At 35.5% G+C, this 144,179-nt stretch overlaps 2 protein-coding genes and 1 long non-coding RNA gene across 4 annotated transcripts; all 3 read right to left on the bottom strand.

The window, feature by feature from the left end:
* Positions 1-14,523: 14,523 nt before the first annotated feature.
* Positions 14,524-60,188, bottom strand: LOC149789819 (uncharacterized). Its single transcript, XM_089973362.1, has 7 exons — positions 59,634-60,188; positions 57,643-57,667; positions 33,620-33,708; positions 30,265-30,754; positions 22,659-22,714; positions 16,645-17,269; positions 14,524-14,614 (listed from the first exon to the last, which is right to left on the bottom strand). Exons 1-6 carry the CDS (start codon positions 60,180-60,182, stop codon positions 17,207-17,209), a joined length of 1,272 nt encoding a protein of 423 aa, XP_089829488.1. The 5' UTR covers positions 60,183-60,188; the 3' UTR covers positions 14,524-14,614; positions 16,645-17,206.
* A 12,776-nt stretch (positions 60,189-72,964) lies between these two features.
* On the bottom strand, positions 72,965-94,846 carry LOC149789820 (uncharacterized). Of its 2 annotated transcripts, XR_016423977.1 has the most exons (5): positions 94,469-94,846; positions 93,840-93,961; positions 83,005-83,119; positions 73,528-73,634; positions 72,965-73,075 (listed from the first exon to the last, which is right to left on the bottom strand). It is a non-coding gene; the product is annotated as an uncharacterized LOC149789820 (long non-coding RNA). The 2 variants fall into 2 exon arrangements; XR_016423976.1 differs by lacking the exon at positions 94,469-94,846 and having other exon boundaries at positions 93,840-94,276.
* Positions 94,847-121,709: 26,863 nt separating this feature from the next.
* Positions 121,710-142,852, bottom strand: LOC149789821 (putative serine/threonine-protein kinase pats1). Its single transcript, XM_089973131.1, has 6 exons — positions 142,309-142,852; positions 141,724-141,830; positions 137,663-137,911; positions 133,043-133,164; positions 126,700-126,860; positions 121,710-121,849 (listed from the first exon to the last, which is right to left on the bottom strand). The coding sequence occupies exons 1-6, from the start codon at positions 142,850-142,852 to the stop codon at positions 121,710-121,712; spliced, it is 1,323 nt and encodes a 440-aa protein (XP_089829257.1).
* Between the last annotated feature and the right edge of the window lie 1,327 nt (positions 142,853-144,179).

Consider the following 144,179-nt stretch of genomic DNA (forward strand, 5'->3'; position numbering starts at 1 on the left):
TGAGCACTGTGTAATACCAGCGAATAATTTAATTAATTGCTCTAAAATTATATGCAAGCACATCATTAAGTTTAATAGGATCTCAGAGAATGATTATAAGATTATAAGACAAGAATCAATAATTGTGCTTAACAACTGACTAATTATTATACAATTTCTGGAAAACCCCAAAATTAATATGAAATATTCCTCAAATTAGTGAAGTTCGCTTCTAAAATATTCTTGTCTTTTAAACAACGTTAGGCTTTGAACTCAAATATGAAAAGCAAGATGATAAAAATCACATAAGCAAAAAATATGCCTTCAGTCAAGGACATATGTCAGACACATAATATCAATTGAATATACATATAATTCCATCCATCCATCCATCCATCCGTCCGTCCATCCATCCATCCATCCATCCATACATATATACATACATTCATACATACAGATATTTGCATATATAGGTTTATTAATCCTAAGCATTTTGCTACTAATTTTGTATTTACTAATTGATAATAAAGTAAGCTAATATCAATACGGTCTAATGATTTTTGATAATAAAAAAACGAGCATAAAACCTACCTCTTTGTTTCCTCGGATATTTACATATCAATATGCTTTCGGTAGTTCTATCATTTCCATTGGAATATCCACTTCTAAAACCAGCTTGTTCTTCAACTAAAATATTTTATTTCATCCAGTTATCTATTATGTATTCTTTTTAATGTAGGTAAATAATTTACCGAGGACACTTAAAATACTAATTCCTCTATATTTTTCTGGCATATTTCTATACCCCTTTTGTGAGTGGATTTGATGGCAACGACAGCAAAAAATGTAAGAAGAAGAAGAAGAAGAACAACAACAACAAGATGAAGAATAAGACAAAAAATACATTCTCTCATAATTTACATAACCTATTTTCAATATTTTGATGTTACATAGTTAAAATTGTTTCAATTGATGTTGTTGACAGTCATGATACTGTCACTGTATTGTTTGTATTTTACTACAGTTATTGTGTCTTCTTGAAGCCTCTATCCCACTGGCACGTGCAAAACGTCCCATTTTCGAAATCAACAGAATAAGTCAACACCACGTTATGTCGGATACAACAGGTGATAATTGTGTGATATTATTTTAGATTATATTGCTCTAAATATAAAAGAAGTGTTTACGAAATGACGGAGAAAGCACGACGTAACTGATGTATATTATTTTGAAATAACATATATCACGCAGGGCTTTACGTTTCCTTTCGTGATGATTTTAAAACACAAAGATGATACATTGAAGCTTATAGGTCCCGATTGTAAAATAAATCGAAGATTACTTACACATAACTCGGAAAAAAGTTTGTAATATATATGCTAGTTAGCATTTGGACTGATTGTTCTGATGTGCATAACTAAACCTGGACAAATTACAGTGCTATGGGACAGCATACGTCAAGTATTTTGTTTAGCCGTCCGTCAATTCACGGAGCAATTTGACAGATCCCAGTATTTACCTATATTTATCTAAATGTATCACATCTTGTACATTTCTAATGTTGCCATTTGTTTAAATTGATAGATCTTATAAAGCTTTATATCCAGGATCTATACTCCAAAGGATACGCAGCTGTTTGTAAATTATTTTACCTTGTGAGCTATTTTAAAATTGAAAAGTAGAGATATACAAACAATTGTCTTGATTTACAGATGCAACAAAATGACAAGGATGTGGGTGTAAGGTTTTCTTCCAAAATAAGTTTGTAAATTAGGCTAGACCTTGAACTAAAAAATTAGTGAACAAATCTAGGTCATAAGAACGTTATCCTCAATCACGGACAAAGGTCAAGCACATGAAATAAATTAGATATATTTAATAGAGAAAATTGAATAATGTGGTTCTTAAATGATCAGTCAATTACTTAAATAAGGCATGTGGGAAATATCTGAAAGGTTTGTTTAATGGTGATATGCTATCAATGGATGTGCATGCTGACGGGATAAAATAAATGTCATGGAATTGGAGAATTTGGAACATGGAGCGGGGCATATTTCGAACCGAGCGAGTTAGCTACCTTGTGTGGTCCAGCCGAGTAAGTATTGTTTTCATAAATGAGCATATGTTCCCGCAAAGGTTATCTCAGTTTAAAGACAAGGCAAATGACTAATAAGTATTCACTATTGCTCAAGGTTACGGTAACCTGCATAGGGGATGCATCGTTTCATATTGATTCTTCATATGTTGTAGTTATTTGCATATCGACATGGGAGTAGATTTAATACATCAATTAATCGTTTCGTCCTCAGATATCACGCCTTTCTTTCACTGAGTATTATTATTATAAAGCAGACTCCATGGCAGCCACATCGGATGCACGACATGTCATTTAGAACGATCTGCATATCATAGGAAGTCTATTGGTTATAACCCATATTGATATAGCCATCGCTTTGGAGAGATAAGCAGACTTTCTGATATGACTTTTCGGTAAGTGGTAGGCATAACAGCAGACCTGCCAGCACTTATGATTTTGCCGTAAGTGTTACGAAAATTACCCTTAAAATACGGACTTACGGCATACTAGCTAAAACTACGAGGGAAATGATCGTTGCCGAACAATTCGGATAACTGGTTCATCCGTGTTTTATTTGGATTAGAATTAGTGAAATTATTTAGGAAACCAGACTAAATTTACAGCGGCACCCCAGGCGCTTTAAACAGCAGTTATTTATTCATGCAAGGATTCTGCATGATCAAACTGTTGATAATAGAATTTTTAAAAATGGCGTCCAGAAAGAGATGCATGTTTAAGACGAAAGCGAAAATAAGCTTCTAGAAAAGTGTTAATAATCAACACAGAAGAATAAAATGGAGTATTTAGATTCTTGTGAATAAAAGCTGGAAAGGACACAATTACGTTTATTGGGCATCACATGCCAATCTGAGCATGTCTCGTAGCGGGAGATATGATTTCCGTCGTCATGTGAAATGGAACAGAATTTCCAAGAATTATGTCAAGTTGAGAGATAGCAACAAGCCATTGACCTGCGTATGGTTTGCAACTAGAGTTTGTGCAACTGTACTAGTGGTAAATAAAGTCTATGCATGCTTTACAAACTGTTCAGTTGAACATAATGTTAACCGTCAATGCGTCGAACTTTTAATTACGTTTTCCAACTTTACAATATCAGTTATCGATATTTTGTTACACCTTACTTAAAACTGGTCAATCTTACGGAAAACAATCAGCTGCCTTACTGAGTCGGACTCGTCAGGGTTGGCAGATCTGCTAAACAAGGTTACTACTGATGGGGTAACACTGGACGTCAGATCGGCACCTTTTTCATTTAATAGCAACTTGTCATTGTATTATGTCTTGTGGTGAAATCCCAACATAAACATGGCTTCCTGATCAGTAGAATTGTGATTACAAGATGTTGAAGATAGTTGCAATGTCGGCCATATTATATATCATATTGACTTCAATTTTATTCACTAACAGCTAGACATCTTAAGAGATTTTTGTGTCAATACCAAATACTGATATGACCATCCTGACTGCATCACATTGTATGTCAGATCGGCGCCATTGTTATTTAGGAGGGAATAGACATCATGATAAATCCTTTGGTTAAATCCAAATGTTGATATTACCATCCAATCAAGAGGAATAGCGATACCAAGCTATTCAAGATGGCCACTGTGGTGGTAAAATTGGACATCATATATTAGCCATTTTTATTGAGAACCAGCTAGAGATGATAAGAGGTCTTTTACTGAAACTCCATGTCGCTATGACTAATAATTCAGGAGGAGTACCAATCATAAGATTTGAAAGATTTTTACTGTGAGTAGCACCACGTTCATTTAGATGGGATGAGTGTTTTTATCAAGTGTTATGACAATTCGCCAAGTAGTTTAAAAAATTGATGGTACATTTGTGACATCTGACGGATAGATCTGATGGACACAGATGACGTTCAACATGCCATTCTTTAAGATCTTCTGATGTGTAGAGCTACATCCATTATGTTCAGAGGGAAGATATAAATGTATAACAAAATAAAATATTTGTAACTTGATACATTGGAGTTTCACATATATTAAGGGTTATGCATTAACAGTTACAGATAAGTAGACTGTATGTCATTTTAATGGGTTTTAATGGATGTTATAAACTGTTACATAAGTGGGTATTTAAAGAATCAGAAAATGTAACATTCTGAAACTGTTATATTTGCCCCAGATCATTGTTATTTTCACACATGGTAAGCTTCACTCGTTTTAAACATTATCACGTCAAAGCAAAGATCTCAATGTATGAATGAAACTTAACAGTCTTACCAGACCTATGAATATTACCTGATCTGAATTAGCCAATGTTCTGGCTCTAAACTTAGTATAGGCCTGAATCATTAAGCGGTGTTCTTGCTCGGTACAATGGAAACACTATACACATTAAAATAATGTATGTATATATTACCGAAAAGTATCACTATGAATGTAAATATAGTTAATAAAGTGAGGGCGGTGCGTTCAACTAATATTTCTCCATTTAGTATACAAACATTTTCTATTTCTACTGGATTGAACGACTTTTAAACCCACTCACAGCACTCCAAAAATACATTTTGACGACTTTGTTTCATTTTAATGTAAATGTTGAATCAGGTGCATCTGTCCTGGTGTTAAAACAAAACGGGCTTCCCTTGCAACATATTCTGGACCAACAAGAAACAGGCAACATATAACGTTATCTATATTTGATGCTTACTTGGTGTCAAAGAATGCATGGCAGGGTCATGCACACGTGTGAATATGCATTTACTTGTCCCAGAAAACGTTGTCTTGGCACATTCAATTTATATGCAGTCAGGGATGAGTGGTTTTCCTAAATCCTGCAAGTTTGTAATATATGTCCAGAAATCGAGATCAATGAGTGATATGATTAGGGTAAAGGCTACTTCGATGGTGAATTAAGATGGTAACAACTGGATATATGTGTAAATAGCTTAAATAAATAAATGCTTGTTGACTATGTGTTATGTGTGAATGAATTCGGCAACGGATGCTGCCTTTAAATATCAACAGTTAGATCATTTATAGCATAACAATAACATCCTTTATTTAACAATAATAGCCTTGATAGAACAACACTCGATGTATTATATAACAATAACGTCCTTTATATAACAATATTAGCCTTGACAGAACAACACTAGCTGTATTATATAACAATAACGTCCTTTATATAACAATAGTAGCCTTGATAGAACAAAACTATCTCTATTATATAACAATAACTTCTTTTATATAACAATATTAGCCTTAATAGAACAATACTAGCTGTATTATATAACGATAACGTTCTTATATAACAATAGTAACCTGATAAAACAACACTAGCTGTATTATATAACAATATTAGCCTTGATAGAACAACACTAGCTGTATTATATAACAATATTAGCCTTGATAGAACAACACTAGCTGTATTATATAACAATAACAACCTTTATATAACAGAAATAAGACCTTTTATCTAACAATAAAAGACCGCTTTATATACCAAGTCATACTGTCTTTATATAACAAGACTAACTGTCTTTATAAAACAATAATATCATCCATCCATTATCATACATTATCAAAGGACATATGATATCAATATAATTGTTTTGTTTTCCCAAATGCTGAAATATATTATTTTTAAATCACATGCATTTACTTTAACATGATAATCAAATACATCATTATTTAAGCAAATATCGATCATTAATACTATTCATTTCATCTTGGTTTACTTATTTGCAACTGCATCGGTTAGAAATAGTGTTTCTTTCAGTTAGAGACTGCATACCCTCTGCATTAAAATAGATAGGCTTTTTCCTTATCCTATGTTAAAGCCACCAACACAGTTTGGGTAAGGTCTGTGTTGTTGAACTAATTAAACTGCAAAAAACGTTTTTCCATCAGTCAGTGACCTTGACCTGAGGTCATTTGATCCCAACATCAACAGTCCCTCTCATTACCTCACACGCAGCTATGCACATTGTTCTTTTGGAATATGTCATAAGGAAATGTCATTATTTTAAAACCAATTTTCGTCTTTCTACCAAAGTGACAATGTCCTTTGAATTATTTAGCACACTTTTGATAGGATTCTTCCTTACCACAAGCTGTCCACAAACTTGGGCAATAATAAATGGTGAAAAAGAGTTAGTTTTAAGAATCCATTTTTCTTTTTCAGTCACAATGTCCTTATCCCTTCACCTTTGACCTCGAAACTGATAGGGTTCTTCCTTACCCCAAGTACAAGCCATCCACGGTAACTGCAAACGTACAATTTAAACCAAAGTAAGACATATCGAATGACTGACATCGCAACATATATATATTGCCTTATGAAGGGCATATACAAAATATGGCTTCCTTGCAAGCATACTTACTTCTCCATTAAAAATCATTCTGTAAGTTCCAATTGTTAAACTCATTTACTATATCTTAATAAGTTTAGAGTTGGATTTCATGAAAAGTTGATGAAAATAAAGGCCAAAGTTCCTTTTCTCAATCTATATTTTATGTAAACAAACTATTGCATGGATTTTACATTCTAGTGATTAAACTAACTTGAAACCTTTAAAATTGAAGCTATCTGTCCAGCTGGACTTTGGGTATTCGTTTGGTTACTCAGCATTGATATTTAATTTCTTCGGGCTACTGGGTGGATGACATTTCTACCCCAGCCATTATAATCCATTTAAATGTATAATATTACAATGTTTCTAACAATGATTTTTTTCTTTTTTTTTTTTGGGGGGGGGAGTCTCAAAATAACGATGCGAATTGTAAATCATCAAATATTTTATTGAAATTCACAATAGTTTCACACGCAAGATTATACATTATATGAGCAATATGTAATAACAATAATAATAATAATAATAATCATAATAATAATAATAACTTTGTTTAGAGAAAATAAACGAATTAATGACACTAACTGTAGTACGCTAGGGGTGTTCAGTTATGTACAATATATAAACGCAATGTGACAAAACGTTGGCTTAACACTTACAAAATTGAGTCATGGTGAAGGTCAATAACACCAGTGAGTATATACAAATATGTAAATTACAGTATTAAACTTTCATCTGTGAACACATGTGTGCAAGCAGAGAAAGGATGGATGTATCTATATTATTTAGAACTGGTCAACTGTCATAAGATTTCATCTACTTAGGACACTGCGTATTAAAAGAAACACTGCTATGATGTTCCGTGCCAATTGACAAGCTTATTGAAGCCTCTTTGTAAACATGTCCTCCGGTAGCTATGGTATAATATGCATTTTACTAACAGAATGAGGAGGCATTCTGAATGATTATGTGTATACTGGCACTGTATGTGAACCTGGTCCACTGATCACGTGTATACTAGCATCGCATGTGAACTTTGAGCGATGATCTCATGTATACTGGCTTTGTATGTGTGAACCTTGTACAATGGTCATGTGTATGTTGGCACTGTATTTGAACCAGGTCCAATGATCATTGTATGCAAGCATTGCGTGTGATCATGACCCAATATGCATGTGTATAAAAACATTTTATGTGCAAATAAACAAATTTTAAAAGAACCATTCAATGTGGGATCATGTTGCATTTCGTGATTATGTTGTAGAGTATGTCTTTATCCAAAAGCCAGTATAATGTAGTATCTTAATTCGTGAATTTCAGATTATGTCGTGATTAGCAGAGCTTGTGAAAACTGGTATTGTAATTTAGAATTAAATGTGTATTAGTATAGTGAAAGAAGGTTTGAAGTCAGAAGTTTCCCTATAAACACTGAAAATAGGTCACAATGAACATTCTGGTGTACAACAAAAAATACACCCCAGTATAAGATTGGCGGCAGTATTGGAAAGGTATAACAATTTGAGCAAGAACATGCTTTTAAATAGTGTTCTTCCTGACTAAATCTGAACAATATATTTGATTGATCTAAGTTTAGTGTGCAAAACGTATTAATTAGAAAATGCATAAGCAATGTTCGCTGTCCATAGGTACATTATAGGAGTTAAAGGATCACGGGGAAGAAATGACAATTTTTAAGCAATTTTAAACGGTTTGGAATGTTGCTCACAATAACGGTTTTAATGAGTGACAACAATGTCAGTCATGAGCTGTACCCTCAGTGCCAGCCTGATGGCTATATATGTAACCTCAGTGCCAGCCTGGTGGCTATATGTGTACCCTCAGTGCCAGCCTGGTGGATATATGTGTACCCTCAGTGCCAGCCTGGTGGCTATATGTGTACCCTCAGTGCCAGACTGGTGGCTATATGTGTACCCTCAGTGCCTGCCTGGTAGCTATATGTCTAACCTCAATGCCAGCCTGGTGGCTATATGTGTAACGGTACAGAAACAAGACAAAGACAAGACTTATGTAACACATTGAAAATTAAATTACATGAACAGGACCTGATAAATAATATTCAAATGTAAATTGTAATCAAACTCAATAAAGCAGGAACATATGGTTAAATGATTATGCTAGTTACTCCCCTTTTCCTGTGTTTCTCCTCCACCAGTCATACTGGTTGCCATGTATGTACATGCGCTGAAAACTGTAGTTAAACCCCAAAACAACAAGCACAACATTTGTGATATTTCAGAAATACTTATCAATATGCATCCCCTCACCAAGATTCATGTGACTATATGCATGTACAACAGGATGCATCCTCTCACCAAGATTCATGTGTCTGTATGCATATACAGCAGGATGCATCCCCTCACCAAGATTTATGTGTCTGTATGCATGTACAACAGGATGCATCCTCTCACCAAGATTCGTGTGTCTGCGTGCATGTAAAGCAGGATGCATTCCCTCACCAAGCTTCATGTGTCTGCGTGCATGTGCAGCAAGATGCATTCCCTCACCAAGATTCATGTGTCTGCGTGCATCTACAACAGGATGCATCCTATCACCAAGATTCATGTGTCTGCATGCATGTACAGCAGGATGCATCGCCTCACTAAGATTCGTGTGTTTATATGCATGTACAACTGGATGCATCCCTCACAAAGATGCATGTGTCTGCATCCATGTACAACATGATACATGTTCATGAGTTAAACATAATAAAGCTTCATGGGGAATATGTCATGTATGTACACAGTTCATGGGGAATATGTCATGTATGTACACAGTGCATGGGGGATATGTCTTGTATGTACACAGTTCATGAGGAATATCTCATGTATGTACACAGTTAGCGCCATATGTAACTTTATCCATTAATCCTTCCTCCTACCGTGGTTACCATGTATACCATATAGAAATAATGAATATCTGAGATTACATGCAGTTATGCATAAATACTGGTCCTTTCGTTTCACAAATAGACTGTACTGTATAGAGGCATGATAATGATGTATGCTGATACACTGCACTGAAATCACCGTACTCTACTTTATAGTGGCAAGCTAATAATTAAATTCACTTATTTAGATCTTCACCTATTCCTCACCCTTATCAACATCTTGCTGCTTATTAACAGTGCCTCTAACCTACGCATGTTCCCATACGAATTCAGACAAATAGCTCCATGATAAGCAATTTTGCAATGAGACTCGTTCTACATAAAAAAAAATATTTTCATATTTACATGAACTTTGAACAAGAATATTAGCATGCTATTTGAGACAATAGGGTCGTCTCTTAGGAATCATCATAACCTTAGGCTGTTTGTAGTTCCCATATGAGAACTATTGTTTCTCAATCCTCTGACTTAAAGAAGGGTCATTCAAAAAAAAACCTCAAATTAAAATTATTTACAAATTCCCTGACATGAATATAAACATGTGGTCAAAAATTCACATTTAGTTTCTATTTACGTGACACATGTTTGTAATCCTGGCAAACGTAGTAACTGATGTGGTCAGTAGCTTCTGACAATGTTCAACTTCAAAAGGTTGATAATCCACACACACAATTTGTACTGATCCCATTAGTGTTTGGTTGGTGGACCTAAGAGTCTGCATGAAGCTGATGGAAGACCTCAAAAACATCCACATAAGATGTAGCACATACAGGACTGGTATGCTCGTCATCAGAAGATGCAGTTTGTTTCACGTGGTAAATACTTTCTGCTGTACAAAAATAATTATTTAAGTCTGATATGGTACATCTTACAAAATTAGACCGATATGGTATGTGTTATATTCTGATTATATATATATATATATATATATATATATATATATATATATATATATATATATATATATATATGATAATTATATTTATTTGGTACATTTCACAATATCAGACTGATTTGATACATCTTATGATATTATACTGTTATGGCAAATGTTACAATATTATGAAATTGATTTCTGCTTACAAAGAAGGTAGGATAATGTGGGGCATTGGAATTTTACTTTCATATCTTTCTTGTGCAATCAATCCTATAATCAACTACCATACAAAACAGTATGATACTGTAGATATAAGACTACAAGGAGTTGAGTGACATACGTCCAAAAAAGGAAGTGCTCCTGTATTAACTGACAAGAGTAAATCTGATGAATTGCGATCCTGTACCTACCAGATCTAAGTCATCCTGGAACATTGATAGTGTCATTACCATGATGTTACCATGAATGATGAACGTTGTGGCTTTACTAATGCTTTATATATTACGGGCACACATGCAGATAGGATAAATTGGTTCTGACACATAGGACATACAAGTAATAGCGCTGAAGAGTGTGGCAATGTAAAATGTATCTTGACCTTAAAATTGAAACATAGGTGTACACACAGGTGTTATCCTGTAGAAAATGAGTTTAAGTTATGAAGAAGGCAACACATCTAGCGAAAATATTCAGAGCTTTGATGGTTTAAGTAATACAAGATAAAAACAAATAAAAGGGACATAACGTCGAAGATATTGGTAATCAGGTCCCTTTTATATATTATCAATATATGTGAACCTGACCAAACATTCATGTCTATTGCTATCATTGACTGTGAACCTGGCCTAATATTCTTGTCTACTTCTATTACTGACTGTGAACCTGGTCTAATATTAATGTCTACCTCTATCACTGACTGTGAACCTGGAATAATAGTATTGTCTACTTTTATTGCTGACTGTGAACCTGACCTCATATTTCAGTCTACTTCTATTGATGACTGTGAACCTGGCCTAATATTTCAGTCTACTTTTATTACTGACTGGGAACCTGGCCTAATATTCTTGCCTACTTCTATTACTGAATCTGAACCTGGCCTCATAGTTCAGTCTACTTTTATTACTGATTGTGAACCTGGCCTAATATTCTTGTCTACTTCTATTACTGACTGTGAACCTGGCCTCATAGTTCAGTCTACCTGTATTACTGACTGTGAACCTGGCCTAAAAGTTCAGTCTACCTCTATTACTACATGTTAACCTGGCCAACAATCATCTGCATACAAGCCGTATATGTTAAAGGTGTCCCAATATTCTTCCTATAAACTAGCCTTGAATGTGACCTGGCCCAAACATCATGTGTATACAAACACTGTGTGTGAACCTGACCCAATGAACATGTGTATGGTAGCAATCAATTTGACCCTGACACAATATTCAACATATACACTAGTATTGCCTGTAAACCTGGGCCAATATACATTTGTCTAATTCTATGACTGAATGTAAACCTGGCCCATTAATAAGCTGTACACCAACATTGTTTATGCATCTGGCCCAGTAGTATTGTGTATGCGAGCATTGTATGTACACGTGATCCAGTACAATTGGCATTCATGTTTTATATGTAAATCTGGCCCAATATTCATGTGAATGTAATCATTATATGTGAACCTCACACAATATTTATGTATATATTAACATGGTATGTACAAATATAAACAAAACTTGAAATGAGCCAACATAATGCGGTTTCATTTTTGTGTTTGGTTTTCATATTGTGGGTCATTCTACATTCCTATGCCCATGTAATGTGGTACTGTGAAGACTGATTTTCAGCTAAGATCACGTTTGTCTGATTAGAAATGCTTGTGAAAACTGGTATGATAGTTCACATTCAAATGTGGACTAATAAAAGTGAAATCAAGTTTGGAGTCGTAATTTGTTCTTGAACCTTACACAATAGGTCACACAAGCCACATTTGCTCCCCTACAAACATACATACATCATGAAATAAAACACAGGCCTCAGTATATGAATCATGAACTGTGCCTAAAGGTATACACATTTTGATGAACATAGACTTTAAATCTTCTTTTTCGTATAAATTCAGCAAAGTATATCCTACTGACCTACTTTTGGTGTGCAACCCTTGATTTACACAATATGCACATATATAAAGTGTTGGCTCTGCATAGGTTTAATATTAAATGTATTACAATTGCCCCTTTAACTTATCACTACCTAGCTCACTTCTGTCCGCAATGGTTTTGGATTTCGGATTCTGCCAATGTGGGTATGTGGCAATGCCTGTCAGTATCATCCAGTGAATCGGTGGATCTCAGCAGGTCATTGTTTTTTATAACAAGCTCAGAATTTGATATGAACAGGTACAGTCAACAAGTTTTATATTTAATTTTTTAATCTCTTTCTCCCTTTAAAGATAAAACAATTTACCAAACTGCAGTACTTAGCGGAAATATGATGGATAAATAGATACAACAGTCTGACGTTATATGCAATACAATTGTTGTGATGTGGCAGAAATAAACTAATACTAGTAACAAAAGGCAAGCATGTCCTCTAACCAAATGAGTAAAGTTGCACATCATTGATGCTTAGGATAAGGTCCCGAGTATGTGACACAAATAATGACTGTATGTAAGTGTTACAATTTTCATCTAAGTATCGATGTGACACATCTAGCAACATTATTTAAGTCTAACAAATTTCATACAGTCATCGATGTGACAAACCTAGCGAAATTATGTAGTAAGTCTATCTGACACCGCGCGACTGTCTAATTTTAATGCGAAAGGAACCTAAAATATTGACCTATGAACTTGAAATAGAATATATGGATATGCATTTTGGTATGTAACATTTTTGGTGACATTATATCAGATTATTAACTGCAGAAAGCTCTTAAGTGAAAGAATGGAAAGGAAATCTGAAAACAAAACGTCTCTGATACGAACTTTCACACATGTTAAGGTCACGACATTCATGTATTTAAATATTTTGCCTAGACACATTTTTCCAAATGACTTAAAACTAGTTTTGGAAAGGAATAAATGAGGGAAAAATACAAAATATAGAGCACCAAGTCTGATAGTGGAACCCTATGGTTAAGTAATGTAATAGAAAATTTACTGTGTTGGTAAAACATCAATGAAAGTTTTCTGTATAAATTGTAAATCTGATGTTGAACCCAACGTACATTCTAATGATAATATATAACCATAGCATGCTTCATCCCCTAATCTTGGGGCCCCGAGTCGCCGAGTGGTCTAAAGCACTTTCTGTTACGGATCACTGCCATCTCACCTCTGTCTGCATGTGTTCGAGTCTCGGATTCAGCCAATGTGGGTATGTGAGAAAGCTTGCCAGTAGCTTCTCGTGGGTAGGTGGTTCTTTTCAGAGATTTCCCGGGTTCCTCCTCCACCATTAATACTGGCCGCCATGTATAGCCTATTGAGTGCTAAAAAATGACATTAACCCTACAAAAACAACAACATCCCCTCATCTCAAATGGCATTAACACAGTAGAGTTGAAATATGCAATACACAAACGAAAACTAGGATCTCAAGTAGCTTTAAAGTTATAGAGTGGAAATGTTCAAATCATTTCCCTACCTTATCTCTTTACATCAACTGGCCTTATTGTGATAGATGGGAAACATGGAATCTAGGCTACTATGCTACATCCCTTATTATCTCAAATTATTTTAAAGTTATACACTGGATATGAGCAATAGAGTCATACTAACACTAGGATGGGTAAATATTATGCCGCTTCCACACAAACTGCTGGAGAAGCTAAAATAAAAAAAAAAATTTCTCACAGCTTCAGTGCTATGTCATATTTGAACTGTCAACACAAATATCGTGATATCCTCCCCTTGTATCAAAAAAGTTTGTTTATATTCATTACTTTTAATGTAATGATCGGAGAATAAAATGAAACAAGCACATAAAAGGGTGTAAAAGTGTGACTAAATTGGCTATTGAATTAGCTGGAAATGCAATAATGCAATACATCATGATAAACTAGAATTAATATTAGTTTCATAATTCGTGCTGGCCTATTTCAAAAATGTTCTCAAAGCGATTATTTTCTTGTCTTAATTATCAATTTTCTTAGGTGTTTAAAGTCAAATAAATTAAATTTTAAAATATTTTTAAAAGTTTCTACTGTTCAAACGTCATACCAAAATCATCAAGTAAACAGGATAACAAAATGTAGACAAACCTAGACAAACATTGTTTGGATGTGCTTTAATGGCTATGCAGCTAAACAGTGAAAACCATGTATGAACCTACATATAAATATACATACCTGAGCTCGAATAACTTCTCTGTGACGAGAATGGTCATCAGTTTTGTGAGGAGACTTCCAATGCATGCATACGACAGCTGACCACATTCCTGTTATGAAGAGAAAATGGATATTTGTCTTCATGTCTACAGGTCCTGAGGAGCCTCCATGGCAATCCGAAGTTTTTATTTTGTGACAGAGAAACATAGGAACAAAATTAGATTCCTTCTTGTTCTAAGTTGGATTAGTTGCTCAACATAACATTTTGTGTTGAAGGGTTTTAATGGTATCAACATAAACATGCTTCTGTATCCAACCTGCTCTTTCAGCAATGTTGTATCTCCTCTCTATCTGACTTGAAACCATTGGTATCAACATAAACATGCTTCTGTGGATCAAAGTGTCCAACATACTCTATCAGTAATATTGTATCGTTCTCTGTCCAACTTCTGCCATTAGTATCAATATAAATGCATTTTAGAGACAAGTGCCCAACCTACTCTTGAAGCAAATGCTTCATGTCCCCTACAGCTGACTTGTAACCATTTATAGCAACATAAAAGAGTTTGTGAAACAAGTTAAACAAGAGAATCAGCAAGCAACGGAATCACAAATGCAATCATGCTATCTTGTCCCCAACTCAAAGAAGACAACACAAAACTAAATATATGCCATTAAATCCATCAATAAGAACAATTAAGCTAGTTTCTTTCAGCTGTAAGTTAGAAAAACAATTAATACAAAAATCATGGAAACACAATGACTACCTGCATAAGGCAACTCTGTTATACATTAGGTTGCAGTGCAATATCACTTTGCTTTTACTACCTTTTCTACATTTCCAAAATATTTCCAAAATTCAGAAATCCAAAATAACTTCTCTTGTTTTTACCAATTTGTTGCAATATGACCAGAATTCCTGTATTCTTTTCAGGTTACATAATTTAAGTTATCATCTTATTCGAATATGTTAATCTGCAAACTTACACTTTTCACTAAATACAGAAATGACACTGACCTATTTTGAATACCATGGGGGCTTTTCCTAAAGAACTGTGTACTATGATGATGTCTGACTATTTCTATAAAATACCATGGAAGCAATCATATAGGTAAATGTGCATGTCTGACTATTGCTGTGAGCATTTCATCATTCTGTCGATCAAATTAAATTAGTATAGTCAGTAATAACAGGTACATTTAACCGTGTTTTATTAGCACCTTGTCCATTGAATAATTAAATAATGTCAGTAATAATTGCCTCCAATGAATCATGCCGTATGATCACCTTGTTTATAAATGAAAGTCAGTAATAACTGACTTCAGTTAGTCATGTTTTGTCTGCAACCTTGTCTATCAAATTAAAGAATTTAAGTCAGTAATGATCTGCTCTAACCATGTTTATCGTCACCGTGCCTCATAAGACACTATGTAACAGACCAAGGCCTACGACACTAGAGTATGCCTACTCATGACCTAAACCCTATTTGCATCAAGAATCATCAAAGAGTTGACCAATTGAAAATAGTAGTATTGAATAAAGGAGTAGAACTCATAATAAATGGGTCATTTGGAAATCACTTATATGGACATAAATAAGAATTCTCAGTCAAAAAGATGATTCTAGTACATTTGTGCTTGCCAAGTAGGTAGGTAGGTTAATAGCATCAGAAAGAATATCATTCTTCATTGAAATAGGGATGAAATGGAAGACATAGCCAAAATGAGGTTAATGGAGCAGCTACAACCAAATTTTATCCCAGATCATAGCAAAAGATTTAGAACTTTTAATGGATGTGAGTTAGCCATGACAATACAAGACATTATATTTTCCTTATGGTATGGTTATTTAGAGACAAAATGTCCATTATGATATATACTTGAGAACTTTAAAACTATTTACCATTTGACAATCACCATTGTTTTAAAAGAATCATTGTCAAATATTTAACAGGTTTATCATACATATATAAAGAGTATTGAAGATTGAAAATCACTGGAATTATTTCCACTGAAAAAGGGGATATATAAGTGTATGTAACAAACAATTGTATTAATGAATTTGTTATACTAATACAGAATGGACATGTGACTAAATATAGTAGAAAAGGTACCCCGGAAATATTTATTGATCATTTACCTTCTAAGTGTATTTTACTCTCTTGGAATTGTTTCTGATGCTGATAGGCTTCGTGCAGGGTGATGGCCTGAATTTCATGTATATGTAACTGTACTTGGAAACCATGGAATCCAATAAAACGTTCAAAGTCACGACGTACATGATTTGTTTCTTGTAATCCACCAAATGAGCTCTAACATTATTCTTAGAGAACCAGATTCATTCCACACTGGCTACTAGACTTGCATCCTTTCACTGATCTATTGAAATACGTCCACAGCCTGTTGTTGGAGCAGGAACTGAACTTCAATTTCGTATTATACTTTACAGAAAGATGTATCAAATCGGTCAACTGTTCCTGTAACCCAACTGTGATCATTGTTCAGCAATCTCTTACAGGTCAAGAATTTGATTTCTTTCTCAAGGATTGATTGGTAGATGTTGAAATACGGTACTGGTACTTGGCTGAGAAGAATCTCCATCAGAGATTCTTTAAAAGCAGTTACAAATATGTAGATGGCTGATATGCTCCTGGGTATTCAGTTTACTTGAATTAGCTGGACCTTCCTCTTCTTGGTCCTTCTTAGACCCAGGTTCCACTCTCTGTTGTTATGTACATCTGCTGTTGGGGACAGTCGTCTTTGATCTGCAGAGCCAAGGAATACTTGTGTATGCTGACAGTTAAGTGACCATTTATAATTAAGACAAAAGCAATTCCACACATGAATTGAATGTCACAGGATAGCAATTACTATGTTGATAATAATGCCATTAGGATTAATATAGAAGTCCATACTATATGGGGACATGCTGATTAGGGTATATTCAATATAAAATAGAACTTGAAAATGTACAGTATATCAACTAGGAATTTGGAGTAACTACTAGTATAGGCCAGTCCTGTCTATTCTCTGAAAGTATATTATTATAGATAATTGAAGTCGGCTATAAGCTGTCTTTGCCAAATTATGTCATTGTGTTCATATTTCGTTACAGCAGACAATAAATATATGCCTTAACCTGTTTATTTTATTTTTCACATGTACTGAGTTTTGTCCACTAGCATACTGCTCTATGGAACTTTGTGCAATTTACTCAGGACTCAATACATTTGCTTTAGATCACACAGATACACAATGCTTAGTTTAGCGATATCTTTAAATAAATACATTTAGTTAAATCTTTAATGACTTGTATTTAGGGCACACTTTGCTGCAAAACCGAGCATAACGTGTCCAAAATACATGTATATGCCTTTGGTAAACTAATGAGTGTCTGAAATACACTCCTATTGTACAAGTGAGGAAACAGTGTCTAAAATACACTCCTATTGTACAAGTGAGGAAACAGAGTCTAAAATATACTCCTATAGTACAATTGATGAAACAGTGTCTAAAATACATGACTATTGTAAAACTGAACACACATTGTCCACAACAAATTACAACTGAAAAACTGAGCACAAATTGTCTGCAGTATGGGAATATTGTAAAACTGAGCACATATGTATATTGATAAAATAAAGTCTGTAATAAATGCTTACTGTAAAACTGAATGCACAGTGTCTGCATACAATCACTGCAATAAATATGTCAGTTGTAGAACTGAATACACAGTGTATGCATACAATCACTGAAATACATATATGTCAATTGTAGAACTGAGTATATAGTGTCTGCAATACATGCCAACTGCAAAACAGAGCAATGGTGTCTGACGTGCATGTATATGCCTATAGTACAACTCAGCACACACTGTCTGATCTTCATGCCTATTGTAAAATGATACACACTCTCTGAAAAACATGTGTATTGCAAAACTGGACACAGAGTCTGAAATACATGTTTTTTTGTACTCCCAAGCACATGTTATATGAAATACATCCTGACTGCAGTTATGAATAAAGTGACTGAAATAAATGTTCATACTTATTGTAAAATTCCTAAGCATTGTCTTGCTTAGTTCAAGGGGTCACTATATGAGTTGAACCAACCACCATCATCCTAGGAAAATCATTTACATTTGTTCGCAAATGTCTGCTAACTTACACAAAGCGACATCACATCTAAACAGGAAATACAATACTGATCAAATTCATCTTCTTGACTTTTACTTGGGTGACAAAGGAAACAAATTTGATTTGAAAGATTCAGGTTCTTACATGACAAATTCTGATTATTTCTTTTCTTTGCAGAAAATGCAACACAATGTGAATACCTTTAACTGTGTAGGTATTATATTTGATAAAACAATATACATTATAGTGAACTTAATTACATGGGTTTGTAATTTAACAAGAGTCACATCGACAATTAATGTACTCATGGCTGTTGAAGATTAAAGTGCCTTGCACAGCGTATTTTTTTTTTCATTGCTTTATTTACATCTTATATTAATATTGTTATTATGTTTCATTTATAGATGTAAATACAGTAACAAATATTGATAATACCATCTCTACAAATGTTCATATAACGTAAACTAATATCTAACAATATGTGGAATATTCTTCACGTTATCACAAGTCATGTAAAAATGGTACACCACATAGCCAGGCTAAAATATACTGACACATTATTTCAGGTGATTGTCAATTAAAAACCTCGATGAATGGATTAAAAACCAATTTCCAAAATATAAATTATCCAACATATACAAATGATTCTGCGCTGAACAATGACGGTAATCTTACTCAACATGAGGCTTTAAACACAGCAAAATGTAAAATAGAGAAAATATCATTTATTTCACAATACAATAAAATCTTTCATTACCTAATATAGGCCTTATAAATAATCAATATTTGAGTCTCCTAAGTTTATCAAATAAAAACAGCACAAAAACACATATAAGACCAAAGGATTTGTAAATTTTTATTTAGAACTAAACATTCACAAAATAAAAAGAAGATATTTGTTGTCATCAAAATATAACAGGCATCGATGCTCTCAATGTACAAATATAAGTGAAAGTACTTATTTTAGTAGCACCAATACAAAAGAAGTATTTTCTCTTTGCAATGACTCTAACTGCGTATCAAGTGACGTGATTTATTTGATAACCTTTAAAAAATGTTACATACAATATGTTGGACAAATACTTCAACAAGTTTCTAAGATAATGAATGATGATTGTCTCTGTTTTATTATTTTACTAACATTGAAAGCTATAGACATGTATGTAATGTTACAAGGTCAACAGAAGGCTATACCGACTCACAATGTTTAATTCCCATGCAAGCTTATGATGACCTCCGCTATTGATTTCCGAAGATGCCAACAATGATTACACCCTATTAACTTTCCATGCAGAACTAGAGCTACCCATAACATTATTTCAATAAAGGGCCTACTGGTGCACACGAAATTTTAATTCCGTAAAGAGACTGTAGTGGCCACTGTAACTACTCTAAATTTAGCGTTTTATCTTCTGCAAAAGACTTATGAATTTATAAACACGTGAACTGTAATGGCCATTGATAGACATTTTCTTCATGAAAATTATTGTGCAGCGATAAATGTATGGAAATTATTATATAAATTAACATTGAAAAGAAGTATAAAAATGGTGACAAATACGAAAATATTAAGGTGACTATTAACTATATATGAAAGCATGCCATTTTTAGTTCCTGATTAACTGCTGATTCAGTGGTACGTTCATGATTCCATACTTCACTAATTGTATAGCGAACTGTTGATTTATAAAACTTATGTTTTTTTTCAGAAACCATATGATATAATTTCCCTGAGCAATATTATTTTACACCTCAAAACTGCTTAGTTGTTTTGCGATACAAGAAGGCTAACTATGATGACAATATGAAACAATTATCTGATGGACATTTTAGGTCAAGTCAGACAGAATAGTTAATTGCCCAGGTCCTCGAACGTGTGATGTAGAACGATAATAAAGTATAATTGCTATTATTACAACGTAGTGTCTTCTCTGTTTAAACAGATCATGTGATGCACCTATTTTGTTCTAAAGGTCCGATCTGTTTGACGCACATCCACATTGTTTTGCTTTTGTCTTGCATCTAGTATACTGGTATTTATTAAGAGGGATGCACTTTTGGAGTGTCATGTAGTGAAATATGTTACATGTAATTCCAATAGGTGGTCTTTGCACATTTAAGTCTGTTGCAAAACAGTAATTACCGATCCAAACTAACTGTAGTTTATTCACTGCATTGCAAAGTATTGGCATCCAAACGCAGTCTAAATAGATACAAAGAAACATAGAGAGTTTGCACAAACATGGCTTTTAAATCTTTAAAACAACCAAATCATTCATGGGGAACAATATTAGAATGTGTTCTTTTATGCTGACATGTGTATTTAGTGAACAAATGTACCAACATGATAAAAAATTTTTTGCATAAAATCGGCAGAGGTGAAAATTCCAAAAGCAGACATGTTATTGTCACCTTGTTAGTTTGCAGAATGGGGTAATGAGTTTTCAATAGTTTCCTTGTTCATTAACATACATTAATGTTGGTGTCTGCAGCAACTGTTTTGCATATACAGTATGTATAACGTAATGGATCTATTTGTTAATTTCAGATCTGATACTCAGAAACATGGACTAGATAAGAATTTTCATGCACAAGGAAATTGCACTATTTCTTCTATGTTGAAAATAAAACCGCAAGGTCTTTTAAGGTAAGCAAAGGCATGAAATTGGAAATAATATCTTTTAAAATCATTCATGCAGTGCAAAACAAAGGTCGTGGCTACAAAGATGAGTCCTGCATCTAATCAAATGGATCAGCTTGATATGCCTAAAACATTTTACGAGGACTATGGATGTCGCATAAAAGAGATATTGCTCGTCTTGTCCTGAAAATATTTTCATATGAAGGGGTTATGTTTTCATTTATTTTCATTTTTAGAAAGTGTTGGTTGTTGAACAGATAATCGTGAAACTTACCAACACTTGCTTAAAGCTTGAGCAAATAGCCCATCTGAGGGAAGGCTCAGCAACCCATGTTTTCTTTGCAGGTTGCGATATTGTATTAATGAGGGATGCTGTTATACAAAAAACAGGTATCCATGGTGAATGAAGATAGTGTTATATACAATTAAAGCTGTCACCAGCTGCGAATAATGGGAAAAGGCAGAAAAGAACAGAAGGCCGAGTGGTCTAAAGTGCTCACTGTTACGTATCACTGCCATCTTACCACTGTCAGCATGGGTTCGAGTCTCAGGCTTGGCCAAAGTGGGTATGTGAGAAAGATTGCCAGTAGCTTCTCATATGTTGATGGTTCTTTCTGGGCTTTTCCTGGGTTCATCCTCCGCCATTTATACTGGCCATCATGTATCTTGCGCTGAAAAATGGCGTTAAACCTTACAAAAACAACAGCAATAACAATAACAGAATTGGCCATTGCAGGCAAGTGTTGCTGAGCACAGGTTAACCTTTGAAAAGTGTTTTTTTTGAGAAAATATCGTGTACCAGCTAAGAATATAAGTATCGTTGATACTAGTATTATTACAATATATATATACAAGGTTATGTACACTGTACAACAATCTCATAATTACGTGTATAAATTGTGGGTAGCATAGTGTCTACGTTTATGAATCTGATATATTGAAGTGGATGGAAAAGTGTCTATGCTTATGAATCTGATATATTGCAATGGATGACAAAGCGTCTACGCTTATGAATCTGATATGTTGTAGTGGATGGCAAAGTGTCTACGCTTATGAATCTGATATGTTGTAGTGGGTGGCAAAGTGTCTACGCTTATGAATCTGATATGTTGTAGTGGGTGGCAAAGTGTCTACGCTTATGAATCTGATATGTTGTAGTGGATGGCAAAGTGTCTACGCTTATAAATCTGACATGTTGTAGTGGATGGCAAAGTGTCTACGCTTATGAATCTGATATGTTGTAGTGGATGGCAAAGTGTATACGCTTATGAATCTGATATATTGTAGTGGATGGCAAAGTGTCTACTATTGAGAATCTGTTATATTGTGGTAGGTGGCATAGTCTCTACGCTTAAGAGACTGATGTAGACTACTTACATGTGTAGATGTCTCCTCACTTAAATGTTGTGTTCGTTGATTGTTCTCAGGGACTCCTAGGGAGGTGTTTTTTCCAGCAAGAAAAACAAAACAAAGAAGATGATATTAGCTTTGCCAACAGAACCATGACACTAAATTTGAAATATGGTATTAATTAAACTCTGCAAAAATTAAAAACTATTATTACATTTGTCTATGAAAACTAGTCTGCTAACAAGAATGTTTTAACAAGTTTCTAGCCTTTTCAAATTTATGCACAATTATGTGGGTTTGGATGGAAAATATAAAATAGAATATGGTATAGCTCAGTATTATTCATGTGCATCTAGATACATGTCAAGTTTTGCCTCTGCAAAATTCAAGTTTACTATATTGATGATATTAACAATTGTATTGAATTGCTCTTTTGTCTTCATATGTTGAGGAAGAGAGGGGTCTCTGAGTAACTCGATTTCCTAGACACTTATGCTCATGGATGACAAACATTCAAACCTTATCAGTATGGCATCCATATGACAATCAGAAAGAGTAATGAAACATGTTTAAGACTACTGCCATATTGGTCATATTGTACTTCCGATCGGCACTAGTTTCATTCAAGACTGACTATATGCCATAAGAATACTGTCAGTGAAATCTACATGCTGATATACTATTCGTTCAGATGGTTTAGTGATGACAAGGTTTTCAAGATGATATCAGATGGCACCATTTTCATTTAGGACTAACATGACACCAGAAGAAGTCTTCTGGTGAAAAACCCATACTGTGATTTCCACTCGAGAGGAATAGCAATATTAAATTGGGTTTTCAATATGACTGCCATGGAAGCTATAATGGATGTAATATCAGCACTGCTTTCATTATGGCCAACTAGACATCATAGGAAGTTTGTCTAAATCATTGCGAATAAAAGGAGCAAAATTGTTAAGATGGCCCCTGTGGTTTGTTACATTGGCTACGTGACACTGAGCCAATGATCTAGTCAAAGACAAATACATTATAATCATCTATGGGAACTTAAAAATAGCCCAAAATTCATATTGTAAGCCTTAAGATGCATGTTGAAGACTTGGAGGCAACACTAAAGGCCACAGAGAATGCGACAGATGAGGCAATAATAAGAAGCTACGAAAGTCGAAAACAAAGTAAGATTGCCTGAGGTCAGCCAGTCGCTTATTCAAGATAAAGAGTTTGCCAGTACTGATAAAAAATAACATAGAACAAACACTGAATATTTTTATCTAAATACAACCATGAAAGATAATATATTCCCAATTATGAGGGAACTAAACAAATGTCAGTGAATTTTGGTTAGCACAGATACAATTTTTGACAAGTGCCAAAGTTACAAGTATTATGCACATCATAGCCAAAAGACAAAGACAAGGAAACAGTACTTCTTTGTTTTTTCATCATTGTAGGAGAGGGCTACAGACAAAATAAAATATGTGTGGGGCTTGTGGGACACAAATAATTGGCAAAAAAAGCTTGCATACTGCAAAGAGCAAGAACTATCCTCATCTATCATTCATCCCAATTTTAGAGTACTTTGTTTTGGTAATATTCACAAGGATGGCACATGCACAACGAGAAAATACAAAACTCCCTCGATAAATTGCACGCTGGATAAATTGTGAACATATTTATAACAGGCATGAATCTCATAAAATATGCCAAAGGATGTGGCCCTTATTGAAATGGGAAGAAAAGCGTGATTGAAGTTGGTAAATAAAGCTGCAAAAGTTTGCTTGTTGTATCGTTAAAACAAACCTGTGATTTGTGTCTGAAAAATTGGAATCGACATCATGAAATGTACAACTTATCATAGGAACTCATTCTTATAAATTGTTACATTTTCTTTACAATATACATCCTCAGTACACTTTAAATAACAATTTTTGATGTAATTTTGATCAGTGACAATGTCACTAGTGCCTACTAGTGGGAACACTTTAAGGAACAAATGGCCAAAAAAAAACTTTTGTCAATTGGAATTATTGGTTTATTCAATAGATTTTGTTTCTATTTGTGCGTTATCATAATAAATGAGACATGTCATCATGTACCCAAACATAAAGACGTAAATCTATCATCAAATATATGCCCGTGTTTCATTGAGAACCTAATTAACTCCTGTGTTTAAATCTCATATTTGAAGATGTATTTATTGCATAGTAGCACTCAATTAAAAGCACACCTCTACTGTATTATCGTACTAATTATACCTTTTTTCATGTCAGAGGGAATGGAACATGAAACCATTTTCTCGTCATGCTAATCCTAAATGTGGTTACAGCTGTGTGTTGTGTCAGTTCATTTCCCTTGACCAATTAAACACTGTTATATTATTATTGTGTGGGCAACAATTAATCTGCATTTAATTATCCTAATCAGTCACAAATATAATAAAAAATTTCAAGGAAGGCAATCAAAATGAGTTTCTTTTGAATTCATTGCTTTGTTTAATTGCTAAGGTTCATAATGGAGTAGTGACTTTAAAATTCCTGATGTGGAACTCAGACATCTGCTACATGACGAGAAGCAGCTTCATTATTACTTGAAATAAAATCATAGTATCAATAGTCCACTAAAAAAACAATTTAGAAAATTAACTTTCAACGTTGATGGTTATTTCACTAAGAGATTTCTGTAATTTATCAATTCAAGGAAGAGTTTTTGTTATGCAAAAGGCAGTGAAATAATGCACAATGTTGCGGAGGAACATAACATTCCACTCGTATATATAATGTGTGAAGTCTCGCAGAGTTATGTTTTCATGGTCTATCAGAAATTGGTTATCTTGGGAATAAGGGCATATATGCTAAAAATAATACCTTCATTAGAAAAAGCTGTTTTGTGAGAATTGTTTACAAACCGATCATAAGATAAGCATTCTTCCATTAAACACTACTCTACACCTACCCCCATTAAATTGTCTTTTCGATGTCTAACCATTAGCGTACCCCATTCTCCATTTGCTTGAGGTCTCTATTTAAGTCTTGCCCTCACTGTTTTGTATGCTGTACATTTTTGGACCGATTGGCACATGAGTGATTTAGGAAGAGGGGTATAGTGCACAATGCACCTGAAAAATCGACTGTAGCTCAGTCACAGGAAATGTATTGCACTGCAGTGGTTCCGGGAAACACTCAACTGCGCATGGGGTGTCGGTAAGTGAAAGATAATAAAAATCATGGATGACAAGAAGGTAGGATTTCGGCTGCTTGGGAGCTATTGTAATCTATGGATCTGAGTCCCCTTTGATATTGTTATAGTAAAGCCGCATCTGCAATTACACCCTAAGACCCTTGTTGGTATCATTATCATAGCAATACCAAGAAAGAGTTTCAGGTCAATGCACACATCTACATCATTTTTCAGGTCCAAGAGGACTTACAACTTGCTCTTAGCAGCCTTGCACTATGAAAAGGCACTAAGTTTGGGGTGATTGGATAATCCTGAATAGATGAGTGGGCGATGTATATGCAGCATCTATTCTTGCATCTCTCCTAGATGTTGCGGCAGCCATTATGTTTTCATCCGTGTATGAGTTCTATCCCATCTGACAGCCTCACTAAAACAACCTGGCCACTATGAGGACTGTGAAGTGGGCTCATTGTGCAGTGTGGTAGAAAACATTGAAAATACCCACTGAGCACAACGCCTAACAAGGGCAAGCTGGTAAATGCAAGCGATCTTGGAAAACCAAGTGAAAAAACAGGTGCAACCGTATGTCTAACCTATCAGGAAAGAAGTCTCAAGCGTGCAATTATCCTGAAGAAAACTGATGGTGGTGACATATGCAAGTGTGCCGATTTAAGTTTGGGTTCTAGGCAATGAAAACAAGAGAAAGAACAAGAAGCAGTGTGTGCTTGCTGAAACTAAATGATTTCAAACCTATGAAAAATACTTACCAATTATATTGGCCACAATAAAAATAACACATTCAACCCTTATGAGTTGGCTAGCAAAAATATTTCAGTTAGTCTTCACATTTGGTAGTGCTACGAGTCAACAAGAATGAAGCGTTGAGTTTTGACGTGGTGGTCCCTGGAAGAACTCCAATGGCAACAATGTGGATGCAATTTTAAGTCTTGACATGTACGCCTTCTACCCCGGAAGTAGACTGGGCATAGGCATGGAAGAGAGTGCCCAAATGTTTAAATGTTTCACTGCAAGAGCAATGGGATAACATAGCTTTCTATTTATGGACAACGTATTCAATATTTGGACAGCTGTGAACTTTGGCCGTTGCCCTGAAATGTCATCCAGTTATCACTGTTAAGCTTGACCATCACTGAGAAAATGCTAATAACAATAAGGCTGCTCGCAATGAACGCTTGCTGAAATGGTATATTTCGAATGGGCATGCTTACACACAATGATGAAAGAAACATACCGATGTATGTGTATCTGAATACAAGGAAACTGATCACCTTATCATCAGCATATTCGCAGTGCAAACCACTGCAAGCCCATGGCTCACTGGCTGGATACTAACCAAGGCAGGCTGAAAAATCAAATACACCCCAGCTGGGAAACCATCTTGCTGGTTGGTTCAAGCATGCTTAATCTTAGGAACATCATTAAATACTATGAGCTCACAGTTGCAGTATAAGTAAATATGTGATTCCATGCTAAACTGTATTGACATTAACTTTATGAACATGCTGCCCTCGTTTCCTACTGAACTGCATGGTTGCAAAGGATTATATTGACATCATCCAAGTGCACTGCACATGGCCCTGCTATATGGATGATTTCAATACAATTAGAGTATAAATCTGTCTGATAAGAATGCGCTGCCCTTATATGCAAGAACAGATGTAATGTTCTATCTAACAGCAACATAACATTTTCTCTCGGGGTACAGTTGTGTTTTGTGTTAAGAATCGAAACCTCGCGTCCACTGACAGCACATGAGAATATTTTAAATGCTACATTGAAGGTAAAAATGTAACATTTTAAAAATGTGACTACCTTTTTTATATATTTTGTGTAATAAGCTGTAACATAACCAAAAGTACATCAAAATCAGGCCTAAATTGAACTTATAGGATTAATTGTACAGTTGTAATTAAATATTTCCATTCTGTTCCATTTCCATTATGTTCATGTTTACAGTAGTACTGCCTTATCCATTATATTTTAAATGTGCTGAGGGAAATTCTATTTAAAGGGTTGATATTTATTAATTTTAATAACATTAAATATACTGTTTACTTGGCAAACCCCAACAGTAATGTGATGAAATAGCATTTTTGGAAAGAACATAAAGGTATGATAATATTTTATTCAATAGTATATGACAATTACTCCATGTGTGTTTGCAAAGGTATAAAAATATAAGAAGTTGATGAAGAAGCAATGTTGTATTCATATTACTCATGTTATTTCTGAAATGAGACAGGAATGATACATATCCAAGCAAATAAAACCCAAATGAAAAATATTTTCTACACTGGATAATCGTCTCCTACGTCTACATCTAATGTAATGAGTGGTCAGTCATCTTCTGTGTCTAGATGCAACGTACAAAGCGGATAACGGCCCCCTGTGTCTACATCTAATGTAAAGAGTGGTCAGGCATCTTCCATGTCTAGATGCATGGTACAAAGTGGATAACGGCCCACTGTGTCTACATCAGCGATATCTAGTGAACACTTGACTGTGTGTCTACATCCTAGGTATAGAGTGGGAAACCTACCAATGCACCTACATCATTCGTACAGAATGGACAATCCATAATCAAAACTGCAAGTATTGCACTATGGTTCTTATCTACTGTGTTTGTGATTTAGATTTTTAATGTAGCTTTGACAAGTGTTCAGTCATATCGCTATGATGTATGCATTGTGTCCATTTATAGTGGTGTCTAACGCTGGAGCATCATGTCTAACCAAGTCACATTATCTTGAAACAAGGCCGTCCAGTGCTAAGCACCTAGCAAGGCAGCTGTTTGTACCATATTTTAAAGTCTTTGGTATGAATCAGCCAGTGTTCGAAACTGTGACCTCCCGCATCCATCATATTTACTGAATGAGAAACTCGTGACTACCAGATTCAATGTCAGTCCTGATTTTCGTATTTTTTCGAGGCTTGGACATCTGTGAGGATTTATGGGGTGTTTCATTGGAAGGATTCTTTTTAATTATAGTGTGTTCATGTATTATTTCAGTTGGTGGACTCCACCAACTAGTAGTGTTTTAATCACGAATTGGTCAAATAGTTATTTAGAATGAAGCATTTTCGATTTTTAGCATTAGTTTTGATGGTTGATGAAATACGTCTGCATTTTGTAATCCAGCTATGACTGATGAAATATTAACTTTATGTGCAGAAAACTAAAATGTCATAATTGTGATAGAAAACATCACAATTAAGAACGTTAAAACAATGTATGAAGAAGTTGTACACAACTCTTAATGTTAGCCTGGACACACGACTGATGATGTATGATACAGGGCAATTAGATTACACGGCATACAGAGCTCTTAATGTTAGCCTGGACACACGACTGATGATGTATGACTGATATAGGGCAATTAGATTACACGAAATACAGAGCTCTTAATGTTAGCCTGGACACTAGACTGATGATGTATGACTGATATAGGGCAATTAGATTGCATAGCATATAGAGCTCTTAATGTTAGCCTGGACACACAACTGCTGATATATGACACAGGGCAATTAGATTACACGGCATACACAGCTCTTAATGTTAGCCTGGACACACAACTGCTGATGTATGACACAGGGCAATTAGATTACACGGCATACACAGCTCTTAATGTTAGCCTGGACACACGACTGCTGATGTATGACACAGGGCAATTAGATTACATGGCATACACAGCTCTTAATGTTAGCCTGGACACACGACTGATGATGTATGATACAGGGCAATTAGATTACATAGCATATAGAGCTCTTTGCCATAGCTTTGGCACAAGACTGATTATGTATGACACAGGGCAATTAGATTACATAGCACATAGAGCTCTTTGCCGTAGCTTTGGCAAAAGACTGATGATGATGGAATTATATGTGGCCATCAGATTGCATAAATGAGTCTTTCAAACACAAATGAGATGGGTTAGTTTCAAAATAATTTATCTCATAACATAACATACTTATAATTTTATGTCATGAAATTTTATTTTAGCCAAGAATAGAATCTATACTTTTTCGATCAAATTAAATATTTAATATCAGTGTAACACTATTTTCTAAGGAGATACTGATAATAGTGCAAACAACTTACAGTTGTTCAAGCCATATATCATGCGGTCACAAAGCGAGAAGGTGATTGAAATCATGTATTTATATGTAAGATATAACTATCATTATATAATGACAATGGATTAACTGACAATTATATTAACTCCCCCCCCCCCCAAATTGAATGATAAAAGTATTTATTACTGGTACAACGCGATTGCTTAGTATAATTCATTGAATGAATTACAATAAAACACTTTCAGCAAATAATTTAAATTTACTCTCAGTTTAACAGTTTAAGAAACGTGCATGACACTTAATTACAACTGCGAAATATTCAATGTTACAAACATTTAAATCAAGTAAAATATTTTCTCACCTTGAGTCTGTAGCACCGTTAATAACTTGGGCCACCAGATTTCTCTTGGAATTGGATCCCGAACATCAACATAGTTTAGGGCATGAAGGCGAAGAGGAACTTTACAGTCTTTTAGTAATACTGGGACAAGACATTTTCTCTTTTCATGAATACCTTGACTCAAGGCCATTTCAATTTCGTGATTAACAAAACCACTCTCAAAAGCTTCACTGGTCATAACTACAACAGTTTTGTACGCATCTATAATGCTATTCTCAGCAAAGAGCATCAATGGTGTTCCTGGAGTATTGTCTCTATCATACTCACAACAAATAAATCCGTGTTCCTTTTCTAATTTCTCAACAGTTTCCTTTACCCACTTCATATCTTGGTTAGCGTAACTGAAAAATACATGGTATTTCTTTCCTGGTGGCAAAAACAGCTGGGGTTTCTCTGATGCAGCCAGATCTAGTGCCCGATAATCTATTTGCTCAGTTGGATCCTTCTTTTGCTACAAAGAAATATAACACCAATATTAACACCTGCTTATTATATACAATACAGTTTAACATTACACTGCTTCCAAAGTAAGAAATACATGTTGCAACAATTATGAGAGCAGAAAAGTTAATCAAAAGATAGACTTCCATGTTGTTTTTTCATGAATAACACACATATACTGTTGATTCTGTAATGCAATGGGCCCTGTTATTGTTCACCTAGTTTACATTAATTTCAAACATAAATACAGCAATAAGACAGGAGCTATAGTTGAAGCAATTGCTAGAACAACGAGTTTCCTGATATGGTGTTTAACAGTGTTACTACTCTGCTTAACCTTTGTTTGACTATATTGTGAAATGTAATCCTCTGTACGGATGTGAACGGTTTTCATGCTAGGACTAGATGTTTAAATGTCCTCAACTGCATGAATGTAAAAGATGTTCATGCTAGGACAATATTTCGTTTAGTTTAATTTGTAGTCACATTAACTCTCCAACCACACTTGTGAAAATTAGCTCATACATTTTGGGGAAGATAAAAATAGTTTTTCATCCTTGTTGACAAAGAAACCACTCTCTTGCCAGTGGATCAACACTGAACGGAATTATGATGGAGAATATTCATAGCGACATTCCTTCTAAGACTGAACAAAATTGACACATATATTCTAATAAAGATATTGAAATGTTGTCCATACAGTTGTAATAGAAACCAAACCATTTGTTGGTGATTATTTAACACAATTTCAATAGCACATTTCTTAATAATTGTGCCTACAATGTTTGACTGAAATTTGTTCAGACGTTCCATCGAAGAACTAGCTAAGGATGCTACAAAATATATACAGATACCGCCAAAGAAAATGTTTGATAGAAGCTGTCGTAAAAATATTCTTACTGAATTTGATTAAAACTGACTTTTATTGTGAATGTTAAAATTTAGGTTTTGAATACATCTACAAAGTCCACAGTGATGTACTGGGTAGCTACCATGAGCAAAATATTCATGGACAATCATATAAGATCATTTGACACAAATTTAATAAAACTTGGCTAACTCGAGAAGCTGAAAATAGGTCACCCATGTTGCTGGGCAGTCAGTACCATTATTACATAACCAAAGGTCATAATGTCTGGCAAGCTTAAGCGACTTATCCTTTTTCAAACAGAGACCATTCCATCTGTGTCACCTGACTGTTCCGGGACAAACAATCCGCTATTATGTATAGGCATCTAGTAATATAATAAAACTGGACATGGATTTATTGTTGACAGCACCACATTAGAAAGTCCTACACCAGTAGGCAAACGCCTCAGGACTTGGTTCTGCCTTGTCGTTTGAGGTAAGTCGCCACCGCAGAGTTGCCAGATAGAATAAGGACTCTCTCCAGTGAGTCTTTCAAAATGGCCCTCTCGAGAATATTGATATGTAGATGCTGGACCTGGGGGAAACCACACTCCACTAACTTCCCGGAAGCATGGTAGTAGAAGAACTCCCAGCCATCTGTCCTTATGTTGGTACAGACTGATCTCTGGTGGTTGGACTTAACAGAAGTATACCTGCTGTGGGCCAAGTTAGGTTGCCCAGAGACTATCGAAGGTACCTCATAAATCCCCAGAAGGTGAGAGGTTGGTCCAGAGGTTAAAATGACGGCATTCGTTGGGATAAAATAATCACTGGTAATGGTCACATATAAATGCGTTCAAGGATGATGAGGTCCCCTGCCACGTTGAAAAGCCTACGAGGCAAGGATCTCATGTGGAGAGAGAATTACTCGAAACAAAGCCACTACCATCCTGATTTCGAATGCTCATTCCTGAGAGGTGTACTTTACCGCTGTGGTAAATCCGTAATCTGGATAAATGAATGAACTAGGTCAGTCTTGTCCTTGTTGATGAAAACATCCTGGTTTGTATGTTCTGTGACAAGGATTATCAAATCATCTTAATATAAACTCACCTGATGTTTTTTGCAAGATGTCATTCAGGTAACTTGCTATCCTCACATAAGCCATAGCATTGTTCATCAGGTTAGGGACTGAAGCTGAACCCAAATTGGAGCGCTGATAATTGATAAACGATGTAGTTGTAGGTGAAATGCGAGAACTTCTTTGAAGTCTTGTCGATATGGATGTAGAAACACGTGTCTTTTAAATCCATGCTGATTGTGAAGTCTCCTTCTTGCACGGCATTCGTATTGCACTGTGGTGTTTCCATTGAGAACAAATGAGCATAAATGTATCGAATGAAGTGCCAAGGTCAAGGAGAGGTCAATACAATGAGCGCTATTCGCCCTTGTGACCAAGAAAAGTATGGAATAAAATCCCATGGAATTATATTTGAACGATATTTACCGCTCTTTTATGGAGAAGGTCGAATATTTCTTCCTGGAAGGTTGTGGCTTTGAATTGGTCTGTTGGAATGATTATGGCTGATGGGACCCTATTGTATCTTTGTGCCTGCCTCATATCATTGAATATAAAACTGGTGCAAAGCTATGCTTTATAGCGTTACATGGACAATATCAAAAGAAAATTTGCCCAAATAATTCACCATACTATCTGTAAGGGGTTCAACAACGACCAGTACAAGTAAATGCAGTGAGACATTGCATCCGGACACAAAATGTATTGGCAGAGAAAACAAACCTGGATACAGCCATTCACTATGGAAGTATACATATATTAAGAATTATGTATCAATTATGTATTAGTCTCAGAGACATGCACATTAAGAAAATAAAAGTAATAATAGAACGCTAATCCCATAGCATATGATAATATTCCCTGAGCTGAAAAGAGCACTATGTCAGTCCTTATTCATTTGAGTGGTAAACAGTACAGTTTTGCATAAATTGCAAAATGGGTATTTACATTATCCTGTTCCATCCATGTTGATGTTGCTGCAGTGACAATCTCTTTCCTGTCATCACTTCCTGTAAATTCCAGTACTCTGTGACCTGCTGCATAAAAAACCAAATTATGTCAGTTTTAGCAATTTGAGATAGGATATTAAATCTGCAATGTGAATACCGCGAATGGTTCGTCATATGTGAGTGCTGTGTTTATGGTTATATAAACCATTAATATCATTTAACATATACATGCTGTGTTTAATAGTCATAAACGTAACATAACTTTGTATGTGCAACAGAGGCGTAGCTGGGGGTGGGAGGGGGCAGGGGGTACATATGTCCACGGGCGCCAAGGTACAGGTGCGCCAAAATGAGGCTTACAACGTTACATTATAATAAGTAAACAAGGGTAATATTCAAAAATGTGATTAAACGGGGAGGTGGCTGGGGCGCCATTTTTATAGTTCGTCCCCGGGCGCAAAATATCATAGCTACGCCTCTGATGTGCAATGAGAGTACCATGAATGGCATATAATACGTGTGTTGTGTTTTGTAGTATTATGAACCATGAATGACATATAATACAAACAAGTTGTGTTTAATAGTCATATGAACCAGTTTGAAATAAGATATTACAATATGCAATATGAGTACCATGAATGGCAATATTTGAGTGTTGTGTTTAATATTCCTATGAACTATCAATGGCATATAACATGTGTTGTACGGAATAGTCCTATGAACTATTAATGGCATATAACACATGTTGTATTTAATAGCAATATCTTCATACATGATGGAAATTTGTGTGCGCAATGTGAATACCATAAATGGCATATAATACAAACGTTCTGTGACTAAAAGTCCTACACAATGAATGAAAATAAGTAATTATTTTTCATATGATGGTGGTTATCAAGACACATCTGACATAAATCCATTATTTACAGCATGCCTAAACCAACGATTCTTTTTGTTGCAAGTGATGGCAAAGATTTCTACTACTTCACTGTAGTACCTCTGACATATAATTAAAGTCATGGTTGTGGACCTATTTTTCAAAATGAGGTGTACAATGTACTTCCACTTCCATGCAATCATGAATTATATATGACGAAACATTAAAATGTACACGAGATTTAGAATCTGGCCCATTAAAATGTACTTCCAGTTCCATGCAAGCGTGAGTTTTAGATGATGGCCCATTGAAATGTACTTCCAGTTCCATGCAAGTGTAAGTTTTAGACGATGGCCCATTGAAATGTACTTCCAGTTCCATGCAAGCATGATTTTTAGATGATGGCCCATTAAAATGTTCTTCCAGTTCCATGCAAGCATGATTTTTAGATGATGGCCCATTGAAATGTACTTCCAGTTCCATGCAAGGACAAGTTTTAGATGATGGCCCATTAAAATGTACTTCCAGTTCCATGCAAGAATGAGTTTTAGATGATGGCCCATTAAAATATACTTCCAGTTCCATGCAAACATGAGTTTTAGACAATGATCCATTCAAATGTACTTCCAGTTCCATTCAAGCATGAGTTTTAGATATGGCCCATTAAAATATACTTCCAGTTCCATGCAAACATGAGTTTTAGACAATGACCCATTCAAATGTACTTCCAGTTCCATTCAAGCATGAGTTTTAGATATGGCCCATTAAAATGTGCCTCCAGTTCCATGCAAACATGAGTTTTAGATGATGGCCCATTGAAATGTAGTTCCGGTTCCATGCAAGCATGTGTTTTAGAAGCTGACCCATTAAAATGTACTTCCAATTCCATGCAAGCATGATTTTTAGATGATGGCTCATTGAAACGTACTTCCAGTTCCATGCAAACATGAGTTTTAGATGATGGCTCATTGAAATGTACTTCCAGTTCCATGCAAACACGAGTTTTAGATGATGGCCCATTAAAATGTACTTCCAGTTCCATGCAAACATGAGTTATAGATGATGGCCAGTTAAAATGTACTTTCACTTTTATGCAAGCACGAATTTTAGATGATGCCATTACAATGTACTTCCGGTTCCATGCATTACTGTACTGTACAGCAATTTGTTTTTACTATTTATCATATTTTGTTTTACTAACCATGACAGTGGCTGATACTTGTTTGTCAGACCCTAGATGAATACTTCATTCTGTGAATAATATGGTTTTGTTAATTAAATAATATAATCATTGTCTATATTTGCCTTACCTTTTTGGGGCATTTCTTGGAATATATTGATTTACAATACTTATATTTAGACTGAAAAATAATTAGACTGAACAGTACTTATATTTCGACTGATCAGTATTTATATGTAGAGGGAGCCCACAGTGATCGAGAGGTCTAAAGCGCTGACTATTACGGATCACTGCCGTCTCACCTGTGTCTGTGTGGGTTCAAGTCTCGGATTTGGCCAATGTGGGTATGTTAGAAAGTTTGCCAGTAGCTTCTGTGGGTCAGTGGTTCTTTCCGGGGTTTTCCCCCACTGTTTATACTGGCTGTCATGTATAGCCTATCTTGTGCTAACAAATGGTGTTAAATCCTACAACAACAATAACTTCTATTTAGACATATCATTGGTTATATTTAGACTGAACACTAATTATATTTAGACTGATCAGTGCTTGTATTTAGACTTAACACTCGTTTTATTTAGACTGAACAATATTTATATTTAGACTCATCGATACTTATATTTTCACCCATCAGGTCTATTTTGCCAGGGTTACATATTAATCTAACATGCACAGAAACCACTTTTATTCTTTCAAGAACAGTTACCTTTGTCTTTGACCTTTTGGATGCCAAAGACATCTTTAATAGCTCAAGTGAAAATCTTCCAATTAATTATGGTGCATGTAATTACTGAAGATGGAGAACTAAATCACTACCTCAATAATCCAGACTTAATAAGCTAATTAACAAGGTATTAACAAATCTAAAAGTTGTCTTCCCACCTACAGTAGATGAGAGTCAGGCAAGAATTATATCCCCTTGGATAAAGGAGTTGGTGCCAAATCCAGTTTATGCTACTTGCTGCATGGAATTCCATTCATGCTAGGCAGGATGCTCATTTAAGGACCTCGCACTATCTTCACCAAGTGGCATGTCCAATTGCTGAGCAAACTGGAGGAATTATTTAAGGACCTCACACTATCTTCACCAAGTGGCATGTCCACATTGCTGAGCAAACTGAAGGATATTCTCACTTATAAAAGTTATACATTTACATTTCTATTTTTCACTTTTTCTGCATGAAACAATGTTTTCTGACCTTTTAAGAATAACACCTTTGTTGTAATGCACACATGATGTGCTATACCTGCCCTGCTAACGAAAAGATGCACTGTTTTGGATGGATTCATTTAAAATGGTCAGTAGGTTTTTCTTGAATTTTATTTGATAATAAACTGTATGCATCACACAAAGATTTTGCTGGAAAAAGGAAATGCATACATTTGCTTTTAACACAAAAATACATGCCATACATGCATATGAGGACCAAATCAAGAAGCACAATGTTCACAATCATGGAGATTGGGTCCAAATCAAAAATCGTGGAGAACAGCATAATGACCATTTGCGTAACTACTGAAAATCAGTTGAATTCTAAATGCAATATGTCATTTTCAGTTAACTAAAGAGAGGACATTATTCCATTCAGCTCGTTGCACTGTTGTTGTCAAGCAGGCAAGATCATGCATAGCCATGTCAAGCTGTAAGGCCAGAGCTGACATGTATCTGTGGATGCAACAGAATACATCACTTACATTTTTTATACAAACATAGTAATTTGTTTACAAACTGAAAACCACCCATAAAACCAACAAATTTGTAGGCTTTGACATTTATGCATATATCAGAGTCCCAAGCCGATAACATTTTTGGAATATTTGGGACATGCAATTATTTGATTCTACCAAACCTATTTCACAGATTACAATAAAGCAAAGTATTCTTTAATCCATTATATTTTGCTGCGGGTGTCAAAATGATCACTCAAAATTCACAGCATATCACAATGCATGCTTGCGGAGTGGCAATAATAAGTAAGTGAATAATGGTAGTATTCATTTTTCTGCATGTGTGTGAAGAGGCAACATCATTCCCTGTAGTTGTTTCCTTTTATATATGTGTACACAAGTACATGCAAATAAAAACCCATTGATCATTATTTATACAATTCCATTGTTCTAACTTTTATGCTTCTTATCATCAAGGTTTTTATTAGCATCAGCTGCCAGAAGAAAAACAAAGTACCACCCACCCTCCCGGTAATTGGCAGTTCTTATCATACTAACTTAAAACTTTGATTGGTATATAATTATTGTTTTCTTTGAGAGAGAGAGAGAGAGAGAGAGAGAACCCCATTCCATTCTGGCAATATTCCATATAGAATTACGCTTCATGAATTTTGATTTCTTAAAAACACTCACTCACTACAAAATTTGTTTTGTTTTTTTGTAACAAAGGCCTAAGTCTATTTTATCAATTTGCTTTTCCCCTTTCCAAAACACACATGCACATCCTAGCTTACATTAGAAAGTTCATGCCGTTTAAATAAATGGATCATTTTATCGCGAAAATTAGAAGTGTCTTTTTGTACCTAAGTAGTCTTCCCCTCTATGTGAACACGATATTTAAGCTTTACATAGAAAAAAGATTACTGTATCATTAAAGGAGCTTCTAAGGCTAATAACAAAGTTAATCGAACTTGAAAATTGAAATGAATACACTGCATTCAAAATCCAACAATAACCTGCAGGGGAATCTAACATGGACATACATGTTTTGTGAAAAAACACCAAATTTCAATTTTGGTATCTTTATTAATTCAATCTTTATTATACTCTACCTAGAATGGAAAACTATTGCTTTCCTAAATGGGGAATATTCAACTCATTACAACATATTTGAACATATTTGTTCCCACAATGTTACGGAAAACATCGTGTCACTCTGTTTTATTTTGTTAAAAATTACTTAGATACGCCTGCCTTTATATGATCATAAATGTGTATTTCTGTGTTTATTCAACACTTACATATCAAAATTAATAAGCATAATATTCTAATCAGTAAATTCATTACTAAATAATATTTTACTTTTCAAAAATAATTACTAAGTGATCTTTTACTGAGTATTTTTTTTCCTAAGATATAGTATTTTACTTGATAAAATAATTACTTAATATTATTTATTAAAATAATTTTCTTAACATTATTTTGAATTCCCTGCAACTACTCATCCCTCTGACAAAACATTTTATCAACGTTTTACTTATTTTTAGTAAAATAAACACCAATTATGAGTAATTACTCGTAATGTTTTGTGTGGTACTGCATGACTGATCAGTGAATCAACTATTGCAAGGACAGACAATGATAAAAATGACCCATGGATGAATTAACTATTGGAAGGACATACATTAGTACAACACGACTGATGCAAGAATCAAGTATTAGAAGGACAAACAATGATTCAGTATGACTGATGGATGAATCAACCATTGGAAGGACTGTCAATGGTACAGCATGACTGATGGATGGATCAACTATTGGAAGGACATACATTGGTACAACATGAATGACGCAGAAATCAAGTACTGAAAGGACAAACAATGGTTAGAGTATGACTGATGGACGTTATCAACCATTGGAAGGACTGCCAATGGTACAGCATGACCCATAGATGAATCAGATATTGGAAGGACATACATTGGTACAACATGAATGATGCAGGAAATCAAGTATTGGAAGGGCTGCCAGTGGCACAGCATGATCCATAGATGAATCAACTATTAGATGGAGAGACAATAGTACCGCATGACTGATAGATGAATCAAGTACTGGATGGACATCCAATGGTACAACATGACTAATGGATGAATGGACATCCAATGGTACAACATGATGAATCAACTATTGGATGGACATACAATGGTGCAGCATAACTAATGGATGAATCAAGTACTGGATGGACATCCAATGGTACAACATGACTAATGAATAAATGGACATCCAATGGTACAACATGATGAATCAACTATTGGATGGACATACAATGATACAACATGACAAATGGATGAATCAAGTACTGAATGGACAGACAATGGTACAACATGACTGATAGATGAATCAAGTACTGAATGGACATACAATGGTACAGCATAACTAATGGATGAATCAAGTACTGAATGGATATACAATGGTACAACATGACTAATGGATGAATGGACATCCAATGGTACAACATGATGAATCAACTATTGGATGGACAGACAATGGTACAACATGACTAATGGATGAATCAAGTACTGAATGGACAGACAATGGTACAACATGAATGAGAGATGAATCAAGTACTGAATGGACATACAATGATACAGCATAACTAATGGATGAATCAAGTACTGAATGGACAGACAATGGTACAATATGAATAATGGATGAATCAAGTACTGAATGAACAACCAATGGTACAGCATGACTAAAGGATGAATCAAGTACTGAATGGACATACAATGGTACAGCATGACTGATAGATGAATCAAGTACTGAATGGACAGACAATGGTACAGTATGACTAATGGATGAATCAAGTACTGAATGGACAGACAATGGTACAGCATGACTGATAGATGAATCAAGTACTGAATGGACAGACAATGGTACAACATGACTGATAGATGAATCGAGTACTGAATGGACATAAAATGGTACAGCATAACTAATGGATGAATCAAGTACTGAATGGACAGACAATGGTACAACATGACTGATAGATGAATCAAGTACTGAATGGACATACAATGGTACAGCATAACTAATGGATGAATCAAGTACTGAATGGACAGACAATGGTACAACATGAATAATGGATGAATCAAGTACTGAATGAACAACCAATGGTACAGCATGACTAAAGGATGAATCAAATACTGCATGGACATACAATGGTACAGCATGACTGATAGATGAATCAAGTACTGAATGGACAGACAATGGTACAACATGACTGATAGATGAATAAAGTACTGGATGGACATACAATGGTACAGCATAACTAATGGATGAATCAAGTACTGAATGGACAGACAATGGTACAACATGACTAATGGATGAATCAAGTACTGAATGAACAACCAATGGTACAGCATGACTAAAGGATGAATCAAGTACTGGATGGACAGACAATGGTACAGTATGACTAATGGATGAATCAAGTACTGAATGGACAGACAATGGTACAGCATGACTGATAGATGAATCAAGTACTGAATGGACAGACAATGGTACAACATGACTGATAGATGAATCGAGTACTGAATGGACATAAAATGGTACAGCATAACTAATGGATGAATCAAGTACTGAATGGACAAACAATGGTACAACATGACTGATAGATGAATCAAGTACTGGATGAACAACCAATGGTACAATATGACTGCTAGATGAATCAAGTACTCGATGGATATACAATGGTACAACATGACTAATGGATGAATCAAGTACTGGATGGACAGACAATGGTACAGCATGACTAATGGATGAATCAACTACTGAATGAACAACCAATGGTACAGCATGACTAAAGGATGAATCAAGTACTGGATGGACAAACAATGGTACAGTATGACTAATGGATTAATCAAGTACTGAATGGACAGACAATGGTACAGCATGACTGATAGATGAATCAAGTACTGAATGGACAGACAATGGTACAACATGACTGATAGATGAATCGAGTACTGAATGGACATAAAATGGTACAGCATAACTAATGGATGAATCAAGTACTGAATGGACAGACAATGGTACAACATGACTGATAGATGAATCAAGTACTGGATGAACAACCAATGTTACAATATGACTGATAGATGAATCAAGTACTCGATGGACATACAATGGTACAACATGACTAATGGATGACTCAAGTACTGGATGGACAGACAATGGTACAGCATGACTAATGGATGAATCAACCACTGAATGAACAACCAATGGTACAGCATGACTAAAGGATGAATCAAGTACTGGATGGACAAACAATGGTACAGTATGACTGATAGATGAATCAAGTACTGAATGGACAGACAATGGTACAGCATGACTGATAGATGAATCAAGTACTGAATGGACAGACAATGGTACAACATGACTGATAGATGAATCGAGTACTGAATGGACATAAAATGGTACAGCATAACTAATGGATGAATCAAGTACTGAATGGACATACAATGGTACAGTATGACTAATGTATGAATCAAGTACTGAATGGACAGACATTGGTACAGCATGACTAAAGGATGAATCAAGCACTGGATGGACAGACATTAGTACAGCATAACTAATGGATGAATCAAGTACTGAATGGACAGACAATGGTATAGTATGACTAATGTATGAACCAAGTACTGAATGGACAGACAATGATACAGGATGACTAAAGGATGAATCAAGTACTGGATGGACAGACAATGGTACAACATGACTAATGTATGAATCAAGTACTGGATGGACAGACAATGGTACAGCATGACTAATGGATGAATCAAGTACTGGATGGACAGACATTGGTACAGCTTGACTAAAGGATGAATCAAGTACTGGATGGACATACAATGGTACAACATGACTAATGGATGAATCAAGTACTGGATGGACATACAATGGTACAGTATGACTAATGTATGAATCAAGTACTGAATGGACAGACATTGGTACAGCATGACTAAAGGATGAATCAAGCACTAGATGGACAGACATTGGTACAGCATAACTAATGGATGAATCAAGTACTGAATGGACAGACAATGGTACAGTATGACTAATGTATGAACTAAGTACTGAATGGACAGACAATGATACAGGATGACTAATGGATGAATCAAGTACTGGATGAACAACCAATGGTACAACATGACTGATAGATGAATCAAGTACTGGATGGACATACAATGGTACAGCATAACTAATGGATGAATCCAGTACTGAATGGACAGACATTGGTACAACATGACTAATGGATGAATCAAGTACTGAATGAACAACCAATGGTACAGCATGACTAAAGGATGAATCAAGTACTGAATGGATAGACAATGGTACAACATGACTGATAGATGAATCAAGTACTGAATGGACAGACACTGGTACAACATGACTGATAGATGAATCAAGTACTGGATGGACATACAATGGTACAGGATAACTAATGGATGAATCAAGTACTGAATGGACAGACAATGGTACAACATGACTAATGGATGAATCAAGTACTGAATGAACAACCAATGGTACAGCTGACTAAAGGATGAATCAAGTACTGAATGGACAGACAATGGTACAGTATGACTAATGGATGAATCAAGTACTGAATGGACAGACAATGGTACAACATGACTGATAGATGAATCAAGTACTGGATGAACAACCAATGGTACAATATGACTGATAGATGAATCAAGTACTCGATGGACATACAATGGTACAACATGACTAATGGATGAATCAAGTACTGGATGGACAGACAATGGTACAGCATGACTAATGTATGAATCAAGTACTGAATGGACAGACATTGGTACAGCATGACTAAAGGATGAATCAAGTACTGGATGGACAACCAATGGTACAACATGACTGATAGATGAATCAAGTACTGGATGGACATACAATGGTACAGCGTAACTAATGGATGAATCAAGTACTGAATGGACAGACAATGGTACAACATGACTAATGGATGAATCAAGTACTGAATGAACAACCAATGGTACAGCATGACTAAAGGATGAATCAAGTACTGGATGGACAGACAATGGTACAGTATGACTAATGGATGAATCGAGTACTAAATGGACAGACAATGGTACTGCATGACTGATAGATGAATCAAGTACTGAATGGACAGACAATGGTACAACATGACTGATAGATGAATCGAGTACTAAATGGACATAAAATGGTACAGCATAACTAATGGATGAATCAAGTACTGAATGGACAGACAATGGTACAACATGACTGATAGATGAATCAAGTACTGGATGAACAACCAATGGTACAATATGACTGATAGATGAATCAAGTACTCGATGGACATACAATGGTACAGCATGACTAATGGATGAATCAAGTACTGGATGGACAGACAATGGTACAGCATGACTATTGGATGAATCAACTACTGAATGAATAACCAATGGTACAGCATGACTAAAGGATGAATCAAGTACTGGATGGACAGACAATGGTACAACATGACTAATGTATGAATCAAGTACTGGATGGATAGACAATGGTACAGCATGACTAATGGATGAATCAAGTACTGGATGGACAGACATTGGTACAGCTTGACTAAATGATGAATCAAGTACTGGATGGACATACAATGGTACAACATGACTAATGGATGAATCAAGTACTGGATGGACATACAATGGTACAGTATGACTAATGTATGAATCAAGTACTGAATGGACAGACATTGGTACAGCATGACTAAAGGATGAATCAAGTACTGGATGGACAGACATTGGTACAGCATAACTAATGGATGAATCAAGTACTGGATGGACAGACAATGGTACAGTATAACTAATGTATGAACCAAGTACTGAATGGACAGACAATGGTACAGCATAACTAATGGATGAATCAAGTACTGAATGAACAACCAATGGTACAGCATGACTAAAGGATGGATCAAGTACTGGATGGACAGACAATGGTACAGTATGACTAATGGATGAATCAAGTACTAAATGGACAGACAATGGTACTGCATGACTGATAGATGAATCAAGTACTGAATGGACAGACAATGGTACAACATGACTGATAGATGAATCGAGTACTAAATGGACATAAAATGGTACAGCATAACTAATGGATGAATCAAGTACTGACTGGACAGACAATGGTACAACATGACTGATAGATGAATCAAGTACTGGATGAACAACCAATGGTACAATATGACTGATAGATGAATCAAGTACTCGATGGACATACAATGGTACAGCATGACTAATGGATGAATCAAGTACTGGATGGACAGACAATGGTACAGTATAACTAATGTATGAACCAAGTACTGAATGGACAGACAATGGTACAGCATAACTAATGGATGAATCAAGTACTGAATGGACAGACAATGGTACAACATGACTAATGGATGAATCAAGTACTGAATGAACAACCAATGGTACAGCATGACTAAAGGATGGATCAAATACTGGATGGACAGACAATGGTACAGTATGACTAATGGATGAATCAAGTACTAAATGGACAGACAATGGTACTGCATGACTGATAGATGAATCAAGTACTGAATGGACAGACAATGGTACAACATGACTGATAGATGAATCGAGTACTAAATGGACATAAAATGGTACAGCATAACTAATGGATGAATCAAGTACTGACTGGACAGACAATGGTACAACATGACTGATAGATGAATCAAGTACTGGATGAACAACCAATGGTACAATATGACTGATAGATGAATCAAGTACTCGATGGACATACAATGGTACAGCATGACTAATGGATGAATCAAGTACTGGATGGACAGACAATGGTACAGCATGACTAATGGATGAATCAACTACTGAATGAATAACCAATGGTACAGCATGACTAAAGGATGAATCAAGTACTGGATGGACAGACAATGGTACAACATGACTAATGTATGAATCAAGTACTGGATGGATAGACAATGGTACAGCATGACTAATGGATGAATCAAGTACTGGATGGACAGACATTGGTACAGCTTGACTAAATGATGAATCAAGTACTGGATGGACATACAATGGTACAACATGACTAATGGATGAATCAAGTACTGGATGGACATACAATGGTACATTATGACTAATGTATGAATCAAGTACTGAATGGACAGACATTGGTACAGCATGACTAAAGGATGAATCAAGTACTGGATGGACAGACATTGGTACAGCATAACTAATGGATGAATCAAGTACTGGATGGACAGACAATGGTAGAGTATGACTAATGTATGAACCAAGTACTGAATGGACAGACAATGGTACAGCATGACTAATGGATGAATCAAGTACTGGATGAACAACCAATGGTACAACATGACTGATAGATGAATCAAGTACAGGATGGACAGACAATGGTAGAACATGACTAATGGATGAATCAAGTACTGGATGGACACACAATGGTACAACATGACTGATAGATGAATCAAGTACTGGATGGACATACAATGGTACAACATGACTAATGGATGAATCAAGTACTGGATGGACAGACAATGGTACAGCATGACTAATGGCTGAATCAACTACTGAATGAACAACCAATGGTCCAGCATGACTAAAGGATGAATCAACATTTGTAAGGACAGATATTGATACAGAATGCCTAATGGTTGAATCAACTACTGAAAGGACAGACATTGGTAAAAAATGACAAACATTTTAACAAAGACATCTTTGAAATAAGTTATTGCCGACACTTAGGTTATGTACCCGGTTGATTGTCCATGTGCATCTCAGAAATAATTTCTACCTTATTCACATAATGGACATGGCTATTTACTAAGAACATCTTCCAAACAAATTATTATTGGAATTAAAAATCATGGATGGGTATTTATCAATTTGTGAATCTGACATAATCACACACACAGTAAATAATGTCTGAAGGACTTTATATTAACTTTGCGAGTGATTAAGTAGCAATTTACACATCAATAAATACTAAACGATGAGCATTTAATTCTTTGAATTTCAATTTTATTCCTTTCTGTCATCATATCAGAGAATCGCATGAAGAAATGATTCACTTTTTGTAACTCATAGTTTTCTTTCATTAGCCTCTTCACTGAATAAGAATATATATTCCCGTCTTCACTGTCCAACAGCAGCCGACTCTATACTTTGTACAGTATTACAGGTTAGAGTGTGAGGACGGGTAATACCAATGATCCAAAGAACTTTACTTGTATACACCTTCCTGATCATTTATTAATCAACATTTATGGTTGCATATGGCACATGTTCTTTTAGTTTTTCCTTTCTATGCATTTCTATCTTTCAAAGCAAAATCGTATCCCACTTTTAGCGAGTTCCCATGCACATTACAAAACCCTGAAATCTGATAACAGCTGGTGAAACATATGATCGAAGCAAATGCAATAATTTCTAAAGATTGGCTTATAACGCCTGCCACATGCTTTCTGTGGCAAAAGGGGTGAGCATCTGGGGTGCAGAAAGGCGTGTGCAAAAAAATTGTTTCGACTTCAAATGGTCAAGTGAATTTGGATATTTGAAAATCTTTATCAGAAATCACCAGGATGGGTGGGTCAGGTTTGTTGTTGTTTTATTAGTGTAGTGCAAGACATTTGCATTAAAAAGCTTCACATCAAATAAACTGAAACAGGGTGCCAAAAGTAGTCTGGAGAATTTACCAATATGTAAAAGATTCCAGATCAGTATCATGTGACTGTTTCTGTCCAGTCAGAATGCAGAAAGCTTGGTCATTTCATAAACAATTGGAATTAGAACTAGGTACAACAATGAAATATTTATAAGCTACAAAAATGATGGACATGCTTTATGGACTAGGAACATCTTTGAAAATATTTACAACTAAGTGCATCTTCTAAATGATTTATAAGCAAGTACATTTTTGATATGTTTCTGACCTAAACAGGTGGTGGACAAGGTTTATGGAGTAGGAATGTCTTTCCATTTATTTATAAACTAAACCAGCGATAGACATGGTTTAGGGACATTGTATATCTATGATATCATCATAACATCAATTTACTTTTCAGGATCAGGAGCACGTTTTAATTGGTTGTTATTATATCTAAAGGTGGGACTACTGTCAGAAGGGGGCTCTAGTAATGTGGACATTGGAATGACATTATTTGGTAAGTCAGACATTGAAGAAAGAGACGTATGAAGGACAGATACTGGTAGGACAGACATATGAAGGACAAACACTGGTAGGAAAGACAGATGAAGGACAGACACTGGTAGGACAGACATATGAATGACACACACTGGTAGGACAGACATATGAAGGACATACACTGGTAGGACAGACTTATGAAGGACAGACAATGGTAGGACAGACACTGGTATGACATGCATGTGAAGAATATACACTGGTATGACAAACATTGGAAGGAGAGACATTGGTAACATATGACTGAATGATTAATAAGCTATTGGAAGTACAGACACTGGAAAGACATACATTTAGATGACAGACATTGGATGGACAGTTGTTGGTAAAGAATGAAATTTTTTAAAGTGTTGTCATTTAAGGCCAAAAAAATGTTAGGTATGTTTCTTACCTAACATTAATCCCAAATAGTTCAAAAGTAAATATTCAAAAGAAAAAAAAATCTGACTTATCAAATATTTCATTTATGGCTCTCAAGACTCAGAAACAGTAAACTTGCCTTTTGTTTGTGTCCATTCCAAATGTACTCAAAAAAGGTCCATTAACAATTTCTGAAGTTTAAGTTTCGTGTTAAGTAGAGAATTCCATAATAAGCAGCACAAAGCACTGAACCAATTTGAGATACATGTAGAAACCAAACTTGGTAATACTACTACAGATAGGTCTTTTATTAGCATAAAGCCATGCTAGAGAACTGTCAATATTACACCTTTCATTTTATACATCTATCGATCAAACGATCAATGGATTGAAAGAGATGGGGAATCAATCCCATATCTTCCAATGAATGGCCGATTTGCTCCAGTATTCACAAACAGAAAACCGCATTGAAATAATTGAAATAAGTAAACGTCTTGGATCTAGATTATGATTAGGTTATTGACGCATCATTTCTCTATGACTGATTATTTTTTCTGTCATGAAAGAAAACTGTTTAAATATCTTTCCTTACAAGAACGATCAAATAAAAGGACACATGTGGATAGAACCACACAAAATGCCTTAAATGTGTTGAACATTTGAGATTTGACTATTATTTGTTTCAACAATACGCTGAGGTCAGGTTAATTAGAAATAAGTACCAAACTGCAGATGTTAATGACGAAACAATAATTTGAGCTGTAAATCACAATGCACCAAGACAGATAACTTCGTGTTAGAAATGCATTTTTCCCATGCTGAAACTGACATGGTCTACTGATGCTATTTTTATAATGGTGTTCAGAAAGTCTACTGTCTTGTTATTTCTTCTGAGCATCCAATCAAGATAATTCTTTATTAGGGAGAAACCATTTAAATTTCCAAAGGGTCATATTATTTGAAAAAGCTTTATCTTTTGATGAATGAAAGAATTAAAAAATTTGCCCAGTCAGAAAGAACCATAAATTAAATGACTAGTCCCATACAGTATAAATGCAGTCAGAATTGAACTCAAGTTTGTAGCTGTCTATTCGTACATTCATCCACGTGGCTGAGTCATTACTTTTCAAGGACTAAACATGTAGTTCGCTTTTAAGTGTACATTCAACGCGATTTTTAAATGGAAGCGGCTGTCATCTGGAATTTAAATGTACGTACCTCAAAAGATAACTTTTCATGTTTAAACAGTAGCATAACTTGGCACAGTTCAAGAGAAGATCAACAGAGTTCTCGTAAAGTCTGTGCGCACTTTTGTTAATATTTCTTTGAATAAAGTAAAATCATAAACTTGTTCCAAAAGGCGTTAACCAGCCTTCTCAAAATAAAAACACTACAGTAGTATTTATACAGTTTTCGAGGCATTGCGACTATATTAATATTATCTAAAATTCGATTTGGCATCATATATATTACATATTATTCATATGAACTGGGAGGTGTGTAATCATCTGATAATGGTGTATATAAACTAGCATCTGTCTCTCTTTATCTCTCTCAACTTCTAAAGATTTTTTCCTTAATCCTCTCTCTCTCTCTCTCTCTCTACACTATCACCGTATTTCGTGGGAACCCAAAAATACACCTGAGCTCTACTGTAAGACCATTTTGTCATATATTCAGATAAATTACTAACATATAATAATTTACAATCTTGTTTGTTGTCCCTGTACCCTAGTGCAACAGAAATAACAAATTTCAATACATGTATGTCAAATTCCAATGTGCGATGTTTTTTATCTTGAGAGCAGGTTAAAGCCATTTATTAGCTTGATGTGTGAAAATTGGCCATTTTGTTGCTGCAGAAGTATGATTTACATTCTGTAACAGTGTGACATATAGTGTCTGAAATCTTTTTTTCTTTATATCTGATGTAAAAAGCTAATCTGTAATCAGTGGTATCCAAACTTCAATTCCACAACACTGAAACATGATCTGTCTCATGTGAATGAAGCAGGCATACAAAAACTACTGAATGACAAGTAATGCTCCAACATGACAGCACTAATCAGGTAAGAAGGCATATTCAATAACATCAGCAAGAATATCGAAAGCAAACTCAGAAAACTGCAAGATCCACGCTGAGCGACAAGGAAGACAAAATTCAGTTATGTGCAGGCTTGACTGATATAATGGACTTCTTTGATGCTTTGAAGACAATAACCTGGGTACTGTCATCAGAAACATCATCAATACTGAGTGCTGATAGAACCATATCTTACAAAGATGGTCGGTACAATGAACACTATTCTGAATAAATAATCAGATATCAACTGATTCACTGCACTATGTGGAAGTCAGAATCTCTTGCTGATCGTGCAATGCTGATAGAAGCTGAAAAGGTAGCACACTTGCTGTCAATAGCCAAGATATATGTATCAGGTTCTATACCAGCAAAAGTCAGCAATGTCAGAATGCACAGAAACTGACTGAACACTTCAAGTCAATTTGGGTTAAGGAACAATACCCCTGGAATAAAAAGACGTAACAACTGTCAACTCGAGGAAGCATAAATTAAGCACAATTGTGTGAAAACAATCAGGCCATGTACTTGCTTTCAATAGTTTAGCAAAATCCTCACCAGAATTCTGCTGATTTGCCTTGTCAAGAAATTCTGCCTAAGATTCCATATTTCATGTGACTTTAGAAAAGGGCCAAGGACTCCATGCATGGTGTTTGCAGCTTGTCAAATCTAGAAGAAATGACACATGGAGAACTCCAAACTGCACATTAAATGTGCTGAACTGACAACATCCCATGATACAGTCACCGTTACCTCTAGAAGATCCCGTGGTTGTCAATATAAATTAGTTTTCATGTAAATTAGTTGCATCATACATGCCAGTGCATCACTGGAAGTTCATTGAACTATTTCCAGTCACCAATGGAGTCATGGGAGTTTGCATGTGAACTCCAACTCTCTTTAATATAATGTTTTCTGTCATGCACACTGATGCCATTTGCGACTTGGACACTGAGATCAAAGTCAGATACTGGACTGACGGAATGCTCTTCAATCTGTGGAGACCACAAGCAAAGATGAAGTTAATGTAAGTGACTGTTCTTGATGTCCTATTTGTTGACAATTGTTACCTTAATGCTAAATCTGAGTCTGGCACGCAAAAGAGTACAGACCATTCCCTTAATGCTATATCTGAGTCTGGCATGCAACAGAGTACAGACCATTCCCTTAATGCTAAATCTGAGTCTGGCATGCAGCTAAGTACAGACCATTTCCTTAATGCTAAAACAGAGTCTGGCATGCAACTGAGTACAGACCATTTCCTTAATGCTAAATCTGAGTCTGGCATGCAACAGAGTACAGACCATTCCCTTAATGCTAAATCTGAGTCTGGCATGCAGCTAAGTACAGACCATTTCCTTAATGCTAAATCTGAGTCTGGCATGCAACTGAGTACACTGACCATTCCCTTAATGCTAACTATGAGTCTGGTATGCAACTGAGTACAGACCATTCCCTTAGTGATAATCTGGCATGATACAGACAATTTCTCTTCATCTTCTAATGAGTTATGTCTGTCTCACAATCAGCATCAATAAGACAAAGATATGTGCTGTGCACAAACATTATACTTAGTACAGTAGGTATAAGGAGCCAGTCCACCCTTATGGCCAATATGGAAATGCCAAGCTGACATATCCAGCTATGTAAACAGATACATACCTTAAGAAGACAGAACAATGAGACAGGCAGCACAAAGTATGTCACAACAAGTACTTTAAGGGCTAACATTTAAATCAAAATGCATAGACTATGTTTTGTATGCATCACCTTTGAATTTATATGCACACAAATTGTGCGCGATTCAAGTAATTTCAGACCTGGCAGCATCTTTGCAAACTGAGAGAAGGTTGGCATATTTCAAAGCTACTTCCATGTACTGTGACTGAAATTTCTTTAACAGTGGCAATCAATGAATTATAAACTGTATAAAAAGTAAAAATGTTATCAGACATTGTTAACAACCAAATTACCTTTGCAATCCATTAAATGTAAATGACAAATTAGAGGTAATATATTCTAGAGAGGTGTACATCTTAAGTAAGGCCAAGCTGTATACTGTCTAACCCAAGCTACACCATCAGTTACACACTAATATAAAGGGAATTAACAATTTTAACAATACACAAGATATTGAAGGTATCTCTTTTTTTTAAAACCAGGATATCTAGTGATAAAAACCAAGTAAATTATTTTCTTTAAAAATTAAATCCATGAGCAAGCTTAAAAATAGAAGGAGAAGCTTCACTAAACTTTCATGGCAGCTATAGTAATATTTCATTTAGAACCAACTCTAAGAAATCTTGTATTGATATAACCATCCATTTAGGAAGAATAGTGATACAAAATCATGAAGGTGGCTGCTGCAGTGGCCATATTGGATGTCTGAGCAGTAGTATTTTCATTTATGACTTATTAGACTTTGGGGTGAATGTGTGCATAACATTGCATGGTAATCCTGCAAGTAGTATCGTAAAGCAACAACAAAGTTTTGCTAACATACAGTCTGTTATGAGTCTGTCCTCTTAAAATAAGTAACATAAAAGAGTGATAAGCAACAAGCTTTGTCAAATTCAATAAATAATTTGATAATAAGAATAAACACTGAATTATTTGTTATGTCTGTGTCGGCTTGTATTGTGTTGTTGTTCCAAGATTCTTTTGTTGAAACAAAGTAATATAAATCCAGGCTAGAATTTATTATAAATCCCAATGAATGTCACTCTATTTCCAGACAAAAACATAACTGAATATATAATTTGAAGAAATAAATTCCAGCCCAAAGGAACCTCTGGGCACAAGAATAATACAAACTGATTCTGCTATATCTTAACATGAATGAACCATCTTCCCTGTGACAAGATTAAATAGTCCTCTACTTGACATCAGGTAACAATTAACATTTTCTTCAAAAAACATTACCTAATGGAAAACTCTTTCAAGAAAGTTCTTAATGTTTACAAACTAAAATGTTATTTATTATTAGAAAGTTTGTTACTAAAATTATAAGATATAAACTGGTCAATGTCAGGTACACCAGGTAAATGGTTTGGGAACCCCAATAGCCTAGATCCAGACCCAAATAAACATATTTATTGTATTAATAATGATCCTGATAATAAACACATACACACAGCTAATATTTTAGCTTAGTAACAGTTGCTTACAGAATAAAATAAAAAAAAAAACATTTAAAAAATCAATAATTCAGGTCAAGTAAAGTAAAGATAATAAATTTAAATAAATATTTTAGACAATGTTAAGTCCAATATACAAAATTACATTACAATAGCTTAAACTAAATAAATTTGTTTATAAAAAAATGAACTTGCAAACGATGCAAAAAAAATATACATAACAAAGACAAACAGTATGTTGGATAAGAGACAATTGAGACAGACAACATACAGCTGTCTATCCCGTAAGCTATGACGAACCGACCTAGAAAGTAAAATTACTAATTACAACATTGCTCATAGTATATGGCAGTTTTCCAAGATACGATGCTTATAAAATCAATGGCAATGCATCTAATGTAAAGTGTGTTCTGTTATAATGTCTTCATCCACTCATTTGTTTGATTATATTAGCATTGCACCATTTAACTTTTGAATCTATTTGGTATTTCATTCAATAAATAAAAATTTCAGACAAACGTTTAATATAAAAAATATTTGTGTATTTTCCATTCTATATGATTTCCTTTTAAAGTAACTCTAAGAAACTAAATGTATCTTCCTCTTTTCTATGTAAAGTTTATTGACCCATTTTTGACATGTCTCAATTTTGATTACTTTCAACACAGACATGATTCACTCTGCAAATCATGTTTTTGATGAAACCTTATTTTATTCATGCTTTTTAGATGATTTATTAGAAACTGATTCAGCATATTTATTAATAATAACTGATTGAATACTTGTCATAATTGATTCTGAGGAAGGACTGTCATTTGCGCGGAGAAAAACCCTTACCCAGTCTAGAATGTTTTGATACAATTTCAACAGATTCTCTCCCTCGTATTTCTGACATTGTGAGCATCTGTCTGACATTATATGAACGCTCCATTTTCATTTCAATACAACTGCAAGCAAGTGTCCTATCAATTAAGCAATGATAGATTGAATGGTTTACACTAAATGTTTGCACACTACAAGATGCAAATTTTTAGTAAGTTTTATCAATAAAGTAGGTGGCACCCGGCAATAAAATTAGATCAGAAGTTTAAATCAGCTGGTTGTTTAAATAAAGCCATGCGAAGAAATTGTAATATAACCATGGGGCTTTTATATTTCGGTTAATGACATAGGTTGATGCCTTATACAACTGATGACCTTACATTGCACACACAAATGTATGCAGTGTGGCTAAAACTTATGCAGTAAAAAATAATTATAATGCTAGTGTAAACAAAATTACGCATTAAAATTGGCTAGCATAATCAATGTAATGAATTACTAATTGTTTAGAAATTCACTAATTCTTTGCACATGTAACCCTTCACACCGCAAATGCTACAAGTTAATCAGAAGACACATATGTTTCAAGTAAGAAAGGGAATGTCATATTGTCCTTTTTATACTGTACTATGAACCAGGACATTAACAAATGTTTTCAAGCATTTATACCCTAATCCTAGAAAATGAAATGACCTCTGTCACATAGAGACTTGACTTCTGCAGAAATCAAAACAATAACCATTATCAATACTATCATAACATATTAGCATCAGAAGATGATGACAATTGATGCTTGGAAAAGGTGCATTCCTATCAAACGAAGCCACCTGACTTGGTGCACTGTACATTCTGCATATACATCTAAACATGCAACCTATTATTTACCCATATTTGTAAGGGGAAAATATATCATCACAGAAAAAAACAACAATATGATTAAAAATTTGACAATAACCAAATCGCGACACAGATATAATTCTTCTGATGGCAGCTAAATTTGTATTAGCGTCTTTTGTTATCTGTCCTTGTTTTATGTACCATCAGGAGCCCTATTATTTCCCCACATTTTTAAAAAAGGGGTTAGCTGCATTGCAGTATGTTTTTTAGTCCTAATTTGTGTGAGCCTGTATTTATATTTAAATTCAAATGTTTACAAATAATTATGGTAATGGGGGAATTGACTTAAATTATGGTTTTAATTTATCCATTACTAAGTTCAATTTCAATCAATGCCTTCCATAATGCTTTGCATGCCCATGATTAAAGTCATGCATCTGTGTGTTTTGTCCAATTATATCTATGTAATATGCTGTTTTTGTATGTCTTGCAAATCGTGCCTGATTTAATGACTCATCTGTATTATGTAATGTAAAACGAAATTCATTAGAAATTGGTTTGGATTTTTGTATTAAATCATGCCTATGTTAAAGTACATGTCATCTTTAATTTCTTGAGAGCACTCATTCACCATCATGTCAGTGAGGCTTTGTGACTAACTGTGGCTGATCCTTCTCACCTCGAACACTACCATATCATTGGTTACGTCTACATCATTAAATCATCCAAATTTATCATACTATCAAACATTAGTGTTCCATACATCAACATTGAACACTATGTTTGACTTACTGAAGCTTTCATAGTCATAATTCTAATAATCCAAACTCTAGTGAGGGCTAAACAAACTCCGAGTCCTTCCTCCAAGGATAAAAATGGTATTCCGCCATTAGGGTGGACCAGAAGAATCCAGAACACTGGATCACTCTTGCAAGACATCCCTAGGAACCACAGTGGCTCATTGGTTAGAATAGTGGACTCACAAGTGAAAGGGTGGGGTTCAAATCACACCACTGGACCAGCCTTGGGCAGCTACCAGTCTTCAGGTAAGGCACGTTACCCCAAGTACATCAGAATCAGAATCAAATAACCTAATAGTGTTGTACTGTCATAAAGCACCACACCAAACAAACCCATGATGTTCCCACACACATAAGTAAAGCATGAATCATTTGCTTGAAGGAAAACAACGCTTGCAAGTCTGGTACATATGCATGAAGAAAAGAAAGTGCTTTTTTATACTATCACACATGACGAATCTGTAGCAATGTATTAGATATGCACAACAATGTTTTGGTTTGATAGAGATAAGAGAACTTTTGTAATTAATTTAATAAAATTGTTACTGGTGTTCAGATACACATCACTATTTTGGTCTGATATGCCTAACCTTAAAGTTATTTTGTTTAAATAGCACATGTACGTGGTAATATCATTAAATCATCATTTTTAATATGTCTGAGAATTATAATGATTTCTGGTCTTTTTCAAAACTTGTTTAGTATCAGTTATTCAGTCTACACATAAAAAATATGACAAGCAACACTCCCTGTATTTTTTGTTTCTTTTTCAACCGAAGATTACAAATCAAGTTGTAGACATTTGCTATTTGTTGTAACTTGTGTGACTGAATGGAATGCATCTTGTTTTCAAACTGTTTTTTGGTTTTAGTTTATTTGCACAGGGAATGATTATGGGCAATCTAAACCTTATGATTCTCAGCAGTCCTTACCATGGGTTATTTCCCTTCATTTTCCTGTGAATGTAAGAAGGTATGGTAAACAAAAAAGCAAACTAACTGAATAGCTGATGAATTGGAAAATATTTCTAATTTCAGAATGTGCTTTCTGTTTTCAAAACTAATGAGTACTAGTAGCAAATGACACCCTGAAATGTAGTTCTTCAAGTATTTGCAAGTTCATCTGATATGCGTAGATGTCACTGTCAATATAAATCATCCAAGATCTTAATGACCAACACCCTTTCTCCAAAATTAACCTTTGCACCAACGTCTGATCGCACACAATTAAAAACTGAGTTTGCATAATCAGCCAACTAATACAAATGCCTACAACAGAATGATGTTGTTTAGAAGGAAAACAATCCAAGATCTTAATGATATAATTATATACACCAAGTTTGATCAAAATCCTTTAAAACCCAAACCCTCTAGAAGTTCTCTCAAAAAATTCTTCACTGACAAATGATAGACAACAAACTGTAGTTACAATGCCATAAAATAAGCTCATATAGCTAGAGACCAACTGCCTGATGAGCTAGAGTACATACATTAATTAAATTCCTTGAAGAATTTTTTCTATGGCCAAAGGAGAACACTCATTGACCTTGAACTCTTACCTGCATCCTGATAATCTCTCATGGTCGCGCAGCAATAAAACAAGATATATACCTCTATAACAAAATGTTTGCTGGATATATTGATGAATAGAAAATGAATGACTAGACAGACATCTGTGATTGCATTTCACAGACTCATGTTGTGCAACATTCATTGCAGACAAGACTAAAAGAAATGATCCTGATCAAAAGCATATTATTCTATTTGATCAAAGAAACAATCAAAATCACTGCAAAATTCCAGCTTATTACAACACGAATTGCATGCAACACAAAAAATGATCCTGATACAAACAGTAGAGTCATATCAGTTCCTGCTTGTTATGATCCATGGGAGGTGTGACTGGTGTGTTTAGGCTTGGGTGAAAAAAACGTATTATGAACTTGGAGAGATCAAACTGGTGTGGTTGATATGAAATATCTTACTATGACCAATATAATGCAATATACTTACAGGCATCAAAATCTCCAGATTGTTCCTGAAATTATACCAAATTACATTTTTGATCGACAGTTTGTGGTATATGTTTGACATATGTCGCTTTATATAAAAAACTATGACACAAAGTGCCCAGCAACGTATTCTATATTATATATTGTTTTCTCATCCTTACAAGACAAAATTTAAAATCACGTTCAAAGATGGTATTTCTGCTAATATGAAACGAGCCTTGTTTATAAATCCACTCGTCCTTGGAGCTCAATTTTGATATAATCATATTAAAATAATGACAAAGGAAAATTAATGTATCGCGGATAATTGCACATAACATAATGTAGCTAATGCAGGTGACACTGTATAATGTTGTTGTTGTTGTTGTTGTAGGGTTTAACGCCATTTTTCAGCACACGAAAGGCTATACATGGCGGCCAGTATTAATGGTGGAGGAAGAACCCGGGAATACCTCGGAAAGAACCACTGACCCACGAGAAGCTACTGGCAAGCTTTCTCACATACCCACATTGGCTGAATCCGAGACTCGAACCCACGCAGACAGAGGTGAGATGGCAGTGATCCCTAACGGAGAGCGCTTTAGACCACTCGGCCCCAACACTGTATAGTGTGTTTATAATATATAGTCATTCCATGTTATGATGTAAATAATGTATGTCATTCCATGTATGTGTTTATAATATGTCATTCTATAGTATGATGTCAATAATACTGTATTTATAATATATAATGTAATTCGATAGCATGAAGTAAAAAATGCTGTATTGTATTATGTGTAGAATGTGCTTATAATATGTAATATCATTCCATAATATGATATCAATACTACTGTATGTCATTCCATGTATAATGTGTTTATAATATATACTGACATTCCATAGTATGATGTAAATAATACCGTATGATATTCCATGTATAATGTGTTTATAATATATAACGTCATTCCATAGTATGATGTAAATAATACTGTATGTCATTCCATGTATAATGTGTTTTCAATGCATAATGTCAGTCCATACCTACACATCCCATATTATTTAAAAACTTTGACTCTTATCGTTTTCTCTCCCTCTATTGAACATGATTGTTCTGTCATAGTCTTAAATTTTACAAAAAAACTATATCTTGAGGCAGGACAAATACAGGGGAGATGTAAATCAATGGCAATCTTTTGATGGTGAACACAATGTCTAAACAAGAGTCCCATGAAGGTATTGATGCTGAACTCTCTGTGGTACCCATATTGAATGTCTGCACGGCAGCACTTAGGAGTTAGACATCAATGTAATTCATTTAGTTAAAAAACGATGCAGATGCAACCGTCTATTCTGGCATAGCAACACCAAGATTTTAAAGATTGACATTGTGGTGATGTGCAAGTAAGCCATTTTCACCCAAGACCAACTAGACAAGATAGGAAGTCTTCTGATGAAAACAAACATGGCAATATTCCTTTCCATTCTGGAGGAACAGTCATAATAAGATGGCCACTGTGGTGATCATATTGAATAACAGATCAACACCATTTTACATTTTAGGACTATCCAGATATCACAAGAAGTGTTCTGGTGAAAACAACATGTCAATAAGACTTTAAATTCAGGAAGAGTAACCATATATAAATTTTAAAATCACCAGTGTGGTGGCCATCTTGTATATACAGGCACCACCATTTTTATTTAACACTTACCAGATCACTGGATGAGTGTATTTGCAAAGTTTGAGATCCCTCTTTCAGGGAATTTAGAAACAGTAATGTTATAATTATGCTAATGGACAGATAACAGAACATCTCATAGTTTATGACCAGATAATGGAAACAAAAAACATCAAATTTAGTCTTAGAGAGCATATCACATATTTTCTAGTGTTATAACTTGTATAACTTTTCTAGTCTTATAACCTGTAAAACTTTTCTAGTGTTATAGCTTGTAAAACGTTTCTAGTGTTACAACTTGTAAAAGTTAGAACACCTTAATTTCCTAACTCACCTTATCTTCAAACCAAAATTTCAACATACTGCATGACTCAATTACATTATCATGGAAATCACAGTATACTTCTGCATTCTCTTTAAGATCGGATACAGGAAAATGGATGTTGACACTTTCACCGTTGTATTCAGGACACTGTATAGAGTTCCCAAAGTTCAGGTTCGGTCCCAGGTATCCAATTATCTTCTGGAGATTGGTAGTGATGAACTCTCTCGCCTCAATACACAGCTTTGAAGATGGAGTCTTTTCCCTGATCCCCATTCTTGTGACCCTCACAAATATAACATGTTCTTTAAAGTGTAGGGTCAGTTTGTGCTGCCGGTCCAGCTGAAAAACACAGCAGCCACAAAAAATCTGATTCTGTTGTTTATCTTCTTTCTTTTTTGTGGCTATTGGCCAGTGAGCAACACAGGCAGCAAGAAGTCTGTGGAAAATTGGGGATGGCATAAAATTTCCGTTGAATACATAGCAAAGGACTGATGAACTTCCCATCTGGTCATTTGGTTTTGGACAGATGACCTCTACTGGTGCTTTCTGCTGAAGCATGCATGGAGCAAGGAAGTAATTCTCCTCCTGATAAAGAAATGGATGTATTTGTTAATGGAGAAATTTGGCTATTAATTTGTAATAAAATATAGACAGTATACGAAAATGAAAACCAATATACCTGGTTAATCAAGTGAACTCTGTGCAAAGATATGTTTGTTTCCTAATACCTTTGGTGATCATTGCTTTGTTTTAATTTTCTTTTCAAATCTGTAATCAGAGAAGAAAGTGGAAATGACAGTGTATGTTTAGGATAACTACTAAAAACTTCCCAAATAGGATCAATCAAACATAAATTTGTGTTGCTCAGTGGATAAATATTTGCAAATTTTGACATTTTAATGAAAAATAAAGTCTGTTATTGTTCCCAATGCCAATGTATTTCTGATTATCAATTACCGTTACTCCTTCTTTACTCAAATCTTCAAGTCTATGCTATATGCTCATTAGTACAATCTTAGTGCAATCTTTGAATTGACTTTGCCTTAAGCATAACAGCTTAATATGTGATATACACCCGATTCCTTTTCTGCATAGCAACTAAACACAAAATTCTCAGCCAGACACAGTATGATATGGACAATTTTTACTTTTATTTGTTATTTTTGTCTGAACAAACATATTATTACAACTGGGCCACAAACAAAATTGCTATGACTCTATAAAATTAAACTAAATAATTGAAAGGAGCGAAAGCAACAAGTTTAGTAAAATCAAGAAATACAATTATATCTCTATGTTAAAATGTCAAAATAAAAATGAAGTCACTGTGTTTAGAATTAATACACAAATAATTATACGTGTTCAATCAAATATCCGAACGTAAAGAAGGTTTAAAACAAATTCCCATAATCTTGTTAATATACAAATAGTCTTAATGAGCTGATGTACCAATAGTCTTGATGCATCACAATGATGTAATCAAGAATGTCTTTGCATGAATCAACAATAATCCCAAAGTAGTGTTTACCAAACATATCAATGATCACTTTGTAATTTCAATACATAATTTTAAAATAAAATATTTCTCTTAAATTATATCTGAACACAACAATAACTAATTCCACAAACTGAACTTAATGAAGGAACTAAATTATTTTGGAATACCTCAACCTTATATATAAACCTAAGATACCAAAAATGACCAGGTTAAAGTACACTTCCAAATCATTCCAAGTTTGTAGATAATGGTAGACCTTAAAATCAAATATCAAAAAGTCAGGAAGGCCAAAACAATAATATCCCTAATCATGTACAAATGTCAAGCAAACAAAATAAATATAAATTACAAAATTCATTAGAAAATACACTATATATTGATTTACTCTGATGGAGTAGATTTAAAGTGAACTTTGCAGCTTAATTTATCTCTGAAAATATAACAATGTGCAAAAATATTTCCTGCTCAGTGATACAAGTTTAGATCCAATTTAGATGTGACCATTTTAAGTTGGCAACAATCATTAATTCTGAGAAGGCTTTGCTCTTGGTATGTCTCAATCAATTTAATAATAATAAAGGATCACCAAAATGATGGGTACAAATGTAGTTGGAGAGAACTGAGTTTTCCATTTACTAAATAGGATAAAGAATGATTAAATTATATGCTAAATTTTACAAGAGTTGTAACTAGATATGTTACATAAAGTACAGCCTAATAAATTATTTAGTGGTCAAAAGAAAATCATTGTGATCTAGTTTCACTGAACAAGGGCACAGTGATGCAATAAACAGCCTGATCAAGTGTTGTATTAATAGCATACCTAGAGCTAGGAATTCGACAGGAAAAACAATCTAATGGGTGTTATCCTGAAAGCAACAAATGTGTAAGGAAACTAGGTTACTGTAACCAATTTTCCAATGGGGTGGTTTAGAATGATGCCATGTGAAAGCTAAGCAACTTCAATCAATACAGCATATCTACAGTTGGAGATCTGCAGTAACACAGCTGATTTACACTTGAACTTGCAAAAACATTTAAAATTCACTGAAAATAAACACACTGACTGACTGCCATCAGCATATTATGCCTATAATCAAGAGGATTGCTGAGATCAGTGCTTTTATATACAAAGTTAGGTCTCTAAGACAAACAATTTTTGTGGAGTGGTTCACAACAATCTGATGAACACCTTAACTAAATTCCAGGCCCCAAAATATGTAAACATATGTGTATTTTCAATTACACGGGATCCAAATTAGGATAGTTATGTAGGAATTTTTAACAAAAAAAATTTAAACATTAATTATGATAATGGTTAGTATATATAATGTACTAAGTATATCAAGTACTGGACTAAACTAAATGCACAAAGTTAACTTATGAAAATTTAAAAAATAATCTGAACCCGCGGGAAAAAAGCACCAGACTTGGCAACGAAAATGGAGACAATTGGTTGACCAAAACACAAATTTATTTTCTCTCTTCCATGAAGATTTAATGTGGAAAGTTGGCAGCAGTGACATTAATAGAAATAGTGATAATACAAATGTATCAAATTGTCTGCATAGGAAAATGTACATTAAAAAGGAAATTAATGTCTGTCTTGTCCAAATGTAAACAAGTGTAAGTGTCCCTCGAAGGGATTGGAACTCAACCAGGATTTAAAGATTGGACCACCAGTTTTATCTTTTAACTGTTGATGGCAAGATTTTCAAACTAGCTGCTGTGATACACATGGTGGACGTCAGCATGGCACTAATTTAATTCAGGTCAAAGTAGACATCATCGGAAGTATTTTTGGTACCAAAAAAAATATGTCATAATAATCCATTCAGATGAGTAGTGACAATAAGATTTTAAGACAGTTGTCATATCAACTATGCTGGATGTGCAATTGGCACCATTTTCATGTAGGGCTAATCAGGGAGATTAGTGGTAACATGCTTTTTCTTTTTTTACAGTTGTTGAAACCCTACTGGATATATTAATGACACCATTTTCATTTAGGAATACTGTATCTAGATATGATGAAAAGTCCACTGGAGAAAACCACCTGCTGATATAGTCATCCATTTGGAAAGAGTAGAGATACAATTATTTTTAAAAAATGACTTTTCATTCAGAAGGAGCAACATTAGCAAAATTTTCAATATGGCTGTTGTGGTGGCCATATTGGACCTCATACTGTTGTGGTGGACACATTGGACTTCCTACTGTTGTGGTGGCCACATTGGACCTCATACTGTTGTGGTGGTCACATTGGATTTCACACTTTTGTGGTGGCCACATTGGATTTCAGATTGACGCATGTTACATGGGGCCTTCTGGTGGAAACCCCCAAATCAATATGAATTTCTGTTAAAACAGTGTTCTAATAACATGATATTTCAGATGGCTACAACTGTGGCGATACTGTCAGCACCATTTTCACTTTTGACATCATAAAAAAGCCTCTAAATACAATGAATATGTGTTTGTTGTTGTTGTTGTTGTAGGGTTTAACGCCATTTTTCAGCACACGATAGGCTATACATGGCGGCCAGTATTAATGGTGGAGAAAGAACCCGGGAAAACCTCGGAAAGAACCACCTACCCACGAGAAGCTACTGGCAAGCTTTCTCACATACCCACATTAGCCGAATCCGAGACTCGAACCCACGCAGACAGAGGTGAGATGGCAGTGATCCGTAACGGAGAGCGCTTTAGACCACTCGGCCACTCGGGGCCCCTGAATATGTGTTTGTCATTGTACAAATAAATACTAGGAATGTGTTTCTCATTGTACAAATGACTACATGAAATGTGTTTCGCATTGTACAAATAAATACTAGGAATGTGTTTCTCATTGTACAAATAAATACTAGGAATGTGTGTTTGTCTTTGTACAGATAAATGCTAAGAATATATGTTTGTCATTGTACAAGTAAATACTTGGAATATGAGTTTCTCATTGTACAGATAAATACTAGACATATACTTGTCATTGTACAAATAAATACTAGGAATGTGTTTCGCATTGTACAAATAAATACTAGGAATATGTTTCTCATTGTACAAGTAAATACTAGGAATGTGTGTTTGTCTTTGTACAGATAAATACTTGGAATATGTCTTTCTCATTGTACAGATAAATACTAGACATATATTTGTCATTGTACAAATAAATACTAGGAACGGGTTTCTCATTGTTCAAATAAATTCAAGGAATATACGTTTGTCATTGTAACAATAAACACTGCAATATATTTGTGCAGAACACAGTTTAAAGAAATTCATAAATGACCTTGACCTTGCAGATAAAATCTTCACTGTGATGAATTAGATGCCATAAAAGGAGAAGCATACATTTTACTACTGATCATCCCTGTACCTCAGTTTTTCATAATATACAACAGAAACAATATAAATCTTAAAATATTAACCTGTAATCTTGACCCTGAGGATAAGACCCGAAACATGTATACCAAGCTTCATTCATTTATCTTACACAGATCATTATTTAGAAAAGCAGAAAGACAATGTGAATCAAGCCTAAACACTTACCTGTGAACTTGACCTTGAAGAGTGTATTTGGCACTATGGCACAAGGGAAAATGAAAACCAAGCCTAAACATTGACCTGTGAACTTGACCTTGAAGATATCATTTGGTACCATGGCACAAGGGTAAATGTGAATCAAGCCTAAAGACTGACCTGTGAACTTGACCTTAAAGATATGATTTGGTACCATGGCACAAGGGTAAACATGAATCAAGACTAAAGACTCACCTAAGAACTTGACCTTCACATGAGAAAAGGAAAATGTGATTAAAGCCTAAACACTGACCTGTAAACTTGACCTTGAAGATTGGATTTGGTATCATGGCAAAAAGCTAACGCGTAAATCAAGCCTAAACACTCACCTGTGAACTTGAAGATATTATTTGGTACAATGGCACATATTTAAACCATGAAATTTCATGTGGGAAACATACCCCCTATTTAATGTAACCAGCCAGGATCAATATATATATATATATATATATATATATATATATATATATATATATATATATATATATATACACGTTTTAGGTGCGTTGTGGGCAGTCATCCCGAAAGTGGGTTTACGGGAAGGACATGATATAGTTTACATTTCAAATCAAAATACATATACATAGGTTGTATTTCTTACATAGTAATTATGTATATGTTGAAAATAAGTATATACACTTATGTTATAGTCCTATTCATGTTTTCGGTTCGTGGGCAGATATATATATTTCATGGGCAGTTTTGACCTTTAGGTTGAAGATGACAAAGTAACTGCCCAAAAATACGTTCACGAAGAACAAACATATAGCATTCTGCCCGTGAATACGGTCACGGGAACAATATATAGCGTACTGCCCACGAATACGTTCACAAGTAACAAATATATAGCATGACTTTCCGGTGTGCGCGCGCAAAATGGTTGTCAAGACACGACGATAAACATTAATCTATTAAAGCATCCTTTGCAATGGCCAGCGTACATATAGCGGACGTGAGGTTCGTTTTTCACAGCTTGTTTGAAATAAATGGATGATTATATATCCAGTGTAACAACTTGTCTTGACAGCTTATGGATGCTAATGTTTGACATTTATTGTGAAGATGATTGTTCACTGCTTGTTGATGAATTCGTAGCTTCTGTTAATCGATGCTATAGCTCAATTTAACTGTCATACACTGATATGTTTAAGTCTGCTTGCACAGTTAACTATGCAGAGTTATGGAAATATAACAAATTGGTTTTAATAACTTTCAGAGTTTGTTTTACTATTACTCAATATTTGTTTCAAGTACTATAAAGGCTGTGATAGGTTGGGTGGCTTAGATTACAAATCAGGCCCTTCTCACTTGGGGGTGGGGTGGGGGGGGGTGGGTACTGCCCATTATGAATATTACTGGTCCTAGATGTCCAACCTGATATTTATGACATATAGGTTCAACATCTTACTGCCAGCAGAAATGGTGTTCTGTAGTATTTTTCCCAGTCAATAGTTTATGGATATATTATGTCATGTACTATGCTTGTTTAATTCTCTCATCTCAGTTCTGACGTTACCATTGAATGCTATAATGTTCCCAGACATCCGGTATTCTTGGTTATTAAAATTATATATATACACAGATAACTGAAGGTGAGTTCTCATTATTCCCTAACAATTGTAATTAGTGGGGCTGTAGCAATTGATGGTCTGAGAATTCAAGTTAACTGGTTCAAAACTTGGGTAAACAACAAACTGTTTTCTTCCTTTGACAGGCATCATAAAGTTTTGCATCTTTGTCTCTCTGATGACTGTGTTACACAAGTTACAGACTTTGCCTTAGAATGAGCCTGATTTTTGATACTTGTTACTGAATGGGGTGGGGTAGGGAAGTAACAAAATTATTAAAGGTGGAATGTATGCAAACCATGCTGGAAATAGATATGTGCCAGCAACTGCAACATGTAAGCTTCAATCAGTTTGGAAACTATAAGCTTTATCCTGTAAATATTAACAGTTCACACCCTGTATAAAAGGTGATTTTGTGTTTGATTAACTGGAACTGTTAATTTATTATGTTAAGGAATTTATTGTTTTAACCCTAGTAAATGTAATATAATTAGGTCAAAAGTTCCAGTTTGTTTATTGTTTCCAGAGTTGATTATTGTAACTGGAAGAACCTGTTTCTAAGTGTTAAATGAAACGAAAGAGATATTGTTTACTCAAGTGATATAAAATAAAAGTTTAAAATGAACTGAAAGAAATATTGTTTATTCAAGTGATACAAAATAGATGCAAAAGAGTATATTCATTAAGAAGTGTATTGTCAATTGCAAATAAATGAAGATTTATCTTATTTTGTTCTTTACTTGTGTACAAAATTATACCTGGATTGGGCAATAATTACTTGGACTCCATTTGGAAAAGAAAAATCTATATGTCCTAAATACCTAATGTTCATATCATAATGCTCTTTTAATGGATGATTATGCTTTTCAGCTGATGTTACCATATTGCCAAGTGAACTAATAGTATGGCCTTCGGTGTGGCCCACTAATCACATTTGTAAATGAATTATGCATACAATAGAGAAATAGCTCTTAAAATATCTTATGAGTTGAACAATGTGTGTACAGAAATAAACATGAAGCAAATCTTTGAACTTGTATGCCACACATGCAAGTGAATTGGTGGTTTTCATATGTAACTTGTATACTCTTATGGCTTTTGTCTATATTACTTTTAGCCATTTCTATTCACACACCAGAACACAACCTTTTTTGTCTGATTCAGGTACTAATGCAAAACTTATTTCAGCTGTAACTGAAGTATACAGAATTTTTCCTGACGTTGAGGCCTACTGTGTAGACAGTATAGCTGTAAGTCATCAAATCAAATGGAAGACAACAGTGTGCAGTTGAAGAAAATGATATATACCCAGTACCATTTAGAGTTATCTTAAAGAAAAGTCACAATGCACACTGATACAAGTAGTTTTAGAAAATGCATTTGTTCCACATACATTTTAACTTAACCCAAAAGTTCAGTCTCTTGCCTAAAATTCAATCAGATGTATGCATTTATTCCATAAAACACAAAGATATAATGAACCAAATCATTTTCATTATTGAGTTAAGTAGTAGGCTATGTTAAAGAGTGCAATCACTTTATCGATTTTTTTTTCCATTACATTTTTATTTATTATAAAATGACATTTCTTAGTGGAGTGCTAGCAACTGTAACTTGAGGAATATTTTGTACATGCTGGCCTAAGTGTCATGAATATACTGTGCTACATTTTGCTTTATTAGGTATAATACTATCATGAGACTTGCTTGATTAAATCCTGAATTTGTCAGTTACACTTACAAGTCCACTGGTAGAATTTAAAATCTGTGACAGTTTGGGAACTTTTTTTGCAGTAACTGCAAATCACTTTGCCTTCACAGTCAATGAATTCAAACCATTGATAATTGTCAAACCACTGTGACTGAAAATGTGATTGTCTCTTAGTTGTGTCCTATTTGATAATTTTGCTGCCACAGAGTCTGGATTGTGTCTCTGAAGAAATAGTTCATCTAGACTCTGTTGCAGTATTACATTTTATATGTTCAATTTAATGAATTTTCTTTCTTTGAATCATTCTTATGTCATAACTTGCGAAAATAGTTTAGTTAACAATATTTATTCAAACAGAAAAGATAACCTCACTTGACAAATCATCCTACTAAAGTGATCATGGCATACACTTTTATCTTTGAAATTCAAATATTGCCCACTCGTTAATTAACATAACTAATATTGCACATTGAAGGTGATCATATGTATCATCAGTTTTAAAAAAATAAAGACATAATACTATCATTTAATCACTGCATACAGGAAACAGACACTTGTGTCTGTAAAATGCCTTTCATTGGATTACTTTGGTTTATTAAAACCAAACAGCAATCCACTCAGGATTTTCTAGGATAGATACAGAGAATATATTATGGTCATTCAGAACGCTATTAATACATCAGACCAGATTGTTTTTATTATTATTTAGGCAAAATAACTTAGTAAGTCAGATGGCAAACATGAGGATGGTGATAGGTTATGTGGAATTTGCATTGAATCATCTGATCCCAGAAGATTTGATACAATGTCACTGGCTGTGGTAATCATCAAGTGCAGTTGCACGGCACCATAAGACTTATCAAGATACCATAAGCTAGAAAGATGAAGAAAAAGAAAAACGATGACCCAAAGACAAATCCTGCAAACTGTGTGCAAAAATGATTCCACAGATTATAGATGAAAACTTTACTATATTTAGCTTCAAGATATTAATAAATTCGGATTACTTCCTCCAGTCTGCTACAGTAATTCATGCCCATTGCACTCATAAATTGATTATAGTCCTTGCAGTATTTTGTGTGGGCCACAATATTTTAATTGATGCAGCTGATGCTCCATTCTTCAGTTCAGTGTTGATTCAAACATAGCAATGTCCCTTTGGGATGTGTGCATAAATAAAGAATGCCTGTCCCTTCATTACCACACTTGCTGAATTTATCGTGTCTCTCTGAAAACTGTACCATGTGAGAAAGAATTTTATAAACAAACTGGACATAAGTATTGCTAGACATATACTCAGACCTGAGACTTCATAAAAGACTGCTTACTTGTGAGGCATTATTAGTGCTAGGGCTTGAGGTAATAACTTGCTATATGTTTGGTAAGGCAAAATAAGGGGCCTTATGACTTAAATTGAAACTGTGAAAAAACAAAAGGTTCAAATGCAATAAACTTTTGTTTTTCCTCATTTGTTATATTACAGTGCCATGAAAGGTCATTTCTTTTATCTTTTTAATCCCTTGCCAATTTTAAGTCATCATCACTAACCAAGTCTCTAAATCAATTCTTGGCATATTTAGCTAAAATGGTGTCTACTGTTCCATTATATCATTGATTGTTTAGCTTGCTTGTATGGAGCTTAACACCATTTTTCAGGACATCATAGACTTTACATGGCAGCCAACATATTTATTGGAAGAAATCAACACACATAACGCTACTGGCAAGCTTTCTCATATACACACATTGATTGGACTAGAGAGAGTTGATTAGTGATGTGTATGCCTAGACCATTCTATAATCCAGGGCCCCATGATTGAATACAGCTTAAAGAAATTAACCCTAATTCGATTTCCTTGTTGCATTTAAATCATAACACCCACCATGCAAAGTGACACATGTCTCAAGATTTTCAAATTTGTATATGTTTTGCAACTTTTAATTCTGAGTTGATGCATGTGGATGTGGAAATTCAGTTACTGAATACTTAGCTACTTATATAAGGAGCTCTCACACTGGTAAAAGCATGCAATTGGGATTGTATTTGCAAGAGGGCAATTAATTGTTCAAAATACTGTTTTAGCTAACTACATATGCGAAGGGTTGATGTATAAAAAAGAGGATCAAGAAATCCTAGCTGGTAAAGATAATTGTATCCAACTTGACAGAAAGTGAGAAGGCCTTTTAATTTTGTACAGCAGTTTCATTAAGGAACCAACTATAATACCATTAGAAGTTTATGAGCAGCAAAAACCACATTTAGGACCAACTAGACATCAAAACCATATGCATAGTTCCATTTACGGCCAACCAGACATCAAATAGGTCATCTAGTGAAAGCACAATGTCAAAATGACCAGCCATCTAGGAGAAGTAGCAAGGAAGGGGTTTTCCAGATGCCCATTAAAACAGCCATATTGGAGGTTAGATTGGCACTATTTTCATTTACGTCCAACTAGACATAAGAAGTCTTTCACTGATATGACGATTCATTCAGGAGAAGTAGTTATACCAAGATTTTCAGGATGGCCACATTGGTGGCCTTATAGGATGTCTGTACAGCACCATAATTCTCATTCAGGACCTGCTAGACATCAACATAAGTATTTTGTACACATGTTGACACGCTGACACAATTATCCATTCAGAAGTAGCGATAAAAAGTTTCTTAATATGGCTACTGTGGCAACCACATTGTATGTGTGAGTGGCACCATCTTGTTTTTTCTTCCAGATATTTTCACACAAATATCATATTTAAAGATAACATGAATTCATACAAGATCTTGTCAGTTTATTTCATAACAGATTTTTCCCTCATATTAATATAATCTTTTGAAAACATTTATACATTATAGTTCTAGAAATTTTTCATGCTCTCAGAAACTATTAAAATCACAGCAGAAAGTGTTATGTTATATCTTTATTCAGCACTGAAAAATATTTATGAACTCTTAAAGTTTTTTCCCCTATATTAACTTAATTTAATGAAGATTTTCAGACTATAACCTTTCCATTGGATTTATTTTTTCAAACATGGCGTAAAAAGTATGTTATAGTAACCAATTTTTACATTGCCTTCACCATTGCAGAAATCTCTATAATCAATTTCCTAGTAAAGAAAAGCCAAGAAAATAAATGGACAGTTAATATTCACTTCAGGATCACAGACCTGAGGCAAATATGTCATTGTTAAATCAAACATTTTTATTGTGTTTCCTTAGACCTAAATATATATATATACTTGCTGTTACTCTAAACGAAGGCTGGTGATCCAGTTGATAACCTTTTGGGGGTTTTAAGGATGTCTTTAAAATTAAGGCCTTAAAAATGTTGAGATCTTATATTAAAAATGACAATTTGAGCCTTGCAGATCCATGTCCACAGGTGCCCAAATAAAAAAAAAAGGGGGGGGGGTGCAAGGGGCAAGCTTGTTGGTGTGTTATAAAATAACTGACTTATCATCGGTGTGCTGACAGGTGATGTGTAATTAAATCACTGTTGTAATATTAATAATGAGTGAGTCTGCACAAAGGAATTTCATACAGCTAAACTAGCTCAACAACTAGAGGCAATTAAGAAATATATCCACATTCGTGATTCTGTCAAATGGCAGATACAACAGCATCAGGAAGCTCAAGTGGCATTTACAGAAGGTAAAGAGCCGCTATACTTGTTATCTTTTTAGGGATGTGCTTGGATTTTGCCCTCAAGCTGGAGCAGTCATAGGATATATAATAAATCGCCACGGTCGGAATTTATCCCCAAGCTGGGGTAATCGATGGGTAAAGTCTTATCCACAGTCGGGGTTTTATTCAAGCTTCAGGTGCAAGTTTTTGTGCATCTCCATGCCCTTGCATAAAACACAGTTACACGTTTTTTTATATAGATATTTTTCAGTTGTAGACAGGAATAATAAGTATTTGCGAGTGTTTGAAATGAATGGGTTCATTATGAATTGAGTGGCACTACATTTCAAAAGCAAAATTGGATTGAAATGCAAGAACTGTAGTACGGAATTAGTGTTGGTTCTGGATCGTAGAATGGAATTGTGTGTGTGTGATTGGATTTTTAACGTAGCTTGAATAATTTTTCAGTCATATTGCTACGATGTCTGCAGTGTGGCAGTTTATAGTGATGTATAGCACTGGGGCATCATGCTGCAAACATGTAGTATGATGTTGCACCCAGTCACATTATCCTGACACCAGGCCGATCAGTCCTAACACTAACCTCTTAATGCTGAGCGTCTAGCGAGGTAGCTGTTAATACCATTTTTGTAAGTCTTTGGTATGACTTGGCTGGGGTTTGAACCCATGACCTCCCGCTTCTGAGGTGGACGCTCTAACCACTAGGACACCGGAGTGGTCAGAATGGAATTGTAACAATTACAATGGAAGCAATTTGTATTATGCTTGTTGGGGCATTCCTCACTGATGGCTGTCAGTGACATCATCATGGGAATGTGTAACAGCCACATTTTGTAAGAACAAGGTGTAGTTGGTGAACAATACAGACACTTTTCTGCCATTTCCACTGGCATCATCTCATATGATGTTATTTAAAAAAACTTCCTACAACATACTCACAACATATAAAACCTATATGCAAATCTGATGAAAGCTGCTTGTGTTTCTGAAACACATATTCCATACTGGTGGCAAGAATGTCCAAATCTACATTACAAAAATGAAAACATTACCATCCATCTAGGAGTTGCAAATGTATGAAATCCTCTTGTTGGGTAGTTTTACTAACAGGCTTTACAGCAGGGCCTTCCATTAGATTTAAATGTGGCAGGTAAGTTGACAAAGTAGGGTGGGGGGTTGGGGGGACCTACCCCAATGGGGATAATTCATTTTTTTTTTTAAAGTAGCATGGTGTAAAGTAAAAGTAGATGGGCTGATAAGGAATCCACTGAATTTACAGACTAAAGGTTCAGACATTTGTTTTTAAGAGAAAAATGAAAGAAGGAAACAATACAACAGATATTTTAATATGACTTTAATGTTTATTTTCTAGATTTAATTAAGATTATGAATCAGAATCAGTCTCCAACTCCACTGTAAAGTTTATCTATTACTTCTTCTGCTCAGGCACCTGCAAATTAAAACAAAATTGTAATGCTTAAATAAAGTCATATCATCTCAGCACTAGTTACATATGCAGAAGTCATGTTAATCAGCATTATAAAAATGTATGAAATTTTCTTCACTGCACTTGTGCTTCCCTTACTATCGTTAAGCCATGATACAAGATAACTTTGCACTTACTTGTCATTTCTGGCAAGTGGATGGTGCAATCAATTTGCACAAAGATGAATTTATTTCATCCAAATATTTCATGTGAATAAAAATTCCAAATGGAGGCACTTGTCCGATCAGACAAGATATATGCATATTGTAGTTAGCTGGACTCTAGCTCTGATAGTCCTGGGCAATAGGATAAGCTGATTTTGTTATCAGTTTAGAAATGCATCCGCTTTGCAAATACTATGCTTTAAAAGACGAAACTGAATCCAATACTGATGAAATAAGAGTCATTTGGATTACCTTGTTTTTTATCATTCTGCGTTGGTTGGGTGCATATTTGAGGGTCTCTGATATGGTCTCTTCCATTCCATTTGCCTTTGCTTTGCCATTAGTTTTCAAGCAGGCTTCTGCATGAGTAATACAATGTTTTAAAATAAGTTTCACAACAAAGGATGCATTGCATTTTTCTAAATGCCAGCAATAATCAATGGAATATTTTTAAAACATGTACTTTGAAATGTGTCTCAAGTTACTTTATCAATTTATTTAAAAATCTCTGGCAAGTCACATGAAAAACACAATTTAAATCAAGCCATACTTATCAAAGACTTTCTCATTCACATCCTTTACCTCACACAATAAATATCAGCAACACCAACATTAAATTCACACAATCAGTACAAAACCTAGGTGTTACTCTGGACAGTACTCTCACATTGCACCAACATGTCATGAACATATGCAAGGCTGCGTATCTTGAGCTGAGACGCATCAGCTCCATTCTCAGATATCTTTCAGTTGATGCCACTAAAACACTTGTGTGTTCATTACTGCTTTCAAGACTGGACTATGGTAACTCAATTCTGTCTGGTTCATCTTAATATCTACTGCAGAGACTTCAAAAAGTTCAAAACATAGCTGCTTGGATCATACTTAGAGTACCACAATCAGAGCACACCTCCCCGCTGCTCTGTACCCAACACTGGCTATCCATTCGATCCAGAATCAAACACAACATTAGTTCTCTGTGCTACGTTTCACTGACAGACTCTAGTCCAACATACCTATCCGACCTCACCTATGTGTACACACAAGCAAGATACTTACACTCCTCTTCCGACAATCATATACTCATTATTCTCACTATGAAAACAAAGTCACATGGACAGCATTCTTTTGCATACCAGGGCCCAGCAACATGGAATGAATTGCCCACTGAACTTAGACACAAAGACGCAGTGATCCCATTCAAGAGTGCTCTCAAAACTACTTATTCTGACTACAAAAACAAACTTAATGACTTAATAATGTTAACTACCTTAAATATTCTCAGCATGTTTTTTATGTTTTCTAATTTCATGGTGTTTGTTTTTGTAATCATATCATTGTGTATGTTTTTATGTTGTCTAATGTTGCAAAGCGCTTAGAGCTTCTAAAGATTAGGCGCTATACAAAGTCCTCATTATTATTATTATTATATTTAGCTTGGATGAATATTTTTTAAATCAGTGGCCATAACTAAAAAATGGGATTTTGTTTTATGATCATAAAAGTATGTTGGACACCATCCATGATGTACAATGCTGTCTGACATTTCTATGCACCTAAGGTTTCCATCTCAAATATTAAAGCAAAATGCATACCGAATTTGACAGATTGATGAAAATAAAAAAAAGCAATGCTTACCATTTGAAAAGAGGCAATTGTCACTAGAATATTCTATTCAAAATGATATTAATTTTGGACACAGGGGATACCACCCCCATGTTTTCCTGACTCGTGATATGTCGGCCTATTCTGTGCACAGCTTTAAAAGATGTAATGTTTATCCATCGAGCTATAGAAATGAAATACATTTACTGTAGACTGTTTCTGTCAGCAGTTAAGTTGAGTAATTAGGTCAGGTTTATAGCTAGTTTACAAAATTCAATGTAGAATGCCAATAAATGACAAGATGTATTTTTGCAAACTAAAGTGATCTTGAAAAAAGATTAGTAAAGTTTAACATTTTATAAAAAATAAGCTATTATGTGGAAAAGAAACAACAATGAAATAGGATGCAATGTGTTTACGTCTAGTTTTGGAAGGTACCGTCTCTAAGGTACCGTCATAATTGTACCGTAGTTTAATGGGTGGAAAGGCCATTGAAAGGTAAGGGCAGTGCGGAGACCATCGAGTATGTTCCAGAATAGCTGAATCTTTGTAGATACATAGATCCATTCGTAACTTCAGTCCGCAAGCGAAACACTGTACTTCGTATCCCAATCCTGACTCGGGTCCGAAGTAGACAAATCCTGTTCTAGCTAAAACATACGAAGAAGGTAATCCTTCCCTATCCGTAGGCCATTTTTGAAACATGTCCAATCGACGGGCACAATCACAATAGTCAGGTAAGAAGACTGGAAAATGGTAGGGTTTGAACTTGGAGTTCTCACTGGATTTCTCACTCGATTCTTGCTGCGGCGAAGTCATCCTTCTGGTGGGTGGCTATCTTCTTACAACCAATGTTTTATACCGACATGTCCATACGGCAAAGTAAAGTGGGTGGGAAGCCGCACTCGCTTCTGCTACACGATTTGATAGACTTTTTCCAAGGGTCGACTGACGATGTGGTGTGTGGGTAAACGTACAATCTTGTTGGGTTGATAGGTGGTCACTATCTCTAGACTGCAAGGCTTCTTTCAATATGCCAAAGTTGACCACTCGACTGGTATGATAATTCAGAGTAAGTCCTTTCACTTTACACTTCGTGTGCACTTCTCCTTGTTTGGCCCAGTATTCGTAGCCGTAATTTTTGGGACCACCACTAACGAAACTTAGAATCTTGTCATCGGGGTGCTTGTCTGTCCAGGCTCCTAAACGGTCTCCTTCGATGTCAGGGTGCTGTTGACTCGGGTGATCGATATAAATGCAACTGTCCATGTCAAAGTACAAGACACGTTCCCCTAACAGTTCTAAAGCTTCGTACAATTTTAAGCGAGCATGAGCTGTCATGTAAGCTGCAATGATGACATTTCCAAAGGGGTCATCTTCTACAAAGTTCAGATCTTCTTCGTAATTCACCAAGATCAAATCCTCACGAACGACGTCCACGTGTTTCATGAATTTGGCTTTGTCGTGAATCATCTGAAAGTAGCGGGAAGGTTCGGTCAAATACTCCGTCTTGGGTAAACACGGTCATTGTGCCATTTTACCCCACAAGCAATTTAACATCACTTTGGCAAACGATCGCCTGCCTTCGTTTTTCTCAATGTGATCTGAAGTAATGCCTTCTTGTGCCCAGAATTTCTCTCTGAATGTCTTTTGGTCTTCGGGAGTGTGACACCAGGACAGATAGCCACTGGCTTCTTGCTCAGTTTCAAAAAGGCATCCACGTAGTCTGCGAAAATGCCTTTCTGCGTGGGGTCACCCTTGTGGAATTATTGTGTCTTGGGAAAGTGGCAAATTTCGTACACTTCTAACAGTTGGTATCCCATGTTCAGAGCTTTGAACAATTCTACGCTGACCCATGTCCCCGTCAAGGCCCGTTCTTCCTGGGTGTGATGACAAGGTTGATCTTGGTTGCACGTTTCAGCACAAGTACGGCACAAAGGAAACATAAGTTTGCTTTGGCAATGGCGAGGTAAGACGGGATGGTATAGGTTCGTGGGAGGCAAAACTTTGCACTTGATCAAGCCTTCGTATTGTCGAATGTTTTTTAGGTCGATGTGTTCGGTGAACAATTGTGGGTGCCCTGCAGGAAAGCAACAATATTTGCACACGTAGGGATACAGTGAACACACGTCCAAGTATATGATTTCTTCTCCTTTCTCTTCGTCAGCTTGGTACAGCAAACAGGTGGCATTGGTCCTTCCTCCGTACAAACTATTACTTGGGTTCAGGGGGTCCATGAACTGGTAACTTTCCATGAGGCGTTTAAACTCGGGATCGGTGTTCAAACGGTGATTGTATTTGTGTTCCCACATTTCCACCACTTGGTATCCTTCCTGTTCTAAATTTAGGCGTGGCTGACAAATGGCCTGGTACAAGTCTTCCATGGTTCGTTGTAAGAACTGATTTTTAGTGCTGCGGTCAGGGTAACAGACGGGACATCCGTGAAATAAGCAACCGTTAAACTCGTACATGATCTTGGGGTTTTCTAAGTCTCAGCCATTGACCGAATGCATTCCGATGATCTTTCGCCCTGTCCGTTGCGGGCATGCTGAATCCATTTGTCTTCCTTGTCGCACAAGTAATGCAACCAGCATGGGGCTTTGACCGACTATTGACGTTTGACATAGTTGGTCGTTTGAGGACTGATGACAGCCACAGTGTTTTCAAGCATGAATCGTTGTCGGTAGACTAAGGAACACGCTTTGGCAATGGTGCAAGCCTCTTTTAAATGATCAACCCCTCCGTGTTCCATGAACAGTTCTCGAAATTTTCCACAGCATCGCCGTAAAATGTCCATGTCGGAACGACGATACTTTAGCATTTCTTCCTGAAAGTCGAAAGGGTCGGAGGCGTGAGCCTGGTACCAAGCATAGAAAGTTTCTCGTTCGGTACGCATGTTGTCAGGGTCGTAATAGTGAGCCTGAGGCAAATGGGGTAGAATGGCGTGTTGATTGGCTTCTGTATTGAAAAAGTGTGGAAAGTACCCTTTAGCCATTTCTGTCATTCCAAACATTTTAGGCATTCGACTCAAAGGCATGGCTAAGTAGCTCATCGAATCTTTAAACTGCACTTGTCCCACTTGCATGAAAATGATTTTGGCTCCATTCAAAGTGATTTTAGGACGCTCGATGCCACGTTCCGTATAACATCTCAAAAGAAACTGTCCATCATATCCGGAGAAATTGTGAGCCATCACCGTGGCATGACAATGACAATCTCCATAATAATGTTCGATGTCCTCTTGGCTCCACGTCTTGTCGATGGGGTCTAAGACCCATTGTGTGAAATCGGCTAGTGTGTTCGGTCCTTGAAAGATTTTTTCACGCCCTCCAGGAATCTTACTGCAGTGAGGGCAATAACTCAAGATAGGTTCTTGAATCACTTCTCGCACGCTCGATGAGCCACGCAGAAATTAGGAATGTGAATACTGATCTCTTGCATGCATTCGAAATCGAAAAAGATGAAATTGCCTTTCTTCTTCTTGTGACCATCCTCTTTCTCTGGTTGGGATTGGTATTTTTGTATGTAGCATTGGTGTTCCAAGTCCACAATGCAGTGACAAATGTGACATTTTTTCTTTCCTGAACATACGTGTGCCTTGGTACTGTTGATACATAGACCTTGTCCACACATTGGGCACAATCTCAGGAGTTGACAAGCACATTTCTTCTGTGAACCTTGCATCTTCAGATGTTGTTGGTAACAGGCAGGACTGACAAATGTGCGCAGACAAGCAGGACAATGCACTGGTTCTTGCCCTTCGCTCAGACAGGGTTGAGAGGCCAAACATCCTGAGCATTTCGATCCACAATGTTTGTGTTGCTCTCGATTATTATAACCATCATAAGTCACATTTCTCACAGTAATATTTGTATCCCAGGAATCCAGTGATAGTGGTAATGGTATCAAAATGGTCATCGTGATGATAGAGGTGAATGTATTTTCCATCCTTAAAGTCTTTCCCTCGAAACAACAGAGACCCGCGCACTTCTTGAGGGTGCACTTTCAAGGTGTATCGTGGAGCTAGGGCATCTTGCAATTTTTGCATCTCAGGAATGCCACAGGATGTGTCTTTGGACAGGCATGCTTGTTGTAACAGAAGTTCTGCTTCATTTCGTTGTTTGGCTCGGTTCGATTTTCGAATGTTCTCCCAGGCTCTTTTCCATTCTACCGTGTCGTTCTTGTCGGCATAGGTTCATCCCATCACGATGGCTCGGGCTAAACACATGTGGTCTTGAAAATTGTTAATTTGGACAAGACTTGTTTTGGTAATGCGAAGGTTGTTGACCAATAAGGTCTTTCTGCATTGTCCGGTCCCTTGAGGAGGAGAGACGTGGGTCATGTCCAGTGTGGCTTTTCCATCAGTGATGTCAAACTGGTCATTAGATTGTTGCATGTGTTGAATCTTGTCCATGACTTTGGAAGTGGTCAATTCTGCAGGGCTGCTAAACTCGATCCAAACAGGGGATTTCAAGCCGTCATGTTGTATGGAAAGTCTCAAGCGATCATCTTCTTTGGGTTGACATTGTCGCTTGAGTGTGGTGAGCAAAGAATCCCACATGTCGGTGATGAACCCTTTTGCTTTCTCTAACAGTACTTCAGACTTGAAATCTTTAAACTTCACTGTGTATTTGTAAGCCGTAGTTCTAAATTTTCTAGAGGGACGCTTTTCCGTCTCTCGAATGTCATAGTACTTTTCAGGGTTGACTAAGGGTGGTAAACTTTGTTTAGAGGGTTTGGATTCTGGTTCACTCATGTCCTCTTCAAAATCACTAGCATGAATTTGTGCCAAGACTTCAGCCCTAGTACGAGGCGATAGATCACGTTTCTGCCTCTTACTTTCTTCTTCTTTCTTCTCAAATGAATTGGATCATTTCATCTCGATAGCAAAAAGTCAAATGACTAAAGTTTAAACACCATGGATTAATTTATAGTCATAGCAGACCAGCGTATATAAAGGGTATGTCTTGTCCTTTCACTATTCATTTCACTCTCAAACTGAGCACAACAATGGAAGAGACTACCAAGATTGAACGTTTCATCAGAGCTTTGCGAGGGGTCATTAGAAAATTCTCTTCAGACCAGCCGAGGGACTACTCTCCTTCCTTTCAAGATAAAAGTCAAGATACTTGCTATATCTGTCAGAAGAAAGGGCATTGGTCTTCAGAGTGTCCAGACCGTCAAAAAAGAAAAAAAAGGGGTTAGAAGAGACAAAAGTCAAGATACCTGTTATTATTGTCAAGAAAAAGGACATTGGTCACCAGACTGCCCAAAAAAGAAACAAGAGGAGTCAGAAGAAGAGAGGGATTCTTCAGAGGAAGAGGAAGAAGAAGAGGAAGAAAACAGACAGGTGAAGAAAAAGAAACAGGAGAAGAAAAGAAGGGAAGAAAGTGAGGAGGAAGAGGAGGAAAAGACTATGACGGTGAAGAAATTAAAAAAACAGAGAGTGAACAATGAGACAGAATAAGTCTATGAACTTTTTAAAGTGCTCTGTTGTGAATTGTGAATTGTAAATATTTATAAAAGAATAAATTAATTATAAAAGGTAAGTGTCTTTGGGTTTTGATTTTAAAATAAGAACCTACACTCACGCACACTCATACACAGACAGGTACTATTGGGTAAAATGTTTTTTTTTAGTTATTGGCAATTGAAAGCCTATCTCTTTTCGAGAGACGTGGATGGCCCTGAAAAGGGCCTTTTTTGGTGTAAGGGGTGAGTTTAAACAATCAACTTTAACTGTCTTAAGCCTTTGCCATGGCCAAGGCCTACTTCTGGACTGCGTACTGTTGATGATGATTTCGTTGAAATCACTAAGGATGGTGCAGTAGGCGTAGTCACAGGGTTGGAGTGTTTAGCTTGGGAAGGTCGTATTCTCTTCGGCCGTAATAAAGAAGTCTGATACATCTGTTTCAGACTTCTTAACTAAAATGTCTAACAGTACCGTGACCGTTTGATTTTGACACCCTTGTTTCTTTGCTGCTGCGTCTTCTTCTTCTTGTTTTTTTCTTACCTCTTCTTCTTGCTGCTGTTGCTGTAGGAGAAAAGCTTGTTCCGCTTCCTTTTGCTGTTGTATAAATTTCTCCAATTCTTCTTTCTGTCTCTGTCTAAAATTTTCCATGTGCGGTAATGAAGGAGAAGGTGACGAAGGTTCAGGAACAAATTCTTGCAAGGTAAAAAAATCCACAAAATCCCAATTCACCTCTTCTGAAAGTAAGTCTGGGTTCCCTTGGGTAGTCTCCACCATCAGTGCACCCAAACTGATCGTTTTCTGAGTTTCCGTCATGTTGAAAAACTGTCGCTTAGATTGACTACGCACAGGCGCTAGCGAATCTATATAGACTATGTGACGTCACAGACTGCTCTCTTCGGATTGGACGTGGGCTGACTGAATTTTGTAACGCGTGTTTGGATTGGTCAACAAACTCAATCCATTTCAATCCTTCCTCCCCCTATAAATAAGTACAGTTCACTGCATTCCTTCACCTGTTACTCAGCACCCCAACATGTGGACCGATGTACAATCTTCAACGCTTGTGTCTTCGATGATGTTCCGGACGGACATATCAATGTATGTCCGATCCAACTGGACAGTTATCCACAGGACAGACACCAGCCTGTGGATGCGAAGAATCTTATGTGGAGCATCAAGGATGCCTCAAAAGAGTCTTAATCTATGGTCCTGCAGTCAGGCACAGCCTAAGGTCAAGAAGAAGATGTCACAGATGCCCTTTATGTTAAGGGTATATTAACATAAAACCAAAGGCCCTTTTCAGGGCCATTCCTATCTCTCAAAAAGATCTTGACTTTCAATTGCCTACCCCTTTTTTTATTTTTTTGTTTAAAAAAATAATAAAAAAATAGAGACCCCTCCCTGTTTCAATTTTCGCCTGTTCCATTTTCATAGACCCATCAGGTCGGGACCTTATTAAAATAGGGTCCCGACCCTGTTCCATTTCCCCTAGTCCCAAGACAGTCCCACGATTTATTCCCCATGTTCAATTTCCCTTGTCCCTAGAGTGAATAGTTTTTTTTCTTTCTCCCATGTTAAATTCCCCTTGTCCCTAGAATGGATATTTTTTTTTTTTCTCCCATGTTAAATTACATAGTCCCCAGAGTGGATATACCCTTTTTAACATGGAAGTTCCCTAGTCCCTAGACCGTCCCTATTCACTACTACCATTGTCATTACCAGCCTGAAACCAAATTTAATGCCATTTGTATAAATTCATTTCAAATAAATATTATGATATAGTTGAAGTGTAAAGTCAAGCAAGTATTCTGTTTGCAGATTTTACATTTTAGATATTATAGTAAAGTCATATTTTCTCTTGTTTAGTAAACTTTATTGCAACTGGTTCCAAAATAGTAAATCTTATTTAATGTTCATTCACCAGAATAGGTATTAATACAATCCCGAATTAACTGTATGGTACTAAAATATACCCTGATCTTGTGTGAGATTGTAATATACAGAACTATACCTCAAGACAACAATAATATATTGAATTTATATTGTATCAAGACTGTCATGGTTATGAACTCCAACTTTATTCAGGTTTTTTCATAATAAATGATCATCTTGTGCTATGGTTGAAAAGAAATCAAAGTTCAGTTTAACTCCATTCTCTCCACATTTGTAAGTTGTTAAGAGGCATACTCATCCTCAGTGTTATAGTAAAATGTAATCTTATTTGGATCAATCTTGGTGGTGTAATATATGAATGGAGAAAGAATATTATCATCCAGATTAAAATATGTTTTATTCAGACTCTACTAAAATTTTTAGTTGGATATGGGTTACGGAGCCTGATTTGTACGAACAAAGCAATGTGTACCATGACCTTTTTAATTTAACATTTTAAACTCCTGCAGAAGAAAGAGATTTTTTAGATCCATTAATCTGTATTAACAAAAACATTTCTTCAGTATGATTTTCAATTACTTAGTATTGACAAAACTCATATTTTAAAGTTGTTGTTTTTTTGTGTTTGGTTTGGCCTTTTATGGTAAACCAACACAAGTAAGTTATTTAGTGCCAAGGCACTTTAAGTATAGTGCCTTGCCCAAGGACACACCATGGTAGCTAACCCAGGTTGGTCTGATGGTAGAATTTGAACCTACCTTATTTCACAGGTCCAGAAAGCTAACCACTGAGCCACTACAGCTCCCCATCTTATAGTGGAATGCTGGTATACTTTATGATCAAGAAGGATGGGTTGGGGTATGCATGTTGCATCTGAAAAAAGTGATGGAATTTTTGTTTACATAATATTTTAGTCATACAATATGAATCATTTTCTATAGATTTAAGATGTATCAGATCAAGTTAAGAAAAATCATATATTCTGTTTCCTGGGAATGTACTAAAATTCACTGTTATTGTTTGATTTTTTGGTAGTAAGCTTACTTGGTATTTTTTTCTTTTTAACTTGAATACCTAATTTGTTAACATCCTATTCTAAATCTTCAGAGTTCTGTCTATTAAGTGACAACTGTTGATACATGTAGGGAAGTTTTTGTTTATATCTTTTGATTTTTGTGATTCTGGAAGTTGCAGTATTTGTTGTTGTATTATAACCATTTCAGTAATTTAATGAATGCAGAGTATACTGCTCTATAAATGAAATTTAAGTGAAAATAATGTAAAAGTATGTTTCACTGCAAATATAAATTGTTTAAAATAATATATCATTTATCATATGACTATTCAATTGTGGTAACTAGTATTCCATCCAATATCTATATATTAAAATATGTCTTTTCATACAGCTGGTGATCATTTAGATACAAGTCCAATTGAACATAATCAAATTATCAATGCAGGTGTTTTTATTAGTAGTAGTATTGCAAGTATAAGTGTTAGTATTAAGATTTCATATACAGGTATGATAAGTGTATCATAATGTTTAAATGATGCTCCTTGTTACAACATAAAATATGTTCATTGAAACAAATGGTTCACTGGTAAATTGGCAGCAAAGGTCTTCACTGAATTATGTTGCATAAACTATTTTACAATAAAACATATATGATGCATCTCAATTATGATGAATGTGAGGAGGAGGATTAATAATAATGCAATTTAAGTTATCTTCATAACATAAGTTCTAGCAGATGTGTAATTTTTATGTGGTTCATCATCAGTTTGAAACTGGTCTGTGATTTCTGGATCTGGACATACCTGGTCCCCTGCTGTTGTGCTGCTATGGTCTTTACAGTTCATTAGGATATCAGTTACACTTGGTTTACATTTAGAACCCCATGGGATGGAATGCCCAGTTTGAAACTGAGAGAATGGTTAATTATCCATAATATAACTCCTGCAGTTATTATTAGGTTTGATATCAAGGTCTTTCTTTAAAAGCTTTTCAACTCAGGTTCTGTTCTACCATACAGATAAATAAAGTCAAATTCAAGGCTTTCAGATTTGTCCAGTTTGTTTCATGTGTTGCGGCAGACAGACTGTATATTGCCACTGTACCATATAAATATCAGTGCTTAGTCTGCTCTCAGTTGCTGTGGTTTGATTAGTTACAAGTGTCATCACATGTGACTAATTATTGACCAATGTAATGAAACTTGTATAATTAGAAGGCTGTATTTAAAAACTCTAAAGATCTTAAAAAGAAAATTGGATCGGGGTAAGTAAAACCTTTTACTTTGACCATTTGGCTAGAAAATAATTTTCAATAAGTTTAAATTGGATAATAGTAATATAATAATTAATTACACAAATCAGAATAAAAGCTATTTGCATATCCCCTTACAGCTGTTGCTTTTTCATAGTACTAAGTAGAATAAAGTATAGTTAAGACAGATAGCTTTAAGCTAGAATTAAACTCAAATAAATTGCAAGAAATCAAAACAAACCCAGGATTAAAACTAAAGAAATATCCCGTCATATATACCTTACATCAAATAAAGAAACTCAAGATGGATAACAACAAAATTAATGTCACATCATCAAATAGTTATCTCAGCTGCCTGGTCAACCTAAAGGCAGATAAACTAAGGCAAACTTACTCCGAAGCAGTCTCATCCCCCCTAAGAGAAAAACGACAGATACAGTTCTTAACGCCAATTTTCAACTCGACCCCAACTGACTCGATGAGTAGACTCTACCTGTCACCAAGCGTAAACGAGAATGTGGACAATCTACCGAGTAACCGCAAAACTACATCCGACATGAGTACCCAAACTGAGGAACAATACTCAACAAGCACAAAAACAACCCAGACCACGCTGGTTAAAAACACTAGCAGCCAGGGGACTCAAACTGAGAACCTACTAGATGAAACAGAACGCCCTCACCCTACCACAAATAAAGCAGTCACACACGACTCAACAAAAGGTAAGAATAATAGGAAAACCAAATCCCAAATACCAGTTAGAAAGAATAAGGAACACACTAACTGTCAGAATACAAGACCCAGCAAGCCGGTTATGGACAACGAAACAAAGTCAGCTAAAGAGACAAACACCAGGGGAAAAAAGACCAGTCTGCAAAATATCCAAAACAAGAAACACCCCGCTGAACTGACTCTCTTCGTCAAGGGAGTAAATTCCAAAATAACGAAGTTAGCCTTTAAAACCATAGCATGGCAATTGAACAAACATCACCAAGGAGAATTCACGCTTAAAAGCACTAGAGACGACTTGCTGATAATCAAATGCACCACTGAACAACAGATTGCTAAATATATGGAAATTGAAAGAATAGACCAAATAAATGTTCAGGTCACTAGACACAACAGAACAAAACAACACATAGACCCAAACCCCCCAAAAACACACAACAAAGGAGTCATATACGTATCAACTCAAAATAAAACCAATGAAATAGTAGACTACATAAGGAGTAAAGGACAGGAAGTAGAGAAAGCAATCCGCCTAAAAACAAGAAGGGGAAAGGATAGCACTGCAGTGGTACTCTTTTTTAAGGGCGCCACCCCAGAAACTATCAAAATAGCCGAAAAACTCGAGGCTAAAAAAATTTTTGCTTTCAAAAACAAACCACGGTTCTGTGGCAACTGCAAAAATTGGGGGCATTACTCTAAGAGTTGCGGAAACCTATTCCGGTGCAATCAATGTGGTCTTCACCACCCAGACCCGAAAACATGTAGCGCCACCAATCAGCACTGCGCTAACTGTAGTGGTAACCACAAACCAAACCACGCAGAATGCCCCAGGGCTCTTACAGAAGCCCTAATAGTCGAATATATGATCTCCCATGGGGTAAACTATAAGCAGGCCAAAACAAAAATCAGGATACCAAAAACAAAATAAATAGGTAGCACCCTCACTGGTAGGAAACACGCATAAAACGAAAACAACAGTAAATTAAACAAACTATTAAGACTTTTTGCACTAGAGATGGATTCCAGAGCCGAAATCAAAATATGGCAATGGAATGCACGCGGCCTTAGGGCCCACGCTGACCAACTAAATAACAAAATACTTGAACAGGAAAGAAAACCAGATGTTATATGCATACAGGAAACCCACCTAAATGTTACCTCACGTATCCCAAACATCATAGGCTACAACACCAAATACCTAAAGCATCGATCCCCCACAGCAAGAGGAGGGGGGTTAGCAACCTTTGTTAGAGATGGAATTACATCAGAAATGCATAAATTAACAGATAGTAGACCGCCCAATGACTTCGAAATACAGATAGTCAAAATAACCGCTCAAACTAAGCAGGTACTAATCGTTAACCTCTATGAAACAAATGAGCAGCGCAATTTAAGTACAGACGAAACAATCAAAATGATTAAAGACTGTGGAGAATGGGTGGTAATATGCGGGGACTTCAATGCGCACAATGAACTATGGGGGAGTCAAAAGACGGACATTAAAGGAAAAATTGTAGAAAAATGGGCACAAAAATGCAACTTAGTTTTTCTAAACAACGGAATGCACACCCGGATAGATGACAGAACAGGCCACACATCAGCAATAGACCTATCTCTATGCACACCAAGATTAACAGGCATTTCTGATTGGCAAGTTGATGAAAGCGACCCTATGGGAAGTGACCATTACCTTATAAATATAGAAATACAAATTAGAATACCTCAAAATAAAGCGTCCTTCACACCAAGATGGAAATACGAACAGGCCAACTGGATTAGGTTCAAACAGATAGGTGACTCAATCGACCCAGAAACCATATATCACCGGGACATTGACACCTTTAATGACAAATTAATAGAAACCATTAACACAATGGCCCAAGAAACAATTCCTAAAACTAAAGGAGTAGCACCCAAACCCACGGTGCCCTGGTGGAATAATGAATGTAAAATAGCAATTAAAGAGAAAAAAAGAGCTCTAAACAAATTCAAAAGAACTAAAAATAATAGGGACTTTAACTACTACAAGGAAAAGGAAAAAACTGCCAAACAAACTATTATGATAGCTAAACAAAACTCATGGAGAGAATTCTGCTCAAAACTAGATATTAACACAAAATCGAAGGAGGTGTGGCAAAGAATTAAAAAAATGAGAGGCAAAACTAAATCAATAACCCCCAACATACCTGGACAAAACAACAAACATAAGGCAGAATTATTCGCAAACTATTTCGCCAACATGTGTAGCAATACCAACTTAGAGGATAAGTTTAAAAATCATAAAAGGCAATTTGAGGAAAGCAACTCTGACAACATAAAGGAAGCAGGAAATAATGACGGCCCACTAAACCTTCCGTTTACAGAAGCCGAATGGAGAAAGGCCCTCGCCGGCAAAAAGACCACATCCCCCGGGGAGGATACTTTGGGGTATGAAATGTACAAGAACCTACCCAAAAAACTTGTCACAATTGCACTTAACCTCATTAATAAAATATGGGAAACCGGTACCATACCTATAAGATGGAAAAAGGCAGTAGTGGTCCCGATTCTTAAGCCTGGAAAACCCTCAAGCGATATAAAATCATACAGGCCCATATCACTAACAGACAATATATGTAAAATAATGGAAACTATGGTAAACAACAGGCTGAAATACCATTTAGAAAGCAAAGGACTACTAGCTAATACACAGAGCGGGTTTCGCAACTACCGAAGCACAATAGACCAACTCATGAGACTAGAAACCGCTGTCAAATTAGCATCTAGAGAAAAATTTTAAAAATCCAGATATGTTACAGCCATCTTCTTAGACATGGAAAAAGCATATGATCTAATGTGGACTAAGGGACTGATAAGTAAACTTAAACCATACGGAATAACTGGCAATATATACAAATTTATTGCTAACTTCCTAACCGATAGAAAGATACAAGTCAGACTAGGACAAGACTACTCCGAACGATACAAACTGGAAAATGGCACGCCACAATGAAGCGTAATCAGCCCAACTTTATTTAATATAATGATAAACGACCTGGAAACAGCGGTAAAACCCAACCACCTTGACTTATCCCAATTCGCCGATGACAGCGCCGTATGGAAAACTGGCAACCCAGCCAGCAGAGAAACGACCAAGCACTTACAAAAAGGACTAAACGATATAGGAAATTGGACAGATAAATGGGGATTTAAATTGTCACCTCTAAAAACAGTAGGCATAGTTTTCAATCCGGGAGGTGGCCACCCCCCACCCACTCCAAACTTAACCCTAAAGGGGGTACCCATCAAATTCGAAAAACAAGCGACACTCCTAGGTATGGTATTCGACCACGAACTCACGTGGGCAGCTCATATCCAAGAACTCGTAACGAAGTGCAAACGAGACATCAACCTCCACAGAAACCTCAGAGGGGTGAATTGGGGGGTTGATCAAAAAACACTCGTTACCCTATATAGAGCACTTATAAGAGCAAAATTGGACTACGGTTGCCAGGTATATGGAGCGGCGAACGCCACGTTACTAAAGAAACTAGACACAGTCCAATCAAAAGCGCTAAGGGTATGCACCGGCGTCCTAAATGGTACCCCCACACAAGATATCTTAATAATAGTAGGAGAACCCCCGCTAGACCTAAGGCGGAAGGAATTGATGCTGCGATACTCGACTCGAATATCAATACACCAACCCAACCACCTCACGCTACAAGCCCTCTTAGCATGCGACAAACCATTCGATACAAAAGGAAAAAATAAAAAAATACCTAGTGGGAAAATAATTATAGAATTAAAAAGGAAATTTCAAATCGCAAATATCAACCCAGAAAAAATAAGGTACTACCCAGACCCCCCGTGGACCTGTCCCACACCACAAATAGATCTTAGCTTACGTAAACTAGGACAAAAACAAAATGACCCGATAGGACTAAGAGCATCAATACTAATGTACATTGACAACAAATACGAGACATACACGCAAATCTTCGCAGATGGATCAAAAACCAAAAATCCAAATAAAACTGCAGCAGGGATAGTGATCCCAAAATTAGATGTCGCCGTTGGAAAAAGACTCCCAGACCAATGCGCTATATACACGGTAGAATTCATGGCAATACTAATGGCATTAACATACGTCAAAACATATCCCACAACTAAGGCAGTCATTCTAAGCGACTCTTACAGTGTACTACAATCGTTAGCAACAGACCAATCCAAGAGCAGACCTAATATGATTAATCATGCAAGATCGCTACTTAAAGAGATTGAAAAAAACAACAAACACGTTGAATTCGTATGGATACCCTCTCACATCCATAATCCCAGGCAATGACAAAGCAGATGCAGAAGCAAAAAACGCCACAAACGAACCAAAAGCCCAAAATATAGCATACAGCGTCACTGAAATCAATAACATGGGACAAGATCAATGACATGTGGCAAGAGCTATGGGAAAAATCGGATGCAAACAGTCTAATACACACGATGATGAAAAAAGTAAGTAGAAAAGTCGAAAGTCCGACCTTCAAAAATCCATACGATATAACAATAATAAATAGAATAAGAACAGGTAAAACACTATTGGCAGGATGCGCAGGGAAACACATAAAAAGGGGACCAACCGAAAACTGCCCCTACTGCCCAACTCCAGAAACAATCGCACACTTAATAAATATATGCCCCAAATACAACCAGGAAAGGGCCGAACTAAAATCTCAACAGGAACAAATAGGAGAACGGTGGACATACCCGGAGTTACTTGTGGCAAAAAACAATAACATAGGAATGACCTATAATAACATCATGACATTCATTAACAAAATAGGCAAAAGGGGACAAATCTAAACCGAATGAAGGGTTGGGTATAAAGAGAGACCATGTAAAGAAATTAAAACCAATAAACCTAAAAGATCGAACCAAAAAAGAAAAAAACCAATCAAAATATTACAAATCACTGTTTGGGAATTGTGACGGCCGGCTCGGGCTAGTGGGTTCACAGACTGACACCGCCGCTCATAACCCGAACAATAAAAACCAGATAAGGACGAATATTACAAAATCACTGTTTTGGAATTATAATGGCATGCTAGGCCCCATAGGTTCAAAAAAAAAAAAAAAAAAAAAAGGAAAAAAAAAAAAAAAAACAAAAAGCAAAAAAAAAAATATTAAAAAGTAAATCAAAGGCCAGTCAAAATATTACAAATCACTGTTTGGGAATTGTGACGGCCGGCTCGGTATCGTGGGTTCACAGACTGGCACAGCCGATCATAACCCGAACAATAAAAACCAGATAAGGACAAAATATTACAAAATCACTGTTTCGGAATTATAACGGCATGCTAGGTCCCGTAGGATCAAAAAAAAATAAAAAAAATATAAAAAAATAAAAATAAAAAAAATATACATTAAAATAAATCACAAATAGCTAAGCTAAACAAAAATAACAGGTAAATAGCCAAGTGGTCAAAGCGAAGGGAAACAAAGGCAATCAAACCACCTCCCTCGAAGAAAACATCTCACGGCGAACATGGCAGTATCAAAAGGACGAGAAGACCAAAATAGAAACGGACACGGGATAAGGCAGAAAGAGCTGAAATAAAGAAGAGCAGGAAAAGGCACAGGATGAAGTTAAACGTCCTAAGGCAGTAAAAGAAGAAAGAACAGGACACTTGCAGACCTTGAGGAATGAAGGCAGAAACAATGAAAAGAGTATGCCTCAAATAATCAAACCACCCCCACCCCCCAGTATGAAAAGAATTGCCTTCCCGAAATCAAACAAAAGAAATAAGGCCACCCCCCCCCACATCTACTTATAAGTGTGAATGAGAAAGTGAGCGTGAATGTGTGTTGTCGGGATATGTGGGAAAAGCAGAAAAACGAACAAAAATGTCTATAGCCATCACACAAATATAGCATACACACTCCCTACCCACCTTTTTTTTCTTTTCTTTTCTTTTTTTTTTTCTTTTTTACAAACAAATTTTACCACATAGGGCTTTCATTCTGACCCACGAAAGCCCTCTTTTGACCAACAACTTACTGGCCCTGAAACACACTGATTGGTTTAAAGCCACACGTACGAAATACTTAACCAAATTGAGATCTCCAAAACAAAATAAAGGGCTACTAAAAGCCTACTAGATGTGAAAAAATTTTCGGAAAATTCAAGTACGCAAAGTACACAAAATTTAATAGACCTTACAAAAGATAGGAAAATTCACAACTCAGGAATATCTGAAGCGTATGTGACAATCACATGTTTGGCAAGATAGTACAGGAATAGCCCAATAAATATAGGGAACTGGGCATTGATTGCAACGAAAATTTCATAATACTGCTGCTGGTGTGCTTCGGTTACTGCCTGAAATGAGAGAGGAAGGAGATGCAGGATGCAGAAACAGACCACCAACGGAGTACAACGATGGAGAAGGTTGCAGCGATGAGAGCCTGGGCGGGACCTTTTGGGGCACCTGGGCTTCGGCTTGCTTGCTTGGGGGCATTGTATAAGTTAATCGCTAAATTCAAAAAGTACACAAACGTGTACAAACTAAACAGTCGCACATACCGAAAGGTGCACGTGACTTTAATCCAATGAATGAATGAAATGTGTGCTAGAGGGTAGGGTTAGCAGTTATACTCCCAATTATGTTTGTGATGAGCAAAAGCAGCTGCACAAATTTGAGCTTTTAGTTTGGTTCTGGTAGGGTCAAAGGATGCAGGTACATTTTACATTCATTTTTTACTAGAAATAGCTATTTTCAATATTTTTCTGTGACAAGGCAACTAAAAGAATCAGTATGTGCCTTATGCATAAATAAAGTTCACTAGTACTATAACAAATTAGCATACTTTTCATCACCCCTCTACCATCAAGATTTGTTTATATTTACCTCTGTAGCAGACACAAATAAAAGTCGGCAGCTCATTTGCAGACTAAGTTACGCATATGATCTCCAGTGCTCATCTAACTGTGACAGGCAGTCACCAACAAGCCAACCTATTTCCATGCCTAACTCAAAGTAAATCTGAACCACATTATAGATTTAGCTTATGTGTAAATTTATAAATGCTAGGCTTGTGATAATTAGGTTCATGCCTTCTACCTTAAAAATTAGAGGGATGTCAAAATACGAAACTATCCAGTGAGACCTATGATGTTAATTTTAATCCCTATGGGATTTGTGACATAAAAAACCCAAATGCTTTATGTATTAAAAGGTAACTAATGGGGGCAGGATCTGCAGTGAATCAATGGTTAGTATGCTAGACTCCTGATAAAAATGTTTGTGTTAAAATCCTGTTATCAAGTCAACCAGGTTACCTACTGCAATGTACCCTTGCCTTACTCCAATTCCCTCAGTACTCAGTAAACAACTAGTGTTGCTGTACATAACAAAACCAGTCCATACTGATTTTACATATTTTACTAAATCCTGACAAAAATAATTCTCTAAATAAAGAATGATTAATATGTGATGGTCTCACATGTAATCAAACTCTTCCAAGCTTTTAATGATATGAACCGATTTATCAATGTTTATCAAATTTGCATGAAAAACTATTTCTTATTTGTCATCAAATATGTTCAATGTTTTGATCATATAAGCATTTCTGCTACATTAGATCAAAATAATCTTTTTGTCAGAAATAGAGCCCTTATAGTATTTGCAAGGTCAACCAATCAGATGCAGAATTTGAGTTTAATATGAATGAATATTTTTTTTACAAAATTGCTCTTTTGCTATATCTTGATGAGATAAATCTATTCACCAAGTCTGATGAAATTAATGAGAAATAGTTTTAAGAGCAGTAGCAAGAATGGCTAGTGAGATGTAGAACCACCACATTATATGCATAGATTTTGCTTATAGCCTCAGACATGCAAGCAAATAATTAAACAAGTCAGATCTAAATTGGATCATAAACACTGTTGTGCAAATCATAAGAAACTCTGCCAATCAGATGCAAGGTCACTTCACTACCATACCTTTATCACACTCATAATAAGCATCATTGTGAAACTTGACTCTATAAGCCCAATGGCCAAGCATGATCAAACTTGAATCAGCAGTAGTGGTTATAACCTCATGTATTTGTATGCATCTTCACTTCTTCAATCTAGATCTCATTTATATAAGCATGTATTCTACGTTTAGTAAAAACTGCACTACATGTATAAATATTGCATGCGGTGGTAACATACTCAGATGAAAGATCACCTTATTATTATTAATGGTTAACACTCATCAAACTTCAAGGACAACTTAATGATTTTAGCCTATATTGTGGAAGTATGGCTTTTAGGCTGGTTAAAAAACTCAACTAATCTTATACATGATCACATGTATATACTTGGATTTTGCTCATTATTAGATTTATCCAAGATGTTGATTTAAGCCCAAAACCAAGTTTTATATAAACAAATTGATCAGAACTATGGACTCCAAAGTAGCTAATTTCTTACTGTTGAAAGACAGAAGGGGATGTGAAATAAATAACACACTCTGGACCATTACATAAACCCACTTAGCCTTTTGACCAGTTGAGATAAAATATCAACAATAATGTTAAATAAGATTGATAAATTATGTTTTCTCACATTACCTCTAGCCCTTTTCAACATGGATGGTATTTTTCTTCCACATATGTCAGCTCTTAATTAGTGGCCCTTTCCCATCATGAATGTTGTAGGTGAAACTCTCAGAATTAGGCTTTTTAATTTATATCTGTAGAAGAAAAAAACTATTGGTCTGCATATATCAATGTCACCATTTCTGTATTAGATTAAAATACCATATGTGTGTGTGTGTGTGTGTGTGTGTGTTAATTTTAGAATTTAAGCAAACTTGTCTCCATGTGTTTATTTTAAAACTGATGATGATAACACATAACAGGTTCAATGGATAAAATGTTATTTCTTACTTCTTACAACTGCTCATTATATCTGAATTTACATTCAATGTTTGTTTTAATTAACATATTTGGGATATTGGGCAAATTATTTATTTTGTAGTTTATCATTATATCATTTACCAGTCTTTTATCATTCAAATATGTAATATAGTACCATTATACTGACTTCATATTCTATATGATATCCCAGCAATACATATTAAGCAGATAAGTGCAAATAAAAATGTTCAGAATGTAAAATTTACTCCAAGCTCAAAGAAGATCAGCAAAAGATAATATCCAACAAATTACCAAACAAAAAGCGAAGTTAACGCAGTTACCTTTATTATGACGTCTCCAACACCAACGGTACTGTACAGCTACGTCTTCTGAGTTTTACCGTCATCTTGTCTTTCAAACCAGAATTAATTTCTTGAGCTCTTACAAAATGAAGAAACTTTTAAATACTATAATTTAAGCAGCTTCTTTACATGCCATCAGATAAATTATGGCACAGTGTTATGTCTGTCAGCAAAACGCAACTTCACATTTGGACGGCGCGCTGTGTGGGCATCGCCGACACAGCAACTGACATGAATTCTCTATTAGCAGACAATGATTCGGAATAAATCCTTCGCAAATCTAACATTCTCGATTTTTCATAGTTCCACTTTTCATTGTTGCATCTGTTTGATTGTACAATTGCTAATGATGTTCAATGAATCAACTTCAATTCATCTGCTGTCTGAAATCCCGGTTCAGTTGGTATTTTCTTCCGCGCATGATGCCGTGTAAATAAAAGATACGGTCGACATTCAAAGTGGTTTAGGTTAATTTATTATTTTTCTTTATTAAGGTCATTTGCAGAAAGTGTTTCGCTAGGGTGAGAAAAAAAAATATAACAAAAAGAAAACTTTCTTTTCCAACGCTAATACTGTATATATTTCAATTTGTGATTGATGCTATAAATAAAAAAAAATGATAATAAAGCATTTTAGCCCGTGGCTTCGGCACGGCACTCGTTTTTGTGGGTTTTTTAAAATGTTGTTAGTGTTGTTTTGGGGTTGTTTTTTGTGTGTGTACCACACTAAAAAACATACCAGGTATTAGGCCTAACGTAGGAAAAGAAATTATCCTCTATTTATTACTATTCTTACTGTCAAATGACGCAAAAGTGATCAAATTGCTATTAAGATTTTGTTTTGTATAACACTTACCGCTCGTTTTCCTCGAGATAAAGCAGCCACTTCAAAATGATTATAAAATCTGTGACAGATGAAAAACGTGGTTTAAATAATTCGTAATCGCCTGCCTTAAAATACTGTAGGAATTTGCTAATGTATTTCATGGCCCTCGTTTGAATAGATACCAACGATCATGTATATCGACCAAATTTTGTATATTCCTGCCCACAATCATGTATTTTGTATTAAACCGTATATTACACGAGCGCTCTGTGGCAAACTCGGGGGGGGGGGGGGGGGGGGGGTCTCTATTATACCCAGAGGCGTAGCTATGATATTTTGCGCCCGGGGACGAACTATAAAATTGGCGCCCCAGCCCCCTCCCCGTTTAATCACATTTTTGAATATTACCCTTGTTTACTTATTATAATGTAACGTTGTAAGCCTCATTTTGGCGCCCCTGTACCTTGGCGCCCGGGGACATATGTACTCCCCTTCCCCCCCCCCCCCCCCCCCCGCTACGCCTCTGATTATACCTGCTGTATCAGTTGAGAAATATATTGAACAGATCAGGCCCCAATACTCTCGCTCTGAAAAACATTAAAATAATTATATGCAGAATATCGGTAGGTCTCCCTCTTGCCGAAAATGTCAGCACCATATATATTTTGCAAGTAATGTAATGGGTATAATAACACACACACACACACACACACACACACTTTTTGGGAGTGGGGGGGGGGGGCAACGAACAGATGCCCCCATTTCCCAAAAAAAATAAAAAGTATTTTATATTTGTGTATTTCCCCCTCAGATGTGTTCTACGTTTTATTAAAACAAAATTTTATATAAAAAATTTAGTTTTTAGAATTTTTGATGGGGTATTTATGTTTCCATAGTGTTATCTAAAGGGTTGTTCGTCCGAGTCTGGTTTCCCTCACCTTGCTCGAAGTTCATTCCCTTGAAATGTTTTGTAACCTTTGCTATATGTCGCCTAGGTCTCAGTGTTTGCTATATGTAATGGTGTTATATTGTGTGTATGCTATATTTTCTTTATGTTTGAGACAGCAAGTATAGATCAAATATCTTTCCCAGTTGTATTTCTTCCTTTATGATGTTATATTGTATCTTTTAATTTGTTTTATGGTTTTCTAATTTTGACGATGGAATGGTGTACTATTTAGACTTTGTTTAAAAAAAATAATTTCCTATTTTATTATTCGAGTGATAATATGTGTCGTTCCTCATAATAGTCTTTAAAGATGTTGATAGGTAGGTTACGCTCGATCCAAGGTTCACGCTTCTTTATTCTCTATGTGTTTTTCCTGGGTCGCGTTAGGCCTCCTTTATTTAGTTTATCTGATTATGCTTTATTGAAAGATCCAAACGTATTTATGAGACCACATTATTCTATAGTGGTCAACCATGCAGTGCGGGAGAAGTTAGTAGGGTTTTAAACTAAGTGTTATACAGTATGTATTTGTGTCTTTATTTTGTCTGTTTATGTTCTACATTGGGTGTTTTCAAAGACTCATGATGGGCCTATGCACTTCACTGAGCCCTGTGACTTAGCCCCATGATGTCATCGCCATTTACTTCCCCCTTATATTTTCCCTGTATCCCTTCCTATATATGTCTTTAGAATTTTCTTTCAGAGAAAGAAGAAAAAAAATTAAATTACAAAATTCTTTTATTTTTTTCTTTCTTCCTTTCTTCCCTTTTCTCTTTTAAAAAAAAAAGTTATATGGGTTTCTTTGAAATATTTGAAATAGAATTTGAAACTTTCTTTGGAATATGGCTGTTGTGGGGTGCGAGGAGGGGGTATGGGTATGGCATCAGCTCGCAATTGCGCTACGCGACCCTTCGGTCTGTAATACCTATTCCTCCCTCCCCCTCTCTCCCCCAATTCCAACATCAATTGCGTTATATCAACCTGACGGTAAGTATCTATTCGTCGTAAGACGTACTGAGTTCTTGTTGTGGTTAATATTCTTATTTTTACCACGTATCTTATTTAAAAATCTTTATCACCTGTCCACAGGATATCATCGTAGTTACTATATAGTCTATACATTTTAGAACGATTTTGTTTTCGTAGTCTAAATCTATGAATAAAATGTTATTTTTGTTATACTTATATTTTTTGCAAATTTTCATTATTAACTTTATCCTATTATGTTTAGATTTATCACATTGGACAATCGTATGTAGTTTGGTGAAGTTCGCTGTTTTACATAAAGGGCATTTCGGCATTATCCTCAGCATACGATGTTTGATTGTTTCTTCGCCTGTTAGCCAGGTGTTGTGCAGGTATTTAAAAATTATACTTTGTGTTTTGACAGATCTTATTTTCCCCAATTTTTCCAATTTTTTGTCCAATTTACCCCCTCAGTTGTCCTGCTCTACTCTACATTTTATATTTTTGGTTACCTCCTCCCTAATCCAAGCGTGACTTTTACTTATTAAATTTTGCATAAATCTGTTTTGTCTCTATATTTTAAAATTAGTTCTCATATGTTTGCGTGGCACTTCGATTTTTTTATATTAATTTGTTATTTTTGTATATCTCTGGTCGGTTTCTCAAGGTGAAGCCGAACCAGTAGATGTACGGTGCTTCTCACGCTGTAGCCGGGTCTGAGTGCATTTTTTTTTTAATCTATTGATTATGTTAGTTAATTATAGTAGTAGAGGGCTCGGCAACCCCAAGCCCCCTCTACTTTTGGCCCTATATAATGTCTCTTTTTTTACATGATGCATTTTATGATTCCATATATAATCTATTATTTCGTTGTCTGTTTTGTTTAAAATTGTATTATCCATATCTATGGATTTAATTATGTAGTTAATATTTGAGTATAAATAAGTCTTGGCCACTTGGGCCCGCTCCATGATAGGTAATGGCGCCATGGCCAGATTTTCACATTTTCTCTTATTTTATTGATAATATGTTCATAATTTTCTACAGCTTCTTTTTTTTATTACCAAAGTAAACCCCTAGAGCCTTTACAGTGTCTCTCAGTAAGTGTGTGTGTGTGTGGGGGGGGGGGCGATAATCCAGGGTGGTTGCCCCTCCAGTTAACTATTTTTAAGATTTCGTGCTTGTTGTGGTTTATTTTGGAACCCGACGCTTATAGCATTTCCCCTCTCTTATAAAGATGTTGCAATCATATGCATGTTAGAGCATTTTTTAATTCTTTTTTAGGTTTGGTATTTGTATGCCTTGTATAATCAGGGGCGGATTAAGGTTCACTGGTGCCCTAAGCACTGACAAATCTTGGCGCGCCCCTCTTTTCCACGTACACCTGAGAAGATAACCCTAGGGTGTACCATGATCAAGAAACAGAACATCATGATCAATTTGCACTAGTTGTATCAGTTTTTTTTTTTACAAATCTTCATTCTTTTTTCTTTCTTTCTTTTCACCCTTTTCTCAACTTTGTGGTGCCCCCTTTGGCCCTGGTGTCCTATGCACGTGCTTAGTCTGCTTAATGGTTAATACGCCCCTGCTTGCACATCTGGGTTGTTTCTTATCGTGTGACGTAGGATTTATATTGCCATTACGTATTCTAGCATTGATAGTGGACATCCTTGTATCACTGATCGTTGTATTTCAAATTCTTTCGTGCATTTCCCGTTTAATTATCCCAGTGTGTAGGATTTTGGTCCATTTTGGAAATTGGGTCCGAAACCAAATTTTTTAAAAACATTCTTTATACAGTTTTGTTCAAATCAGTCGAAAGCTTTCTCCTGGTCGAAGAGTACCATAGCACTCATCATACCAGTTTCATTTATGTAGTTAATTATAGTTTTAATGTTTAAAATATTGTTTTGTATATCCCTCCCCCACAAGTTTGATTTACATTAATTATCTTGTTTATCCTACCCTTTACTGTATTTGTTAAAATCCTACTTAAAATCTTATAGTCCGTGTTTAAAAGTGATATAGGCCTCCAGTTTTTAATCTCGTCTCTATTCCCTTTCCCTTTGTATATAATTGTGATAACTCCCTCCCTCATAGATTTAGTCATTTTATTTTTACTTAAAACTATATTATTATACAAAGCGTTTAAGATCGGCGTCAGGTCACCGTGGAACTTTTGGTAGAATTCCACGATGAGTCCATCTTTCCCTGGTGACTTTTGTGAGTGTTGATATACTTTTTGTGATTTCTTCATCTGAGATGACATCATCACATTGGTCTCTATGTACTGCTGATGTCATCTCACAGTCGACATTTTTTAAGTAGCTGTCGATTGTGCTGAAGTATATGTTCTGTGTGGTGTGTGGTGTATAGTTCTTTATAATATTTGGAAATATTATTTAGGATATCTTCTTTTACAGTATGGGTTACATTGTTTATTTTGATATTGTTTAAAATTGTATCACCCCCTTTTCTAAATTCTTCTCGCTTATATACGTTTTTTGCCTCGTTGTAGATCTCTGTAAATTTTCCCGCCCTTATTATTCTCCCCTGATTTTCGTCTTCTTCAACGATTTTAATTTTGTCTGTCAATCGTTTTTTTTTTCTTTCTCCATCGTCGTTTGTTGTTTTGCTTAGTTCTAATTTGAGTTCGTGTTTGTCTTTTTTTTCTTGGGTTATTCCGCCCTCTATTTGAGTACTGAATATTTATTCCTTTTATTTTGTTTTTTAAAACATCCCAATCAATTATTATATTAATATTTTCTTCATTTTTGACGGTTTCAATTTCTTTTTTTAATTATTATTTCGACATATTCTTTGTCATTTAAAATCTTATTATTTAGTTTCCATAGTCCTGACCCACATTTTTCTATTTTTTTCATTTTTAGGTCAATAGTGAGCATGAAATGGTCTGATAGCTTTTGGTTGGTTATTGCAGTATTAATATATATTAATGGATCATAAAAATTTCCGTAAAATTTATCAATCCTGCTAGACTGGTTTAATTTATAGTTACCCAGTTGAAATCTCCCCCTATGATTAGATTTTCCATCGAATATTGTTGTAGGTAGGTGTATAAGTTTTCTTTAAAATTAGTTTCTTATTTCTATTAGCTGGCATGTACACATTTATAATATGCCAATTAAACATTTTAACACGTAGCAACCGTCCCTTAAAAAATTCCCCCCTCCTCAAACCTTTCCCAGCTTTTTAAAAATATTATTGTTGCAACCAACTCTAATATCATTATTTGCAAAATTGTTGCATATCTTTATTGCGTTAAGTTTGTCTTCTACTAAAATTTCGAACTCTGGCTTAATTCTATAGTGTGTTTCTTGTATCATTATTACACCAAAGTTTGTTTCTTTGGCTACTTTGTCTGCTTTCGCTTTGTCTATCCCATTGCTGTTGATAGTAGCGATCCGGAAATTTGTTTCTTCCATTTTTGCTTTACTCCCAGGTGCCGCATCACTTTTATATAGAATTTAATTGTATATATTTCAGTTAAAGTTATTATATTCCATTTGTTTTTGTACACACACACCAGCACGCTCGACAAAGAGCGCTTGAGTAATATACAGTTTGATACATCCTACATGGTAGTGGGCAGGAATACATATATAGGTCGTTATCCTTCTCGACCGAAGTAGTAACATTGTTCCAATGCTAACACTCGACGTCCTCGATTTGTGCTTCATCGTATTTGCAGTCTATACACTTAAAGTTACAATGGAAAAGTGTACATGAACATATTTATACCATAGACAGAGCCTTGAAGTACTACTTTTTTCGGTCTAAAACTGTCCCAAAAAAAAAAGAAAAAAAACCCAGCATGTAATAGTTCATTTCGATACAGTTGCACAGAGCATTTGACGTTCATTTTGATGTCAATATATATTGATATCGATTAAGTGCGATTTGTTTTCAAAGCTGCTTTATTGCTTGTAGTGCTTCTGTTTTCAAGTTCGATATATAATATACCCATGGAGCAGTAGTAATACAGAAATCAGAACAACAACCATCATCATCATCATCGGGAGTATTATTATCGTATATGTTGGTCACATCGATGATCATTAATAAAAAGCGGTTGAAATATGAACAATATTCCATCTCTTCAAATAGCAAATAACTAAGCAAAGTGTGTGTGTGTGTGTGTGTGTGTGTAATTTTTAACGTAGCTTTAAAAAAAAATGCAATCATATCGCTACCATGTCTGCATTGTGACAGTTTATAATGATGTCTAGCAATGTGGCATCATGCCACAAACATACAGCATTTTGTCCCACCCAGTCACATTATCCTCACACCAATATCTTAATGATGGGCGCCAAAAGAGGCAGCTGCTAGTACCATTTTTATGTCTTTAGTGTGATTCGGCAGGGGTTTGAATCCGCGACCTCTCGCATCCAAGGCGGACGCTCTGTACAGACACTGCACCACCTGAGCGATCGCTTAGCAAAGAATGTACGATACTGTTTCCTGTTGTTCATAACAACTCGACCTGGAGACCCACCTGACGGAAAATGAAAGCGCATTATAACGTTATAATATACGAATCCGGAATTTTTTTTGATTATTATAATTTTCAAGAAAGTTAGTGCCTTTTAGCATTTGACAAAGTGTGCTTGCAGTTGCATACTAAGGGGAGGGGGAGTTTACAACATACTTCGATGCTGACTACTGATTTGAAGCATAAAATTAAAACTAAACAACAGCATAACATGTTTATATATCTTATTAAATACGTCTTCATTTGTCTTTCCGTGCGCCAAAATGCCTTCCTACACGAACATGTTCCATATAGGTAAATAAGTTGTACCAATCGTAAACAACCACCGATTTCGACATATATGATATCAATTTATAGGTTTCTCATCAGTTTAAATCGATCTGTGCAAAAAAAAAAAAAAAAAAATAATTAAAAAAAATGTGTGAAAATGAATAATAAAAAAGTTGCTATTTGCGACTCATTGTCGCTTGCGACTTTACCGATCTTCGTATCCTTGATGCTTCCATCCTTCCCGTTTAGGGATGGTAGCACCTACTTGGATGCTAATACTATAGATTTGAAGCATATAATTAAAGCTGTACAACAGTAAATAATATGTTTATGTATCTTCTTATTAAGTACGTCTTCATAATGTATGTTCGTGCGCCCAATGCCTTCCTCTACGAACGGTTTCGATATACACGAATAAGTCATACCAATAGTAAATAAACACCGATTTTGACAAATTTCATATTAATATATAGGTTTCTCATCTGTCTAACTCGATCTGTGCCAACAGACATGTGTGAACATGCAGAATACAAAAAAGTGTACTTTTTACTGAATATTGGGTTCGACTTTACTGATCTTCATATCCTTGCTACGTTCATATACCGTTCCCGTTCTGCGATGGTAGCACATACGTCCATGCTAATACTATAGATCTGAAGCATAGAATTAAAGCTGTACATAATTATAAAATATGTGTATGTATCTTATTAAGCACGTCTTTATCTGTCTTTCCGTGTGCCTACATCTGACCTATACGAAAGTTTTCCATATGGGCGAATAAGTCATACCAATCGCAAAGAACGATTTTGACACGTTTGATATCAGTTGATAAATTTTTATCAGTCTAAATAGATCTGTGCCAATATAAATGGGTGAAAATGCAAAATAGAAAAGTTGGTATTTTTCACTCAGTATCGCTTGCAACGTTACCGATCATCGTATCCTTGCTACGTCCATCTGCCATTCCCGTTTTGCGATCGTATCACATTTTTTCGATGCTAATTCTATAAACCTGACACATATAATAAAAGCTGTTCAACGGTAAATAATGTGTATGCGTCTTATGAAGTACGTCTTCATTTGTACGTCCTTGCGTTTAGTGCCTTCCTAACCGAATATTTTCCATATAGGCGAATAAGTCATACCAATCGCAAACAACCAACGATGTTGACAAGTTTGATATCAATTGATACGTTTCTCATGATTCTAAGTCGATCTCTGCCAATAGACATGTGTGAAAATGCAAAATAAAAAAGATTGTTCTTTTTACTGAATATCGGGTGCGACATTACCGATCTTCATATCCTTGGTACGTGAAACTACCATTGCCGTTTTGCGATTGTACCACATATTTCGATACTAATACTACAAATTTGAAGAATATAATTAAAGCTGTACAACAGTAAATAATATGTGTGTGTATCTTATTAAGTACGTCTTCATTTGTCTGTCTTTTCTCCTAATGTCTTCTATACGATCGTTTAACAAACAGGTGAATAAGTCATTACAATAGTAATAAACACCGATTTAGCAAAATTTGATATCAATTGTTAGGTTTCTCGTCAGTCTAAATCGATATGTGCCAACAGAAATGTGTGAAAATGAAAATAAAATAGTTTGTATTTTTGACTCGATATCGGTTGCGACTTATACGTGCCTCTACCATTGCAGTTTGCCACGGTACCACATATTTCAATTTTAATATTATAGATCTCAAACATATAAGGAAAGCTATACAACAATATATAATATGTGTATGCATCTTATAAAGTACATCTTTGTGTGTCTGTATGTCCGCTCAATGTCTTCCTCAATGAGCGTTTTCCATATAGGCAAATAAGTTATGACATTAGTAATTTTTTAAAAACGCGATTTAGACGAATTTGATATCAATTGATAGGTTTCTCATCAGTCTAAATTGATCTGTGAAATATATAAATGTGTGAAAATGCAAGTAAAAAAGTTGATATTTTTTACTTGGTGTCGCTTGCGATATTACGGATCATCAACGGATCATCATATTCTATATTCTACCTACGTGCCTCTACCCTTGCCGCTTTGAGATGGTACCATATAATTCGATGATAATCATTTGAATGTTAGTGCTCCTAGATCTTTACAACACGAACGTTTATCTTAGAGTCGAATAAGTCATACCAATCGTAAGCACACACAGATTTTGACAAATCTGGTATTATTTGGTAGGTTTCTCATCAGTCTAAATTGATCTATGCCTACAGAAATGTGTGAAAATGCAACCTAGAAAAGTTTATATATTTTACCCAGTATCCTTTGCGACTTTACCATTACCAATCTTCATATCCTTGTTACGTGCCTCTAGTATTGCTGTTTTGCGATGGTATCACATACCTCGATGCTGATACTAGTGATATGAAGCATATACTTAAGCAATAAAACAGTAAAAAATTATGTGTATGTATCTTATTAAGTACATCTTCATTTCTCTGTCCGTGCGCCTATATCCTTGCAACATGATCGTTTTCTATAAGGCTAAATATGTCATGTTAATCGTAAAAAAAGCTACAAAGATTTGGACCTATTTGATATCCAGTCATTGGTTTCTCATTAGTCTAAAACGACCCGTGTCAATATAAATGTGTGAAAATGCTACCTTGAAAGTTGCCTTTTTTGTCTCGGTATTGCTTGCGACTTACCGATCTTCATATCTTTGCTACCCGCTTCTACCCTTGCCGTTTTTTGATGGTTTGTATATAACCAAATAAGTCATGCCAATTGTAAAGAACCACCGATGTTAACACATTTGATATTAGTTTATAGGTTTCTCATCCTCCAAATCTTTCTGTTTTTAAGAAACGTTTTTCTAATTCAACTAACGGGTCATCACGCTAAAATTACGCTACTGACAAATGTCACCTTAATATCCTACATACTAAACTTAGACAAGCAGGTAGTCTCCTGAAATCCGACCTTTACATGGTGAATTTAGTTAACTCTTTCACGTGTGCATGTGCTTATGATAATGAAGAAGTTGAACACTTTGTCTATTGCCCTTACCTAATGCCAAAGATCCCAGCTCTTTCGCTCTACCTTTCAATACACTTCTTGGTTAAGTCTAGATTTATCATTGAAAAGTGACGTGACTACTCACCTACAATAAGATGTCTTTCTGCTTGTGTGATGACCCGTTAGTTAAATTAGAGAAACGTTTCTTAAAAATAGAAAGATTTGGAGGATTTCGGATATCATCAGGCAGAGAGTTCTAAAGACGAATCGTATATGGTAAAAGGTCGTGTGAAAATATAAAGTTTGGTTGAGATTGGTGTGATACTTTGAGAGTAACGTAGACGATAATTAGATGCCTCATATCTCCTTTGTGGAAGAAGTTCGTTTAAAATGTTAGGTACTTGAGTATTTATAATCGAATACATAATGCATAATCTCTTCCTTTTCCTTCGTTGTGCAAACCAAGCAGTTTCCGCATAAAGAGACTATCTAGAAGAATTAATGGGTATAGATCTGGAACGATCCGTGCATCTTCCATCTGATTTTCCCCCCTTTATTCTGATCTTTCCGAATCTTCAATAGAACAATTATCCCAGACTCCAGAAGTATATTCTAAGGTTGGCTGAAGTCAACAATTAGTCTGCATTTAGACGGTAGTGTTTTATCTCCTTTCTTATACATCGGTATGTCATACGCTAGCTTGCACTGTGTTAGGAACACGCTGGCTGGGAGTGATTTATTTAAATGTATTTGCAATGGAACATACATTTCTTCAACTATACTTGTACAAGTTTATTACTTATTGGATTGGTTCCAGCGGTTTTGTTTAGGTCAAGACTAGTTACTACATCTATAATTTCTTGTTTATATATAATGATGGCAGAAATAAAAGTTTCATTTCTAACTTCAAAATGCGGTAACTGTTTATCATAATTTTTTAAACGTGTAACATATCAAACTTCCGAGTTCAACAGGTCGCACTTCTCCTGATCACTTGTTGCAAATTTAGATGATCATTTCGTACGTTTCAGTGGAGGTAATAGGTTCCATGTCTTTGTAGAATGTACTTGTTATCTCATTATTTTCCAATAAGGTCGAGGATTTGATCCGATGGCAGGGGTTGAACCTGCATCCTTTCGGTCGCAGGTCTGAGACGCTAACCACTGAGCCAATGTTGCTCCTCTTAAGATTAATATACCCATATGATATTTTCCAGTATCATACGTAACTATATGATACGTTTAATAACACCCAGTAACTCAGCAAATGCCGGCATGACGACATATGAATTGAAGGTGTAATGACGAATGCAATTTAAAGTCAATTATGTAACCTATTTTTATGCTTTTTATTGAATATCATTTCTGTCATGTGATACACATAACATAATCTTACATTTAAGTTTATTTAAAATGAAATTTATGAAATTCGTTAAATAGTTTCAATCTTTTGCGACTCTCGTGAAAAGATCCTTCATTGCTGTTCATGTAATTTTACATGTCATTATATTTCTTTATTGATTTGCACTTTGGTTACAAAAGAGACAACTTTTGCAATTTAAAACTTATTTCATCTATACTACACTAGTATAGCTCATGAAATGAAGGCAGTTTACTTGGCCTCTAATTCATCTATAGGGAATGATACCTGCGGGAGACTGCTCTATCTGACCAGTGTGTAACTATGGAAACGGTAATTTAGTGACTTCTTCTCCAGCCTCGAGCTTTAGGTTAAGACTGAAATTCGCTGTCTTATGTAATGTTCTGTATCTGTAGTTTAAAGCTGGGAGAATTATACAAAGAGAATAGCAAGTAAACCCTTCTGTAAATGGAGCAAACTCGCACTTTTACACTGTAAAACTAATTTATCTTACAATCATTTATGAATAATTAAAAATTACTGAGTAGTAACTAAGAATATATAAATTCTTTAGATGGAGACCCAAATTTCATTTTTTAAATTATCGTATTTTTTATGTTTACTTTCCAGATACATTTTTTAAAAAATTCTCAAGAAAATATGAAATCTGACAAAAGATAACGAAAGTCTTATTATTTTGATTTTTTGTAAAGAGCAAAGAAAGAAAACTATTAATGACATAAGCTTTCATCATGACATATACACACTAGCCTCCACAGAAGTACCTTTATGACAGTACGGTTAAAATAGAAATAAATATGCATATACAGTTGTAAACTTTCCCGATTTATGACTAAACATTTATACTGTGATAGGGTATTCTTAGTAAGTAAAATGTGTATTATACAATGAATGAATAGGAGGTATTCGATGAATGGACTGCACGCATTTCAGGTGCAGTGGCTACTCAAGATTATTTACTGATGCACAAACTAGTTATAGTTGTCATACTGGTTGTCATTCCAGGGATACTGACAGTCAGTGATTTCCACCTTGTAAAATCTTTCCTCTAGGGCGGACAATAATAATAGTTTCTGAAGCTGATTTTATTAGCAATGGTTTGCAAAATAACAACAAATATCCTTGTGTTTTATCAACTCATTATGGTTCCGCTGCTTTGGTAGAACAAAAAGGAATGTTCTTTATTGTTTTATGAATTTTATGCCCTGTGACAATGGCCAACATTTTGTAGGTCACGATCACTTTGGCATAAACTTATTTTATGCATGGCAGTTGGAAACTACGAAAATCTTCTTAGAGGCGAGCTGTATAATCGGCAGTTAAATTGTTATTCTGAAAGAGTTCTGATAACTAAATAAATAAGTAAATAAATAAAAACACCATCTTTTATCATTAAAAGTTGCCAAGTGTTGTTTATACATTGTACGTGGCGTAATTCGTTAGTTTACTCGGCATATTTTCAACTCGGTAACGCCTGGTAACGGTCATACTTTTACCTAAATATGTGGGTCCTTTGAGAGCATCGTAAATGTATGGAGGAAAAGAAATAATTGTATTTTATGCTCATCTCAAAAGATTTGTTTGTATTTCTGCGAAATAGTCATGCCTAACCAGATAATAGCACAGACCCCCCCCACCCCCATTGTAACTACAAAGCCTTGAGCAAGTGCGAAGTTACCAGTTAATTTTATTGTTTGTTTCTATTTTTCAAGTTGTCTTCGTGTGTGCGCGCGTAAATTGAAAGCTTGTTATTACCAGTCAATATCGTCAATCATATTTGCTCCATTATTCCATGCAGATAAGAAAGGAACTAATTTTGTGTTGAATTTGTGCACCCCCACCCCCCATCCCACCCCGCCCCGGCACGGTACAATAAACAAACACTTGATTGAAAATAAAATAAAAGAAACTAACCTTGCATTGTTATAATGTATTCCTTCTTTTTTCATCATGCGAAATTTACAGAACAAAATATATCAACGAACTCCGTAAATGTAGCGGATGCCGGCATGCGTATGCATCCTTACTGTGTGTGTATCGCTAATGTCAGATAAAAAAAATATCGCAAAAGAGACGAAAATATCACCAGATTGCTTGAAGGCGCCTGCCATTCACGCATGATAAGTTTCAAGGTGCAAACGGACCAAGATTATATTGTATCCAGGTTAACTATACGACGATATCTCGCAAATAAAAAAAAAAAATCATTATTTTAAAGAACATACAATGTGAGTGCAAATGATAATCTTTCGCAGGTATGAGTTACGAAAGTATCATGGGGGGGGGGGGCACCAGACAGATGACCCCCACCACATAAAAAATAAAGTGTTTTCATGTACTCTTGTATACCCCAAGATGTGTGTGCTTGTTTAAAGTTTAAAAAAGGAATTTTGATCAAACTTTTAGTTTATAATTAGTCCTAGTGTTTTCTAAAGGGTAGTAGTCTGAAACATGGGTCTTATTCCCATTTTCAGATTTCATATCCTTGATTTTTAGTGATCTTTGTCAAGAATTTTCTATGTTCCGTGTATGCTATGTGTATCAATGCTATGGTGTGTGTATGCTATATAGTCTGTGTGTAGGGACAGCAATACTATGTCAAATTTGTCTCTGTTGTCTTAATATATATTTTTCTATGGACTTTTCAAATTTATTTGTTTGTCCTGGTATAAATTTAGTTGCTTTTGAATTAATTTGCAATTTAGAATTCCGGCGAGATGAACGGTATACTACCATTTGAAATTAAAATAAAACCTTTTGTTTTATGTGATTGACTATGGTGTGGTGTTTCTCACATTAAAGTCTATTTTCAAAATGAGGTAGGCTGTATTCGAGTCAGGGTCCGCACTTTCTTTCTTTATTTATTTGTGTTTCTCCCGATTCGAGTTAGGCCTCCTCTCTAGTATTTAATTTATAATGTAAAAGAAGTAAATATCCAACCCAAAACCCCTTAGGAAGCTTTATACATTTACTGGTTTGGTTTTAGCATGAAAAACGTAAGTGACATCTACAAAAATAATAAACTGGTAAAAAGACTAGAAACAACAAGGACCTTTAGAAGTATAAAGGAACTTTTATGTAAATATAGGGAAAATGAGGAACTTTGGGGAATTGAAACTAAGGAAACATATAATTGGATAAGGGAAAATTTAACCTCTAAAATTAAAAATAAAGTAGAGGAGGAAATATCTCGGTTAATTGGGACAGACCTTAGAGGTACTGGACCAACATCGGCTCTCCAAAAATACAAAGCTTGATATTCAAATATCTACACGACATATGCATACATGTAAATTATCTCATGTGCAAATGTGCGAACTTCACAAAATATCATGCGATGGCACAGTGCGAGTTTAGGAAACAAGACAGGATACAATTAATTATGGAGATATCCAAGAAATAAAAATACAGAAGAAACCAAGTTTTATATCAAGACGGCAACTTTAACAAAACTTTAATAGGAAAAATAACAGATAACATAACTAAAACCATGATGGCGTGTGACCAAGTCATAAACATAAAAAAAATGAATAGGCAAATTTTTTTGTAATCCTTTCAAATTAATTAGAAAAAAGAACTTCTAGGAAGATTTGTGAATGGGAGGGACGGGGCTGCAAAGGGTGAAAAGAAGGGGAGGGAGATGGGGCAATGGATAATCTCCCCTTAAAGGGGACCATCACAAAGTGAACCCTTGCCCTCATACCCCCACCCCGGATTGGAATCTGCTGTAGCCGCCACCCTTTTAGATTCTTATAAATTTTCCTAAACAGCTTCAGTTTCTTTTTATTATCCATTACAATTAAAATTAAATAATTAAATAGACTTTAATTATATTACGTAAACTATCACAAATCCTAATTATCGGGACAGAGAAACTATATGGGAAAAGAACGAGATAATGACGTCATGGGGCTATGAAAGAGTCGGGAAAAACACCTCATATAGGAAACTTTACATACATACACGAAAACAAAGGATCTAATAAGTCTCTCTTCTAATTCTATTTGCTCAAAATGTGCAGCTGTCGCACTGCACGGTAAATCCCCACTGTGTGTGTGTATGTGTGTGTGTGTGTGTGTGTGTGTGTGGGAAGAACAACCATTTTTAGAGATTTTGGCAGAAATCCAATAAATAATTTGAGACGGCCTAACTCTAGGTGGGAGAAATACAAGCAAATAAAAAAGTGTATGGACTCCAACTCGAGTACAGCGGATTTCAATTTACAAATCCAATATGTGAATAATGACACAATATATTTGCACACAGAACACATTAAGTTTTTTTTTCTTAATTAAATTATAATACACCGTTACTTAGCCAAAATTCAAAAATATATTAAATAAATAAAAATAAACCTTTTCTTGATCCGATTATAAGGTCCTAAGATTACTGGGGAGATTTGGGAAAAAATAAAGGCTATCCCAACATGGAAGCAAAATATAGCATACACAAACTATAGCATATATATATATAGCACACACGGGATATAGGCGACCTCTAGCCAAGGTCAACCAAGAGTATAGGGAAGGGATTTCAAGTCAGGTGATGGAAAGATGGAAACCTATTCGGAAAAACAACCCTATAGATAAAACTAGGTTTTAAAAGAAATACCCCGTTAAAAAGGAGAATTAAATTTTTTTGACCTAAATTCTTTTGCATAATATAAAACATACAACACATGGGGGGGGGGGGATAAATACACAAAAAACACTATAATTTTTTGGAAAAGTGGGGTGGGGGGTCTGTCTGGTGCCGGCCCCCCCCCCCAGTACTTCGTCTTGTGGGGATAAATGTACGTCATTTCCTGCTGGCGTCCTCTATAGGTGGAAAATCGTATCTAAGTAACAGTGATGTATACTTTTATTTCGAGAAATTAAATTATTTTTTCTGTACACTTTATAGGTTTTTTTTGGTTCTTTTTGTTCAAGTATAACTACTTTTAATCATGTTATGCAAATCTGATGTATAAAGAAAAATGTTGGTGCATGGCCGGTAACTTTTATACGTCATGGCAACGGAAAATAAATTCCGCGCATGCGCATTTTGTGTGGGAGCACCAAAAAAAAACCCACACAAAAACAAGCAATTTACTAAAACAAGCCATTACGTGAGAACTTGGCCTGAAAAGAGCAAATATAGGTACTATAAAATATTGCTAGTCTCGGATTTGACAAGCCTTAGTTTTTTATGCTGATGAAACATTTTTCAGTAGAATTTTTTTTCCTACAGTTTAAATGCCTAATTTTACTGTTTATAATCATACATGTTCAAATGTACTGGTCACATATAACAATATCGTCGAAATATTAACTGATACCATGCTGGATTTATATAGAATGTCTAAATAATCATAAAACTAAAGGTGTAATTGATTATAACCAATATATATTTTTTGCAATAACAAGATAATGAGATCCGAACATTGACCAAACAGTACTTAGAGAAATTCAATATCGATTAGTTCATCCTCAACCTCCAACTGATATACTTTATTGCAAGGGGTAAATGGTACCGTATTGAAAGACGTGTTAGGATAAAAGATACCGTTGTTAAAGAATATCCTGACCGACTGAGATCTTAACATCGTACATCATAGCTGCAAACAGTGCAAGCCAATATACACATTTGCATTATGCTCACGCAAGAAATATTGTATCAACCAAATGGGTTTCTTGACCGAGCGATGTCAAGCCCTTGCGCGAATCCCGCTACGAGTCATAGGTTTCCCCGATTCAAAGGAATCCTGTACAACTACTTCTGCAAACTGGAAAGTCCAACGCGTCCAATCTATCAGTAATGTTACTCTAATTAATACATGACCACAAATCCCAACTTCCCAATTGTATGTCAATGTCACAACTGCAAAGCTTCTCTTCGTTAACTTTCCGTAACTTACCGCCAGTATTTCACGCCGTGAAACTATACAACTCAACAACCTAATACAGGGAACCGTTTTTACTACGCCACCTTAGGCCTTTTAAATCATGATTTTTAGCTTCATTTCGCCTGTAACTTTGTAACATATTTACCACCACAGCAACAATAAATGGCGCCCGCCGACGGCGGAACAGTCCTTTTCTGTTGATTCCATTGTATAATTTACCAATCTCCAGTCATAAATACTGCACCTGGAGTCACACGATCAATTCACGCAATTAGATTTGAATAGGGACTACTGAGTGACAGGGATACTCATGCGGCTCTTACCTGAATTCACCAAAAGTAAACCATGTCATCTTGAAGCTCACTTACACTTCACTCCGTAACGTTTGCCCCTAGTAATTGGCTAATTATTTTGGTCTAAAGACTATAATCCCAGCACCGACTTCCCATATTCAAGCAAGTATATAAGGAATCCTTAAAATGGAGAGCGGTAAACAAATGCGCATACTCCAAAATATATTACAATATTATACATACCTTGGAATTTTATTAACTATTTTTGTTTACATATTTTCATTGTACTCGTGGATGGGTAATGTGATTTTGCGTTCTGCCTTGCTTATAAAATGTATTGTCTTTGGTCAACAAAAGTTGATTTAGAGAGGATAAGAAAAGAAGTTTTGTTAAACGATGATGGAATTAAATAAACACTGGGGACAATATCGTACGTTGCACATAAATCGCAGAGATTAATTGAGATTTTGCTTAACGGTCAATCAGTCCGCACTCGAAGTAGGGAAATAAGCGAATAGTGCAAAAGCCGACCATTGTCTGATAATCGACGTACATCTGCCACAGCCATATATTGTAAAAATCCCATTACTACAGGTAAAAAAGAATTAACTACAACTGCTTCTTTGGGGCGTCATGTGTGACCAGTGTATATTAGTACTGTGTTAGAAAAATATTGCGACAAACCAAAGTAAAGAAAACAGTCACTTTTATCAATCAGTCCATATCGTTTTACAAATTATACTGAATAACTGACTTCAGTAGAACTCAGAAGAATGTATTCCTGTAAGCACATCACGATTGCGGTGTTTGTACATTTATATAAAGTGGGATCATTTTACAAGCAAAGTATACATTTAAAAATTAACACTACAAATGAGACAACGCTTAAGTACATACGGATTATAATCGTGAGATGGCAAAGAATGGTTCATATGTTGAGAGGTAACCAATACACCAACAAAATAAGAGTTTGTAAGAACATCTTATTTCCTTCTTAGATATACTTAGCCATAATGCAAATTGTTTCCTAATATGAAACATGTAAACATATTCCGACCATGCTGGAAACAAAAATAGTAAATTTAATTTAGTTCAGCGTAAACTGTAAGTTAGTTCTTTCCTTTTGGCATGGTGTCTGAATAAAAAAGTATATTTCTCAAATTTGCTAACCACTACACTGTCATTATGTAATTAGATACCTAATTGATGTACCATGGTTGTATACATATATCTATAAATATATATAGTTTTGTGGACATGTACGGTTGAATAATACCATCCCGTGTTTGTGTAGGGAAATGCGTACATCACAATCGCACTCGTAAATTTGAATCAATACCATCTCATGAATGGTTAGGGGCCGTCCATTTAGTATGTACGCATAGAGGGGTGGGGGTGGGGTAACCCAAATGCATAGGCTTGAGCATGGAGGTATACTGATAATATATGTACGCATTTAAGGGGGGGGGGGGGCGCTGAAACCTCGAAAATAAGTTGTATAATACGTAACCTGTTCGACTTGGTTCAGTAGGCTTTTGCATTTTAGCGGACATAAGACAAACTTGTCCCACCCAGTCACACTATCCTGACACCAGGCCGACTAATCCGAACACTAACCTCTTAATGATCGGCACCAAAAGAGGCAGCTGCTAGTACCATTTTTATGTCTTTAGTATGATTCGGCCGGGGTTTGAATACGCGACCCCTCGCATCCGAGGCGGACGCTCTATAGACACATTGCACCATCGGAGAAGTCGCTTAGTAAAGAATGTACGATACTGGTTCCTGTTTTTCATGACAACTCGACCTGGAGACCTACCTGATGGAAAATGAAGGCGCATTATAAGGTTATAATATACGAGTCCATAAATACATAAATATTTTTAAATTATAATTTTCGAGCAATTAGTGTCTCTTAGCATTTAACAAAGTCTGCTTGCAGTAGCGTACTAAGGGGAGGGGGGTTACAACATACTTCGATGCTAATACTACTGATTTCAAGCATAAAATTAAAGCTAAACAACAGCATATAACATGTTTACATATATTATTAAGTACGTCTTCATTTGTCTTTCCGTGCGCCAAATACCTTCCAACACAAAGATTTTCCATATAGGTAAATTAGTTGTACCAATCTTAAACAACCATATATTTCGACATATATAATATCAATGTATAGGTTCCTCATCAGTTTAAATCGATCTGTGCCAAAAAAAGTCGAGAAAATTAATAATAAAAAAGTTGGTATTTATGACTCATTATTGCTTGCGACTTTACCGATCTTCATATCCTTGATATGTGCATCTACCCTTCCCGTTTTGCGATAGTAGCACATACTTGGATGCTAATACTATAGATTTGAAGCATATAATTTAAGATGTACAACATTAAATAATATGTGTATGTATCTTATTAAGTACGGTTTCATATGTCTGTTTGTGCACCCGATGCCTTCCTATCCGAACGGTTTCCATATAGGTGAATAATTTATACCAATAGTAAACAAACACAGCTTTTGACAAATTTCATATTAATATATAGGTTCTCATCTGCCTAAATCGATTTGTGCCAATAGACGTGTGTGAAAATACAAAATAAAAAAGTTCCACTTTTTACGGAATATCGGGTGCGACTTTACCGATCTTCATATGCTTGCTACTTTAATACACCCTTCCCGTTTTGTGATTGTAGCACATACTTCGATGCTAATATTAGAGATCTGAAGTATAGAATTAAAACTATACAATATTATAAAATGTGTGTATATATCTTAATAAGCACGTCTTTATTTGTCTGTCCGTGCGCCTAGATCCGACCTATACGAAAGTTTTTCATATGGGCGAATAAGTCATAACAATCGCAAAAACAACGGTTTTGACACATTTGATATCAGATGACAAATTTGATTTTAATTGATATGTTTCTAATCATACTAAATCGATCTGTGCCAATAGACATGTGTGAAAATGCAAAATAGAAGGTTTTGTTCTTTTTACTGAATATCGGGTGCGACTTTACCGATCTGCATATCCTTGCTACGTGAATCTACCATTGCCGTTTTGCGATCGTACTACATATTTCGATGCTATTGCTATATATCTAAAGCATATAATTAAAGCCGTACAACTGTAAATAGTATGTGTATGTATCTTATTAAGTATATCTTCCTTTGTCTGTCATTTCGCCTAATGTCTTCCTATACGATCGTTTTCCATACAGGTGAATAACTCATAACAATAGTAAATAAACCCCGATTTTGACAAATTTGATATAAATTGATAGGTTTCGCATCAGTCTAAATCGATCTGTGATAGTAGAAATGTAAGAAAATGCAATATGAAAGTTTTGGTATATTTGACTCTGTATCGCTTGTGAATTTAACAATCTTCATAACCTTGATACGTGCATCTTCCATTGCCGTTTGTCTCGGTATCACACACTTCAATGTTTATAGTATAAATCTGAAGCATACAAGGAGAGCTATACAACAGTATATAATATGTGTATGAATCTTATTAAATACATCTTGATGTGTCTGTATGTCCGCCCAATGTCTTCCACAGCGAGCGTTTTCCATATTGTGTATTGTTCCACTTCCTATTTTTACACTACCTAATTTTGACCTAGTTTAATAAACACCCATTTCTACAGAGGACACATCTGTCGCAGCCTCGACATTTTTTTTACACTTATCAGCATTGAGTCACTCGGACAAAAAGATTTGTCAAAAGTCATATCATTATTATTAATGAAGTGAAACAAGGACACATACGATGAAAAAAATAATACATTTCTCCAATTCACTTTTTTCCAACCAGGAAGTCCTCTTAAAATCTTTACCAACTATTCTGACAAGGCAAATACAATTCGTTCCATACCAATCATCCAGTCTGCTACTCAACATGTGTTAGCTATGTGACTCACAGCTGATAACTGCATCTCCATCACCTTTTTAGAATTGTGTTTTGTGTTTTACGTGAATATGTCATTACTGATTTTCTGAGGTGGTTCTTGGGTATTTTACTTTGGAGTAATGAACATGAAACACACGTTTATGGTATATTTCATAAATAAATCAGCATCCTCTACATTACTGCTAATTTAAATAAAATTACGTGTATTACTATTAGGATGTTTCTCTCAAAAATAGGCAATTTTACTTTAATAGTAAATTTTCAAACGTCCATTAAACTAATCTTGATATTTAACTTATTTTGACAAATTAATTCTTTCTAAATGTCTTCTGTCTCCTATTATTTGCACTATTAGAGAAATAAGTTATGAAGTATGCAAAACAGTTTTGTACCTTAAACAGTACATGTACATTAAAGAATTGGGGTTCTGCATATTCACAATGCCATTTAATTATTGCAAGGATGTTGTACACTAAATCCAGTATTCTTTTATTATAAGTAAACAATTGTATTATTATACCATCATGATTTTCCCCCAATTTTATTCTTTCAGCTTTTCCAACAAAATATCTGTTCCAAAACAAATTTTTTGATAAATATAGGAACAAATTCTGAGTAAACACCATTTTTCTTTTGTTGTCGTTGTTAATGGTAGACTGAGAGAAGAAAATGCAGCAGCATATAATATGAACTTAAGTGAAGTTATGAACTTAAGTGAAGTTATGAACTTACTAAGCCTGGATTTAAATAAATGGTATCACTTGTATTTCTAATGATAGCCACAATCCTCTTAGTTTGGGCTCAAGACCAGCAATAGTGAATAGAGGTATTTCGAAAGACATATAACAGCTCACTCATTATAATGTTACTAATTAGCATTATTGAAAACTTCTTAGATATCAAAATAAATAGTATATATGTATGGTGCTTGTTGGCGACATTGGCAGATTATTCACTCCACATCCTGGTTCCCGGGCAGTTTTGATCTCTCACAATAATAATCACGGGCATAGTGGCTCGTTACAAAGAAAATCAACAGATTTGGGTTCTAACCTGTAACACTATTAACATATTATATTGTTACAGGTTAGAACCCCATCCCTTGATTTTCTTTGTAACGACCCCCTGTCATCATGGGCAGTAAATTTGAAACATACTACTTCCGGGTCAATCTATTTTTAAGGTGCAATATATACTAGTACATAATGGGAGGTAACTCATGTTGTGCTATTCAATTCAATTCATTAATGAAAAAATGGAAATAAATAGGTAAAAAGGCAATTATTTATTTTGCAGATGAATATTTATCGAATATTTAACATTCAGCAGCATAAATATGCATTTATTTTATTGATATTTGTGGCAAGAGTGCAGAAAAGGACGACGTGCTTCGTGGGCAGATGGAAATCTGCCCACGAACTTTTATCTGCCCACGAAACCGTCTGAGGACGACAAAACTGCCCACGACCCACCTTAAATAATAGTATATATATATATATATATATATATATATATATATATAACCTTTTACATAATAGTGCCAAAATTGTGGTCAGCTTGACTTCTAGATTTCCGAATAACTGATTATGGACAATCTGAATTCTGACAGGTTCGATACAAAGGTCAAAGTTAAACTTTTCCTTCCAGGTCTGTCTGACAGTTAAATAAACGAAGGCTGAATTATGAATCAATTCCTCTCACGACACAGACATTAAAAACCATTGCTGTCTAGCGATTTCACATGCACCTGTTCCAACAAATCTAATTAATTGTTCTCTTGCCCAAATTACTGTGCTCTTTAAAGGTCGGCAGAAATTTGCACCCTTACAAATATAAGATCTTGAAGGTCAGCATCCGTATTTACTTAAGATATATATATATATATATATATATATATATATATATATATATATCATATCTTGAAGGTCAGCATCTGTATTTACTTATTCGCCGATTGCTAACTTTAAGACCTATGACACTAAAGCACTCTAGTTGAACCTGTAAAAATAAATTGGGGGGGGGGGCTGTGGCGATGGCAATTATCTGTATTGTCTGTCATGAGACATATTCAAATCATCACATGATGTCTACTAAGCTTAATTGTTGATTCTCTTGCTTTCTTTCCCAAAAACCTGAATACTCCCTTTTATTCTTCTTCAACATTAAATCCTTCCCAGAGCTTTATTGTCTCACTCCTCACTTTATTGTCTCACTCCTCCTGACATGTTCTTTGTTGGATGTCATTTAAAAATTCATCAGCAACAGCTTGATCAAATAGATGTTTTGCATAACAAATTACTAACACTATAAAATGTCTGAGGTACTTAAGTAAAGTTATTCAGTCTCCCTGACCAATTTCACTTAATCTAACATAAAACCAGGATCCGAATCAAACACGCACAAGTCAGTATCCAAAGTGTATCGTAATCATATTTCCATAATTTATGGTTTAATTTCTTACGTCCATACTTATGGGTCATTTCTATAAGACTAAAGCAAAATCACAAGGGATGGCAGATCTGAGAAGCCTCTATGGTCAAACGACTAGAATGTCTGAGGTACAGATGGAAACATGGATACCATGATGGACACTGATGGAGGGACAGATGGAAACATGTATATCATGATGGACACTGATGCAGGAATGGATTAAAACATGGATACCAGGATGAACACTGATGGAAGGATAGATGAAAACATATATAACATGAAAACACTGATGGAAGAACAGATGGAAACATAGACACTATGAAGGACACTGATGGAGGGACAGATATAAACACTGATACCATATCCAAACTTTTAAGGTTGGAAATAATAATCAATGATGCAGAATAACCTTTGTGTCATATAGCAACCATAACTCAATTGCATTTTGTATCGAAATGATAAAAACTGAACCTAAATTGGGTCTTCTTGATATTAGATCCTCATATATCAAAATATGCTTTTGTTACCAAAGTCCCAAATTAATTTTATAATGCATGGTATGACAGAATGTAAAGATTGAATAAAATAACAGTCTCTATCAATCAACACTATAGATCTATGTTCTGCCTAAATGAATTTTGTGATGTATGAATAACACGACATAAAAATGAGATGAAAACAATTCAACATCCATCAAACTATATGCCTATCAATCAGAACAATATGCCTATCATTCAATACTCTATGCCTATCCATCAACACTATATGCCTATCCATCAACATGATATGCCTATCCATCAACACTATATGGCTATCCATCAACACAATATGCTATCCATCAACTCTATAAGCCTATGCTTCAATAATATATGCCTATCCATCAACACTAAATGCATACACTATATGCCTATCCATCAACACTATATGCCTATTCATCAACACTATATGCCTATCCATCAGCACTGTATGCCTATCCATCAACACTATATGCATATCCATCAACACTATATGCCTACCCATCAACATTGTATGCCTATCCATCAACACTGTATGCATATACATAAACACTGTATGCCTATGCTTCAATAATATATGCTTATCCATCAACACTAAATGCATACACTATATGCCTATCCATCAACACTGTATGCCTATCCATCAACACTATAAGCCTATGCGTCAATAATATATGCCTATCCATCAACACTAAATGCATACACTATATGCCTATCCATCAACACTATATGCCTATTCATCAACACTATATGCCTATCCATCAGCACTGTATGCCTATCCATCAACACTATATGCATATCCTTCAACACTATATGCCTATCCATCAACACTGTATGCCTATCCATCAACACTGTATGCCTATCCATCAATACTATGTGCCTATCCATCAGCACTATATGCCTTTCCATCAACACTATATGGCTATCCATCAATGTGCCTATCCATCACCACTATATGCCTATCAATCAACACTATATGCCTATCCATCAGCACTGTATGCCTATCCATCAACACTGTATGCCTATACATCAACACGGTATGCCTATCCATCAACACTGTATGCCTATCCATCAATAATGTATGCCTATCCATCAACACTGTGTGCCTATCCATCAATAATATATGCCTATCCATCAACACTGTATGCCTATCCATCAACACTGTATGTCTATCCATGAATAATATATGCCTATCCATCAACACTGTATGCATATCCATCAACACTGTATGCCTATCCATTAACACTGTATGCCTATCCATCAACACTGTATGCATATACACCCACACTGTATGCATATACATCAATACTATATGCCTATCCATCAATACTATATGCCTATTCTTCAATACTATATGCCTATCCATCAACTCTGTATGCATATACATCAATACTGTATGCCTATCCATCAACACTATGCATATCCATCAATACTATATGCATATCCATCAACACTATATGCCTATCCTTGAATACTATATGCCTATACATCAATACTATATGCCTATACATCAATACTATATGCCTATACATCAACACTATATGCCTATCCTTCAATGCTGTATGCCTATCCTTCAATACTATATGCCTATACATCAACACTGTATGCATATACATCAATACTATAATGCCTATACATCAAAAAAATTTGCCTATCCATCTACTCTATATGCCTATCCATTAACACTATGCCAATTCAACAGAATACAAACACTATCCATCAAAACTATATGCCTACCCACCAACACAATATACCTACCCGTCAATACAATATGCCAATTCAACACAATACAGTCACTTTCCATGAACACTATATGCCAATTCAACAGAATATAGTCACTATCCATCAACAACATAAGACTATTGAACATAACATAGTAGGATTGATACAAGTGCAATGTCAATTAAACAGAATATAGTAGGGTAAATACAAAAGAATATAGTAGGGTCAATACAACAGAATATAGTAGGGTAAATACAACAGAATATAGTAGCGTCAATACAATAGAATATAGTAGGGTCAATGCAACAGAATATAGTAGGATCAATGAAACAGAATATAGTAGAGTCAATACAACAGAATATAGTAGGATCAATACAACATAATATAGTAGGGTCAATAAAACAGAATACAGTAGAGTCAATACAACAGAATATAGTAGAGTCAATACAACAGAATATAGTAGGATCAATACAACATAATATAGTAGGGTCAATACAACAGAACATAGTAGGGTTAATAAAGTAGGATATATTAGGGTCAATACAAGTTTAGCACTAGAACTTCAGGATTTCTATGAACATACCTTGGCCTCCTTTCCATCTTCAGTGAATGACCATGGCCTTGCAATGATATTTAATTTCTCCATTAGGAGCAAGATATGGTCCTTGTTATCATGGAATACCTGGTGGTTCTTCTCTGTCCAGATGGCATCTAGAAATCAAGAGAATGACAAGAGAAACACAGCCATTTTTTTTAAAATAGTAATATAAAGATCACGTAGATGTACTAATTTTAATTAAAGAAAAATAATGTTACATGTACATTTATGTGTATATATTTAAGATTGTCATTAGCAAAAGAAGGGATACAAGACAGTGTAATTTCAATGCAAAATATATTTCTCATATAATGTTGAGTTGGTTCTAGTCTGAAACCAAAATTATATAATATATACAAACTTCAGTCACTCAAGCAATGATCATCTGAATGATAGGGTCCAATCAAATGACTTCCCTGTAGAGAACAGTTCAAACCAAACATTTAATATGACAGTCATTAGAGTGTTTGAAGTTCCACGATATATACATCTCACAGAGGTAGTATTATCAGGACCAAATATCAAGTCTGACAGTTATTAGAGTTTTTGAAGTTCCACTATATACACATCTGACAGAGGTAGTATTATCAGGGCCAAACATTTAATATGACAGTCATTAGAGTTTTTGAAGTTCCACTATATACACATCTAGCAGAGGTAGTATTATCAGGACCAAATATTAAGTCTGACAGTCATTAGAGTTTTTCAAGTTCCACTATATATTCGTCTGACAGAGGTAGTATTTTCATGACCAAACATTTAATATGACAGTCATTAGAGTTTTTGAAGTTCCACTATATATACATCTGACAGAGGTAGTATTATCATGACCAAACATTTAATATCACAGTCATTCGAGTTTTTTAAGCTCCACTATATACACATCTGACAGAGGTAGCATTATCATGACCAAACATTTAATATGACAGTCATTCGAGTTTTTTAAGCTCCACTATATACACATCTGACAGAGGTAGTATTATCAGGACCAAACATTTAATATGACAGTCATTAGAGTGTTTGAAGTTACACTATATATTCATCTGACAGAGGTAATATTATCAGGACCAAACATTTAATATGACAGTCATTACAGTGTTTGAAGTTCCACTGTATATTCATCTGATGTAGGTAGTATTATCAGGACCAAATATTAAGTCTGACAGTCATTACAGTTTTTGAAGTTCCACTATATACACATCTGACAGAGGTAGTATTATCAGGACTAAGCTTACCCATTACAATATACAGTAAGCTAATCATAATTTTAAAATCAGATATTGTGTGGTCATAAATTTCGGTCAATTTAAATTATTTTAGTATAGAACCCATATGCCTGATAATTTTCTGTTGACGTTTATACAGCCTTGTACAGCTCTAGTTTACAGTTTTGACTAAATTATTTTAACATATACTTTTTTATGACATACAGTCAAACCTGTCAATAGCAACTATACACAGGAACATGTCATATGGGCTTTTGAAAACAAGAGACTTGTCAAACCTGTCAATAGCAGTTACACACTGAAACATGTCAGATGGACATTTGCAAACAAGAGACCTGTCAAACCTGTCAATAGAAGTTACATACAGAAACATGTCAGGTTGGCTTTTGCATACAAGAGACTTGTCAAACCTGTCAAAAGCAGTTGCACACTGAAACATGATAGATGTGCCTTTGCAAACACGAGACTTGTCAAGCCTGTCAATAGCAGTTACACACTGAAACATGTCAGATGGACTTTTGCAAATTAGAGATTTGTCAAACCTCTCAGTAGCAACTACACACACGAACATGCCAGACAGGCTTTTTCAAACAAGAGACCTGTGAAACCTGTCAATAGCAGTAACACAAAGAAAACTGCCATATGGGATTTTGCACCAAAAATAATCTTTGCACCATAAAAAACCTGGTTTGAAAGTGAATTATTCATGATTAAATCCGTATGTAAGCCATTTAAGAAAGCTCGTGTTTATCTGCTTATTATATAGATGTGATTGATACTAATTCATTGTTTATAATCAACAGAATATTCTCTCTTATAGAACATATCTTCTTGGATACAAAACAATAACCTAATAATTAAACTCACGATCAAACTCCCCCAAGCCCTTGATGAATTAAACTCATTTACCAAGATTTATAGAAACTGGATTAGAAATATCAGGTACATGTAACTTTCTCCAGAATTGGTACAGATGAGCACTTTTTAAAGCCACACCCAATGATGTCAATAGGTGGAAACCACATCGTGTCAACTAGGTCATGGGCTGAATCAGATCCATGGGCAGTAAATTGTCAATAGGTGGGATCAACCACATCGTGTCAACCAGGTCATGGGCTGAATCAGACCCATGGGCAGTAAACTGTCAATAGGTGGAATCAACCAGGTAGTGGGCTGGTTCAGGTCCATGGGCAGTAAATTGTCAATAGGTGGAATCAACCATGTCATGTCATCTTGATCAGGTCCAAGGGCAGTAAATTGTTAATAGGTGGAATCAACCTGGTAGTGGGCTTGATCAGGTCCATGGGCAGTAAATTGTCAGTAGGTGGAATCAACCAGGTCATGGCCTGGATCAGGTCCAGGGGCAGTAAATTGTTAATAGGTGGAATCAACCAGGTCATGGGCTGGATCAGGACCATGGGCAGTAAATTGTCATAAGGTGGAATCAACCAGGTCGTGGGCTGGATCAGGCCCATGGGCAGTAAACTGCACATGCCTGCTTTAGATCTTGAGAGGTAATACACAGTAAATCTAATGCAATGCATTTCATTAATATGATCATATTTTCCTTATTATGGAACCTTTCTACAACAATGACAATATAAGCTTATCTACCAAGTTTTATCCAACTGAAATGACAATAATAACATACCGGTGAGTGAATCTACCAAGACTGATCCAACTGGAATTTGGTCCTTAGAGTGGTAACACTTATTACAGAACCTGTCTACCATAATGATAATACTGTATAGTTTATTTACCAAGGTGGGTCCAGTTGGAACTTGGACCTTCAAGTGGTAACGCTTTTTTTAGTTCTAACCTATCTATGACAGTGATAATATAAGCTTATTTATGAAAGTGAATCAAATATGGACGTCTGAAAATTTAAGGACACAAGTCCATATTCCTGGTGTTCATCAATATGGACTCCTGCATGGTAAGAAAGTCATTGTCCATGGATGGACAGCACATGACCCATGTAAGGCTATATCATAAGCTCAAATGGCCTTAATTCAGGATAAGCCAAACAGAGGGGGGCTATTTGCCCTTTTCATTATCTTAGTTGGATTCTAATAGTATGTTTCTAATATGGATAAAAACGCTTATTATTTGCTTATTGCATTTTTACCATAAATTATTTCACAACACATTGGAGAAGAATCCAATTCATCAATAATAAAGCATTTATCAATGATGGTGTTGTTGTTATCAGCGGACTACCATACCAACACGTGACTCTGCTTCATGAATCTGGCTTGTCCAGGTTGCTGCGACAGCTTTCAGACAGTTGTTCTTGGAATAAATTTGTTGAAAACTAGTTGTCCGTTTTCGGTTTTACAAACAGTATATGACTTTCATTTATTAGTTTCCAATGTTTGAACAACAAAATTGAAAAGGGGATTATTGTTAATATCATGTGAATATTGGACCTCTGTTGTATTTGACATGCAGGTTGTGAGGTTTGTATAGTCATAGCAAGCAATGCAAACAGTGAGTACCAAGGTGAGTTTCATCAACAATGTGGTAATGTTCATTTCATCTATGAGCTGAGTAAGGACGTAATGCTAATAAAACTCAGTTTCTTAATAAGTCATTTTCGTATCGATTTCATGCAGGTATGACTTGTGGTAACATTGAATAATTTTGTGTTGGTGAATTCCAACATTTGATTGGCATTTGACAGTAACCCCACAATGTCCAAATATCAAAAAAAGGATGGGAAGGGTCAATTAAAAATATATGCTTAATAATGAGACTTGAATGATTTAGATTGTTAACATAACTTTAGCAATTTTTCAGTAATATCGCTAAGATGTCTGCAGTGTGGCAGTTTATAATGATGTCTAACATGGGCAAAATGCTGCAGACATGTAGCATCATGCCCCACCCTGTCACAGTATCTTGAAACCAGGTTGACCAGTCCTAACACTAACTTTTTAATGCTGAACAGGTGAGGGAAATATTGATTGTGAGAAAATAAATAAATTATATGAGTAAACAAAAATTAGAGCCTGAAAACATAAAATGTGATGCTATCAAATAGGTCAAATACTGCAGCAAATCAATTCTTTAGAATATAACAAAACGACCAGGCACTGATTGGGTCTCCAATGACCATTTAAAGCATAGCATGGAAACTCATCTAATAAGGCATCTAATGCCTAGTGTATTATGTGATCCAGTTTGAATATTTGCCTAATATATATATGGATGTTGGAATATTCTACTGATATACAAACCAAATGGTAAGTGTAAAAGATCTGGTGAATTATCATGGAATATTCTACTGATATACAAACCAAATGGTAAGTGTAAAAGATCTGGTGAATTATCATGGCATAACATTGACATCTTGTCTGGGGAAACTATTTGAAAAAATATTGATAACCAGAATTCAAGACTGTTTAGACAGGATCAACTTTTCAATATTGTATCAGTTCAGATCTTCTAAGGGTGCTGGAGATATTTTTGCTGTACTTACCCTTGATGTGCAATATAAGTCATAAAGCTAATGTATATTCTTTTTATCTGGATAACTAAAAGGCATTTGATAGATTGCTCAAGTCACACTTTTCATTAAGTCAAGGTCATAAAGATGTATCCTGGTAAATGTCGCCTTCTGTGTGGAGCATAAAACATTTCCATAGACAAATAGCTCCTCAGTTAAACTAAGACTACACAAGAATTCATAATCAAACATTTTTCATATATTATATATGAAGCAAATAAGTACAAACCTATCAGTTCATCGGTGAGTTTTCCTGTCTCTTCAAATTCATACCACTTGCTAGTGATGGCAGGATATTTCCTGATGAATGACTCAGCTGTAATCAGAGACTTCAGGGCATCAATCAACCACTGTGGATCCAGCACAATGTTCTCCCTCAATCCTTCAACACTGAAAACCCCATACAAAAATACTGGTGATGGAGACGTCGTACATTAGTTCCCTTGTCCGAATAAATCAATAAGTACTGATGCGTATTTTTATTTCAAGAAACCAATGAATGGGGTGACTGCTTTTGATAATTTTTGTACAGACATAAACATATAACAGTAACAAACGTATAAGTTACTTGAATCAATTACCATTAAAATTACGTGGAACAATTTTCTAATCAGAAAAGCTTATGTTTCTTGTTGCCAGAAGAATCAACCCACTGTTAAAGACTTTATGTAAGTCATGGTACAGTTCACGATTTTGTGGAAGCCAATGTTCACAACTAAGTTCACAACTCCAGAAATGACAAGTCATGTGCTTTGCAGGAACATTTTTACGGCTTACAGTGTGAAAGAGAAATAACGTGTTATACAAAATAAATATACGTGCATTGTAATACAAAGATAATTAATATTCTATTTGTTTTCATGTGTTATTGATTGTTCCATAAAATGATGTAATTCACATATTCTTAATATGTTGACAACACAGCCTGACCTTTTACTGAAAGTTTTAACACACCATTTTTGCCAATGTCTGTTACCGTCTGACAAATTTATCTTGTCTACTGATGTATATAAGCAATAAAATAGAGTACCCACCCCATGAAATATACTTCCACTCACCAAGTTTCATGATTATTGGAAATAGATATTCACATGGCTGAAGTGTGGCAACTTTTGAAAAGATTGTTTGCACACTTGCCAAGAGACTATTCACATACTGCCCATTGCATAATCTACTTTAACCAACCGTTCGTATGTCTGTCATGTGTTCGTCTGTTTCTTTTTACAGGTGATTATAGGCAAAACTGATACAATATTATACTCTCACTACTTCATTTTCTACAGTAACACAAACATTTATGTTACCAATCAGATCCATAATCTTATGTAGATAAAGTACCCACAATGCATGTGTAAACAGGCCACACATACTAATTGGATGGTTGGAGAAGCTAAGTGCACAATATAACATATGTTTTCCATATATTATGTCTTTCATTGACAATCGTTTTATGTGGTAATGAGCCTGTGAGAAGTGTCGAATTTTGAACTACAGCAAATTTTAAAATTGAATGCATTGACCAATTAAAGTCTTATCGCGTTTAAGCGAGAAAGTCTTTGTGAAGGGTCATTCTGACCTTTCGTTGTTCATCTCCCCCATGTCAGTGTAAACTTCAAAGGAACAATATTTTCAACCCAGTGAAATTGACCGGGTTATCTTAACATGGTCCTTAGAAAGTAAACATTTGAGCCACCAACCTTAACCACTTGGTTGGAACTTGTGTCCACTTATCATACTTTCAAAAGGGAAATTGTCATGCACTGTCGTACACAGATTATGAGCTGTCTAAATCTGATGAAAAAAGTTATTTCTTTGGAAAAGATTAGGGACCCTTGCCTACGATTGGGTAGAATGAATTAGGGCGCATAGTTTAGAGCAATCTGACTTTAAAGTGACGACACTAGTCAAAAGTCCTTAGTCTGGAAATTTCCTAGAAGAGGAAACTTAGTCACCACTCCATGGAAGCCTACGATTAGTGCTTTCCTCGTGACACAAGAAAGGGACCAGTTGGTCATCATGTAAACGGAAAGGCATGTTTAGTGCTAGGACGCACAAGTCCTGAAGAAACAGCGACAAGGAACAGCTTTTTGAGAGAAGGACGAGACAGTCCGAAGAGACAGGAGTAGGGGAAAAGAAACGAAAGAAGGACGAGCTCAGAATAAAAAGACCAGGAAGTCCATGAATGGGCAGAACCTACAGTTCAGGAAGGATGAACTAGGAGACATTGATATACGGTCCAAGTGAATGAAGGTGATGCAATCAATCGTGGACATTGCGCTCTTTTCACCTCTTATTACGATGATGTAATAAATCCAAATTGGACACACCTGTTAAATTCTACTTATATAATCTTACTTGAATTTGAATTGCTGGTATTAATTTGTTTTGATTAAATTTGTTATTTTGTTGTCAAAGTGGGCTTGTATTGTTTTATTTCTTCCCAGTATTCTTGCTCAGTTCTCTGTCTAAATTCCATTCTTCTTTCAGTCCCGCCTGGCTATAATATCGAGGGAGGTCATTCTCTGGATAACGCCTTTAACTACCCCTCTTTATAAGAGGGCGACATTACAGCTTGTAACAAGGAATACTCGTCTGCAAGTGTAGCTACTGGTTTTGGAAGTGAAAGTAGCTTTAAGACTACTAGATCACATTATTCAGGGACATAACTTTAGGTGACTAATCCACATAATATTATTCTTTCACAAAAAACAAAATGATACTATTTATTAATAAGTTTCTTGGGGATAAAAATGGACAGGTATTCCCCTCTGCAGGAGATATTGTTTTCATTTTTTATCTTTTATTTTATTTTTTTAATTTGGGAACAATAACTGGAATATTTCAGACTTGCCCATGCTGCATTTACTTATCACTGTGCGGAAAGTCTTTTCTATTCTTGCCACATGGCAGCAGTGTGAATAGCCTTTTCAGAACTGACCATATTTTCAATAATTTATAAGAAAATATCATGCACTGCTAGTATGAAATTGGGAAACATTAAAAAATTTCAGTATTGGAAACTGATGCAGCAATGGTAAACAATATGTTCAACTGACATGTTTGCAGAAAACAAACAGACCTTATTTACCTCTAGTACAGTTGCATAATCTTCAGTTTCAAGCACTATGCACCTCAATGGTTTGTTACAATCTCTTAACTGACATTTCTTGGAATCGTTTTTTAATTTAACATGAAAGTCATATATCCCACCACAAGACATGCCCAATAGATAAAATTATGTCCCTTCCTGCTTTTATTCACAAGAATCGTAATGTTCCTGTTTTATTCTTCTCTACTGATTATTAACACTTTTTAAGAGACTAATTTTCCCTTTTGTATTCAACATGTATATCCTGCTGGAGACCATTTTATGAAATTTCTATAATGAACAGTTTGGTCTTGATGATGTTTTGCATGAAAAAATATGTGCAGATTAAAGTGTATGCAGTACTACTGTAAAGTAAGTTTGGTTCTCTTACTAACTCCACAACCATCAGTAGGCACTTATATCATGGAGAGTGCATGCCTTTACATCTCAGTCATAACCTTCAGCACTTAGGTCTGTACATCCTAGCCACAGCCAAGTCATGGAGAATTCATGTCTGTGTATCTTATCCACAGCACTCATCAAGCACTCAGGCCACGAGCAGTTCATGTCTGTATATCTTAGCCACAGCCCTCAGCAAGCACTCAGGTCATGGAGAGTTCATGTCTGTATATCTTAGCTACAACCCTCAGCAACCACTTAGGTCATGGAGAGTTCATGTCTGTATATCTTAGCCACAGCCCTCAGCAAGCACTCAGGTAATGGAGAGTTAATGTCTTTATATCTTAGCCACAGTCCTCAGCAAGCACATAAGCGCAACTGCGACAATGATTCCTCCTTTAATGAGACTTAAGGGGACAGCAAACAAATGATCACTGCGAGACTCTCATGCCACTATGTTGTAGGCTGTACAAGGCTTTGACCAGGACACGAGCCCATGTAGCAGATGATATTTCTGCTTGGTCAGAGACCAACCACAGAGTGTAACAGGATGGACAGACCACCACCCTCTCTTGTCAAGCGAGTCTGCTGCCTAGCAGTCTTTCTTGATGCCAGAGAAAGTTCTGTGCAAGATACTGAACCATTACTGAATATGGGAGCATCAGAAAATATCATTGTGAATGGGCCCCAGTAATTTTCTCAAATGTTTTGGACACATGTCTGGGAGAAGAATGTGGTAAATGTATGTTTCCTTTTTGTTCTACAACTGCTTATAGGGTGGCGGTAGGGCTTATGGGACTAACTCTACATGTTGTTCTTTGACGCAAATGACATTGCTGATCTCTTCTTGACAGCCTTTGAAACGATTGGCAGGCTGTTTCTTTTCTGCTGGATGAGGCTAGATCTAACATAGCTGATCCACAGACTATAATGTCCCCCACATCTTGAAACAAAGTCGCATACATTCGTAATGTCATGGAGGGGAAAGCTGACTGACTGCCATGTTGGTGTGGTTCCCCAACTCCCATTTGGATTAAATAGAAACATGCGTAAGGAATGATTCTAATTCAATCTCCTTCCATTGGCTGGTAAACCAAGACCAACTCCCTAACCCCATAAAAACTGGGCAGAATCGTACAGGAAGATGTCTATCAACCCAATTCCTATATCTAGGCTGACAATTAAAACCTGGTGTCCTGTTGATTGATGAGTGTTAATGTGATTGGTAACCAGGGCATGAAGCCAGCTGACCATCAACCACCAAGTGCCCACACCTGCTGACTGATGACTAGTCCAGCAACTCAGATAAGTTAGGTCAATCTGACAAGTCTTTCCAAATGAAAAATATTCAAGAACGAGTGCCATGGTTATATTGGTCACGAGTACTTTACTTTCCTTGAGAACACAGTGCTAAACAGAAAATCTCCCCAATAAGGAAGTGATCAAGATCCCTCCAGGAAATGAGCAGAAGGTTTATCCAGAGATCAAGAGGAAGAAAGGATTTCTTTCCTCCCCCAATAAGTGAGACAACCTGTTACTAAGTCAAATACTTTATCTGACTAAAGATGTGCAAATACCATACACAACATGACGGTTGGGTGAGTGTCCCATACTCATACTCACCCACACGTTGAGACAGATTATATCACTAAATAGAGAATACAACACAATATAATGGGAAGTAAACAAGAGTAGATATCAGACACCAGTTCTAAAAGAGGAACAATTAACTAAGCACAGCTACAATGAGCAAGGTGCAAAACCCCTTCACAATTGCAAGTAAAAAAACAAGAAAACACTCAGGAATGTAATGACTGGAGAGAAAATAACTTAATATAAAAAGGGTAATGACAAATTGAAAATGCATTTAACAGCTGCAATGAACCTTATAATCACTGGAGCATCCTGATACTTGAACTTGCATAATCAGTTCAAGGAAGAAAAGAACAAGGGCATTCCATATGTTCGGTATGAGTATGGAGTCAGAATGGGATCGTGTTCTTTTCTACTCTCAGTCTCCAAATGGAAATGACAGACTTGGCATCCTATAAAGGAGTCACAATGGGATCATGTTCTTTTCTACTCTAAGTCTCTAAATGGACTGACAGATTTGGCATCCCATAAAGGAGTCAGAATGAGATCATGTTTTTTTCAACTCTCAGTCTCTAAATGGACTGACAGACTTGGCATCCCATAAAGGAGTCAGAAAAGGATCATGTTCTTTAAAATTATCAGTCTCCAAATGGACTGACAGACTTGGCATCCCATAAATGAGTCAGAATGGCATCATGTTCTTTTCAATTCCCAGTCTCCAAATGGAATGACAGACTTGGCTTCCTAAAAAGGAGCCAAAATGAGATCATGTTCATCTTTTCTACTCTCAGTCTCCAAATGGACTGACATACTTGGCATCCCATAAAGGAGTCAGAATGAGATCACTGTTTTTTTTTAATTCTCGGTCTCAAAACGGGTTTTCGGCATGATATGGCTTGGGGTCATGTCATATAGGTTTTTCAACACAATATAAAATTGTACAAAAATGGACAAAGTCCAGAGCACTTTAATATAAGTTATCATGATTTTGCTCAGTATACAATGGAGTAATTTTAACGAGCATTTCAATGCATCCTTAGCTTGGGGCCCGGAGTGGCCGAGTGGTCTAACACGCTCTCCGTTACGGATCACTGCCATCTCACCTCTGTCTGCGTAGGTTCGAGTCTCGGATTCGGCCAATGTGGGTATGTGAGAAAGCATGCCAGTAGCTTCTCGAGGGTCGGTGGTTCTTTCCGGGGATTTCCCGGGTTCTTCCTCCACCATTAATACTGGCCGCCATGTATAGCCTATCGTGTGCTGAAAAATTGCGTTAAACACTAAAACAACAACAACAACAACAACAACATCCTTAGCTTACCATAGAGGGAATTAACAGACATTTACATTCCAACAGGTTAACGTAGTCTTTCTCCCACATGAAAAGTCAGTTAAAAGATATTTCGATTCCAACAGGGAAAATATAGCATTTCTCTCAAATGAAGAGTGAATTAATAATTGAAATTTCAACTGGGAAAAATAGCCATTCTCTCACCTGAAGTAGAGGATTGCGCCCATCTCATGATGGAATCTAAGGAAGAGATCGAGTTCATTGCTGTCTTCAATCCTAACAGATCCTGACTCATTTATCTCTTCAATGAGACTGCGTGCTATAACCTGATGGAAAGAAATGTAAAGTGTTATAGGCTAACGATTAAGGTGATAGATCCCATTAACAAAAAAACAGCTACAATGTGTGAGGAATACAATGAAATATGATATGTCCCAATTATTAATCAAATAATCACTATCACATTACTTTCAAGTTTAACGTGCCCTAATTAATATATTGCACACTTCAAAGTTCTCTCAGTAAACCTTCTGATCATATGTTGAGAAATGGGACATTTTCAAAAACTTTCCCTCAAAAATAAAATATTATACTGAATAAAAATAAAATGCTCCCTATCAAATTACTGGAATCACCTTTTTAATGCCTATACAAAATTTTCCCTTTCATTTGGAGACAATCCCAGCTGAAACATGGCTATGAGTCACAATCTAAGTATTATGCCCTATTCATTTCTCACTTGTTGGAGATACCAGTTTACAGAATCACTTGCAACAATATTTTAATGCTGGAGTCAACACACCCTATTATGTATTACATCACATTGATAGTTGGAATCTCCTTAACTATATTTTAATGGTGGAGTCAACACACTCTATTATATATTACATCACATTGATAGTTGGAATCTTCTTAACTATAACTTCTTAACTATGGGCTTTATAATCATATGCATAATCATCTACTGCATTGCCTTGATGGGTTGTTTAGTCAATTACAGAATTGAACCATCCATTTCATTGCCTTGGATGGGTTGTTTAGTCATTACATCATCATCCACTGCATCACCTTGGATGGGTTCTTTAGTCAATTACAGAACAGAATCATCCATTTCACTGCCTTGGATGGGTTTTATAATCATATGCATAATCATCTATTGCATTGCCTTGATGGGTTGTTTAGTCAATTACAGAACTGAATCATCCATTTCACTGCCTTGGATGGGTTGTTTAGTCATTACATAATCATCCACTGCATCACCTTGGATAGGTTGTTTAGTCAATTACCGAACAGAATCATCCATTTCACTGCCTTGGATGGGTTTTATAATCATATGCATAATCATCCACTGCATCACCTTGGATAGGTTGTTTAGTCAATTACATAATCATCCACTGCATTGCCTTGGATGGGTTCTTTAGCCATTATGTAATCTTCCATTTCACTGCCTTGGATGGGTTGTTTAATCAATTATATAATCAGTGACTGCATTTCCTTGGATGGATTGTTTAGTCAATAACATAATCATCCATTGCCTTGCCTTGGATGGGCTGTTTAGTCAATTACATAATCATCCACTTCATTGACTTGAATGGGTTCTTTAGCCATTATGTAATCATCCATTTCACTGCCTTGGATGGATTGTTTAGTCAATAACATAATCAACTATTGCCTTGCCTTGGATGGATTGTTTAGTCAGTAACATAATCATCCACTGCATTTCCTTGGATGGATTGTTTAGTCAATTACATAATCATCCACTGCATTTCCTTCGATGGGTTGTTTAGTGAATTACAAAATCATCAACTGCATTGCATTAGATGGATTGTTAAAATCAATTACATAATTATCAACTGCATTGCCTTGGCTGAGCTGTTTAGTCAATTACATAATAATCCATGCATTGCCTTCGATGGGTTGTTTAGTCAATTCCATAATCATCCACTGCATTGCCATGGATGGATTGTTGAATCAATTACATACTCAGTAACTGCATCGCCTTGGATGGGTTGTTGTCAAATACATAATTATCCACTGCATTGCTTTGGATGGGTTGTCTAGAAAATTACATAATCATCTACTGCATTGCCTTGGCTGAGTTGTTTAGTTAATTGCATAATTATCCACTGCATTGCCTTGGATGGGTTGTTTAGTCAATGACATAACATCCACTGCATTGCCTTGGATGGGTTATTTAATCAATTACATAATCATCCATTGCATTGCCTTGGATGGGTTGTTTAGTCAATTTCAAAATCATCCAATGAATTAATTGCCTTGTATGGGTTGTTTAGTCAATGACATAATGTACACTGCATTTCCTTGGATGGGTTGTTTTATGTAACAGCTTTGTTAATTACATAAGCATCCACTGTGTTGATTTGGATGGGTTGTTTTATTAATAAGATGATCTGATGTGATTGAATTGATCAGACTACACTACACTGGCCTTTAATTGTTTCATAATGAAGAACAATGTGTTACAACATCCACACGGCATGTCATGATTTATATAGACTGAAACATCCCAAATATTACAAACAGGTCAACTATAAAGACTGAAACATCCCAAATATTCCAAACAGGTCAAAATTATTCATTGGTTAATGTCAGCAATGTCTTTTGTTTTGCTATGATATCAGTAAGAAATTATAAGGATCCGATCAAGCCAGTAAATAAAGAAATGAAATACAAGTATTTTTGCAATACAATATGTAAGTACTGCCTGTGTAAATGTTACCTATCAAAATTCTTCACAAGACATATATTGATACAATTGCCCTAACTATTTGTTACCAGAAAAATTCCGAATTCAAGCATCGTGAACAGATTTTTAAAATAAAAATGCATTTCTTTTAGCTATATATATTTCTAAAAAGCCAAGCTGCACTTCTTTAATTTCAAAATATGAATAGAACATTGTATTCACATCATGCAGAAACAGTTCCCTGATCTTATTAAGGCTATTTATTGATATTGTAAATGAATAAAATTAAAATATTTATTTGAAAATAAATTTATGTCATTTCATTGATTTGAGCAAGTAAGCGACTACACAAGCATCTTCACCATGTTTGCCAGTCCACCATAGAGCAAACATAATTTTTGTACTGAAAACACTTTCTTTTTTCAGTCATAATAACCTTGACCTTACAAATGCTGACCTCAAATTTGGCAGGCTTCTATTCTGTTCAAAGTGATAAAGGTTATGTTAAAGTTTGATCCAGCTCTGTGATGTACTAATTTTAATGTGCGAAATATTTTTCTTCTCTCAATCACAGTGACTTTGATCTTTGGCCTTTTGATCCCAAAATTGATAATGTTCTTTCTTATTCGAAGTGCATGTAATTCAAACATCTGTTGACTGTAAGTGGTGGAGATCTCGATTCATTGTGCATAAACTATTATTTTCTTTCTTTCAGGCATAGTGTTATATACCGATCAAATGTTTAAGAGAATGGTTGACGGTGATTAGTGACCAACATATCTCAATGAACATGACCTATGGTCAACATATGTGGACTTGAACTAAACATGACCCGAGCAGAAACCTCTATTGTCTTATTAGACTTGACTTGGTATTATACTTAGCTTGACTTGCTATACGTTGACATGGTATTAGTCTTACTGTGACTTGATAGTAGACTTACAATGACTTGGTATTAGACTTGCCATAACTGGTGTTAGATTTACCATAACTTATATTTTACTTACCTTGACTTGATATTAGACTTACCCTGACCTGATATTAGTCTTACCTTGACTTGGTATTGGACCTAATATTAGATTTGACATTGCTTGATATTAGACTTGACTTGATACGAGACGTACCTTGACTTGTGTTTTGACATGTCGTGGCTTTGTATTAGACCTAACATGACTTGGTATTAGACTTACCTTGACATAATAAGCATGAGACTTGACTGGTTAGACTTATCTTTACTTGATATTAGACTTACCTTGAGTTGGTATTCCACTCACCTTGACTTGTTATGAGACTTACCGTGACGAGGTATTATTGGAATAGGACTTGCAGTGACTTAATGGCACTACCAAAACAATAAACATAATTTATACTCTAAGTGCAAGCCATGCACAATATTTGATCATGGAATTTGTCTTGAGCAAACTTAGTGTGCCAAACCCCTCTGATGTTCTGAGTCCAAATTAATAGTTCTCTTCCCTACTTTTTACACAACTTTGGTCAATATGTATGGTCTGATACTCAAATTAGTATGCAAACACCATTCTTCTTCTTGTTATAATGACCATCGCCATTAACCTTTTAACTCCAAAATCAATAATCTTATACCTTATCAAAAGAGTAAGCTATCTACAAGCTTTCATGACGATATATGGCTGGAAACTAAGATTTTGCACAGAATTATTTTTCATTTTTCATCTGCAGACTATATGAACTCTGACCTTCTGACACCAAAATCAATAGGTTTCTTTGCCCTCAGTGAAATTCACCCACAAAGCTTGTTACAGTTAGATCATGTAAAATCAAAGTTACAGTAGAGGTAGATTACGTTAACCCAAGGTTATAGTACATGTAAATTATCTAAAATCAAAGATATAGTACAGGTAGATCATCTAAAACCAAAGTTATAATACAGGTAAATTATTTAAAACCAAAGATATAGTATGGAAATGAAAAAGGCAAAAGACTGATGAATGGAAAATTTTGAAATTATATGATTCACCTTTGGAAGGTGTATAAATATTATACGTTTTCTTATGAACTTCACCTTGGCACCAGAAGATTTAGTGTAATAATTGAAAGGTGCATCAATGATAAAATAATGTTCCTATAAACTTTACCTTGGCACCAGAAGCTTTCAGTGTCATGATAGCTTGTTCCAAAGGAAGCCATCGTGCAGGTCTTTCCTCCCCCCAATCGGGCTGCTGTGAGGCCAGTACAAAAATTCTTTGTTTCAACTCTTCTAGCATGGGATCATTATGGGTGTTATCAATGGCAAAATCATCCATCAGGTGGCATATGGTTGGCTTGTCTTTCAAAATTTTGCGGAGTTCCTTAAAGTACTTATCTATAATTTCTTTCTGAGATTTCTGTAAATAAAATTAATTAGAATATGAAGGTTTTACATGCAGTTTTGTGAGTTTTGTTCACAACATGACTTTCTAAATCAAGCAAATCAAAACCAAAAACAATGTCTAATAAGGGAACCATTTTTTGATTTGCAGGAATACATCAACACATTAAAATCAGTTACAGCCTTCCAAGCCTAACAATTTTATCTCAGATGGGCGGTTGATATTCTTCCTTAAATCAGACCAATTTTCAGTAGAGTGTGTTAATTTGTCCAGTGATAATGTCCAGTAGTGTACTTATCTGTCCAGTGATATTGTCCAGTTGGACATTTAGAAAGGTCATAAGTGTAATCAGAGATAGATGCAGTGACAATAAACATTATATTCAACTTAAAAGATTGTCAAGGTCAGAAGTGTAATCAGAGATTGATGTGGTGACAATAAACATTATTTTCAACTAGAAAGATTGTCATGGTCAGAGGTGTAATCAGAGATGGATGCAGTGACAAACACAGATCATGTTCAACTAAAAGGCTTGACCAGTACATACAACCTCATTACCTCCAGTACAGTGTCAAAAATTGGGGTTCCAAATCCTATGTAGCTCAATGATGTCTTGCTATCTCTCGACTTATTGAAATCCTTTCCATCTTTTTAAATTACAGATGGTGACATTTCTCATATCAAGACAAATACTTTGGTCAACACATAATTTTCAGCAAACATAACTATTACCCTTCAAGAATTTTCCCAAGAATTCAAAATATTCCATTTTATTCTATGCTATTTGAATTTTGAAAGAGACTTTCTGTCCCTATTGTTTTGAACATGTATCGTCTCTTGGGTGCTATGTTTAGAAAATATTTTAAGCAACAGCTTCAGCATGCAAACATTTTGCATGCACAAATGTTTGCAGTAGAAAGCAAATGATGTACTTTTGTCAAGTTAGTCTGGTTCCATGACCAACACCGTTAATTATACTATGAAACCTTGATCCAAAACAAACACAGACAACCAAGTATCCCAGTTTCACCATATTAACAGTATTTCTATACTTTTAGTTATTATCAATCATGATCAAAACACTGAAGTTTACTTCCTTGTAACATGGCATTATGTTTATCAATCATTACCATCCACTGCTGTTTACTTCCTTATACCCTGGCATTATGTGTGTCTCAGTCATTATTAACCACTGCTGTTTACTTCAATCATTACAACCTGGCATTCTGTTTATCATTACCACTAACTACTTCCTTGGAACCTGGAATTATATTTATCAATCATTTTGTTTACTTCATTGTAACTTGGCATTCTGTTTATCAATCATTACTACTAACCACTGCTGTTTAGTTCCTTTTAACCTGGCATTATGTTCATTAATCATTACCATCCACTGCTGTTTACTTCATTGTAACATGGCATTGTTTATCAATCATTACCATCCACTGTTGTTTGCTTCATTGTAACATGGCATTCTGTGTGTCAATCATTACCATCCACTGCTGTTTACTTCATTGTAACCTGGCATTGTTTATCAATCATTACCATCCACTGTTGTTTACTTCATTGTAACATGGCATTCTGTGTGTCAATCATTACCATCCACTGCTGTTTACTTCATTGTAACTTGGCATTCTGTGTGTCAATCATTACCATCCACTGCAGTTTACTTCATTGTAACCTGGCATTGTTTATCAATCATTACCATCCACTGTTGTTTACTTCATTGTAACATGGCATTCTGTGTGTCAATCATTACCATCCACTGCTGTTTACTTCATTGTAACTTGGCATTCTGTGTGTCAATCATTACCATCCACTGCTGTTTACTTCATTGTAACCTGGCATTGTTTATCAATCATTACCATCCACTGTTGTTTACTTCATTGTAACGTGGCATTCTGTGTGTCAATCATTACCATCCACTGCTGTTTACTTCCTTGTAACATGGCATTCTGTTTGTCAATCATTACCATCCACTGCAGTTTACTTCATTGTAACCTGGCATTGTTTATCAATCATTACCATCCACTGTTGTTTACTTCATTGTAACGTGGCATTCTGTGTGTCAATCATTACCATCCACTGCTGTTTACTTCCATTTGACTTGGCATTCTGTGTATCAGTCATTACCATCCACTGTTGTTTACTTCCATTTGACATGGCATTCTGTGTATCAGTTATTACCATTCAATGTTGCTTACTTCCATCTGACATGGCATTTTGTGTATCAGTCATTACCATCCACTGTTGCTTACTTCATTGTAACATGACATTCTGTGTGTCAATCATTACCATCCGCTGTTGTTTACTTCCATTCGACATGGCATTCTGTGTATTAGTCATTACCACTCAATGTTGCTTACTTCCATCTGACATGGCATTCTGTGTATCAGTCATTACCATCCACTGTTGCTTGCTTCATTGTAACATGACATTCTGTGTGTCAATCATTACCATCCGCTGTTGTTTACTTCCATTCGACATGGCATTCTGTGTATTAGTCATTACCACTCAATGTTGCTTACTTCCATCTGACATGGCATTCTGTGTATCAGTCATTACCATCCACTGTTGCTTACTTCATTGTAACATGGCATTCTGTGTATCAGTCATTACCATCCACTGTTGTTTACTTCCATTCGACTTGGCATTCTGTCTATCAGTCATTACCATTCAATGTTGCTTACTTTCATTTGACTTGGCATTCTGTGTATCAGTCATTACCATTCAATGTCGTTTACTTCCATTCGACTTGGCATTCTGTGTATCAGTCATTACCATCCAATGTTGTTAACTTCCATTTGACTTGGAATTCTGTATACCATTAATTAATAACCACTGTTGTTTACTTCCTTGTAACCTGGCATTATCTGTATCAATGATTCTATCTTATACCTCTGTTAGACTATATTTATTTGCCTGTACCTACATACATATTTGCATGTACTTACTATTCTACATACATGTTTGCAAGTATTATGCTTTCTTATTTCTTTTTCAATCTATCAACACTATATTTATCCCCCCTTTATTAAAACCACCTTTCTAAAAAATAAAATCACATATCAATCATTGCAATATTTAATTATTCACACTTTTACTTAATTATTTTTATTGTAAAAAATCATAATGCTAAGTGATGTATTTCTCCAAGTAATAAGTACATTTATGCTCAGTTTAATTTTCATTAGCTATTTCTTCTCTAAAATGACTGACACAGTAATGATGGTAAAATGAAGACCACCCAGCTCTGAGAAACCCTTTGTACTTCTTACACGCGTCTGTCACATTCATTTGTTGAAAACAAGCATGTCTTACGGCACAAGTCTATCACAATCATTTCTAGAAAACAGGCAAGTCCTATAGTAATGTTTAAAGAGTCTGGGACCATGAGCTTGAAAAAGCTTTATGTCTGTTAACGTCGTCTAATCTAATGAGATGCATATAGTAACAAGACCTTAAACACACTCGATAAGATGAAAAGCCTGCTTCAAAACTATGGTCAGAACATATGCAATACTGATCTTGGTTGCAGTCAATTAAATAAATTAACTTTCAATAAATTTTGTTAAGACTTTATTTCGGAAACAAAAATATCGAATAAATGGGGCATATATACAAGACAGAATATGTCTACCAACTTAAAGTCAATCTTCATTTAAATATCAAATATGGAATAAACGGGGCAAACATGCAAATGACAGAATGTGTATGCCAACTTCAAGTCATTCTTCATTTCTGTATCAAATATGGAATTAAATATATAAAAGGCAGAGTTTGTACACCAACTTCAAGTCAATCTTTAAAGTAAAAACGTAATATACCTCTGAAAGCTTATCCACATGTGTGCCAACCAGAACCACATGGGGAATACTGGCTTCAGGTGATGGTGCACACGTGTGTATTGAGTTCATCCAAATCTCAACTAGGTCTGAAGAGAACAGAAAATACTTAAAGGTCATTGGTCATATATATTGTACAAACATGTGATATTATTCTAGCTCTATGGTGCATATGAGAAGAAGGATAGAAAGAGCGTAAGTAAAATATATCAAATAAAGATTACAGTAATGTTACTGCAGCTGTAAATTATTAACGTTTAAAATAATCATAATACTTTTCGAATGTGCAGAGTGTAGACTTTGATCAAACTCTTTACTTAGCATTATTATAATTAAATATTTAAAATTTGGAGTTGTTTTGTACTTGTATAACACAGTAAAGCTTTCTTATGCCTTTTTAAAACTTGTGCCGACATGTAAGTTCTAAATTTGCAGAACAGCTCCTTATAGCTACAGTTGTTGGGATTTTTTAAGTAAAGACTTCAAGAAAAACTATCTGACTAACTTTATTATTGCAAACCCCCACTCTCTTTCTTTCTCACTCATGGCTAAATGCGTTCTACTTACCATGAACTTTACACGGTTTAATCCCCTCCATATCAAGGAAACACTTGTCATCTTCTATAAGATCTGTGATTTGTCTATTGAGATCTATGACCAGGAGATACAGTGCACGCCTCGACAGAAATGTTTGATGAGTAGTATAGAAGGCATACTGCCCTGCAAAATCCCATATTGACAATGCTGCATATTTCATTGTATCTTTCTCTAGTTCTTCTGCATTTACATTGATCAAACGGAGGATTTCTACCACTGCATCCTTCATCTCTTTTTTTCTGGACTCTGTTTCACTCTTTGTAACAGTAACAGTGCTCGTTTCTTGGTCTGAATGTGCCATACCATGTCCCCCATCCATCTTGATAGCAGACAATTTGGCTGGCTGCGAGTAGGTCAATTGATCTGCTTGGTCTGACCTTGAAGTAGATGCTACTTTACTCATGTGAGTGTTATCTGCTTCAGGAGTTATCTCCCTTTCAGAAAGAACCTCCCTATGACCTTCTTGTTCCTGGCCGATATCAAACTTATGATGTGGTCCAGATAACAGGTTCATCAACCGATGAAGCCTGGACAATTGATCAGAATCTTGAAAAGCGAATATATATATATATATATATATATATATATATATATATATATATATATATATATATATATATATATATATATATATATATATATATATATATATGTGTGTGTGTGTGTGTGTGTGTGTGTGTGTGTGTGTGTTAATGGCTATAAATAAACACGATTCCCATGTCAATCATGTCATTTATATGGGTCTGTATACTAAATACTATATCTAATATTTTTGGACACATATGGTACTTTAGTAAGTTTATGATATATAAATATCCAAACATTCATTTTTATATATCACCTTGCCTCAACTGATGTTTTAATTTACCCTACCCCCACCGCCACCCATGAAAATTTAATTTATGAATGTAGTTTATATAATGTCCACATACTTTCTGCAGTCAGTGACAGGGCTTTCCAAACCAAAAATAATGGGATCCCACTGATTTAGGCAGTCAATGGAGTTGGTTGGTTGCTTAATGCCGTTCTCAGCAGAAGATTATGGCTAAATATGGTAGCCAGTACAACTGATGGAGGAAGAGCCCACAAACATCATGTAAGAACCACTGACCCATTGGAATATATTGACAGTTTTCCTGATTACTTGGTGCCCATTGCCCGGCAAAAAACAGATGATTCGTAATTGATGCATTAGTGACTAATTACTCTGTGCCCATTGCCAGGAGCATGATATCAGGTGACCCGTAACTGATGCATTAGCGACTCATTACACTTTGCCCATTGCGTAGTGATTACCAGGTTACCTGCAATTTATGTATTAGCGATTCGTTACTCAGTGTCCATAACCCAGTGCATAGCAAAGGACTGGTAATAGACATATTGGTGATTCATTAATCTGTTCGCATTGTTTGGTGCATGATACCAGATGAACGATCAGTGGCCAGTGATTAGATAACAACAACATGATGGTTGAATCTCTATTCAGGAAACTCGAGTCTGAGATTCCCTCAATCAAATAGGTCTACTTGAGTGAGAAGACCCTGTATCAGGAAGGTGGGACAGGTCTACCTGAGTGAGAAGACCCTGCATCAGAAAGGTGGGACAGGTATATTTTAGTGAGAAGTCCCTGCATCAGGAAGGTGGGACAGGTCTATCTGACTGAGAAGACCCTGCATCAGGAAGGTTGGACAGGTCTATCTGAGTGAGAAGATCCTGCACCAGAAAGGTGGGACAGTTCTAACTGACTGAGAAGACCCTGCATCAGGAAGGTGGGACAGGTCTACCTGAGTGAGAAGTTCCTGCACCAGAAAGGTGGGACAGTTCTAGCTGAGTGAGAAGTC

This window comes from Sinohyriopsis cumingii, chromosome 10, assembly GCF_028554795.1.
Source record: "Sinohyriopsis cumingii isolate HCF-2022 chromosome 10, ASM2855479v2, whole genome shotgun sequence".
Taxonomy (NCBI): domain Eukaryota; kingdom Metazoa; phylum Mollusca; class Bivalvia; order Unionida; family Unionidae; genus Sinohyriopsis; species Sinohyriopsis cumingii.

Coding starts and splice junctions, on each gene's coding strand:
- LOC149789819 (XM_089973362.1), bottom strand. CDS start 60,182: ATGCTTCAGCAGAAAGCACCAGTAGAGGTCATCTGTCCAAAACCAAAT. Junction 57,668..59,633: donor AATTTTGGTTTGAAGATAAG/GTGAGTTAGGAA, acceptor GTATAATTTCAG/GAACAATCTGGAGATTTTGA. Junction 17,270..22,658: donor GTGAGGAGACATCTACACAT/GTAAGTAGTCTA, acceptor TTGGCTCTGCAG/ATCAAAGACGACTGTCCCCA.
- LOC149789821 (XM_089973131.1), bottom strand. CDS start 142,852: ATGAACCTGTTATCTGGACCACATCATAAGTTTGATATCGGCCAGGAA. Junction 137,912..141,723: donor ATGTGGATAAGCTTTCAGAG/GTATATTACGTT, acceptor TTTTATTTACAG/AAATCTCAGAAAGAAATTAT. Junction 133,165..137,662: donor TGAAAGCTTCTGGTGCCAAG/GTAAAGTTTATA, acceptor TCTTTCCATCAG/GTTATAGCACGCAGTCTCAT.